General features: G+C 30.8%; 6 protein-coding genes across 6 annotated transcripts in view; 3 read left to right on the top strand and 3 right to left on the bottom strand.

The window, feature by feature from the left end:
- LOC136989427 (cholesterol 7-desaturase nvd-like) overlaps window positions 1–27,132 on the top strand; it is a 39,406-nt gene extending 12,274 nt beyond the window's left edge. The window contains exons 4-7 of the mRNA XM_067287569.1: window positions 24,239–24,417; window positions 24,485–24,718; window positions 26,586–26,759; window positions 26,850–27,132. Of these exons, the coding sequence (XP_067143670.1) occupies window positions 24,239–24,417; window positions 24,485–24,718; window positions 26,586–26,759; window positions 26,850–27,005 (743 nt within the window). The 3' untranslated portion in view covers window positions 27,006–27,132. The remainder of the gene's footprint in view (window positions 1–24,238; window positions 24,418–24,484; window positions 24,719–26,585; window positions 26,760–26,849) is intronic.
- A 3,360-nt stretch (window positions 27,133–30,492) lies between these two features.
- LOC136989428 (uncharacterized) lies at window positions 30,493–36,210 on the top strand. Its single transcript, XM_067287570.1, has 6 exons — window positions 30,493–30,645; window positions 30,791–30,997; window positions 31,256–31,475; window positions 33,189–33,411; window positions 33,484–33,607; window positions 35,965–36,210. Exons 1-6 carry the CDS (start codon window positions 30,523–30,525, stop codon window positions 36,154–36,156), a joined length of 1,089 nt encoding a protein of 362 aa, XP_067143671.1. The 5' UTR covers window positions 30,493–30,522; the 3' UTR covers window positions 36,157–36,210.
- A 6,405-nt stretch (window positions 36,211–42,615) lies between these two features.
- LOC136989461 (putative nuclease HARBI1) lies at window positions 42,616–45,758 on the bottom strand. The gene is made up of 5 exons (XM_067287614.1): window positions 45,311–45,758; window positions 45,038–45,144; window positions 43,225–43,363; window positions 42,942–43,080; window positions 42,616–42,856 (listed from the first exon to the last, which is right to left on the bottom strand). The coding sequence occupies exons 1-5, from the start codon at window positions 45,756–45,758 to the stop codon at window positions 42,616–42,618; spliced, it is 1,074 nt and encodes a 357-aa protein (XP_067143715.1).
- A 5,756-nt stretch (window positions 45,759–51,514) lies between these two features.
- Window positions 51,515–83,799, bottom strand: LOC136989471 (splicing factor C9orf78). The gene is made up of 10 exons (XM_067287625.1): window positions 83,664–83,799; window positions 80,081–80,140; window positions 79,330–79,384; window positions 76,632–76,693; window positions 73,825–73,908; window positions 73,390–73,464; window positions 68,155–68,283; window positions 64,309–64,442; window positions 62,544–62,654; window positions 51,515–51,823 (listed from the first exon to the last, which is right to left on the bottom strand). Exons 1-10 carry the CDS (start codon window positions 83,792–83,794, stop codon window positions 51,735–51,737), a joined length of 930 nt encoding a protein of 309 aa, XP_067143726.1. The 5' UTR covers window positions 83,795–83,799; the 3' UTR covers window positions 51,515–51,734.
- A 514-nt stretch (window positions 83,800–84,313) lies between these two features.
- LOC136989527 (putative leucine-rich repeat-containing protein DDB_G0290503) lies at window positions 84,314–87,088 on the top strand. The gene is made up of 2 exons (XM_067287727.1): window positions 84,314–84,470; window positions 84,547–87,088. Exon 2 carries the CDS (start codon window positions 84,632–84,634, stop codon window positions 86,981–86,983), a length of 2,352 nt encoding a protein of 783 aa, XP_067143828.1. The 5' UTR covers window positions 84,314–84,470; window positions 84,547–84,631; the 3' UTR covers window positions 86,984–87,088.
- A 5,891-nt stretch (window positions 87,089–92,979) lies between these two features.
- Window positions 92,980–113,376, bottom strand: LOC136989436 (cholesterol 7-desaturase nvd-like). Its single transcript, XM_067287575.1, has 8 exons — window positions 113,262–113,376; window positions 103,463–103,706; window positions 103,118–103,313; window positions 100,433–100,621; window positions 99,463–99,641; window positions 99,160–99,399; window positions 93,353–93,526; window positions 92,980–93,269 (listed from the first exon to the last, which is right to left on the bottom strand). Exons 2-8 carry the CDS (start codon window positions 103,655–103,657, stop codon window positions 93,114–93,116), a joined length of 1,329 nt encoding a protein of 442 aa, XP_067143676.1. The 5' UTR covers window positions 103,658–103,706; window positions 113,262–113,376; the 3' UTR covers window positions 92,980–93,113.
- Between the last annotated feature and the right edge of the window lie 411 nt (window positions 113,377–113,787).

Below are 113,787 nucleotides of genomic sequence, written 5' to 3'. Positions count from 1 at the left end.
TAAATCTAAAGGGAGAAAATTTTATCTAAAAATCCGTTTTTTTTTTTATATTATGTGCAAGCAGAATATTCTCCGGATAAAATATACTTATAAACTTACTTGGAAAAAAGTAAAAAACACTTTTCACGATGCACAAAAGCAGAGATATTCTACTAAATCTAAAGGGAGAAAATTTTATCTAAAATCCGTTTTTTTTTTTATATTATGTGCAAGCAGAATATTCTCCCGGATAAAATATACTTATAAACTTACTTGGAAAAAAGTAAAAAACACTTTTCACGATGCACAAAAGCAGAGATATTCTACTAAATCTAAAGGGAGAAAATTTTATCTAAAATCCGTTTTTTTTTTATATTATGTGCAAGCAGAATATTCTCCGGATAAAATATACTTATAAACTTACTTGGAAAAAAGTAAAAAACACTTTTCACGATGCACAAAAGCAGAGATATTCTACTAAATCTAAAGGGAGAAAATTTTATCTAAAATCCGTTTTTTTTTTATATTATGTGCAAGCAGAATATTCTCCGGATAAAATATACTTATAAACTTACTTGGAAAAAAGTAAAAAACACTTTTCACGATGCACAAAAGCAGAGATATTCTACTAAATCTAAAGGGAGAAAATTTTATCTAAAATCCGTTTTTTTTTTTATATTATGTGCAAGCAGAATATTCTCCGGATAAAATATACTTATAAACTTACTTGGAAAAAAGTAAAAAACACTTTTCACGATGCACAAAAGCAGAGATATTCTACTAAATCTAAAGGGAGAAAATTTTATCTAAAATCCGTTTTTTTTTTATATTATGTGCAAGCAGAATATTCTCCGGATAAAATATACTTATAAACTTACTTGGAAAAAAGTAAAAAACACTTTTCACGATGCACAAAAGCAGAGATATTCTACTAAATCTAAAGGGAGAAAATTTTATCTAAAATCCGTTTTTTTTTTTATATTATGTGCAAGCAGAATATTCTCCGGATAAAATATACTTATAAACTTACTTGGAAAAAAGTAAAAAACACTTTTCACGATGCACAAAAGCAGAGATATTCTACTAAATCTAAAGGGAGAAAATTTTATCTAAAATCCGTTTTTTTTTTTATATTATGTGCAAGCAGAATATTCTCCGGATAAAATATACTTATAAACTTACTTGGAAAAAAGTAAAAAACACTTTTCACGATGCACAAAAGCAGAGATATTCTACTAAATCTAAAGGGAGAAAATTTTATCTAAAATCCGTTTTTTTTTTTATATTATGTGCAAGCAGAATATTCTCCGGATAAAATATACTTATAAACTTACTTGGAAAAAAGTAAAAAACACTTTTCACGATGCACAAAAGCAGAGATATTCTACTAAATCTAAAGGGAGAAAATTTTATCTAAAATCCGTTTTTTTTTTATATTATGTGCAAGCAGAATATTCTCCGGATAAAATATACTTATAAACTTACTTGGAAAAAAGTAAAAAACACTTTTCACGATGCACAAAAGCAGAGATATTCTACTAAATCTAAAGGGAGAAAATTTTATCTAAAATCCGTTTTTTTTTTATATTATGTGCAAGCAGAATATTCTCCGGATAAAATATACTTATAAACTTACTTGGAAAAAAGTAAAAAACACTTTTCACGATGCACAAAAGCAGAGATATTCTACTAAATCTAAAGGGAGAAAATTTTATCTAAAATCCGTTTTTTTTTTATATTATGTGCAAGCAGAATATTCTCCGGATAAAATATACTTATAAACTTACTTGGAAAAAAGTAAAAAACACTTTTCACGATGCACAAAAGCAGAGATATTCTACTAAATCTAAAGGGAGAAAATTTTATCTAAAATCCGTTTTTTTTTTATATTATGTGCAAGCAGAATATTCTCCGGATAAAATATACTTATAAACTTACTTGGAAAAAAGTAAAAAACACTTTTCACGATGCACAAAAGCAGAGATATTCTACTAAATCTAAAGGGAGAAAATTTTATCTAAAATCCGTTTTTTTTTATATTATGTGCAAGCAGAATATTCTCCGGATAAAATATACTTATAAACTTACTTGGAAAAAAGTAAAAAACACTTTTCACGATGCACAAAAGCAGAGATATTCTACTAAATCTAAAGGGAGAAAATTTTATCTAAAATCCGTTTTTTTTTTATATTATGTGCAAGCAGAATATTCTCCGGATAAAATATACTTATAAACTTACTTGGAAAAAAGTAAAAAACACTTTTCACGATGCACAAAAGCAGAGATATTCTACTAAATCTAAAGGGAGAAAATTTTATCTAAAATCCGTTTTTTTTTATATTATGTGCAAGCAGAATATTCTCCGGATAAAATATACTTATAAACTTACTTGGAAAAAAGTAAAAAACACTTTTCACGATGCACAAAAGCAGAGATATTCTACTAAATCTAAAGGGAGAAAATTTTATCTAAAATCCGTTTTTTTTTATATTATGTGCAAGCAGAATATTCTCCGGATAAAATATACTTATAAACTTACTTGGAAAAAAGTAAAAAACACTTTTCACGATGCACAAAAGCAGAGATATTCTACTAAATCTAAAGGGAGAAAATTTTATCTAAAATCCGTTTTTTTTTTATATTATGTGCAAGCAGAATATTCTCCGGATAAAATATACTTATAAACTTACTTGGAAAAAAGTAAAAAACACTTTTCACGATGCACAAAAGCAGAGATATTCTACTAAATCTAAAGGGAGAAAATTTTATCTAAAATCCGTTTTTTTTTTTATATTATGTGCAAGCAGAATATTCTCCGGATAAAATATACTTATAAACTTACTTGGAAAAAAGTAAAAAACACTTTTCACGATGCACAAAAGCAGAGATATTCTACTAAATCTAAAGGGAGAAAATTTTATCTAAAATCCGTTTTTTTTTTTATATTATGTGCAAGCAGAATATTCTCCGGATAAAATATACTTATAAACTTACTTGGAAAAAAGTAAAAAACACTTTTCACGATGCACAAAAGCAGAGATATTCTACTAAATCTAAAGGGAGAAAATTTTATCTAAAATCCGTTTTTTTTTTTATATTATGTGCAAGCAGAATATTCTCCGGATAAAATATACTTATAAACTTACTTGGAAAAAAGTAAAAAACACTTTTCACGATGCACAAAAGCAGAGATATTCTACTAAATCTAAAGGGAGAAAATTTTATCTAAAATCCGTTTTTTTTTATATTATGTGCAAGCAGAATATTCTCCGGATAAAATATACTTATAAACTTACTTGGAAAAAAGTAAAAAACACTTTTCACGATGCACAAAAGCAGAGATATTCTACTAAATCTAAAGGGAGAAAATTTTATCTAAAATCCGTTTTTTTTTTTATATTATGTGCAAGCAGAATATTCTCCGGATAAAATATACTTATAAACTTACTTGGAAAAAAGTAAAAAACACTTTTCACGATGCACAAAAGCAGAGATATTCTACTAAATCTAAAGGGAGAAAATTTTATCTAAAATCCGTTTTTTTTTTTATATTATGTGCAAGCAGAATATTCTCCGGATAAAATATACTTATAAACTTACTTGGAAAAAAGTAAAAAACACTTTTCACGATGCACAAAAGCAGAGATATTCTACTAAATCTAAAGGGAGAAAATTTTATCTAAAATCCGTTTTTTTTTTTATATTATGTGCAAGCAGAATATTCTCCGGATAAAATATACTTATAAACTTACTTGGAAAAAAGTAAAAAACACTTTTCACGATGCACAAAAGCAGAGATATTCTACTAAATCTAAAGGGAGAAAATTTTATCTAAAATCCGTTTTTTTTTTATATTATGTGCAAGCAGAATATTCTCCGGATAAAATATACTTATAAACTTACTTGGAAAAAAGTAAAAAACACTTTTCACGATGCACAAAAGCAGAGATATTCTACTAAATCTAAAGGGAGAAAATTTTATCTAAAATCCGTTTTTTTTTTATATTATGTGCAAGCAGAATATTCTCCGGATAAAATATACTTATAAACTTACTTGGAAAAAAGTAAAAAACACTTTTCACGATGCACAAAAGCAGAGATATTCTACTAAATCTAAAGGGAGAAAATTTTATCTAAAATCCGTTTTTTTTTATATTATGTGCAAGCAGAATATTCTCCGGATAAAATATACTTATAAACTTACTTGGAAAAAAGTAAAAAACACTTTTCACGATGCACAAAAGCAGAGATATTCTACTAAATCTAAAGGGAGAAAATTTTATCTAAAATCCGTTTTTTTTTTTATATTATGTGCAAGCAGAATATTCTCCGGATAAAATATACTTATAAACTTACTTGGAAAAAAGTAAAAAACACTTTTCACGATGCACAAAAGCAGAGATATTCTACTAAATCTAAAGGGAGAAAATTTTATCTAAAATCCGTTTTTTTTTTATATTATGTGCAAGCAGAATATTCTCCGGATAAAATATACTTATAAACTTACTTGGAAAAAAGTAAAAAACACTTTTCACGATGCACAAAAGCAGAGATATTCTACTAAATCTAAAGGGAGAAAATTTTATCTAAAATCCGTTTTTTTTTTTATATTATGTGCAAGCAGAATATTCTCCGGATAAAATATACTTATAAACTTACTTGGAAAAAAGTAAAAAACACTTTTCACGATGCACAAAAGCAGAGATATTCTACTAAATCTAAAGGGAGAAAATTTTATCTAAAATCCGTTTTTTTTTTTATATTATGTGCAAGCAGAATATTCTCCGGATAAAATATACTTATAAACTTACTTGGAAAAAAGTAAAAAACACTTTTCACGATGCACAAAAGCAGAGATATTCTACTAAATCTAAAGGGAGAAAATTTTATCTAAAATCCGTTTTTTTTTTATATTATGTGCAAGCAGAATATTCTCCGGATAAAATATACTTATAAACTTACTTGGAAAAAAGTAAAAAACACTTTTCACGATGCACAAAAGCAGAGATATTCTACTAAATCTAAAGGGAGAAAATTTTATCTAAAATCCGTTTTTTTTTTTATATTATGTGCAAGCAGAATATTCTCCGGATAAAATATACTTATAAACTTACTTGGAAAAAAGTAAAAAACACTTTTCACGATGCACAAAAGCAGAGATATTCTACTAAATCTAAAGGGAGAAAATTTTATCTAAAATCCGTTTTTTTTTTTATATTATGTGCAAGCAGAATATTCTCCGGATAAAATATACTTATAAACTTACTTGGAAAAAAGTAAAAAACACTTTTCACGATGCACAAAAGCAGAGATATTCTACTAAATCTAAAGGGAGAAAATTTTATCTAAAATCCGTTTTTTTTTTTATATTATGTGCAAGCAGAATATTCTCCGGATAAAATATACTTATAAACTTACTTGGAAAAAAGTAAAAAACACTTTTCACGATGCACAAAAGCAGAGATATTCTACTAAATCTAAAGGGAGAAAATTTTATCTAAAATCCGTTTTTTTTTTTATATTATGTGCAAGCAGAATATTCTCCGGATAAAATATACTTATAAACTTACTTGGAAAAAAGTAAAAAACACTTTTCACGATGCACAAAAGCAGAGATATTCTACTAAATCTAAAGGGAGAAAATTTTATCTAAAATCCGTTTTTTTTTTTATATTATGTGCAAGCAGAATATTCTCCGGATAAAATATACTTATAAACTTACTTGGAAAAAAGTAAAAAACACTTTTCACGATGCACAAAAGCAGAGATATTCTACTAAATCTAAAGGGAGAAAATTTTATCTAAAATCCGTTTTTTTTTTTATATTATGTGCAAGCAGAATATTCTCCGGATAAAATATACTTATAAACTTACTTGGAAAAAAGTAAAAAACACTTTTCACGATGCACAAAAGCAGAGATATTCTACTAAATCTAAAGGGAGAAAATTTTATCTAAAATCCGTTTTTTTTTTATATTATGTGCAAGCAGAATATTCTCCGGATAAAATATACTTATAAACTTACTTGGAAAAAAGTAAAAAACACTTTTCACGATGCACAAAAGCAGAGATATTCTACTAAATCTAAAGGGAGAAAATTTTATCTAAAATCCGTTTTTTTTTTATATTATGTGCAAGCAGAATATTCTCCGGATAAAATATACTTATAAACTTACTTGGAAAAAAGTAAAAAACACTTTTCACGATGCACAAAAGCAGAGATATTCTACTAAATCTAAAGGGAGAAAATTTTATCTAAAATCCGTTTTTTTTTTATATTATGTGCAAGCAGAATATTCTCCGGATAAAATATACTTATAAACTTACTTGGAAAAAAGTAAAAAACACTTTTCACGATGCACAAAAGCAGAGATATTCTACTAAATCTAAAGGGAGAAAATTTTATCTAAAATCCGTTTTTTTTTATATTATGTGCAAGCAGAATATTCTCCGGATAAAATATACTTATAAACTTACTTGGAAAAAAGTAAAAAACACTTTTCACGATGCACAAAAGCAGAGATATTCTACTAAATCTAAAGGGAGAAAATTTTATCTAAAATCCGTTTTTTTTTATATTATGTGCAAGCAGAATATTCTCCGGATAAAATATACTTATAAACTTACTTGGAAAAAAGTAAAAAACACTTTTCACGATGCACAAAAGCAGAGATATTCTACTAAATCTAAAGGGAGAAAATTTTATCTAAAATCCGTTTTTTTTTATATTATGTGCAAGCAGAATATTCTCCGGATAAAATATACTTATAAACTTACTTGGAAAAAAGTAAAAAACACTTTTCACGATGCACAAAAGCAGAGATATTCTACTAAATCTAAAGGGAGAAAATTTTATCTAAAATCCGTTTTTTTTTATATTATGTGCAAGCAGAATATTCTCCGGATAAAATATACTTATAAACTTACTTGGAAAAAAGTAAAAAACACTTTTCACGATGCACAAAAGCAGAGATATTCTACTAAATCTAAAGGGAGAAAATTTTATCTAAAATCCGTTTTTTTTTATATTATGTGCAAGCAGAATATTCTCCGGATAAAATATACTTATAAACTTACTTGGAAAAAAGTAAAAAACACTTTTCACGATGCACAAAAGCAGAGATATTCTACTAAATCTAAAGGGAGAAAATTTTATCTAAAATCCGTTTTTTTTTATATTATGTGCAAGCAGAATATTCTCCGGATAAAATATACTTATAAACTTACTTGGAAAAAAGTAAAAAACACTTTTCACGATGCACAAAAGCAGAGATATTCTACTAAATCTAAAGGGAGAAAATTTTATCTAAAATCCGTTTTTTTTTTATATTATGTGCAAGCAGAATATTCTCCGGATAAAATATACTTATAAACTTACTTGGAAAAAAGTAAAAAACACTTTTCACGATGCACAAAAGCAGAGATATTCTACTAAATCTAAAGGGAGAAAATTTTATCTAAAATCCGTTTTTTTTTTATATTATGTGCAAGCAGAATATTCTCCGGATAAAATATACTTATAAACTTACTTGGAAAAAAGTAAAAAACACTTTTCACGATGCACAAAAGCAGAGATATTCTACTAAATCTAAAGGGAGAAAATTTTATCTAAAATCCGTTTTTTTTTTATATTATGTGCAAGCAGAATATTCTCCGGATAAAATATACTTATAAACTTACTTGGAAAAAAGTAAAAAACACTTTTCACGATGCACAAAAGCAGAGATATTCTACTAAATCTAAAGGGAGAAAATTTTATCTAAAATCCGTTTTTTTTTTATATTATGTGCAAGCAGAATATTCTCCGGATAAAATATACTTATAAACTTACTTGGAAAAAAGTAAAAAACACTTTTCACGATGCACAAAAGCAGAGATATTCTACTAAATCTAAAGGGAGAAAATTTTATCTAAAATCCGTTTTTTTTTTATATTATGTGCAAGCAGAATATTCTCCGGATAAAATATACTTATAAACTTACTTGGAAAAAAGTAAAAAACACTTTTCACGATGCACAAAAGCAGAGATATTCTACTAAATCTAAAGGGAGAAAATTTTATCTAAAATCCGTTTTTTTTTTATATTATGTGCAAGCAGAATATTCTCCGGATAAAATATACTTATAAACTTACTTGGAAAAAAGTAAAAAACACTTTTCACGATGCACAAAAGCAGAGATATTCTACTAAATCTAAAGGGAGAAAATTTTATCTAAAATCCGTTTTTTTTTTATATTATGTGCAAGCAGAATATTCTCCGGATAAAATATACTTATAAACTTACTTGGAAAAAAGTAAAAAACACTTTTCACGATGCACAAAAGCAGAGATATTCTACTAAATCTAAAGGGAGAAAATTTTATCTAAAATCCGTTTTTTTTTTATATTATGTGCAAGCAGAATATTCTCCGGATAAAATATACTTATAAACTTACTTGGAAAAAAGTAAAAAACACTTTTCACGATGCACAAAAGCAGAGATATTCTACTAAATCTAAAGGGAGAAAATTTTATCTAAAATCCGTTTTTTTTTTTATATTATGTGCAAGCAGAATATTCTCCGGATAAAATATACTTATAAACTTACTTGGAAAAAAGTAAAAAACACTTTTCACGATGCACAAAAGCAGAGATATTCTACTAAATCTAAAGGGAGAAAATTTTATCTAAAATCCGTTTTTTTTTTATATTATGTGCAAGCAGAATATTCTCCGGATAAAATATACTTATAAACTTACTTGGAAAAAAGTAAAAAACACTTTTCACGATGCACAAAAGCAGAGATATTCTACTAAATCTAAAGGGAGAAAATTTTATCTAAAATCCGTTTTTTTTTTATATTATGTGCAAGCAGAATATTCTCCGGATAAAATATACTTATAAACTTACTTGGAAAAAAGTAAAAAACACTTTTCACGATGCACAAAAGCAGAGATATTCTACTAAATCTAAAGGGAGAAAATTTTATCTAAAATCCGTTTTTTTTTTATATTATGTGCAAGCAGAATATTCTCCGGATAAAATATACTTATAAACTTACTTGGAAAAAAGTAAAAAACACTTTTCACGATGCACAAAAGCAGAGATATTCTACTAAATCTAAAGGGAGAAAATTTTATCTAAAATCCGTTTTTTTTTTATATTATGTGCAAGCAGAATATTCTCCGGATAAAATATACTTATAAACTTACTTGGAAAAAAGTAAAAAACACTTTTCACGATGCACAAAAGCAGAGATATTCTACTAAATCTAAAGGGAGAAAATTTTATCTAAAATCCGTTTTTTTTTTATATTATGTGCAAGCAGAATATTCTCCGGATAAAATATACTTATAAACTTACTTGGAAAAAAGTAAAAAACACTTTTCACGATGCACAAAAGCAGAGATATTCTACTAAATCTAAAGGGAGAAAATTTTATCTAAAATCCGTTTTTTTTTATATTATGTGCAAGCAGAATATTCTCCGGATAAAATATACTTATAAACTTACTTGGAAAAAAGTAAAAAACACTTTTCACGATGCACAAAAGCAGAGATATTCTACTAAATCTAAAGGGAGAAAATTTTATCTAAAATCCGTTTTTTTTTTATATTATGTGCAAGCAGAATATTCTCCGGATAAAATATACTTATAAACTTACTTGGAAAAAAGTAAAAAACACTTTTCACGATGCACAAAAGCAGAGATATTCTACTAAATCTAAAGGGAGAAAATTTTATCTAAAATCCGTTTTTTTTTTATATTATGTGCAAGCAGAATATTCTCCGGATAAAATATACTTATAAACTTACTTGGAAAAAAGTAAAAAACACTTTTCACGATGCACAAAAGCAGAGATATTCTACTAAATCTAAAGGGAGAAAATTTTATCTAAAATCCGTTTTTTTTTTATATTATGTGCAAGCAGAATATTCTCCGGATAAAATATACTTATAAACTTACTTGGAAAAAAGTAAAAAACACTTTTCACGATGCACAAAAGCAGAGATATTCTACTAAATCTAAAGGGAGAAAATTTTATCTAAAATCCGTTTTTTTTTTATATTATGTGCAAGCAGAATATTCTCCGGATAAAATATACTTATAAACTTACTTGGAAAAAAGTAAAAAACACTTTTCACGATGCACAAAAGCAGAGATATTCTACTAAATCTAAAGGGAGAAAATTTTATCTAAAATCCGTTTTTTTTTTATATTATGTGCAAGCAGAATATTCTCCGGATAAAATATACTTATAAACTTACTTGGAAAAAAGTAAAAAACACTTTTCACGATGCACAAAAGCAGAGATATTCTACTAAATCTAAAGGGAGAAAATTTTATCTAAAATCCGTTTTTTTTTTATATTATGTGCAAGCAGAATATTCTCCGGATAAAATATACTTATAAACTTACTTGGAAAAAAGTAAAAAACACTTTTCACGATGCACAAAAGCAGAGATATTCTACTAAATCTAAAGGGAGAAAATTTTATCTAAAATCCGTTTTTTTTTTATATTATGTGCAAGCAGAATATTCTCCGGATAAAATATACTTATAAACTTACTTGGAAAAAAGTAAAAAACACTTTTCACGATGCACAAAAGCAGAGATATTCTACTAAATCTAAAGGGAGAAAATTTTATCTAAAATCCGTTTTTTTTTTATATTATGTGCAAGCAGAATATTCTCCGGATAAAATATACTTATAAACTTACTTGGAAAAAAGTAAAAAACACTTTTCACGATGCACAAAAGCAGAGATATTCTACTAAATCTAAAGGGAGAAAATTTTATCTAAAATCCGTTTTTTTTTTATATTATGTGCAAGCAGAATATTCTCCGGATAAAATATACTTATAAACTTACTTGGAAAAAAGTAAAAAACACTTTTCACGATGCACAAAAGCAGAGATATTCTACTAAATCTAAAGGGAGAAAATTTTATCTAAAATCCGTTTTTTTTTATATTATGTGCAAGCAGAATATTCTCCGGATAAAATATACTTATAAACTTACTTGGAAAAAAGTAAAAAACACTTTTCACGATGCACAAAAGCAGAGATATTCTACTAAATCTAAAGGGAGAAAATTTTATCTAAAATCCGTTTTTTTTTATATTATGTGCAAGCAGAATATTCTCCGGATAAAATATACTTATAAACTTACTTGGAAAAAAGTAAAAAACACTTTTCACGATGCACAAAAGCAGAGATATTCTACTAAATCTAAAGGGAGAAAATTTTATCTAAAATCCGTTTTTTTTATATTATGTGCAAGCAGAATATTCTCCGGATAAAATATACTTATAAACTTACTTGGAAAAAAGTAAAAAACACTTTTCACGATGCACAAAAGCAGAGATATTCTACTAAATCTAAAGGGAGAAAATTTTATCTAAAATCCGTTTTTTTTATATTATGTGCAAGCAGAATATTCTCCGGATAAAATATACTTATAAACTTACTTGGAAAAAAGTAAAAAACACTTTTCACGATGCACAAAAGCAGAGATATTCTACTAAATCTAAAGGGAGAAAATTTTATCTAAAATCCGTTTTTTTTATATTATGTGCAAGCAGAATATTCTCCGGATAAAATATACTTATAAACTTACTTGGAAAAAAGTAAAAAACACTTTTCACGATGCACAAAAGCAGAGATATTCTACTAAATCTAAAGGGAGAAAATTTTATCTAAAATCCGTTTTTTTTTATATTATGTGCAAGCAGAATATTCTCCGGATAAAATATACTTATAAACTTACTTGGAAAAAAGTAAAAAACACTTTTCACGATGCACAAAAGCAGAGATATTCTACTAAATCTAAAGGGAGAAAATTTTATCTAAAATCCGTTTTTTTTTATATTATGTGCAAGCAGAATATTCTCCGGATAAAATATACTTATAAACTTACTTGGAAAAAAGTAAAAAACACTTTTCACGATGCACAAAAGCAGAGATATTCTACTAAATCTAAAGGGAGAAAATTTTATCTAAAATCCGTTTTTTTTTATATTATGTGCAAGCAGAATATTCTCCGGATAAAATATACTTATAAACTTACTTGGAAAAAAGTAAAAAACACTTTTCACGATGCACAAAAGCAGAGATATTCTACTAAATCTAAAGGGAGAAAATTTTATCTAAAATCCGTTTTTTTTTATATTATGTGCAAGCAGAATATTCTCCGGATAAAATATACTTATAAACTTACTTGGAAAAAAGTAAAAAACACTTTTCACGATGCACAAAAGCAGAGATATTCTACTAAATCTAAAGGGAGAAAATTTTATCTAAAATCCGTTTTTTTTTATATTATGTGCAAGCAGAATATTCTCCGGATAAAATATACTTATAAACTTACTTGGAAAAAAGTAAAAAACACTTTTCACGATGCACAAAAGCAGAGATATTCTACTAAATCTAAAGGGAGAAAATTTTATCTAAAATCCGTTTTTTTTTTATATTATGTGCAAGCAGAATATTCTCCGGATAAAATATACTTATAAACTTACTTGGAAAAAAGTAAAAAACACTTTTCACGATGCACAAAAGCAGAGATATTCTACTAAATCTAAAGGGAGAAAATTTTATCTAAAATCCGTTTTTTTTTTATATTATGTGCAAGCAGAATATTCTCCGGATAAAATATACTTATAAACTTACTTGGAAAAAAGTAAAAAACACTTTTCACGATGCACAAAAGCAGAGATATTCTACTAAATCTAAAGGGAGAAAATTTTATCTAAAATCCGTTTTTTTTTTATATTATGTGCAAGCAGAATATTCTCCGGATAAAATATACTTATAAACTTACTTGGAAAAAAGTAAAAAACACTTTTCACGATGCACAAAAGCAGAGATATTCTACTAAATCTAAAGGGAGAAAATTTTATCTAAAATCCGTTTTTTTTTTATATTATGTGCAAGCAGAATATTCTCCGGATAAAATATACTTATAAACTTACTTGGAAAAAAGTAAAAAACACTTTTCACGATGCACAAAAGCAGAGATATTCTACTAAATCTAAAGGGAGAAAATTTTATCTAAAATCCGTTTTTTTTTTATATTATGTGCAAGCAGAATATTCTCCGGATAAAATATACTTATAAACTTACTTGGAAAAAAGTAAAAAACACTTTTCACGATGCACAAAAGCAGAGATATTCTACTAAATCTAAAGGGAGAAAATTTTATCTAAAATCCGTTTTTTTTTTATATTATGTGCAAGCAGAATATTCTCCGGATAAAATATACTTATAAACTTACTTGGAAAAAAGTAAAAAACACTTTTCACGATGCACAAAAGCAGAGATATTCTACTAAATCTAAAGGGAGAAAATTTTATCTAAAATCCGTTTTTTTTTTATATTATGTGCAAGCAGAATATTCTCCGGATAAAATATACTTATAAACTTACTTGGAAAAAAGTAAAAAACACTTTTCACGATGCACAAAAGCAGAGATATTCTACTAAATCTAAAGGGAGAAAATTTTATCTAAAATCCGTTTTTTTTTTATATTATGTGCAAGCAGAATATTCTCCGGATAAAATATACTTATAAACTTACTTGGAAAAAAGTAAAAAACACTTTTCACGATGCACAAAAGCAGAGATATTCTACTAAATCTAAAGGGAGAAAATTTTATCTAAAATCCGTTTTTTTTTTATATTATGTGCAAGCAGAATATTCTCCGGATAAAATATACTTATAAACTTACTTGGAAAAAAGTAAAAAACACTTTTCACGATGCACAAAAGCAGAGATATTCTACTAAATCTAAAGGGAGAAAATTTTATCTAAAATCCGTTTTTTTTTTATATTATGTGCAAGCAGAATATTCTCCGGATAAAATATACTTATAAACTTACTTGGAAAAAAGTAAAAAACACTTTTCACGATGCACAAAAGCAGAGATATTCTACTAAATCTAAAGGGAGAAAATTTTATCTAAAATCCGTTTTTTTTTTATATTATGTGCAAGCAGAATATTCTCCGGATAAAATATACTTATAAACTTACTTGGAAAAAAGTAAAAAACACTTTTCACGATGCACAAAAGCAGAGATATTCTACTAAATCTAAAGGGAGAAAATTTTATCTAAAATCCGTTTTTTTTTTATATTATGTGCAAGCAGAATATTCTCCGGATAAAATATACTTATAAACTTACTTGGAAAAAAGTAAAAAACACTTTTCACGATGCACAAAAGCAGAGATATTCTACTAAATCTAAAGGGAGAAAATTTTATCTAAAATCCGTTTTTTTTTTATATTATGTGCAAGCAGAATATTCTCCGGATAAAATATACTTATAAACTTACTTGGAAAAAAGTAAAAAACACTTTTCACGATGCACAAAAGCAGAGATATTCTACTAAATCTAAAGGGAGAAAATTTTATCTAAAATCCGTTTTTTTTTTATATTATGTGCAAGCAGAATATTCTCCGGATAAAATATACTTATAAACTTACTTGGAAAAAAGTAAAAAACACTTTTCACGATGCACAAAAGCAGAGATATTCTACTAAATCTAAAGGGAGAAAATTTTATCTAAAATCCGTTTTTTTTTTATATTATGTGCAAGCAGAATATTCTCCGGATAAAATATACTTATAAACTTACTTGGAAAAAAGTAAAAAACACTTTTCACGATGCACAAAAGCAGAGATATTCTACTAAATCTAAAGGGAGAAAATTTTATCTAAAATCCGTTTTTTTTTTATATTATGTGCAAGCAGAATATTCTCCGGATAAAATATACTTATAAACTTACTTGGAAAAAAGTAAAAAACACTTTTCACGATGCACAAAAGCAGAGATATTCTACTAAATCTAAAGGGAGAAAATTTTATCTAAAATCCGTTTTTTTTTTATATTATGTGCAAGCAGAATATTCTCCGGATAAAATATACTTATAAACTTACTTGGAAAAAAGTAAAAAACACTTTTCACGATGCACAAAAGCAGAGATATTCTACTAAATCTAAAGGGAGAAAATTTTATCTAAAATCCGTTTTTTTTTTATATTATGTGCAAGCAGAATATTCTCCGGATAAAATATACTTATAAACTTACTTGGAAAAAAGTAAAAAACACTTTTCACGATGCACAAAAGCAGAGATATTCTACTAAATCTAAAGGGAGAAAATTTTATCTAAAATCCGTTTTTTTTTTATATTATGTGCAAGCAGAATATTCTCCGGATAAAATATACTTATAAACTTACTTGGAAAAAAGTAAAAAACACTTTTCACGATGCACAAAAGCAGAGATATTCTACTAAATCTAAAGGGAGAAAATTTTATCTAAAATCCGTTTTTTTTTTATATTATGTGCAAGCAGAATATTCTCCGGATAAAATATACTTATAAACTTACTTGGAAAAGAGTAAAAAACACTTTTCACGATGCACAAAAGCAGAGATATTCTACTAAATCTAAAGGGAGAAAATTTTATCTAAAATCCGTTTTTTATTTATATTATGTGCAAGCAGAATATTCTCCGGATAAAATATACTTATAAACTTACTTGGAAAAGAGTAAAAAACACTTTTCACGATGCACAAAAGCAGAGATATTCTACTAAATCTAAAGGGAGAAAATTTTATCTAAAATCCGTTTTTATTTATATTATGTGCAAGCAGAATATTCTCCGGATAAAATATACTTATAAACTTACTTGGAAAAGAGTAAAAAACACTTTTCACGATGCACAAAAGCAGAGATATTCTACTAAATCTAAAGGGAGAAAATTTTATCTAAAATCCGTTTTTATTTATATTATGTGCAAGCAGAATATTCTCCGGATAAAATATACTTATAAACTTACTTGGAAAAGAGTAAAAAACACTTTTCACGATGCACAAAAGCAGAGATATTCTACTAAATCTAAAGGGAGAAAATTTTATCTAAAATCCGTTTTTATTTATATTATGTGCAAGCAGAATATTCTCCGGATAAAATATACTTATAAACTTACTTGGAAAAGAGTAAAAAACACTTTTCACGATGCACAAAAGCAGAGATATTCTACTAAATCTAAAGGGAGAAAATTTTATCTAAAATCCGTTTTTATTTATATTATGTGCAAGCAGAATATTCTCCGGATAAAATATACTTATAAACTTACTTGGAAAAGAGTAAAAAACACTTTTCACGATGCACAAAAGCAGAGATATTCTACTAAATCTAAAGGGAGAAAATTTTATCTAAAATCCGTTTTTATTTATATTATGTGCAAGCAGAATATTCTCCGGATAAAATATACTTATAAACTTACTTGGAAAAGAGTAAAAAACACTTTTCACGATGCACAAAAGCAGAGATATTCTACTAAATCTAAAGGGAGAAAATTTTATCTAAAATCCGTTTTTATTTATATTATGTGCAAGCAGAATATTCTCCGGATAAAATATACTTATAAACTTACTTGGAAAAGAGTAAAAAACACTTTTCACGATGCACAAAAGCAGAGATATTCTACTAAATCTAAAGGGAGAAAATTTTATCTAAAATCCGTTTTTATTTATATTATGTGCAAGCAGAATATTCTCCGGATAAAATATACTTATAAACTTACTTGGAAAAGAGTAAAAAACACTTTTCACGATGCACAAAAGCAGAGATATTCTACTAAATCTAAAGGGAGAAAATTTTATCTAAAATCCGTTTTTATTTATATTATGTGCAAGCAGAATATTCTCCGGATAAAATATACTTATAAACTTACTTGGAAAAGAGTAAAAAACACTTTTCACGATGCACAAAAGCAGAGATATTCTACTAAATCTAAAGGGAGAAAATTTTATCTAAAATCCGTTTTTATTTATATTATGTGCAAGCAGAATATTCTCCGGATAAAATATACTTATAAACTTACTTGGAAAAGAGTAAAAAACACTTTTCACGATGCACAAAAGCAGAGATATTCTACTAAATCTAAAGGGAGAAAATTTTATCTAAAATCCGTTTTTATTTATATTATGTGCAAGCAGAATATTCTCCGGATAAAATATACTTATAAACTTACTTGGAAAAGAGTAAAAAACACTTTTCACGATGCACAAAAGCAGAGATATTCTACTAAATCTAAAGGGAGAAAATTTTATCTAAAATCCGTTTTTATTTATATTATGTGCAAGCAGAATATTCTCCGGATAAAATATACTTATAAACTTACTTGGAAAAGAGTAAAAAACACTTTTCACGATGCACAAAAGCAGAGATATTCTACTAAATCTAAAGGGAGAAAATTTTATCTAAAATCCGTTTTTATTTATATTATGTGCAAGCAGAATATTCTCCGGATAAAATATACTTATAAACTTACTTGGAAAAGAGTAAAAAACACTTTTCACGATGCACAAAAGCAGAGATATTCTACTAAATCTAAAGGGAGAAAATTTTATCTAAAATCCGTTTTTATTTATATTATGTGCAAGCAGAATATTCTCCGGATAAAATATACTTATAAACTTACTTGGAAAAGAGTAAAAAACACTTTTCACGATGCACAAAAGCAGAGATATTCTACTAAATCTAAAGGGAGAAAATTTTATCTAAAATCCGTTTTTATTTATATTATGTGCAAGCAGAATATTCTCCGGATAAAATATACTTATAAACTTACTTGGAAAAGAGTAAAAAACACTTTTCACGATGCACAAAAGCAGAGATATTCTACTAAATCTAAAGGGAGAAAATTTTATCTAAAATCCGTTTTTATTTATATTATGTGCAAGCAGAATATTCTCCGGATAAAATATACTTATAAACTTACTTGGAAAAGAGTAAAAAACACTTTTCACGATGCACAAAAGCAGAGATATTCTACTAAATCTAAAGGGAGAAAATTTTATCTAAAATCCGTTTTTATTTATATTATGTGCAAGCAGAATATTCTCCGGATAAAATATACTTATAAACTTACTTGGAAAAGAGTAAAAAACACTTTTCACGATGCACAAAAGCAGAGATATTCTACTAAATCTAAAGGGAGAAAATTTTATCTAAAATCCGTTTTTATTTATATTATGTGCAAGCAGAATATTCTCCGGATAAAATATACTTATAAACTTACTTGGAAAAGAGTAAAAAACACTTTTCACGATGCACAAAAGCAGAGATATTCTACTAAATCTAAAGGGAGAAAATTTTATCTAAAATCCGTTTTTATTTATATTATGTGCAAGCAGAATATTCTCCGGATAAAATATACTTATAAACTTACTTGGAAAAGAGTAAAAAACACTTTTCACGATGCACAAAAGCAGAGATATTCTACTAAATCTAAAGGGAGAAAATTTTATCTAAAATCCGTTTTTATTTATATTATGTGCAAGCAGAATATTCTCCGGATAAAATATACTTATAAACTTACTTGGAAAAGAGTAAAAAACACTTTTCACGATGCACAAAAGCAGAGATATTCTACTAAATCTAAAGGGAGAAAATTTTATCTAAAATCCGTTTTTATTTATATTATGTGCAAGCAGAATATTCTCCGGATAAAATATACTTATAAACTTACTTGGAAAAGAGTAAAAAACACTTTTCACGATGCACAAAAGCAGAGATATTCTACTAAATCTAAAGGGAGAAAATTTTATCTAAAATCCGTTTTTATTTATATTATGTGCAAGCAGAATATTCTCCGGATAAAATATACTTATAAACTTACTTGGAAAAGAGTAAAAAACACTTTTCACGATGCACAAAAGCAGAGATATTCTACTAAATCTAAAGGGAGAAAATTTTATCTAAAATCCGTTTTTATTTATATTATGTGCAAGCAGAATATTCTCCGGATAAAATATACTTATAAACTTACTTGGAAAAGAGTAAAAAACACTTTTCACGATGCACAAAAGCAGAAATATTCTACTAACTCAAAACCTAAGAAGCTGTACTAATATCGGACCTCTTGGTCTTCGCTCAGTTGAGGTTCTGTTGGTTTATTGCACTCGGCAGTAAAGGGTTATAAAAACCATAGACAAAGGATTATAAAACCGAGGGATAAAAAGGCGGGAAGAGGGACAGGGAAAGTAATTTAGAACATGGTAGAGAGAAGAAGGGTGAAGTAGAGGCCCCAAGAGTAGAATAAAAGTTTACAGTTTATTGTGTAGAAATATTCGACATTTTCTACATTCTAAAATTCATATCAATACTTTGTAATGCTTTTATATGCATATATATATATTACGCTTCTTAGGTTTTGCGTTAGTAGAATATCTCTGCTTTTGTGCATCGTGAAAAGTGTTTTCTACTCTTTTCCAAGTAAGTTTATAAGTATATTTTATCCGGAGAATATTCTGCTTGCACATAATATAAAAAAAACGGATTTTATATACAATCTTTTATTGCCAGAATGTCTAGTTCAGAATATGATGATGATAGTTTTTCTGAAAGTGGATCGGAATATAATTTGAGCGATGTCAGCGACTCAGAATCGAGCGTAGATTCGGACCAAAGCATCTCTACTGCCAGAAATTAGTTGATGTGGATGTCAACAATCATTACTAGATATATCAATAATATATATATATATATATATATATTTGTATAATAATTTTATTACAAGACTTCCATGTATTGCTTGATATTTGAAAATGATGGCTCACGGCTTCTGTGCACGTATTTTTTATATAAATGAAAATAAAATATCTTATATCACTGTTTTCTTTTATTATCTATTATTTAGATACATTTTATTATTCATGTTTCACAAACTTGCAACCAGATACAACACACCACAGTACGCTATAAATAGTTACTTGACCTTGAGAACAGCTGACTGTGAACTTTCGCGGGTCATTCTCAATAACGCCTGAGGGGGAAGAAGGTTTTCTACACGTTTGAACTAGAAAATAAAGAAGTACTCGGATGTATTTCGTTATTTTCTAATAATTTTTATATTAGTTTCATCTTATTACTTATATTATAGGCTAAGCTTATTCTCACTAACCTAACATTGTTTTTTTGTGCTTTACAGGAAAAACTCCCACAAAAAATTTTAAAAAAATTTAATACACCAATTTATGAATTACATTTCTAAAACATTTTAGCATAAAACTTTATTTCCTTTATTAAGTATTATTTAGAAACAATAAATCTTTAACTTAACAAAAAATCGCTATGGATCACACGACACCAGCCGCATTACTGTGTATAACGCTAAATGTCCTTGAGAACAGCTGTTTGTGGATTTACGCGGACTATTCTCATACAACTCTCAGGGGACAATAGGTTTCTAAACAGATGTTCATCAATTACCGCAAATAATCAAATGTGTTACGAGTTTTTCGATCCGTTATGCTATCTTTATAGATAGGACCAAGAAAATGGTCCAAAGCATAAATTCCTATTGGGTGTAAAATTACGAAATTTGCTGAGTTCATAAACAACATTCAATAGAACGTAAATAAGCTTTGTTTGAATTATTTCGAGCAACGAGTTCTTACGTACGATTATTTAAATTTGCCCGAGTTATCTCGGGTCTTAAGAAAAATAAATTCTAGAGCTTTTTTTGTACCATTGTACGTGTCATTCATTAAGTAAATGATGCTGCCAAAGTAACAGTTAATTTTTAACACTGTACTAGAATTGTACACGTTTTTTCTGCATCCCCTTACGGATGGGACATACCAAATCGTAATATCACCGGTTTAACATTGAAATCCGTAAGTAATATAAGATGGGAGAGCGGAATAAACGCAGAATAAATATATCAAATATTTTAATGGATTTTTTTAAAACTCCTGTCAACTATACAGAACTATCATAAAAACATGCCAGTAAACTCCCATCGGTTGGATTAAGTTATAAATCTAGTCTAGGGTGGGCAACCTTTTTTATAACATGGGCCGGAATAAATTTTACGTTTTTTTCCGCTGGCCGTAGTAGTCAATTGACGCCTTCTTGTAGCTTGTAATTTTTTTAGTTTGCAAATATGAAATAAATAAATAAAAAGTTAACTACTACATTTATTTCTCTTATCATTTTCGAAAATTACAAGGAATTGGAAAAATAACTATTAATTAGTTATTTTCCCAATTTAATAATCTATTAAAGATCTCGCGGGCCGGATAGAAAGTTTTCGCGAGTCGTAGCTGGCCCGCGGGCTAGGGGTTTTTTTTTTTTTTTTTTTTTTTTTTTTCTTTTCCGCCCTGTGGGCACTAAGAGGGCCTCTTTTAGTAGGCCCATTATGGGTTCGGCCAGGCCCACAATGGGGCGACCGGGTGGTGAGGGACGGGGCCCGACATATCCGAACGGACCACCCCCCGAAAAATTCCCCTGGAATTTTTCGGGGGGAACGAGAGCGAATACGGGATACACGGGATATTCGATAGGCAGTTAACGACCCTTAGCGAAAGGCAGTTAACGAACCTTAGAAAAATCGCTATTCTGTGCCCCACGTTAAGTGGGTTTCGCTACGGGTAGTCGGTCGAGATGTGTCTGGGTTCCATGCTATCGATAGCTATTACGCTTTAACCAATCACAGTTTAGTTAACATTGTATTTTGTCACGTGACTGCAACTCGCCATTTTCTAAGCGAAGCACGTGCTTTTAGCATTGCCGTATACTAGCGCTAGTGATATAGTTTTGTTTTGTTTTAAATGTCTGGGTCTATTACTGGGTCTATTTTGTCAGCCCATCCGTTAAGCAAATATATTTGTTTTAAAAATTATAATTTATGTGATAGATAGTCATTTATGTATAGTGTATAGTTTACTGTTAAGTTACGTATATAGAATGTATTTTTTTTTATACTAAAACTAATGAATTAAAGCCGACATTAAACTTAGATAAAATCTACAAAATAAAGATTTCTATTATTACATAATGCTAACATTTTACAATTATACAAAGTATGTCTAAGTTTCTTTGTATATTTCTATATAACTTCATGTAATTAATGTATTTTTTAATTCATTCATTAAGAATAAAATGACAAACTTAATTTTGCCACAAGTTCTACTTCTATAAACCTTATAACCAAATTAGAATTAGTATTATGATTAAATGTCAAATGCAATACATCTTATTAAATGTAAATATTATTTGCATAGACATGGAGTGACTGGAAAGCAAACATTAAAAGTAAAGCCTCACAAATAAAAAAAATCAACGTTTCAAACAGGAGGTGGGCCTTCAGTTAATCAAAAATTAACTGAAGTTGAAGAAAGAGTATTAAATTTAATCGGTGTTACTGCTGTCCCCTCTCTCCAATTGCTCGTGAAGTAAAATCATTCTTACACGAAAAGACGCCATGTTGTTTTCACTTTCGTTACGTTCCTAACGGCAGCTCGAGAGTGACCGATAACAAAAGCTTAGTTATCGCACGTGGCTATCGGCACCGAAAACGAAACGTACGGCTCGGAATAGCATTTTCACAGTTGATTAAACGCGAATCACGTGGTTCCGATAGAAACTGGTTTTTATCGTATTCGTTAGCTTAACGATACTACTCAGAATAGGTCCCCAGAACTGGTCCGGGATATAAAATTAGATGCTTTATGTGTGTGTCGCTTCTACCAGCTAAACCGGCTGAGGTTGGTGCTCTGTAAACCGCATGTGCCAATGCCTATATAATCTGGCTGATTGAAAACACCTGGTTTCGACATTCCTTCCGCCACCGAATTATTCGAATATACAATAGCAATCTTATCGTTTTTTTCACATGTAGTATAGAAATTTGTAAAAGATACATAATGCAGTTATAATAAAATATTAATTTTAATTAATGGCAAAGTACGTTAAAATATGAAAATTTATATTTTATAAAATACAAGGGAAGCACATTGGAAGGTGGAATCGGCGCTTCCATCGCTTCCAATGACGGTACGCCACTGGGCAGCACGCTCATAATTTTTTGTGACCGAATGTTACTTTGCATCTTGTTGTTACATTGTGGGCATCACTATTAAAGAAGCAACATCTATGTCTTATGATCATCGAGAACATTGCGAAATGACTGGTCTTCACGCGGAAAGAAGAAACGCACGAGAAGCAGCACGTAGAATCAACAAGCGTTTTCTTCTTGCAACAAAATAATATTATACATACAACGGTTACGCTCTTGATTCAAACAGTTGGAACATTTTAGGTCTTCCTGGTCTTCACAACATCAAACTATTGACATACATCTACGCTTATGCACACACATAAAGAGTACATACAAGACTAAAACGTACAGAAATACAGGAAATTTTATATTGTCATAATGCGCACTTATTCAATTGCTATCTGCAAATGGGACAACATACAGGGTTTGATGCACTGTGACTGAACTCTGGAACATTATTGATTGATTATATGTTTAGTCCAGGTCGTGTCATGACGGATTGAATATGTTGTATGGATTAGCTAGACACTTTTCCCCAAAATACAGAACTAACATAATGCGCACTACTGGACAAATTCCTCACTTTCACTCAAAATACACAAAAATATGTGCAATTTACTTAAAACGACTGGTATGGCATGTGAGTGAACAGTTTTTTTATGCCGTATTCATCGACTTGTGACCGTTATATTTATCCTGTATCCTATACATGAGATAAACAAACGCAAGTCACATGGTTACGTGACTTGCTATTGTGGCACTTTTGCTAGCAGTAGTATTGCGCGGTTGCCGTGCATTAATGGCTGACATCTTTGACAAAAAATGTATTAAACAATGCAGCCCTGTTCTAATGTTCTAAAACCACTAATGTCCCCTGTGTTGTCTTTACTGATGTTTTTCCTGCAGGTTTACCTAAATGCATTATTACAAGTACAGCTCAACATCACTCGGAGCTATTGGATAAAACATGAAGCCAGCATACTGCATGATGTTTCCAAGATAAATATGGGAATTGAGATCGGCGAAGCATGGTATGCTGCGTGCAAGTCATAGTGCCACACTGTTAATCATCCGTATGTTTGTATGGCTGCCAATTGCCGTCATTTTAAACATATAGTACAGCAAAATATACCTGACTGATTTTCTGTTAATTTATGCAATGTTTTTATACGTTACAATCAAAGATTCTTTCTACGCTATGCTACATGTTATAATAATTTTCTTCCGTTACGCTTGCGTTCGACACAAGTTGAAAATTTTATATATTGTCGCAAAACTACGATTTACAAATGTATCTTTTTGAACAAATTAATTGATTTTACTGTAAACGGTGCAGTGGAACCAATGCACAATATGGCTATACTCTTGCAATGCTGGAAATATATCTTTCGTTCCTGGATTAATATTAAAATGAACACTCTTGTAGTTCCAGAAGTAGCTAAAATAAAAAGTTGGGAGACAATCGAACAAAATGGATTTATTTACGTGTGGCATCATGCAGAAGGCCAACCTCCTCTGTGGAAACCACCTGTTATACCAGAAATACAGAAGGGATTATCACATTACAAGAGTCGTGGTGAACATGTTATCAATTGCCATATTCAGGTATCTACATTTATCATGACGCCAAGGAGAGAAATGAATTATATATAACTTTATTTATGTACTGCAGGAAATTATGGAAAATTTAGCAGATTTTCCTCATATAGATTATGTTCACAAATTTGGTACAACATCCAGGATTATTCGGCATCCAGAAAATTCGTGGAAATTTATTCAGAGTGAAGTGAAGATGGACTACTGTCCAGAACGTGAACCAAATTCTCACTGTGTCAAATATAAAGGCAATGGTACTGTTAAATTGTTTGGAATATCTATAGTACAGTTAGCACTTGAAATTCAACAGGTAAGTCATTTATAGCAAAATATATGATTAATTTTACATTATTCTGTAGGATTTAGTAAACAAATTGCACAACAAATATATATATATACAGTATATATACTTTTTTAATATTGCTTTTATTTATGCGCATAAGATTGAAAAAACTAATCCACAAATTATACAAATAATTGATATTGAGTAATGTAGCATTCTGTAATAATAGTAAAATGTTTTCATGAATCTGACTTATTCTAAAATTTGTTTTATAAGGATTTGACAAATTAAACAAAGTATTTTAATAAATATAAAATAAAATATTGTCGCACTTTACATAAGAGTATTCTAAGTTTTATTTTGTCTGCTTTCAATATTTGTTGCATTTTACTTTGCTTAATATGTTTCCCGCATCATTTTACAGCAGTGGACTGCATGTATGCAGTCCACTGCTGCAAAAATACATGCAGAACACAGAATAGCAACAGCAAAGTGATGTATTAAAATTATAATGTACAGAATGGATTAATTATCAAATGAGTTTGAAGAACATGTTACATAAAGCCGTAAGGTAATTAACAAAATTTTGTAATGGTAAGGTAAATTAATTGTCTTTATTGTTATTAAAATTATGTGTTTTCTTCCTACGAAAAAGTAACGATTATGAAGTAATCATTAAGTGATGTAAACAACCAATCAAAGTTAATATTTGACATGAAAGTGTTATTACTCCCTGCTATCGAATGTTGCTCACTGGCCACTTTCCATTGGTCGTGTGTGCGTGAGATCTAATTGCAAACAAGATGTTATCGATGATTGATCTTGCGTTTGGCATGCCCCATTTTCATTAACAGGAAAATTAATACCAGGATTTCCGAGTTTCACAGTTTATTCAATACGTACAAATCTAATTTTTTACTTTCCCGGCTGTTATACATCACAGAGGGAAAGTACGGTAACGGTCGAAAAATGACGCCCCCCTCCAGATTTTCTGTATGTATGGATGTTAGTGTGTGTGTATGTGTGTGTATGGGACAATTTTGTTCATCCTCTTTGAAGTTTAATAACGCCTATGCTTTTGAAAATTTCTGTCGAAAATTTCTGAAATTTTGAAGGGAGGTTCAATGGGGTCGCAGGCTGTATTAGGGGATCGATGCTATTAAATTTTAGTGATTAAAGGCGAGAGAGTAGGGAGATAGAGTCGTGTGTATCTCCAGTAGGGTCGGACTTAATGACGATTTTACTCGTTATTAGCATTTGCAGTTTTTTTATATAATCCATTCCTACCATGAAAATAAGCTTTTTGCCATTTTATAATAGTTAAAAATATAAAATGTTTTTAATAATAAAATATCATAATGAATGGCGCTACCAAGTGTTGCAGAAAAAGTTAAACAACTCGTTGCTAAATTTTTTAATTTTGTGATAGTTTAACATATTGGAAGAAGCTTACCTAACAATTATATTATTAGCTCCGCTACTGCTTATTAGTATTAATAAACAGTCGAAATTAATGTAGATGAAAATAATGTTTTTCACTCAACTATTTCTTTGCTTCTTTAATAATGATACAAGAAACATATTAAGCAAAGTAAAATGTAGCAAATATTGAAAACAGACTAAATAAAACTTAGAATACTCTTATGTAAAATGCGACGATATTTTGCTTTATATTTATTAAAATACTTCGTTTAATTTGTCAAATCCTTATACATTTTTTGGAAGAAGTCAGATTCATGAAAACATTTCACTGTTATTACAAAATGCTTCATTACTCAATATCAATTATTTGTATTATCAATTATTTGATGATAAATTTAAATGCATCTATAAATAAGTAATTGCAAAGAATTAATTAGTTTGTACTGTTATAAAACATTTTTTAATATTGCAGATTGGCCCAGCAATAATGCACTTTTATTTTAAAAGTTCATTAGGAAATGGAATGTCCGTTTGTAGCATTATACCCGATGGTCCTTTTCGACAGAAATTCATCCTCCATTGTTACAGTCCTTCTCGATTTTCATTTATATTTGATTATATTTCCTTATATTTTGAATCTAATATGGTGAGATTTTTATATTCGAATGGCTGAAACTCCAAAATATAAATGAAATACGTGTGTTAATATTTGACAAAAAAATGTTTATTTTAAAAGGTCCAGCGTGACGTTCGCATATGGAATTATAAAATGTATTGGAAGAATCCATGTTTCGTGTCAGAAGACAAAACAATCGCCAAATTTAGAAAATGGTACTCTCAATTCTATAGCGAAAATAGCCCGAAGGCTGAAGAAAATAGTCTTAATTGGTAATTGAAGGTAATTTCATACTTTACAGAAGTTTGAATGAAATTACTTTTATTCGGTAAATTTCTGGTTTTATAAAAATCACCATTAATTTTCAACTGTAGTTCATGATATAACCTTAAACGTTGATGCAATACCTTAAAATTAGTGCTAAAATGTGAGTTCTTATGTCCAAAATCTAGATTAACTATTACCATAATTAAGTCCCTGTTGTAAACTAAGAAATATAATATAAAGAAAATTGATCTTTTATAAATTAAAATAATATTGGTATTTCAATATTTGTTGTTTCTGTTCAAAACTCTTTAAACACCTCCCTAATTAATAGAACTTAAGTTGGCAATGGTTTAATTATAACACTTAGTATATTATTTATAACCTACAAATATGGATAATAAGATATATATATATATATAAAGTACTGTCGGCTATCTGTCTGTTCTTCCTGAATTTCAAGAACAGAGTTAGATAGATGAAAATCGAGATCAGTTGTGGAAAACGTAGAGGGAAGCGGTCCCGATTAACTATAGGAACTTACGATGCAAACCAGAAGTCACGTAATTTCAATTCACAAGTTTTCCCCCGAAAGATGTTAGATAGATGACCGGCACGACACTATTGTTAAAGGAAAAGTATGATGTACAGGGGCAAGCCACTACAAATTTGAGGTGGCGAGCATATATTTTAAACCAGTCTACAGAGGACGAACCATCCTTGACGGCGAACTCTCTGTCGCGTCATCGGACCCGTTCTTTTATTCTGGGGGTCCTCCCTCACTGCCCTTGTCCCTTTTTGGTACTATTTAGTTCTACGATCCAATGGCGATTTTTCCGTTAGCTCCCGGTGATACATTCACCTTAAACAAGGAAGCAAGTCCGTGGGAAAAGTTATAATCATGTCTTTATGAATTTATTCTTTCGAAAAACATTTTTTGAATAAAATTTTTCAAGTCCGGGCTCTCGCATACTTATTATCAAGATACAAATTGTAAAATTGTAATAAATTATGCAGTAATTCGCGCAAACTCATTTATATTAATTGCTCAGTTCAATATTGTAATTGATTTCTGGAAAAATTATATATTGTGTTGCTTGACATATTGTTGTCAGAGGTTCTACGAATCAGTGAAAAATTCGGTAAAAACATATACGTAGTAAATTGTTTATTACATATAATTTAGGATTATATTTATTATTATTATATTTTTTCGTGTTTTTGGGAACATTTAGCAACAACATAAACAAAATTGAGTCAGATTCAGGTTAAGCGAACCACTAAAAGGTACAATAATATTCACTTATATTAGAGTATAAAATTTAAATAATAACGAAATTTAAAACGAGTAATTTTGTAGAATTCTGATTTTAAAAAATCTTAATTTTAAAATTGTAAATTAGTAACAAAACGGGGCTTTCTATTTATCGAACACTCCAAATGCAAGAACAAGAGAAAACTCCATAATCAAATCTGAATATTGGGCTGCAATTTTAGAAAATTGTAGACCTGTAAATTCCCACTGTCGTCCGTCCTCTGTCCTTTCTTAATCTCGAGAAGGAAAGTAGATAGGTGTATTACAAGGGAGATGTGTAAACCTTAGGAAAAGGAGGCACCGATTAACTATATAAGAAATTCCAGTGCAAACCGAAAATTATGTTATTTCAATTCGAATGATTTCTCCCGAAAGGAGTATTCTATTAACATCGATTATTGAAAGAGCTGTTAAAGTATTACATCAGCTAACTTTTGCCATTTTTTAAACCCACGTCATTAGTAGTCACGAAATAGTGATACTTCCTTCCCCTAATTATGTCATCAGACTAGAAATTTAATGCAGATATGCATTAATTATTTTTAGATAAGTTTTTGATGACTGAGGAGAAAAACAAACTACGGATGCAATCTTACGTTATCAAAAACTTGCTCCTCCCCATCCTTTGATAACGTCAGATACAAACGAATGCCCCCTATAAACTGCTGAGATAATACTTAGTTTACTTAGTTTTATACATGTATATAATATTACATTATATATTATAGGAAATCAACGAAACGATCTGTATTAATATAATATTATAATTGAATTAATAAGAAAATGCGAATCTACAGCCTTGAAGCCGAAAACCGCAGGCCAATATTAAATGTAGAGGGAGCAGTAACCAAACGTATACCACTCAGAGGAATACTTCCTTTCTCCTCTGTCTTTCTCCCCAGCCTCTTTTCCCACCTCCCCTTTCTTCTACCGACTAAACACTCTGTACGGCTGTAACATTTGTTTAAAGTATGCTAATAAATAGCAATAAGCAAAGCATAAAGGATGTATTAATCATTATTTTTTATGTTTATGTTTTAAAAAAGCGAAATATAAAAATTATAATATAAAATGTATTTATAAATTAACGCAAAAATAAAGTTCCCAGTTTGCCCCGTATTTGCTACAGTTGCAGTTTCTTAGAAAGATCCACCAAGGACAGATAAACGGACGTCTGCAGAATATAACCTTAACACTGTTTAGCAGAATAAACTGTATGCTTATCACACATAAGCAACTTGATAACTGGTGTTTACAGTTACGTACAGTACTTTATACCTACAGAATGTTTTCCCGGCTCTAAAAATTAATACGGGAACGTATATCCCACGAATACATTTTTACAATTGGAAGACTTTGAAATGTCCAGAAATGCAAAAACATTCGCGGTTTTTCCCCCCTTTATGTATGGATGTTAGTGCGTATGGGGAGCATAATTTTGTTCCCCCTTTTTTAAAGCTTAATAACTCTTGTGCACTTTGTCGAAATTTTCTGAAATTTTGCCCGAAGGTTTGCATATTAAGGGGATTTATGCTGTTAAATTTTGATCGTTAAAGGTCGAGGAAGTGGGGAGATAAAGGGAGTCGTGTGTCGTATCTCGAGTTGGATATGACTTAATGACGATTTTACTCGTTATTTTCATTTGCAAATTTTTTTTTATAAAACCTATCCCTACCCTCAAAATTAAGGGATTTTTTGCCATTTTATAATAATTAAAAATATAAAAAATTCTTTTTCTTAAAATATCGTAACAGATGGCGCCACCAAGTGTTGACGGGAAAGTTAAGCAACACGTTGCTGGACTTTTCTCGTTGTAATTGTAATGAGTAAGCATATAATTTTTGAGAGAATGAATCGTACAGGACACACAATTATGACGGTCATGCATGCTTTTATTGATCCCTGAAGATTTGAGTGTGTCCGAAATGCATATATATCCTCAGGAATAAGTCTGTGTATCCATCATAATTGTGTCCTGTACGACTCGCTCTCTCGAGCAATTTTCTGCTTGCTCATTACAATTTATTTTAAATTATTTAAAAATTAAAATTTACACGAAAGAATTTATAATTGAAAAAGGGAAGTGACGTACTGCACGAGATGTAGATAAGAATTTTGATTATAAATTATAACAACAGTCAGCAAGAAGCAGAATCAACTTTTCAATTCTGTCACCTTTTTCTTCGTATATTCGAAAATATATAAGATTTAATTATGGGAATTTTTATCTTTCCATTTATAACTGGAGTGTATCTTGGACAATGTTTCGATTTGGTTAAGTTTCAGTTTAATCCCGTGAATCCATATTTGGGGATTCCTCTAGATGATTATACAACGGTAAGTATTTTTACCTTTTAAAGTTTGTTAAATAATTAAATACAATTAAATTTATGACGCGAAATTCCAATTTTAAATACTTAGTATTTGCAATTTATAAAAGTATATATAACTTATTTATAAACCGTATGTTTTTATTTTATAGACAACTTCAATTAACATGACGATTTCAAGATTCCAAGTGGTCTCAACTCCTGGAGAAATGGCAGAATTTTTGGGATTGAATGTCGTCAGTTATTTGAAAAAAGAATATGGCTCTTGGCCTTACTACCCCTCAAGATTTCAGTTAAACATTCCTAGAGGAAACAGGTTCAAGAAAGTCACTATCGCTGTGAGGATGAATTTACAAACGGTGAGTAAGGAGTTCATTAAGTCGAAAAGCTTTTCTATTTGTCATACCTTTATGAATCTTAAACACCGATGAAGGAATTAACAAAGCTTTTATCCCACTTCAAAAGTAATGTTCCGTTACTTTATAACTAAAAGAAAAATAATTTATTCGGATTGTGAGGTTTGTATAGTTTTATTTTATAATAAAATCATCACACAAGCTAAACAATCGATGTACTGTGAATCTAAGATATCTCTCATCTTAAAAATATTTATTTAGGATAAAGAAACTCTCTCTGTCCATGCTCCTAAGAATGAGGATTGGGAATCCAAATGGAGGTACTTCGGAGGAACACATTATCTGAAAAGTGTAACATATGGAGCAGAACTTCACTCAGTTATTGAGATAGTTGCAAAAAACAGGAGTCACTTCGAGGAGATCAAAAGAAGAGTAGAAAGAGAAATCGGGTCCACAGGAAATTTTGATGAAGATTTCGAAGGTAATTTCTCAAAATTTCTGAGATTAAACTGATGAAAAACTGTTTTTATTATTATTATTTTAACTTTACTGCAATTTAATTCTGGCATAACCATATAATCAGAGGTGGATCTACATACAGACTAATTGGCCCTTGACACTTGTGAGCCCTGGGCCCCAAATGTCAAGGGTCAACAAAAATTGAATTATTATCATAAATTTTTAATACGTTTTCATTAACAATGAGCACTTATGGATATAAAGTTTGTCATTTAACACCATTTCATAAATAAATATATTTCAACTCTGAAACTCTGATTTTGATGTTATTAAAAATAAATTTTAAACCCCTTTTGTTAGATTCTTAATCTAACAAAAAATGAGGCACCATTGGACTTCAATAAGCCCTAGGCCCCGAAAACCTAGATCCACCCTTGCATATAATTCAGAAATTCTTCACTCCATTTTGCATGCCGACATTATTTTTGCACTTATAAAAAACAAAATTCAATAGAAATTAATAATAATTCTTTTTTTTTATCAATCATAAATCAGAATTCAAACTGGTGTGTTTTACATTACGAAAATTGAAAAATGTATTAATGATTATTTTTGTTATATTTAGAAATATATTCCTAAAGCAAAGGGTCTTTACCCTTCACCTTCTTAGTCATCCTGTAGTAATTACAGGATCACTAAGATGGTAAAGTTAAAGAATAGAAAACTGTTGTAATTACAGGTACATTACCGAATTTTCAGCTCCCTTAGTTCAAAGTCAGGCAGGATTAACCATTTTATTGGACCAACCGCGGTCCCGTATAATAATAATTCATCAACACATCTCTAACTTAGTAATTATGCACCTCCATGTGTTTGAATTATACTATGGCCTGCTGGAAACTTAAATAAATATTAAATGTAAATTGCATTTCTCCACAATTGACAGAAGCCATAGCTAAGATTAAATTTAAGCAAAATAAACTAAGAATATAAAAAAATTGCAGCATCACCATCAATAACAGAAATGTAAATAATGTAAATGAGTGGAACCAACACACAACGCCAGTTGTGCCGCCTAGTAAACTAGTATGGTGACAGCTGAAATTTCAAGTTCCCACTTGTAACTTTGTTCGGATTAAACGAGGTGTCGGATCATCAGTAGGCTCGACTTTTCTGTTATGAGCAATTATTTATTGTGACCATGTCTCAATGCCGGTCTGAAAATTTTAATCATATTTTTAATTTATTTCATTTAAAATATACGCTCTCCACCTCAAATTAGTAGTCTCTTGCTCCTGTACATTATACTTTTCCTGTTAGCAATAGAATCGTGCCGGTCATCTCTGTTCAGGAAAAAAGTTGTATTTGAAATAACGTGTCTTTCGGGCAAACGAAAGACACGTTATTTCATGTATAGTTAATCGGGTCTCCTGCCCGTACGCTTTCCATATCTGGTATCGACTTTCATCTATCTAACACCGTTCTCGAGATTTAGGAACAACAGACAAACAGTGGTAATGTATACATCTACAATTTTTTTAAATTGCAGACCGATTATGCTTTGACTATTTGATAAATAACTAAACACATTTCTGTTATTTTTTATGTTAACAACTCTATACATTAAAGTAAGCAGTTTCTGTTTATAGAAAGATTAATAAATAATATAAATAATAAAAAAATAAAACTTTTGTTAAAGTACTATTTATTCATATATATATATATATCCTTCCAGAGAAATTACAGAAATTGATAGTAGAAATGGAAACTTGGTATGAAATACCATCAACTGCTGCTTGGGGAATAAGCTATGGTTTTTATTCTGATCTTCCAAAATTAATAAAATTGAGGAATAATCTACACGGAAACAGGTCTTTGCTTGCTGGTAAGGTGCAGATTCTCTACGAATTTCACAGCTTGTCGGAAATATCTTCAATTCCTTCAGTTCGGGCAAAGAGGTTTGTTTATATTACATTTTTAAAAAATCATAAAAAATTATCATTTTTACATTGAAAATTTCACTTTATCAGAGATTTCGTAGAAAAGGCTAAACGACTTCTCATGATTCATGAAGATATTGAAATTGCTCGAGATGAAATACTTAATTTCTATAGATACACAATGCTCAATATAACAGAAGAAGAAGAAGAAGAAGTAAGAAAATTGTTCACTTGAACTAACATAATTATTAAAAATATAGTCTTATCTCTACTTTTAAATGTAAATAACTAAATTAGTGTGTTTTTAACATACTAACGTAATTTATTCATACATATTATAAATTTCTGACCTCAATTAAATGTATTTTATTTCTTTGATATGTTAACATTTAGATATACTCATCACTCGATTTAGTGCATCATTAATAGCACTATGATCTAAAAACACTATTAATTGCCAGTAAATAGAGTAGTGATAGGTAACTAAAACACAGGAAGTGCTTGTAAACATATTTACTGTACGCATCATTTAGTATAAAAGGCGTTACGTGTATTGCAATGCAATCGAAATTCTAAATACAAATTAAGCTATATGAGTAGATTTTTATTGTTCTTTATACAGTAGACACCACTGAACTTAGACTAAGCCGCAGTTAACATACCATCCAATAGATAGGTTTAAAAAAACAGCTTTGATTCATTGCATGAATGTTTTACATAATTTAAAACAAATATACGGCAATTAATCTTTATTTTTGCTAAATATCAACTTCATATTTTGCAAGTTTAACAAAATTGAGCCAGTCAAACTTGCGTCTCGGCATCAAAACTCATAGACCGCTGCGTCACTCCCGTCAATGAACATAGTGCACTGCATGTTTAATATTTTGTTGCATCACCTTTGCAGCCAAAATGTTTCGGCATGCTATTGACTAGGTGTTCACATTCATCTGCCGTTATGGAATTCCAGGTAGTTAAGATTGAAGCTTTTGGTCCTTCAACTGTCCGAGGGCGTGTTTTTCACAGACGTCTCTTCATACATTCTCAATTGATCAAAGACCTGGGCTGTTGGATGGCCAAGGGAGAACTTTCTATGTTTTTTTTCTGCAAGCCACTGTTTTGTGTTTTTGTTTGTATGACATGTGGCTCCATCCTGCTGGAAAATGCAGGTTCCATTTGGATATAGCTTCGCTATGGATAAAAGTAAACACTTTTGTTGAATGTTAATGTATTGCTCTCTAGCAAGTGTTCCAGCAACAAATGTCAACTGACCCATACCACTGGCGCTCATACACCCCCCAAACCATGATGCTGGCAGGAAACTTCAATGAGCGGTATAACAACGATGGCTCATTAGCTTTATTGGTAGATCGAATGACACATTTGCTTTTGTCTGTTGCTGAAAATTCAAATTTTGATTCATCAGACCACAGAATTTCATGCCACTTTTGTTGACATCAGGAAAGATGTTCTTTGACCCACTGTACCTGTTTCTTCTTTTGATGTGCTGTTTAGCAAAGGTTTTTCACGTGCTGCATATAACCGAAAATGCATTTCTTGCAGTCTCCTGCGTGTTGTCGAAACAGATGCATTCTTTCCAGTTGTATCATTCCACCATATTGTAGTTACATCCAATGCTGTGGCACGGCGGTTGTTTTTTACGATTCTTTTCAAATTCCTAATTAGCATCAACGTTTGAAGATTTTCGCTGATGTCCAGCAGCTTTGTTAGGTATAGCATGACCGTGGTTAGTGTAATGAGCAATAATCTGGTGCACTGTTGTCTTGCTTAGCATTAGCTCTTTACTAATAGCTCTCTCAGACATGCCACGACTGTGTTTAGTAATGATAGCATTCCTTAAATCTTCTGAAACAGCTTTTCCTCTGGCCATTGTAGACAAAATGCAAAGGTTCGTAAATAAAGCTAAAAAAGCACCTTTATATCATTCACAAGATCACTGCAGGCTAAAATGAGGCCAAAGGAATCTAAAGTGAGGCCAAAATAATCAGAAATACTACAATTGTAACATTATTTAAATGCAAATTATCGGCTGGTCTATGTTCATTGACGGGGGTAACGCAGCGGTCTATGTTTCTTGGTGCCTCTGACTCAAGTTTGACTGGCTTAATTTTGTTAAACTTGCAAAATATGAAGTTGATATTTAGCAAAAATAAAGATTAATTACCGTATATTTGTTTTAAATTATGTAAAACACTCATGCGATGAATCAAAGCTACCGTTTTTTAAATCTATGTATTGAATAGCATGTTAACTGGTCTAAGTTCAGTGGTGACTACTGTAATTCTTCTTGTTTGTGTGACTTCAGTAGACACACAAAAATGACGATAGTAAATAGAAGTCATATTAGTTTTCAGTGTTCTAGTGCAATTATTGAAGGTTTAAATTTGAAGTTTTTGTAAGAAATTACAGTGAAAATACAGGCAACAAGCATAATTTTATTATTCCAGATTATTGTATAAAATTGAATTAACTTATTTTTTTATTTTTAATTTATGCGTCTAATTTACATAAATTTTATTTATATTTTTAATATTTTATTTTTTTATACAGTTAAGTGATTTGTATGATGAAATTTATTCCATGAGTCAGGATGTGGCTGTGTTAATTGCGGATATTGACGTCACAACGGGAGGCGATATTCATCAATTTGATAATGTATTCATCAAATATGGATCACATAATTCCGAAAAATATCGTAATCGCGCTGATAAATTCATAAGAAAAGTCGAAAGAATACATTAAAATATTCTTTACTCGACATATATTTGTGTCAGCGAAATGACATTATGTGTAAATTAAGAAGTAAAATTTAATTATGTATCTGTGCGTTCAATTGTAATTAAAATAAAAAGTATTCAATTTAATTTGATTTCTGTATGACCATTTAATTTATTTTGAATAGAGTAGAAATTGTTCAACCGTTGCTTATTCTTTCATACACGGGTATTGTGAGAAAACAGGCGGTATGGATGATTGATCGTATATAAATGTAATCGATCGTGTATATTGATCAAATTATTTGATTATACTCTTTATGGATCAACTAAAATATATCATAGATGATAATGTTTTGTAGTACTATACGACATTAGAAGATAAAGTATACGAAACATCGCAAAACACGAATCAACTTGTGTTTTCGATCACAATTTTCAAAACTGCTAGAAATTTTCTCTGTAATTTCAGAATAATTTCATGACCTTCTGGGAAAATGTTTACTGTAATAACGAAATATGTGCCCTATTTCACAATGCGTGCTACGTTATCTGAGAATACTTTGTAAACTATTTCTTGCAAACCATGCAATATTTTCTATGTACAGTACTCGATTCCATCGTTTTTGTTTATTCTAAATAAAATTTTCAAAAATGGATGACTATAACCATTTTACAAATATTTAGTTAGAAATTAACGCATTACTGAGTTTACATTGTTTCTGTATAATATATTTCATGTTATCCAATCCTCGTTATGAAATACAGTAAACTGCCGATTATCCGTGTGCGGATTATCCGGTTTTCGGATTATCCGTGCATGAATTTAATTTTAAAAAATAATTATATGTGTATGTATTTTTTAAATAGTTGCTCACTTTCATGTTTACGCATCCTATAAGTGTGCACGTGTTCGTATTTAGATGTTTAAATCATTAAAAGATTCCTGCAAACAAACCAAAATCACAGATTTTCTTAATAATAATGAGCATAAACATGTTAAAATAATTGTCTGCCTTAGAAATGTATAATATATTGTATTTTAGAAATAAATACTGTAATTATAGTTCGGATTATCCGTGCCACCTCTCCTCACCATTAGCCCGGATAGTCGGTAGTTTACTGTACTTGGTATAATGAGGAGAACAGAAATAATTCAAATAATAAAATAGTTCAATGGATGATTTCACATGAACAAAACTCAAATTGTTTAACTGAAAGGGGTGTACTATAGATTGCTCCCTATAGAATTTCGGGACTTTGAGTATATATTTGAGCCCAGGGGACCGAGACGAGTTCAACGATACCCTACTTTTGAACAGGAGACCAAAAATAAAAAAGTTATGATATTTACGATTCTACGCCATTTTAGTTTTTTCACTAGGTGGCGTTCGACTGTTCGTGCTCCCGACGGACTCCAAAGTCCTAGATTATAAGGTTGCTTCATAGAGAAGAAACGCTTCTCATTGGTTGCTTATTAGACGTCACTCATAGTCGAAAACAATCTCACTATGTCCTTATGGTAAAAACATTACCGATCAGAGGCTCGTAGCTTTAATTACACGCTAATATTTCATTAATTACGATTCTTACTTAATTAAATATAAATAAAAATGGATTATAAATAAGAAAAATCCGGAATATTGAGCAAAATTTCGTAATTTCTATTTGAAATTAAAATGTGTTTTTCTACTTTGTAAATGAAATCGATTTTATATATTTTATGATATTATAACAATAGTTTCTGAAAAGATTAATTTTGGTAAATTCTACGTAGGTAATTTATATTAAATGATTAATTTTTATATCATCAAACGACTTCTTTATTAAAACCAAAAATTATATTGGTCTATTTTTTAATTTTTAATATTCATGTACCAAAAACGATATTATTTACTCATAAATATACAAAAATAACTTTGTCAAAAGAACAATTTTTTATGTTATAAACATATTTTTAATATAAATATATACAAATTAAGTGTTACATAGAAACAGAATTAAAAGAAATCAGGTACAAACTTTTTAAAATTCTCTATTGTTATTACAGTTTTAAATTAAAATGAAACTAGAATTTTCATTTTAATTTAAAATTCAGATCTAAAGTTTTACAATCATTACATTTAAGAGATTCTTCTGGTTTATCCCGTTTATTTACATCTAAAAGTTTTCCTGTCAGTTTTTTTCTATTTCTTTTTAATAAACGATTCTTTCTTTGATTCGATCGATTAATATATTCACTTTTTATATTTCCTAAATTTACTATCGGTAGTAAAGGTTTCTTTAGTTTAGGTTTTGCCAATAAACCTAATAACTCGGCTTTTAAATTTCTCTCAAAATCATTTTCTGTGAAATGATCAGAGCGAACACGACAAGAATCAGGATTAAAAAATTTGTCTTTTTTTTACAATTATCAATCCATTTTTTTTTATTATTGATTTTTTTTTAGGAAATCTTATGGTAGCTGTTGCAACAACACATGATGCTCCTGGCATCTTAAAAAAAAAATAATAATAATAATACAGTAAAGCATCGATTATCCGACTCAATTGCGGACTGGGGTTGGTCGGATAACTGAAAAAACGGATAACCGAAAAGTATGAAAAATACATTAATTAGTATATCGCTATTAACCTACTTCGGTTGAATTTTCATCGACGTTAAGCCTAACAATTTTTGTTTTTTAAAATAATAATCGTCGCTATTGTATCGTTAAAAATTATTTCTTTATTTGCACAAAATAAATACAGTACAGTCAAACCTGTTTTTATGCGATGGATAGGGACCGCATTAAAAAAAACGCATTAAAAAAATCGCACGAAACTTCACGAATGGCTGTAAAAAATAGTTTTCGCAACACAATTAAAAAAAGTCTCACATAGAAAATAACTCAAAACCGTACGAAATAGAATTTATTGACAACAGATGTCAGCACTTGACTGCATCGTCTGGTCTATCGTCTGTTTTACATATTTTTGTCCAGGTGGTGTTTTGTTGACTTAAAAAGTAAATTATTTCATTTTTCGCATATTCATGCAATAATATTACTATAATAAGTGCATTTATGCTATAATAAGTTTATTTAGCTATAATAAGTCAACGTGAGACATGACGAATCGCACGAGACTAGTCGCCAACTATACCGCACAAATAAAAAATCGCACAAAAAACCGCACAAATTAAAAATTCACATAAAAAATCGCACAAAAAAAAGACCGCATAAAAACAGGTTTGACTGTACTGTACTGTATATTAAAAATACAGTATAAAACAATATATATATATATATATATATTCGGGTTACATATTTTACATAAAGTAGGCCTATACATTAGAGAAAGAAGTCCAAAATTTTCTTTTGCTTCACAGCTAACCCTTGTTTTTTTGCCGCTTTGCTAAATCTCGCGCACGTTTTAAAAACAGCAATTGGATAGCGTCGTTACATAAAATTATGCCTTGTTTAAATACTGGCCTTGCTTTCATGGTAGAGTCAGTGTTGCCAGCTAAAAGACGCAAAAATTTAACAAAAATAATATTAAAGTAGCCAAGATATAGCCAAATATTGTAGCACCACATCACTAGCGGACATTTGAACTTGCCGACTAGGACGCGGTCGGTTAACCGATGTGACGGTTGATCGGGGATCGGATAACGATGCTCTACTGTAATAATAAAATTTCGCTATTTTTTAAATATTCTCAAATAAATCTAATGAAGATATAATATTCTGAAGTAGAAAAAGTAGTATTAACATTTCTTACATAAAAATTATTATATAAATAAATAACACTACAATAAATTTATACTATATATAAAACATGTTCATATTTTGCATTTCTGTGCATTTTACGTAAATATGCATATTTTAAAAAAGTTATATTAATTACAGTCCGTAAAGAAATTATAAACTCAAGTGAAAATTTTCTGTGTTTTAATTTCTTTTCATCTACAATCAATTGTTACTATATGAGATGATTTTAATTAGTCTTAAGAATATATAATGAAATAAACAAGTCTTTGTATTGTATCATTTTAATAAACAATCAAAAATTTGAATTGTTATAATTTTTATAATTTTTTGTTGTAAACAATTTATAAACTCAAGGGTGAAAACTGATTATTACCGTTGAATGGAACAATCCACTATGCATGTATTTATGTAAATTAGTATGTGTAACATTTTGGGTGAGTCTAAGAATTCAAACTAAAAAAGTGACAAAAATGCCAAGGGGAGTAACCTTAACTGAAAGTGAAATACGAAAAATCTATTTCTTTAAGGGAAAAAGATGGCCAACTCGTAAACTTGCTCCAAAACTTGGAAGATCTCAAACTGCAGTACAAAATGTACTAAAAAAGGGTGATAATTATAGCAAAATTAAACGTACAGGACGAAAACCCAGTCTGCAGCCTTGTGATCATCGCTGCATTGCTAGTCTTGCAACAAATGAATCATTGTCTACTCGTAAAATAGGTGCAATTTTACCAACTCCAGTGTCCCACCAAACTGTGTGGAAAAGCTTGAGAAAGAATAAAACAATAAACTTTATGAAAGTGAAGTCCAAACCAAAGCTAACAGAGTTACAGTCAACAAGGCTGCAATGGACAAAAGATCATGTTATCTGGACAACTGAATGGAGAAAAATAGTTTTCTCAGATAAGAAAAAGTTTAACCTGGATGGCCCGGATGGCCAAGCATATTACTGGCATGATACAAGAAAGAATCCCAGGGTCAAATCCAGTAGACAACAAGGTGGAGGTTCAGTAATGATCTGGGCAGCAATCGGATATGAAGGGAAAACAGATTTGGCATTTATTAATGGGTAAATGAATTCTGAGACCAAGGGCCGTATTCTGGTCACTTATCTCTCGTCTCTTCTTTCACCGACGAATGACGTCAAAGCGAGAGACGAAATTCGTCTCTCATACAAAGTGGCGATTCTGGTCGTTCGTAACGATCTCGTCTTTGTCGTTGACGTCACGATTCTATTCGGTTGATTATACATGTTCGGGTTATCTGCGCGCGCAACGCGGTATAGAATTTTAACCAATGAAATTGTACAATTTTCGAAAGTGCAGAATACGAAAATATAGAGCACGTGGTACGGCACGAGGTAATCAAGATGTCTCGACTTATGTTATCATCGGAACAAATGGAAATTTTGGTAACCGAGTTGCAAAAGCGTCCATATTTAGCTAAAGGGAAATTGGACGGAAATATTTCCAAAAATACTTTACGAGATGAATGGCAAGAAATTAGGGATAAAGTGAACTGTCTAGCTGATGGTCCACTGATCGAAGTGGAACAATTAAAAAAAAGATGGAGTCAGTGGCGTTCCTGAACGAAAAGTAAAGCGGCTGCTTTAAGGAAAGATATACTTAGAACAGGTGGAGGGAAAAGAAGTACTCCACCATTAACAGATCTTGAAGAAAAGGTGTTGTCATTAATTGGGAACGAAGAATTTGGATTGGAAGAAGAAAATTTATACGAGCTTGGAGCTTGCACTACAAGTTCCGTTGAACCTTTACATAATGTAAGTAATACCTTTTTATTTATAAATTCATTTTTTATATATTAAATATAGTCTATATATATATATTTATATTTATATATCGTAGATACAAAATATAGTTCCCGAAGGAAATGATGTGGAACCACCTCGTGAAATAGTTGAGAGGGAAGATCTTGAATCTGCAAGTAAGTTATTTATTATGTCAAGTAATTATATTTCTTGACTTCAAGTTTATTTAGTTTTAAAATTAAATGTTTTAATCTTCCCGTTGTAATGCCAGATTCTGGATGTCGTCGTCGTCGTTACCGATCTTCAAATGAAGATACTGTAACTTCATTTATAGAGCAATCTGTATCTAATCAAAATTCATTATTAACAAGGTAAACCTTATAATCTTTTTGGAATTTATTTTACTTTGAGGTTGACTTCATTGATTAAAATATTAATATAGTTAGATAAAAATATTAAAACATTTCTCTTTGATTAAATGCTTTGTCTAGTTTCATTAAAAGTATCTAGTCACATTTATGTGTATATATATATATATATACATTTTCTTTATGTAGGCTTTTATCTATAGATGAAAACCTAGCAGAAAATAATGAACTAATAAGACGACAAAATAATATAATGGAAGAGAAAAATATGATTCTCAAAGAAATCTTGCAAACTCTGCAAAGGGTATTTATTTTATATAATTGTTTAACATTTTAATACTTTTTAAAAAATTTATTGAGTAAACAATATTTTTATATTTACATGTGTGTCTTCTTTTTTCAGTTTGCGTGATGTGTTCGTACTGCTAGCCAATTTAAACAATTTTTGTCTCTTTTTTTATTTTATAATGTACTTAGAAATGAAATAAATAATAAATAAATATTTCTAAATAATAACTTAGTGTGTTTACTTATTTATTTAGTCTCTAAAGAATAAAGACTGGAAACAAAATTAATTCACTTTTTTCATTCATGTTTATTTTAACAGAATCTCTGTAATATTAACTGTTGCCTGACATTTACAGCATTCTGATTTGCAGAATGTTCCATTTCATTTATGCTATCATCATCATCATCATCATCATTTCCACAGATTTCTTCTGTAGGAATGTTAAATGCTACACAAATGTTATGTAAAATAGCACAAGCCATCACTATTTTTGCTGATTTTTCTGGAACATATTGTAATCCTCCAGCTGACTTCAAGTCAAGGCATCTGAATCTAATAATTAAAAATAATAATTTTAATATTTAATTTTGTAAAATTAGTAAATTGTTAGTAAGAAAAATGTGAGAATTTCTCTTACCTCTGCTTTAAAACACCAAAACATCTTTCAATGGTGTTTCTGGCTTTTCTGTGAGCTGCATTGTAATTTAATTCTGCAGCTGTTGATGGATTACCTACAGGTGTAAGCAGCCATGTTTCTAAAGGATAAGCACTGTCTCCTGTAAACATAATTTAGAGAATGGTATTTACTTTTTCATACCAAATTAATAAGAAAATAATGTCTTTACATTTTTGTTTTAGTTTGGTATTACATGACACCGAAATACTTCAAAAGACAATATGTCTGTGAAATATATGCTTACCAAGCAACCATAATCCTCTTCCTATTACTCTATCTTCAAAATGTTCCCGCAGAGTGGAATTTCGCCAGATAAAAGCATCATGCGTGCGCCCCAGATACAATGGGTTAATATTCAATATTCTCAACTGAGAATCACACACCTAAAAGCATAATTTTAGTTTTGTAAACAACTATTATTCAATTGTAATATCTTGTATTCAAGTAATATTGATAGTGAAATGAGTGATTTGACATATAAATTTAACACGTTGACTGCCATCTACGAGATGACTCGTAGTTACCGTTTCTGCCTAGGACGCCACCTACGAGTTATATCGTAGTTTGTTTCCTTGCCATATTTGTGCAGCTACGATGTAATTCGTAGTATATCAGTGTAAATATGAATAGATAGCTTCAGGGGCAAGAACAAAAAATCAAGTTTGGCTTACATGAACAGAACATTTATTAATTAATGAACAGAAAATATAATCATAAAAAGTTTATTCAAAATCAAAAGCAAAACAATATTTTTATTGTTTGTGATAATTTATAAAACAAAAATATAAATTTAAACGAACAGAAAATATTATAAAATGTTTATTCAAAATCAAAAGCAAAACGATATTTTTATAGTTTGTGATAATTTTTAAAACAATCTTCTACGCAAAGGGCTGGCTTCTCAAGACAGATTGGACAGAAATAACGCGTTTCTCGGCGTTTTTTAGCTTTGGTACAAATTCGACATGGCTTTGTCGGATGTTGTTTTTTCTGAGTAGATGGGATACTCTGTAAATAGTGAAGCTTCTGCAATTTAATTTTTTTTGAAACTGGTTGAATCTCTTCTCCAATCAACGCTTTGACGAATGCTTCTCTAAACTTTTAGTTTAGAGAAGCATTCGTCATAATGAGAAGCATAAGTTTTATTTTAGAGAAAAAGAGAAGCATAAGTTAGCTTATAGAGAAGCATAAGTTTTATTTTAGAAGAAGTTGCTTTTTGAAAGAGTTTGTGTGCATTATGTATATATATTTCTATAATATGTAATGCAACCTTTTTGAGCCATCTAATAGTCTTTCTTAGAGCTGTGTAGTACGATAGCATTTGATCTGATCGTCAATGCCAGACGTTCCATGATTATAATCTCGAATTATATTCGGTTTCGTCGAACATTTTCCATTGCGATTGAACACCTCTACCATTTCAACAACGTGCATGTTTGAAATGGTAAGGACTTCTCGTTTGTCTTTCCATTTACATACAGTAACAGGACCATTTCGCTGCCAAATAAACTCCCCCATCCTCACCAAAAATTTTGTCAGATTCTGAATCACTTAGATTAGTGTAGTAATCAAGTTGTTTTTTAGTCAGTGGTCTTTTCTTATCCATTTTGGGATATTTATAATTTGATTATAAAAATAAATAAAAAATAACACTCTCAAAAAAGACGTAAATGTGATGTGCTCGCCTCTATATCCGATTTATTACTAATGAATTTAGACGCACATCTCCGATTGGCTGTAGCGAAGTGACAGGACGAATCGTGTCTGTGCACGAATTAACTCGTAGTTTGGCTTTAGCGAAGAGCTTTCTGTTACATAAGCCAACTACGAGATAATTCGTAATACCTTTATTTTAAGAAAAACACATTTTATATGCTATTTGATTATTACTATATACTCTGATTAGAGTTTTTAATAATATAATATAATTAAATTAAGTTGGCGTTTTACAACAGAATCCTAAAAAGTCACGTGGCAGTCAACGTGTTAAAGATACCACTTTATTAAAGACATTAATTTTATTTATAGTTAGATGGTTAATTTGTATAAATACTTACAACTTGAACATTAATAGAATGAAATCCTTTTCTATTGATAAATGACTCCTCATTATATTTGGAGGCTGGAGGTGCCTTGATTGCAATATGAGTGCAATCAATAGCTCCTGCAATAAGTAAAGAAATAGTAAAAATCATCATATAATTAAATAAGAAACTTTATCATTTTATACACTAATTTTAAAATTATAAATTGTAACAGCTATTTAAAAAAATAAAAGTAATTACATACTATATTATATTCTAATGAACAAATAAAAACAATTTACTCACCCACAACTCCTGGCATTTGACTGATGATAAAAAATCCAGACGACACATCCAATTGTTGTTCTCTACTCCTAGGAAAAGAAATTTTGTGTCCCAATCGGCGGATGATACTGTTGACTACAGATGGCATAATTCGGGACACTGTCGACTGGGCAACTTTAAGTTGGCAGTGATCACCGACATTTCTTTGAAATCCACCAGAAGCAAAAAATTGTAACGTTATCAATAACTGAACTTCTGGTGGAATTACGGTCCGTGACTTTCTCCGGACTAAATCATCCCGCAATTCGTTGCACAGCCACGCGGTAGCTTCTTTCGTTAGACGAAATCTTGAACGAAATTCGTCATCATCTAATTCAAAAGCGTTATCTCTATCGCGAAATACTCTTTCTCGAGATAGGGAACGTTTTGTGATACGATCGTATAGCACGAGTAGCATGGAGTCGTCCATATTGGATATAACGAAATCGAGGCGAAAGACGAAAGACCGGCTGAAAGACAGCTATCCGCTCGTCTCTGATAGAAGAGAGAAGCGAAAAGAGAAAAAGTTGTCCAGAATCGCGTTTAGAGAGACGCGACGATCTCTCGAGACGTAAACAAATGATTAGCCAATCAGCGACCGGCTTGGGAAAGACGAGAGACGATGACCAGAATAGGGCCCCAAGCTATGTTATATGAACATCTAATCCCATTTGGTCCTCTCATTGGTGGTCAAGACTGGATCTATCAACGGGACAATGCATCTGTTCACAAGTCAGCCAGTACTACAAAGTGGTTTTCACGTGAAAAAATTGAAGTGATGGTTTGGCCAACACATAGTCTAGACCTTAATTCCATTGAAAACCTTTGGAGTCAACTTGTGGCATTAGTTTATCGCCATGGAAAACAATACAACACATCCGATGAGCTTACAGTTGCATTGTATAATGCCTGGGACAAAATTAAACTAAGTGAAATTCAAAACCCGCTTGATTCAATGCCTAAACGAGCTGTGGAGGTAATCTGAAAACAAGGGAGGGTCCACAAAGTATTAAAAACTTACTAAATCACCCTTGAGTTTATAAATTGTTTACAACAAAAAATTATAACAATTCAAATTTTTGATTGTTTATTAAAATGATACAATACAAAGACTTGTTTATTTCATTATATATTCTTAAGACTAATTAAAATCATCTCATATAGCAACAATTGACTGTGGATGAAAAGAAATTAAAACACAGAAAATTTTCACTTGAGTTTATAATTTCTTTACGGGCTGTAATACAATGTTTTGTTTTTACATCTCAAGTTATCTTAAAAGTATTACCATCCTGTTATGGGCCAGCTTATTATTTGTAATGGTCATTTCATAGTGCAGATACTATTTTTATACACGCAAAAAACTATTCTTAGTATTTTAAAATATTTTAGTAAAAAATATGGGTGTACTATATATTACCACCTATGGAATTTCAGGACTTTGATTATATATTTGAACTCAGGGGACCGAGACGAGTTCAACGGTACCCTATTTTTGGACCGGAGACGAAAAATAAAAAAGTTGTTATAATTTTTAAGTTACTATACTTTTTTAATGCTCTCATGAAGACGGCACCATAGTTGCTAGTACAGTCATCTTGTGGCCGAATGGCCGAGCGGTCAAGGTGGCAGCCTACCGCTCTGGGGGACCCAGGATCGAGTCCGAACTGGTCGAGAAATCTCGAGGAATTTTTCGGGGGTGGTCCGTTCGGATATGTCGGGCCCCGTCCCTCACCACCCGGTCGCCCCATTGTGGGCCTGGCCGAACCCATAATGGGCCTACTAAAAGAGGCCCTCTTAGTGCCCACAGGGCGGAAAGAGTTAAAAAAAAAAAAAACTGTTGTGAAGCGGTCGTTCGACTACGGATGACGTATATCCGGAATCTGGCAATCCGGCTGTATGAGGTAACCTTATATTCTAGGATATTGAACGGACTCCTCCCGGAGGGGAGCCGCCAGCAGGCTGCCAAGTGTTTAACGTCACTAGTTATTAGAGAGGTTGAGGCGCAAGTACAAACGTTAAACTTGTACGGCAAACAGCATTTGACGGTTTAAGTCCAAGTAAAAGACCTTGCGGCGCTTGTCCACAACATCACGTGACTCAGTGAACCTCGCGCATTGACTCACGGGAAAGTTGTTGGAACATTGGTGGATACATTTAACATCGAGTGTTACCAGCAAAGGTAAATAAACAAATTAAACTGTTTAAAAGTATTTAGAGGATGTTTAATAACACTAAATAATTATTTTTAATTCTACCGTACGATCGGACGATAGGACTACCTCATACTTTTATCCAGGGAAGTAGTGGCTTATGTAAATTCGAAAGCAGCTCGAAAAATTAATTTTTAGAAAATTTACAAACGTATTACGCTGTTGATGGTGGAAGATATTGTGGAAGAACAAACTTAAGATAAGCTATTATGAAGACAAATATATGTAAATTCTATAGGCATTTCACATCACTTGCTAAAAAATTGAATAATTAGGCCTAAATAATTTCTGGATTAAAATCGTCTGGTTTTTTTATATTATTATTCACAAATGCTTAAATAATCATTATTTTAATAAAATACGTCATAATTTTAACCACAAACAGAAAAAGTGAAGAAGTTTAGGCCGATCGTCTACTCGCCATACTAGACGTAGCAAACGCCATTATCGACTGCTACCTAGGGTTGCCAACTGAAAAAAAATAAAAGTAGCTAAAAGCAAACAAAAAAAACTCTAAAAATGGCTGAAAAATTTTCAAAATTCTCTAAAAAAATAGGTAAACAAAAAATAAAAATCAACCTTTAATTAATCTATTTTTACTTTATTGAAAAAGTCCATTTGTCGCTAAATTCCATTTTTTCTTCAATTTTTTCATTGTGTTCAAAAGATGGTCCTGCTTTAAACTGTAAATGTTGATATGATTTTAAAGTGCCTATTTTTCGAATGACATCTGCTGGCAATTCATAATCATAGCTGCATTTCCCTAATCTTTTCAAACCATATCTAATCGTTAATATGCTACTGAGTGAAATAATATTCAATCTATTCCGCAGTTTGGTCTTAACAATATTCATCTGACTAAATAAACGCTCTACTTCTGCGTTTGAGTGAGGTAATAAAAGAATTTTTAGAACAAAATTGACCAAGTCTTGAAAGGGATTTTTTCTGGCAGCATCTCGGTATTGAGCTACCTCCATCCACAGGTTTATCGTGCTGGAAGTTTCTTATCACTGGATTGTAGGGATTTTCCTCCATTGAAAGTCAATGCGAGTTAATACTGCATCATCAGTGAAAAACATTTTCGCAAGGTTTATTATACCACTTTTAATTGGGTTGAGACAATGGTCAATACTTAGTGACGTCATGGTTTTCAACATTGATATATTGTCAGGTAACCTTTGCCGAAGTTGTTTTATAAGAGGCAAAAGGAAGGCAATGCAGCGACTACGAATATTTTTCTTTTCTTCATCTAACAGTACAGAATTGTTTATTTCAGTTTCAAACTAATAACCCAAATATGGATTGAGTGCTAAATGGTTTTCAATCACTACATCATTTGTTATTTTTGTTCCTGGAATAACAATCTTAGAACAACAAGATTCTATTAAATTTAGCAAGTCCTGTTGCAACTTCGTAGGATCTAGTTGCAACTTCGTATTCTCAGATTCAAATATTTTATTTAATCTCTGAATTTCATCAAGTACAGGTTTAAGAAATAAGAAATTTTTTGATCATCAAACATTGAGAACAAAATTTCTGCCGTGTAACATCTTTCGTTTGTTCTGGCCAAATTAAAATTTGCCTTTAAATCATTCCATTGTTTCAAAATTCTATCAATAGCGGTCTGAATTGACATCCAACGAGTCTCACTACTCCGCTGAATATTAAACGATGGCTCGGCTTTTATATGTTTTTGAGTTTTCCTATGCTTTTCTAAATCACTTACTTTTGCTATCAAAATGCAGTTACAATATTTACAGCGACACTTTGTATTTTCTCCTTTTATTTCCCGCAACCAGTTTTTATACCTATCGTCACGTAGCCATTCTATTCGAAATTTTTGAGTGTATTTTCTTTCATTTGGCATTTTCACTGATATCAGGGTAATAAATAATAAATTGAAATACCAATAAATAATAGTAAATAATATTATCACAAAATGACACTATATTACAGTACTTGGTTACTCACGATGCGGGATAGGTGACTTATAAGAATTCCCAAATTTCTATCAAAATCACTATCAAACTTTAAGAAAATTGACAAACTATTTGAATCAGGATTGGACCTGCTACTGTTGGTCGCGACGATAATGCCCATTAAGCTCCGTCCCCTTTACAAATGTTTACCATATTTGGTCATGATAACAAAACTTGAGCTCTGATTAGTGTTGCTACTTATTAAAAATAAGATTTCCGACTTATGCACATAATTATTGCACATTAAAGATAATATATATGAATTTATTAAATTTTAATAGTTTTATGAAATGTTTTGATTTCGTTAAAAAATCTCTAAAATGTAGCTAAATTTACTAAAAAAAAACTCTAGAAAAATCGCCATCGCTAAATTGGCAACACTACTGTTACCTAACATAATTCACACTACATATTGGGCAGAATCAATAATTGGTATTAATTAGTTATCTAAGTTAGGCCTAGTATCTAGTAGTAAATTAATAACCATAGTAATCTAGTAGTAAAGTAAGTTCTAGGTAATTTAAGCATATTTGAAATTTCTAAATAGGAATTCTTTTCACAAAATTTAAGATTTAGTTGTGTTTTTCACAAATGAAAAAATACAAGACTTTAATGTGAGTCGAATAAACTTTCTTGTTATCAATATTAAATATATACAAATACAAAATTCCAAATATTTTCTAATTATTTATACGTAGGAAAATTGATATCATCACAAAATGAAAAAAAACGAAGTAAAACTAAAATGTTTAAATGCGAAAGTTAAAAAAAAAATCCAAAACAAATCTAAACTTAAGTAGACAACAAAAGGTAACACGAGTAACTTTTTTCCGTAAAAATAAATGTAATTTTGGATTTTTCGATAATGAAGTAGCATTTGAAGCAATTACAGTAGAGCGTCGTTTATCCGAATCAATTGGGGACTGGGGTTGTTCGGATAACCGATTATGTACGAAAAAATTATTAACCTAACCCACGTTGAAATTTTTCTCCGTTGCGTGTCGCTTCGCGTTGAATTTTCGTCGATTTTAAGCCTAAAGAAAATTTTTATAAAATATAATCGTGGCTATTGTATCGTTAAAAATTATTTATTTTGTACAAACAAAATAAATATATTCAAAAATATAAAAACAAAAAAATATACTTTAGACGTTAATCTAGTATCAAAAACGTTCGATTCAGCACGACACAATCCGACTGGTAAGCTTTCGGTTAACCGACGTTTCGGTTGATCGGCTTTCGAATAAACGACGCTCTACTGTATTTATATTCCTAAATAAAATAAAAGAACATAAAAGAAATGTTCATTCTGATGATGAAATTTCTTCGTCAATTAATCAATTGTGTAAGTAAATAATACAATTGGTCATTTTAAAATTATTACATTACAGAAGTGTGAATAGGCCCTACCATTTCGGTACATTATACAGTATCAATCTATCAGATAGAAAATACAGTAGCAACAATTCTAAATTAAGAATTTACGAGTTATATAATTTCTATTCCAGATTGAGTATCAATTACTCTGAGTTATTAGATGAGCATACAGCTCTAAATATATCACCGTAAACATTTGTCATGACATCAATACCTAACTTAAAAGAATGCTAATCATAGAGTACTTTGTTAAATATAATTTTATAAGAGGTTTTATATTTTAAATGGTACAGTGTTTAAATATACAGGAAAGTAGATTCTAATTTTTATTTAATTAAACTGTATTCATAAACTGTAAATTGTTAAGTCCTGCCCTACTGGAGATACATACGACCTCCTCGGCTTTTAACTGCCAAAATTTAGTAGCATCAATGCCCCTAATAGGCAAACTTCCCCGCAAAATTTCTGAAATTTCGACAAAGGCACGGGAGTTATATAGAAATACCTTAATAACTTTATCCATTGTTAATCATTAATAATTCAAATAAGCATAATGAATTACGAATATAGAAAACATTTGTTTATAGATTCAAGTACTTTATCAAGGTAGAAATTTTAAAATAAAATTATTTAATGAAAACAAGAGATTTGAGACCGCAATAAATATTTTAATACCTCCAAATTTTCATTAAATTATAATGTGAATTGATTAAAGCTAAGTCTTGCAATTATTAAAAGACAAAAAATGCTTGACATTATCAAAAATTATAAAGTATTTTATACAATATTTACAGTTAAACATGATGATGACAATGATGAATATAATGAAGATTTTTTTTAATATCTTCTAAATTGTTTTTTGAACTTTTCAAAATGAAAATCGTCTGTTGCTTTCTCTTCATCTTCGGCTTTCTTCGACTTGTGAACTGCAAAATCGAAAGTAAAAATTTATATTCAAACAATAAACTTTATCAATGAATTTACATATATGAACATCAGTATGTGATAATCAAATTATATCTATAATACTATACTTCAAAAATATTTGCTTTTAACAGCCTGGAATTAACACTTGATTACATTCTTTTCATTATTATATGTGTATATACAAATTTTAAAACATGTTATTGAGTGAAAATTGCCTTTTGTACCTAATGCCATTACTATTGGGTTGTTCGAAAAGTAATTTCGTTTTTTTATTATTAGAGGAATTAGATGTATTTTTACCAGCCAATTTTATTTTAAACCACATTTTCATTATATACTTCGACAGCTGACATTTTAAGGCTTATTTGTGAAAAATTTTGTTTCATTCTGTACAATTGTTTTTTTTTCGGTGACCCATCAAAGATGGAAAATCAAAAGCATAATTTTCGGCATATTTTGCTTTTTTATAACTAAAAAACCAAAATGCTGTTCAAACAAGAAACAAATTGTGGTACATGTTTGGAGAAGATGTGTTGAGAGAAAGACAGTGCCAAAACTGGTTTACAAAATTGCGTTCTGGCAATTTTAATAATCGAAGATACACCACATTCTGGATGGCCATTTGAAGCCAATGAAAACAAAAAGGTACTGATTGAAGCAATCTGCCGTATAATATAACAACACGTAAAATCACTAAGAGATTAAATCTGTTAAATTGAACCTTTTATCATTACTTAAAACGAATTAGTTTCGTTTCAAAGCTCAATATATGGGTTCCACATGTTATTAACGAGAGATGCTCTCTATGGTTGGATTTTAAAGAAATTTTTTTTTGAGCTTTTACCAGATAATTTAACAATTGATTCGAAAGTATACTGCCATCAAGTAAACAAATTGATGATATTACTCAAACAGAAAAGGCCAGAATTGATCAACAAACAAAGTGTAGTGTTTTACCATGATAATGCCAAATTTCACACAAGTTTGATAACTTGTCAGAAACTGTTATAGCTTACCAACCATATTCGCCAGATCAGGCACACTCAGATTATGACTTGTTCCGGTCTATACAAATTTTTTTTAACTGTAAGACATCTACTTGAAATGACTGTCAAAAATCACTTGGATCAGTTTTTTGTAAACAATGATCAAAATTTTTATGAATGTGAAATCATGCAACTACCAGAAACAATGACAACAGGTATTTGACCAAAATGGTCAATATATAATTCAAAAACTCAATATTCTTATAATAAATAAATATTTTAATTTTTCTATAGAAAAAACGAAATTACTTTCCAAACAACCCAATACATACTAGTAATGTCTTCACTATGGTGTAAACATTAAAGGATACGAAGCAAATTGAGTGAAAAGTCAATGTGTCAAATTGTGAATAAATGCTAGTTGACCAGAATGGTGTGCTTACTTAAAGTACTTCATGGTAAAATATTACAAGAGAATGTCATGAAGCTTTGGATAATTGTACTCTACTATACAACACTGTCACAAGGTGAGCAGGAATATTAGGAGCATTTCAACAGGTATGAGAATGTACAGTACATACCATGCGATTGTTCGTACCCAATGTTACTTGAGCCATAATCACCCAAAGCACTGCATAAGACAGGCAACGGTCACAGAAGGAGAGTTGGGCAATAGTGTGTAGAATTTTATGACTAGATCTAAACATGCACAAAATTGTTGCATAGTGGATATTGCGTGAACTGAATGAAATGAAAAAGTACAGTACATGTTATTAAGCATATGGTGTGAACCTGAAACCATACAAAAACAAAAGACAATAGTGAGCTTGTTGTTAAATTCAGCTCTGCTGCTTTTGCTGAGAGAACTGCAATTGCTACTGAAGGTCTTTTAACAACACATGCAAAGAAACACTGCAATTCCAAAATGGCAAATCATGGTGAAGCTGTTAGGATGTTTTGCAAATTATTTAATTCAAAACATTTTTAAAATAATTTTTGCAATGCAATGCCTTGTTTGAGAGGTAAAATTAGTGATTTAAATTTAGTGTATCAGCTTAAATAATATTAAAATATTTTAAATATACAAGTTTTGTCACATGTGGTTTTATTTTACTAACAAGTATTTTAAAAGAAAAATTAGTACAAACAGAATATCAATTCACAATTCACATTCTCTTATAATCTTACTTTCGCATCATATAAGAATTCCGAGTTTGCACATTTTCACTGTGGAAGAATCTTTTTTGAAGCAAAAAAAGCAACTGAAACAAGTGCTGCAGATTTAACCTCAAATAAGTCAGATTGCAGTGAGAATCGCTGCACACAGTGCTTCCAGAAAACGGGTTTAGCAATGCCCTTGACAGCATCGCTTAGCAGCACTGCAAGCAGCACTTACTTTAACATCAACCAGAATATGTTAAATGGGATCATTACCATCATTGAAACAGAGGCCGGAGCCTATTGAGCCCAAGCTTAAATGTCAGTTTGCCAAGTGACAATATCCCGAATCAATGCAAAAACAGAAGTTTTAACAAAACCATACCCTGTAAAGTTAATGATAATCTTCACATACAACATTAAGGAGGTTATTTTATGTCATTTTGTTTTATGTGGTAATACTGTGAATGTAGTATACAAGACCTACCTGCAGAATAGCCTATGCAGTGCAATTACAGATAAACATATAAAACTGCTTCACAATATCATATGGCAAACAGCATAGTATCAAGAACCTTTCATAATGCTGGGGAGGAGAATTCCTAGAGAACCCACTCTACTCACCAGACCTTTCTACTAGTGATGTAACGAATATTCGGTTACTACCCGGTATTCGGTATTCGGCCTATTCGGCCGAATACCGAATACTCCTGTTTTTACTGAATTTCTTACTCCTGTTTTTAGGTATTTGGCCTATTCGGCCGAATACCGAATACTCCTGTTTTTACTGAATTTCTTACTCCTGTTTTTAGGTATTCGGCCGAATAGGCCAAATACCTAAAAACAGGAGTAAGAAATTCAGTAAATTTCAAAGAAGGAGTAAGAAATAACAAAATTCAGGAGTAAGAAATAACAAAAACACAGTAAATTAATCATTTTGGTAACTTTTATTAATGCTGAACATTAAACTATAATTATTAAAGTTAATAAGAAATAGCATCTAACTCTAGTATTAAATTATTTCGTAATTAAATAATAATATAGCCTTTATCTAGCCCAATATCTTATGGCATTGATGGCGTGTAGGTTAGAATGTATCGGGCATTAATGTTATTGTTTAGTTAATTATGTTATATTCGTATTCGCGTATATTTTAATATTTTTTACGATATTTTAAAATGATTTACAAAACGTTTTATTGAAACTTATCATATTTAATGAAAGAATTATTTATCTATTTCTAGAAGATGAGTAACTAATATATAAAGCAAAGAATGAGCATTTCTCATTATATACAAAAGATAACATTTGAAATCATGTTAATTTTAAAAGTATTGACAAAAACAATAGCAAGAAAATATCACAAAACTTCACAAATAGAAACCCCAATAATATATTTGGACTGTTCGGCCGCGACTCCACTAGCCGTAAAAGGGCCGTAAAACCCCTCACCGTAAAAGCTTTTAATCACGTGACCATGATATTTTACGCCTGAGCAGGTCGTAAAACCAACGTAAAAGCGAGTTGAACACTGCTCAACTCGCTTTTATGTTGGTTTTACGACCTGCTCAGGCGTAAAATATCATGGTCACGTGATTAAAAGCTTTTACGGTGAGGGGTTTTACGGCCCTTTTATGGCTAGTGGAGTCGCGGCCTTCCACAACTGGGGAGAAACTAGACCATATGTCCCCACTAAAGTATATCCTTAGGGTACTATTCAGTCTACAAATACGTAGTAAAAACAAAATTTTAGTGTTTAATTAAAGAGTTAAAAAGATCGATTGCAAATAAAATAACTTAAAAGTTATAACTTACATCTAAATACGAACAACTGCCGAATCATATCGGACTATTTACAGCTATTACATAAATTATAAACCAATTTGGCACTAGAGGTAGATGTTAGGCTCCATCTCACATTAACTTTAATAATTATAATTTAATTAATTAATTTAAATAATTTAGACCTACTGGAAGAAAAAATCGTAGTGACAGCGGGCCAATAGAGAGCAGGATGCGTGATCCTTGCCATAATGCGGTTTGCGCACCAATTTTCGTACGTGCGTTAATCAAGCCGAATAGTTTGGCCGAATATGCGGCCATTCGGCCACACACCTGGCCAAATATTTGACATTCGGTATTCAGCCACACTCCTAGCCGAATATTCGGTATTCGGCTGAGGTCAAATATACTAGGGGTGGCCAACAAGTCGATCTCGATCAACCGGTCGATCGTGAAGCCAATTTTGATCGATCACTCACTATGTCTTTACTTTATGTGTTACACTTGTAACCGAATGCAACGCCTGAACATAACACGCAAACGCAACAGTATGCATGCAGTTACGACTCGACTCAGAAAAACACAGCCATTTAGCTTGAATATTTGGTACTGTCTACAGTAGTTTCTTTTCTTTAGTACAGGTATTAACAATATTATTACTATTTCTCCCATTATTATTAAGGTAATAAAATAAATTCCAAATCTGTCTTTATCTGTAGCTAATTTGAATTAATAAATATTTTTAATAATTACTCATGTTGTTTTAATTCCCCCAGATGTGAGTTTTTTGGCCAGTTAAATAATCATGTTGTTTTTTACGTAGGTATTTCAGTACGACATGCACTCCCGCGATTGATAGATTAACAAAGAATAAATCTAAAAATCTTATATCATTCTTCCATGATAAATTTTTCTGGCCCACAAAAAAATTGCGAAAGAAACCTTAAAATCAAATTATGAGCTATACTGTGCATTTTTATAACAACTTTTTCATATTTATGAACACATAGTACCGCAACTTATACATTGCGATTAAAAAAAATTATATTATATTATAAGTTACTAAAAATCTATCTTGAAAGATTTTTTTAGGTACCGCCTGTACAGAATGAACTCATAGCTGAAAATATCAAAAGTTGGGTCTGGAAATTTATTTTTTTATGAGCCTTATATCTCGAAAACTTAATATGTGATTTAAAAAATAAAAATAGTTTTGAATATATATTTTGCTTATCTACCCATAGCTCGCAGATATGCACCTCATACTGAAACACAATGTATAAACATAGTATGTATTTCACACCTCCCCCTGTCCACTTAGACTATGCCTATGACAACAAGTCAATCACGACACATTTTTAAGATAAAAAGTAGATCTTATGTAACACAAAAGTTGGCCACCCTTGGAATATACTATTCGTTACATCACTACTTTCTACCTTACAATAGCCTGAAACAATAGAACCATTGAGTGGAAAATGCTTTTGTACACAAGACGATATTTTCAATGAAGTGAGACACAACACTGCAAGGTTTGCCAATGGTAGAACTGATGGTAGAATTCCTTCCTTGGCAAGTAATTGATAGTTTTGAAGAATACTTTAAAAGGTTCTTTGATTTAATCTTTGTTCAACATTACTACTTGATGAAAGAATAAAGAAATATGCAATGGCACATTCAAAGTGCACATCACTTCTTTTCTTGCTTAAAATCCTTCACATATAACTAATCTGACTATTATTATTCAGTAGATTATATTGTTCTTTAATATGTACAGTTTAGAATTTCTTCACTACAAATCCCAAAAAAATTTTGTTGCTGTAACTTATAAAATATAAACCTCATATAAAATGCTTATTGTCCTATACACTATTACATTTAAAATTAATTGTTGTACAAGTACAATGCCATTAACAAGAGCAATCAATTGTTTAGAATCAAAAATAATTTTTTTAATAAACTAATTACAGCCATTATTATGAATACAGAAGCTCCCCTATTACCATTCAACTTATGAACAATTTGACTGTATGTCTAATCTATAAATTTTGCATGAATTCTGAAATGCTTTTGACACTTGTGGGGTTGTGTCAAAATCAGTCTTCAGCTAGTAATAAATAATTTATGTGGATTTATTTCTTTTGTATATTGTCATTTTTCGCTTTTGCAAATTCTGACATTCCATAACCATTCATGAGATGGTACCAAAGTAAATAACATTGAAATAATGGTGTTTTTTTGTTTTTGCTATTGTTTGCAATTTTCATCATCTTTTCTAATTAGTACTTCAAAAATGAATCCGAAATGTAATAGTAAATTTAACAGTTGAAATAAATGCAAGAACTGTGGCTCTATTATTGTGGAAACTAAACTTGACATATAAAACTAAGTGTGTTTAAGTGAAGAAAAACTGCATTTGAAGCATACGTTACTAAGCCATAGCAAGCGGTAAATGAGCATAATGTATTCTATTAAGTATACTGAAGGATCAAACACTAACAATACATAGTTATCCTGCATACAAATGTACTTTTCTAGCTTATTTTTCAACTTATGAACATTTGAACTTATGATAAAACCTCAGGAACCTAACCTGTTCGTAAGTAGGAGGAAGCATCTGTACATATAATTGTGAGAGCCCAAATGAAATGGAAATTTTATTTAACCACAACAAAATATATGAAGTTAATTTAGAATAACACTTAAATTTCTCACATTATATAAAGAAAAATTTTCCCCTTAAAAAATGGAAAGATGTGATCGCATCTTTCCCCAGATATACTTCCTTTCCAAAGGTGATACATCTTCCAAATATATGTGTCACCCAGAACTTTCATCCAAAATTCATGTATTGGTCAAAAATCTTAACATTGCCTAAAAAGGGCATCAAAATCAAGGAGAGGACCCTGAAATAAAAAACAAACATCAAAACCAACAACGAGAGTTTGCCAACCCGGGCTTAAAGCAGTCATGGCAATAAAAAAAAGTGAGAAAAGAGAGTTCACACTGAAAAAAAGCTAAAAAAGCTAATAGTGTTAAAATGAACGAAAACAGGCGTTATTAAAAAAACACACAAACGAACACATATTTTGTATCAATAACATTGCATATGATATTAGATTGATTATTAAGTGGACTGATAAGATTAAATATGAAAATAGTTAGGCTGAGTTTATACTCCAGAAAAGTGACCAGTAAGACTGCATTAAGCCAGAACAGGCCTGCATTAAGTTTTCATGTGCCCCATACAGAATTCCCACCATTACACAGCAAAGCAAATGGAATAGTAACATAACTACCAGAATGTGTTTCCATATAACATGCCAAATTTCAAATGCCATTTATTTCAAGGTACATTTTTTGATTTCTTCATAAAAAAAATGTAATTAAAGAAAAAAAAACAACTTCTGGCAGAATCAGTGGGTTGCATGTTCATTATATAGCAGGGGTGGGCAAGCAAACGTTCAGTGGGAGCCGAAATGTAGGTTTTGCAAAATGCATGGGAGCCGCAGTTCTGTACTTTTTTATTCTGTACTGCAGTTCTGTACCTGGATTTTATTATATAATATTGAACAAGTATTGAATTTTTTTAATAAACATATTTTCACAAAATTGTGGAAATAAAACTGTAAAAATAATAATAAAAAGCAGAAATTAACACTTTCAGCAAGAGCCACATAAAATTCAAAAAGAGCCGCATGCAGCTCTCGGAGTCTCATTTGCCCACGTCTGTTATATAGCAATACCACTAGTAATTGTGACCCAATCATTTATTTGGTAATTTTATCAATATTTTTTAAATGATTAAAAATAAAATTACAGCATTCATTACTGGTAATACTAGTCTCCAAATCTATTCCCCTGAATACAATAAAACAATTTGTTAGTCATTCGACCCACAACTGACAGAGAAGAGAGTTTATGAAAACAATGTAATTAAACATTTAGCAGTTTGTTGTCCTTCACCGTGGGGAACCGGCAGAGTTTATTACTTTCACGGGAGAAAATATACAAAGCTTTCTACTACCCTCAAGTTGAAAAATAATACAATCCCATGAAATTTAACAAATCTGATGTTAATAAGCAAATGATGAAATTATTTACAGAGAGTTGATATTTGATAAGTTTAGTTTTTTGCTCTTATAGATCAAATTACACAAATTATAAATAAAAATCTCATTTTTTAAAAATTAAAATCATGAAATTTCGCTCACAAAAGATCGAGATGGAACGCACACTTTTCATTTTTATAATTGCTTTATTTTATTAGACACAGATATTATTCCTATATAGATTTATTAATTATAATAAACATACATTATGTATTAAATTACATTAAAATAACACTGTAATTAATGTCTGAAATGAAAAAGTAATTGAATCGAGTCTCGCCTCCATATTAATTAACGCGTTGTTATGGGGGGCCTAGTAGAAGCTGTAATTTTCTGGGGAGGGGCACCAGGTTAACTGGGGGGGTGTGCCCACCCATGCCCGTTCCTGGCTACGCCCGTGTTAACGCGCCACAGTAATTAATTGATTACGTTGCATCAAATTAAATTTATAAAAATTGAAATAATAAATATGTTTATAAAATAATTGGCTGTATCTGTTCGCAATGATAATGTAAAACACGCTGTACTTATAGCATAGTTTAGCATTTCCGATATTTAATTTATTTTTGAATTTTAAAATATAAGAAAAACAATTTTTTAAATAAAGTTTTACGCATTTATATCTGCAACTTTAGATAATACAACGATATAAGAATCCATCAAAAAAGTTAATTAATAATAATTAAAATCAAGAAAAAGTATAAGTTTCTTTCAAGGTAAGGAAACTTGTAAAAAGTCAGGTGCGCGATCACATGATGACCGTCTCCCCACTTTGCATAACCAAATGGTCAAGGTTGAAATAAAACCCCAGCAGAAGTAAAAACAAACATTGGCGCATGTATAGGACAATAAACTTGAATGGGAGCGAAGATGAGACATGACACCATGTAATTTATGCTAATTACTTTCTAATATTAAAATATTAAAATCTTCAATAAATTATAATTAAATTAATTTTTTGACTGAGTTCGACTAGAAGCATATCGAAAAGCTAGATTAAAGTGAAAATAGCGGTTTTTCGAACGCTAAATATTTACAAATTAATTTTTTAATTTGGTGCCAGATTGACCGCAGCTGTTCGAATGCGCACGTGCATGAAGAGTTTTATAGTTTGTCGAAATGGAAAATGAAGGACACCGTTAGAATGCAGAAAACCATGGTGCATGCCAAATATATAAGCACCCACTTAAAACCAAACTTTTGTCTTTGTCTAAAGATTGTCTCTACAGAAGTTATTAATATTTAGGATATTAGCTTAAAATCTTGTATTTCCTGGCACGAGATTTGCTCGATCTTTAATTTTACAGAGTGCTAGAAAGATACAAGCTTTGAAACGAGTGTCCTACAACATTTTATTTAATAATAACAGTAGAAATCAAATTTATTATTGCTCAACAATTATTTTTTCGGTTTTTCTACGGTAGTCAAAAACGAGTAAATGTCATCGTTTAAGCTAAAGAATAGCAGGCGGTTGGGAAGAAGTTTGCTTAGCAACTTACTTCAGAAAGTATGGGTTCTATACAATTTTCCGTTGCTAAAACATGAGTTTCTACTGTTAGTATTAAATAAAATCTATTTCTTTCTTTTGTCCACTGTGCTTAAATAAATACAAATGCTAAAAATAATGCTGTATAAAAATCACTCTTAACGCCGAACTAGAAGTGTACTTGACTTAATGCAGCGTGATTATATCGAAGCACTGCGGAGATCGGTATTTCACAAGGATACAAGCAAGGAGAACCCACGTGCAAATTCCTACAGCATGTGCAGAGTATCAAGCTTTGGGAAGCTCCTTGTTTTGTTAGTCTATATAAATGTAGTACACTACATGTGTGTACGACAGTGCCTTAACATGTTGCGCACAGTCCATAAGGCATACGGGGAAGTGCTGGTTGCTATTTCGCTCCTGAGCGCATTTACAAAAAAAAAATTTCACATGGGAAGTGAAAAAAGCTAAAAAAGTGAGTTTTTCTCAGAAAAAGGTAAAAAAGAGAGGAGCTATGAAAAAAAGCTAAAAAAGAGAGTCACTTTAAGCCCTGCCAACCTCCTCCTTTTCATGTGAGTGCTCCATTGCTGGTCCCTTCAATCACTGTTTACCATAGACACCTTAGCAACAAACATTTGACAGTAAAGTGTACCATCAAGAAGCCTTCTACCCTACCTAGCTGAAACCTCTCCACCCTGTCATCAGGACGTTTTGTGACCTCAAGACATCGATCAAGCCGATCAAGGTATCTAACATCATGTGTAAACTCTCTCTCTATCTCAGCTAGGAACCTGTTAACTTAGTATGAAGTCTAATCAATTATGTTACACTATATCAGCCTTATCCAGTATGTTATGTTACATAAGCTTTATCCAGTTTATGACGCTATATAAAAGCTATAACAGGACTCTCTGTTATCCTATGTATACATGTAAATAGTTTACATAAATAAACAGGTATTATTTCTTTATAATTAAGTTGTAGTGTGCACTTATTTTTTGCGTGTTGTCTCTCAGACGTCCAACCTCCCAAATCCAACCGCTCAAACACGTGACCACTCGCACGTGAAACAAACGTATCACCATTGCTGATCCGGTTCCTACCCCTTGTTCACATAATAATATCATTAAACTGACTATAGAAGTGACAACTCTCAATAATATGTTTAATTCTGAATACTTTTTTGCACACTTACTGTTATCTGCAATTCCTAAAGAGTGATCTGCATCTCCAATTACGACGACTGGTTGTGGTCTATTTTTCTTCTGTCGTTTTGGTTTGGGAATGTCAGTTTCTTCAATATTGACTGCAAGAATTAAAAAACTATGTATTCGTGTATTTTCCAATTTAAAAAATTCCTATAAAATAATCTAATTTTTAATTAATTTCTTTACTATCCATTAGTAAACTATTAGTAAATGATATCTAATAAATAATTCACTTTCAAACTATACAATTGTAAAGTAATTAACTTAAATTATAACTAGTAAATATTTTCTTAAATAAAATTGAAGCTACAAAAAGGATGATGTAAATTTAAAACATTATTTCAGTTGTTATTCAGTTATTTTAAGTATTATTTATTTTACATTTTTAATAAATTAAAAATTACTAGTTCAATAAAATCAATGCTAATGAGTCATGCAGTACACTCAAACCTGTTTTTGTGTGATTTTTTATTTGTATGATTTTTTTTGTGCGGTATATGAATTTCAATCAAATTGGTATACCGCACAAAAAAAAATTGCACAAAACAAATCGCACAGAAACAGGTTTGAGTGTAATAGCTTTTTAATTGATAAACTGTTTATTTTAAAACAAACAATGATAAATTTTGTTACATAACTCTGGATATCTTCTATTTCGAAGTTAAGACAATGAAGAAAATATACACATTTTCAAGTCTATGTTTCATCCATTTTCACCAACCACAGATGTAACAGCTAAAAACAGTAAACTGACTATAGAAGTAACCACTCTCAACAATATATTTAATTCTGAATACTTTTTGGTGAAAATGGTTGGTGAAAATGGATGAAACATAGACTTGAAAATGTGTATATTTTCTTCATTGTCTTAACTTCGAAATGATAAATTTTATTAATATATTCACCAGAGCTTGATAAACCAAGGTGGATGATAATTAGACAAAGAAAAAATGAGTAAAGAATATATTCAGATATGCACAGATACATGCTTGGTTGGGTTAATCCACAAGGTAACAACTTTTTTCACAAAGCTTTGGTTAATCCTAACATTTAGAAACATTTGACTGATAAAACTCCAAAACAAATAAGTTTTTTTCAACTGTTTTGGACTTTCTACCAAAAAATTTGGTAGAAAGTCCAAAACAAGACACCATCAAATCTAAGTCATCTTAATTTCCATGTGCTCACCCACAGATTTTTTTTTTAAATAATAGAAAACCTGAGACACATTTAAGTCAACAGAACTGATTCTATTGATGTAAATTTTTTCAGAATTTATTGCAACTAAAGAAAGTTATATATCACTGTCTTCTGTGGTATGAAAGTCATAATCTCTTCATTTTCTATGCTAGACTCTTCAGAATCAACACTGAATTTGATACACATCTTCCCACGCACAATCATTCTTATAGCATCAAAAATTCAACATTTCTTGAAACTGTCACATTACTTTTTCTGGGATTTTTAACCATTTTTGTAAGGGTTTAGTGATATTATTTAGATTTTTAACTTAAAGTCTTTGGAAAGTCACATCTCACAAGAACTAATGCCATTTGAGATGGGTGTTTGGTTATGATTAAATATATTACAGAAAAATATTAATCAGAATTGACAGAAAATAATTTTAACATACACCGAATTATACTGATATATGTTAATTAAATTAACTATTTAATAATAGATGCCTGAAAATGTAAGAACTATATAAGATAACATTTTTCTAAACTTATAAATTAAAATGAATTTATTTACATCTGTTGTGCTGAACAAAATTGACAGCCATGTTGGTTGGAACAAATGAAGTGCCACTCTCTTTCTTTATCATTCTTTCTCTTAACAATTTTTGTTTTTCTTCTTCGGTTGCTTCTATATTTCTTATTCTTTCACTGCATAATAAAAAATAGTTTGATTCAAAACAATGTGATAATAAATATACAGTAGAGAGTCATTAATCCAAATCAATTGGAGACTGGGGTTGTTTGGATAACTCATTATGTACCAAAAAATATATTAACCTGTCCGATGTTCAAATTTTTCTCCCTTGCGTGTCGCTTCGTGTTGAATTTTTGTTGATTTTAAGCCTAACGAAAATTTTTATAATAATAATCGAGGCTACTGTATTGTTAAAAATTATTTCTTTATTTTGTACAAACAAAATAAATATATTGAAGAATATAAAAACATGAAAATTATACTTTAGAAGTAAATCTAGTATCAAAAACATTCGATTCAGCACGACACAGTCCAACTGAAAATTGTTCGGATAACCGGCGATTCGGATTACCGGGATTCGGATTAACGACTCTCTACTGTATACTGAAAAACTAATAATTATTAAATTTAATATTAAAAAACAAATGCATTGAGCAACCGATTACATTCAATGGCCAAATGTCCAAAGTAGTGAAGGCATCAGCCTCCTGCTCTAGGGAATCCAGAAACGAATCCAAGAGTTTGAAAAACTCCCAGCAATTTTTAGGGGAGATTCATCTTGGATGTGTCAAGCCCTATCCTTCACCATTCTGTCACCCCAGTCGTGGGTCTGGCCAAGATGGGTGTGAAAACAGATCTTTGAGCCCACAAGACAATATGATCAGTTGTTTTAACTCTAAGTTTCATACTTATATACATTCCATTTAATGAAATCACTTTAGAATTCACCTGTACTGATACTATTATGCATTCCACATCAATCAGTACACACCAATATAATTGAATTAGTCACTCACAAATTACATCTAATATTATGAAATTAGTTTGACAGTAAAGATGAGATAAAGGTCCAGACAGTGTAATTGGCAAGATGTCTGCACAGTAAGTGGGAGTTGTGAGTTTGAGTCCCACTCGGGCTGATATTTTCTTCCAGGATATTCTAAAAATTACATTTTACTTATTTATTTATAATTATTATATGAAACAAAAGATAATGGCCTGGTGGCATATCACCTGCCAAATTGCTTAGTAATTACTTAGCCTTATAACCCAATAAAGAATTTGGCAGTTTAGTAATTGAAATAATTATCAGGTTAGTTATATTTATTATATATATATGTACTTTTTAATTCAATTATAATGTACTGTACATGCATCATAGTATAATTTATTTATTCTTAGACTTTAAAAATAATGCTTTACAAAATGTTTTTTAAATTTTAAGAAAAAAGAAAATAAGATAACTTAAAGTTGAAAAATAAGAAGTATTAAATTCTTTCACAATATTTTTTCAAGGAGTGCTGTGATGATGATGAAAATATATTTAAAAAAGTTAATTAAAACAAACAAGATATAATAATCATTTTTTATAAGTAATTGCCTCTAGGAAGTAAATAGAGCATTTTTATCCATATATATGAACGATCTATTATTATTATAGTTAGGAATTGAATTTCATCATATGAATTTGGGTATGAGCTTACATTTCTTTCTCATCTACATAAATACATGTTATTCTCCATTAATCCATGGTCACATGCAGTTTTTTTAAACACATAAGAATGCATAAGGCAGCAATTCCCCACCGATTTTTCATGCATAATTATGCTGCATGTAATTGTTGTTCCTCAAATTTCACAATTCTGAGAAATCCTGTAATAGGTCTTCTCTGCATATAAAATATTTTAACATCTTACATTGTTTAGTTTATAAGATCTTGTTTTGTTTAAAAAAACAATTTCACTGTAAGAATACAAGTGGAGAGCAATTTATTTGAAAATTTTTTCGTTTTATTTATCACATGCTGGTCCAGTCTTAGATTTACCCACTTGATTAATAATGTCAATGTAATGTTTTAGTGATAAAATAGACACAAGTCGTAATTTGTCATGGGAAGAGGAAATAGAACTTCCCTCAATAAGTCATTATCACTCATATCTGATGAACTTACGTTAGATGTATGTCCTGTCAGATGATCGAAATCCAAAATTCTGATTGGTGGAAACTTAGAATAAAAAAGGGAATGATCCACGCGTTCAAGGCAGTTGACAGAAGAAGAGATTTGCCATAAACAACAGGCAGTCGACTGGAATTCGAACCTGCCATACTAATAGAAGATAGTCCCACTCTGACTCTCCAGCATTCCTCTTGCATTCACCAAGTCACGCTCCCTATAAGAAGAGAAGCTCTACATATTGACTAAGGTATTATTATTTTAACTGACTGTAAACTCTCTCTCTCCGCAATTAGAGATGTATGTAGTCAGATCTCAATATAATGATAGGTTATTCTGTTGTATCTCTTCATCTGTCTTTTATCTAATTAAATCTTTTGTTATTTCGTCGATTCAAGAAGACGTAGTCTGTTCAAAAAGTAATTTTTGGGTCCACCATTTATTTCTTAACTGTGTTGTAGAACACCCTTTGACGACCGGACCTTTCCTTTGAGGCTGCTAGGCCGCTGGGTTAAAATAGTTCCTTTAAAAAAACACAATAAAACATCCAAATTAAAACAAAGGTAAAAATCCAGAAATTGGCGGATCTTACAGACATCTTCAATTTTAATCTATCCAGTGACAGACTTCCAGACTTTTATATCCACTTGAGAAGCGCTGTTTAATGCAGATTTCTGGTGTCCCCCTGGTGACGAATTAACTTTAAAATTTTTGATTATTAAATTTCGTCTTTAGATAATTTTTTAGTCGATTCAAGAAGACGTAGTCTGTTCAAAAAGTAATTTTTGGATTCACCATTTATTTCTTAACTGTGTTCTAGAACACCCTTTGACGACCAGACCTTTCCTTTGAGGCTGCTAGGCCGCCGGGTTAAAATAGACGAATCGACTAAAAAATTATCTAAAGATGAAATTTAATAATCAAAAACTTTTGTTATTTGTTAAACCTGTTTGATCCCTTTGTTTAAGTATGGACATTTGAACCGCTATGATCGAGCTTACCTGCAATCCTCCCCCTCAAAAGTTAACAGCCCTCCAATAACAGCCTTAAATATAGATTGTAATATTGCGAGTTAGGGTGCAAAATCCTTCCGTAGCTGGTATCAAGTCCTGATGTTAGAAGGATCACTCAATCCAGATGACACTTTATAAAAATGCCATCTTTCAACAAAGTGAGTGGGCCTTAACATCCCGACGGATCAAAGAAGTTATGAGTCTCATATCCTCGCTCGTATTCTCACACCACAATTTGAGCAAACTCCCATAGGAAGTCCTTCAAACTTTGCAATAGAGTGGGCTAGTATGAAACAATTGGAGTTCAACCAGAGATAAATGACAGGAATGCATAAAGACTCAAAAGAACCAGAAAATGGTTTTTTTTTGTATTTTTCAGACACAAAATAAAGCACAAAAGCATTTAAATTTGTGAAGGTCATAGAAGGTGGTGATTTTCGGCAGCATTTTTTCAAGGCTTGTGATAAACAGAAGAAATATTTTTTGACTAAAATTTTTACACAGTTAGATGGATAACATGTAGCATGAAGATATTATGGAAACATAGTGTGTAAAAATGCCTACAAAAAAAAAACAAAGTGCAGAAAATTGATGCAATTTCATATGATCACAAGTTAAATTTATATAGGATTAAGATTTGAAAGAAACAGTTAGATGTTTTCTCTGTAGTTTTATATAAATATAAAATATCTTGCTTACTCAATTCCTAGATCAACTTCTGGTATGCCCGATAACATTTGATTGGACAACATTTCTTCTGATTTTTTAGATGATGATCGTCTTAAATGCTCTGGTACTTCAAACAGAACATCTTCCGGTTTCATTACTCTATAAAAAATAAATTTTTACATTAGATTTAACTGATAGAAGTATATATTATAATTAATGTTAAATGTTATAAAAATATGGATTAATTTTAAAACCTGAAACTATTAAGAAGTTTTACAATAAATCATGTTTTATCTTTATTCATCTATCTATTTTTTAATTATCCATCCTGAGGGCACTAAAAAACCTTTTTAGCCATGCCCATTATGAGTTTGTCCAAGCTTACAATAGAGGAAGTCGGTCAGTAAAGAATAAAACCCAATATTTCTGGGATAGACCGTCCATGAGAACCTTCTAAGTTTCCAACCAAAACTAAAACCCAGGTTTCCAGAACAGCAAGCTTTGGCTTTGTCATTTAACTTGGCCTTAGGTGCAGGGGGGGGATTTAACACAGTGGGGCTCACGGGGTGCACCTGCACCCCATGCGACTAAAGTTGTTACTGAAAAAAATCAAAATTTTTTTCGCGGTTTTTTGTTTTTGACGTTAGTGGGATTGTGTTTCTGATGTATTAATCAACAATACTACTTAAAATATATAATTTTTGTTTATTTATAACGAAAACAAAAAAGTATTACATTTCGGGAATTTTTCAGGGAAAAAATCGTCAACTTCAAAAGTCTATTTTTCAAACTGTAAACAAGTCTGTTGCTATCTAATCGTTGAATCGTGTTCCCGTATGTGTTTTTTAACTGTCCCAATCATTAAATGCTTTGTCACAAAGCTCGGGCCAAAAATATTTCAGTATTTCCAAAAGTACACACCCCCAAAACTCTACAGCAACTAGAGATAAAAAGAAGGATTATTGGAAGATAACATCGATAGTTGACTTCTTTTACACTGTATTGGTTACTTTCTTTGTCTGTTATTAGATCCACCAGTAAAAACAATTGTTGGTAAAATTCCTGCGAAATGCCATGCCCCCGCAGACTACCACTTTGACTTATGTAAACAGTCACTATAAAATCGCTTGTTTTAATCGTTTTTTTACTTCTAATTTGGTAACGAGAAATTGTTTGACATTATTTAGACAAATAAACATGTTTTCCAGACAATTTAGCAATAAATATTTCCAGAAAACTCCACTTTTCAAACTTTCAATGCTAAGCCTATGGGACACCTTCTTTCTGTTAATTGGCCTTAAAAATCTTATTTATACGCCTTCTATGCTCTTATTCATCATTTGTATTATGACTGATTCGATATCAGGCAATGACCATTTTTTCAGTACACTAACTCGGCTCCACCCCTTCCAGTGGTCGCACTAATAAAACTTCCTCCGTTAGGCGCGCGGGGTGCAGGTGCACCCTGTGCATTTTGCTGTTTTTTTTTCCTGGAATTTTTAAGTTTTTCAGTGCGATCTTCAATACTTTGAAGGATGGTACTGAGGGCATCATTTTTAAGCATTCATTACATGAAAAAATACACGCGTTTAAAAGTGTTTGGGGTGCACCTGCACCCTGCACGCCTAAGTTAATATCAACACCTCTTAATGTAGAATCAAATTATAATAAAAATATAATGGTATAATTTTTACAATTGTTCTGTAATGTATTATCACAATTTATATAAAATTTGAACAATGCTTCTCAAATTGCTTGCTTAACTATTGCTTAATTATCAGCTTTAGACACATGATAGTATGACATTACTATCCTGTGAGCTAATTTCAGGACATCCTTTCTGAGAGCTTGAGAGCTTCAGTTATGGGTCAATTATTTATACATTTAACTAATCCAGGGTATAAAACAATGTCATTTGTTCTAAAAATAGACTTTTATAATAAACTCTAAGCCATTCACTTAGAAGAGATTCAACATGCAAACAGTGCTTGAAATCAGCTGTCTTGCATCCAGCATTAAACTTTGACATCTTAAAAAAACAAAATAGCATTTTTAAATCTTATTTTTCTGGTAATGTGAGAGATGGTCCAAAGGAAAGAGGACATTTATATTTTTGGTAAAATGCTTGAACATTTCATATCAGTGAGTGAATTAGGCCTGTACAGCTTTATATATATCTAGCTGACCTGGCCACGCATTGTTGTGGCTCAAAATGTATCTATTATAAATGTATAACACTTCCCCCGTGAGGGAAATTTCAAAAGATACCTTCTTAGTGTACATTCTCTTGACGTACCCTATTAAAACACAATCAAAAACGCATCTAAAATAGTATAATAAAAGCAGAGTTCTTCACAGTAAGCCTTAATCCTGTCCCTCTCCCCCACAAGAAAATATCGAAAAATCCCTTTTTAGTGTATATTCTGTTGACGTAACCTATTAAAACGCAATTAAAAACGCAAAAAACCGCATGTAAAATAGTATAAATAGAAGCCAAGTTCTTCACAGTAAGCCTCAATCCTGTCCCTCTCCCCACTGGGGAATATTGAAAAATCCCTTTTTAGTATATATTCTGTTGACATAACCTATTAAAACGCAAAAAACCACATTTAAAATAGTATAATAGAAGCTAAGTTCTTCATGGTAAGCCTTAATCCTGTCCATCTCCCCTCAGTGGGGGGAATTTCGACATGTATATTATATAAAACACGTGCATATTCGAATGCAACGTTGTATCAACATTTCAAAGGAATCGGTAGGAACAAACGAACGTTATATTTTAATTTATATAGATAGATAGAAAATGATCTGCTTTAGTCCATTCTCACAGAAAAGCAAACTTAGGTCGTCAAAGTTAGTGCCATCTGTTGCACATAAAAGCCTTAATCCATATATAAAGGTATTTTTGGAAGGGGGGAAATGGTGGTCTTCACATATGCCACAAACCTTCGCAGGAGTGTATTAAACAACTTCCCAAAGTTTCATGGCAATCGGATAAATGGTGTAGTAATGCATGAAGGACAAACAGACAACAGACATACATTCATTTTTATATATATAGATAGATAAAAGAAAAAAATAATTTAAATATGTAAACAAAGATAAGAATTTTCATTGTATTGGATAAATATAATAAAGGCAAAAGCCATTTATTTTAATTTTCATACTTAACTTGCTTCATACTAAACTATTATTTGCACTTGTAATGTCAAGCTACATTTTAGCACATTCCACTATAGTGGTGAAGTGCTTATGTTAGATCTTTTGTCTGTCTGTCAGACGTTGTCCATGTGTCAGATTTCCACGCACATGCACAATGACTTCACTTTCGTTACCTAAGTGTTATGTTCCATTTAATCCATTTATTGCACATGTCCACACACACGCACAACAACTATTTGATTTCAAGAATTTATAAAATTTATTTTAAACAAAATTAATATTTGATTCGCTTTTGTGAAGTGTGCTATCAGATCAGCTTGACCATGCTTGTTTAAATTCTCAATGCACTTAAGACAACTTATGGGATTCATGGTTTATATTTATTAATCTTAAACTTCAATTTAACAATTAATAAAATATCCAGAATGATAAATATACTTAAAATTCACAAAAATTTAAAAGATGCAATAAATTAAAAATGTCTTCAGATTTCAGAAGGAAGTTTTAATGTTTTGCATATTAAGATAAACGAGAGGATTAATATAAAGGTCAACTCAGCTGTTAGATTATAGGATTACAGGTATCCCTTGTACAACATGGCACTTCTAAAACATGGTTTCACTCTAACATGGTTGGAAAAGTGGGGATATCCTCCTTACAACATAGTTTCTGGTTTTGCTATAATATGGTTTGAGAATTTGGGAAATCATCCATACAAAATTTCACAACTTTTAAGTGCAAACTCCATTATTCTATATTTTTTTTTATTCAAGTAAGCATGTGTGTCATCTCAAATTTGCCCATAGATTTTACAATACTGAAATTTTCAATTTGTTTTGTGCCTTTCATCAGATTTACTTTAATGATAACTGATAGGACAAGGAAGAAAAATTGCACTAGCTATCCTATCAACCAGGTATTGTTGATGTTGCTTTCAGACATTGCATTTAAGACTGTCACTGTATTTTGGTTTAATAGATTAATCTTAATATTTAATAAAGTCTATTTAAACATTTTTAGGTAAGTGTTATTAAACTGTTTTTTAACTGTAGGTAAGTACTCATTTGTAAAAATTACAAATGAAATAGTGATATTTTGATACTCAAACTGTTCCCAACTCAAACAATTTGGTATTTGAACACACATTCTGGAGAAAAATCACTCTGTATTTGACTGAACAAACAAGGGACCCCCAGAACAAATTTTCAATTAATATATTTTTCTTTTGTCATCTATAAAAACATTTTATGATAAAAATAAGAAAAATGAAGACTTTGCTGATATTTCTGACCATGATCAACAAAAAAGCTCAGACGACAATACTCTGTAAAAAGAAAACACCCAGGTTTAACCAAAATTAATATTAATGCTTAATACAATACTTTTAATTGTGATGTTTAGTTAATTATTGATTGAAAATAAATTATCGATTGCTTTAATAAACATATTTCTCTTAGTGATGGAAAAGAATACTATATTTTTGCTAATTTTTGGAACCTATTCTAATGTTTTGCACTAGTCCTTCGTTTCATATAGCACAGATTCACATAACACAGCAGTTTTTTGGAACGTAACTACAGTGTTATACGAGGGATACCTACAATATGTTTCTATGATGTGAAGATATTTTTACAGTAGAGAGTCGTTAATCAGAACGCTGGTAATCGGAACAATTTTCAGTCGGACTGTGTCGTGCTGAATCGAACGTTTTTGATACTAAATTTACTTCTAAAGTATAATTTTCATGTTTTTATATTCTTCAATATATTTATTTTGTTTGTACAAAATGCAGAAATAATTTTTAACGATACAATAGGCTCGATTATTATTATAAAAATTTTCGTTAGGCTTAAAATCGACGAAAATTCAACGCGAAGCGACACGCAATGGAGAAAAATTCAACACAAAGCGACACGCAATGGAGAAAAATTTGAACATCAAACAGGTTAATGTATTTTTTCATACATAATGGGTAATCGGAACAAATGACTAATCGGAACAACCCCAGTCCCCAACTGATTCTGATTTTCGACTCTCTACTGTAATTTATGTCTCTTCAAAATTTTTGTAAATAAGTATTCATTTTAACAAGTAAAATCTTACTTATTATCCTGATCATTTTCTTCGGCATTCTCCACTCCTTTACGCTTTGCCAGTTCTTCTTCTATGTATTTCATCCTAAAACCAAAGAAATCATTGCTTAGCCATCAAAAACTTTTACATTCATTTATTAATAAGTAAGTAAATTGTTGAAACTTGATGTCAGAACTTCTAAATACACTGTTATAGTTAACAAAAACTTTTATTTAAACACAACAGGAAAATATATTAACATTACAACTTCAAACAATTCATCCAATGTCTGAAGAACAAGGCAGGAAGCATAGAACAAAAGTAAAAGTAAAAAGGGTAGGGGGAGCTTACAAGCAAAAACGTTCAGTGTTGCCACCAATCAACAGATCATGAAAATGTTAATATTTTCCTTACTTTTCAACATAAATAACTAATTAACATTTTACTACCACAAATTATTCTTACATATCTGCATCTTCATCGCGTCGATTGGTTTCTGCAGAAAAGGTATTTCCGAGATTTACAGCATCTAATTCTTCAATGCCCGTCCTATTAAAATATAAAAGTATATTTTAGTAAGCAAAAAAAATTACAATTGTTAATAACACATTATTTGAACATAAAGTAATATAATAATTAAGTTATAGTAAATTAAAACATAAGTCTTCAATACTTTTGTGGGTACCGAGGAGGGATGACGAGGTCAGACCTCTGTTTAGTGTCGGCAACAAGTCGGAGGGACTTGCCCACGAGTCAGAGATGGCTTATTTGTCGGTAGGGATCCCGTAGGGATGGGACTGCTTTTTATCTGGTCGAGTGTAGGAGGGAAAGTGGAGTCGTGGTAAGACGATAAGCGAATATTCGAGCAACCAAGACACCATTTAACAAGATAACAACGATTTAATGGAAACAAAATATACGTTACAAAAAATCTGACATTAAAAGGGGTGACATATATATATATATATATATATAGAGAGGTTTCATGTCGACATCACGAGTGACGTCATGAGCATGCGCAATTGTCCAGCGCCATCTTTGTGACTGTTTGTGACTTGTTTACGTTTTGTGTGTGTTCACGTGCGTTTTAACTGGAGTTCTTGTGTTGTTTTTTTCGTCGCGAATATCACTATGGTGATTTGTTGTGTAATTGGGTGTAATGCTAGTTCACTCAAGAACAAAGGAACATCATTTTTTAAAATTCCCGGCATTATTTGTCATCAAGGATCTCAAACTGAGGAGCTTTCACGACGAAGGCAAACTGCATGGCTCTCGAGAATTAACCGGAAAAATTTCGTTACGAATAAAGTGAATATCAATACAAGAGTTTGTCAGAAACATTTCATTTCAATATTTACGTTAATAAACACTAAGTTATATTTTAAAACCTAAAAGAGTTTACTGATTTGCTTATATTAATTTAGTTAGGTATAGTGCATTTATAAACGAATAACTAACGTAATTTCAGGCTTTAGCTAGTGCAAACTTATAAACATTACACGTTAAAACGAAAAGCAAGTAGACTTATTATATGCTAGTTTCAACTAGAAAATAAAGGTACTGAACAATTTGAATTAAAAAATTTCCACGGCTGTTTTTAATTAGACTTTTACTTTCAGACAAAAATTCTTACTTAAGAAATACGTAAAAACACGAGTTTAAACAAACAAAAGAAAACATATCTTTCCAAGCAATATTACTTCGCTGTTATTAATTACTTTTACTTTTATATCAGGAGAAACCCAGCCACTTGTTAAATAGTTATGGGCCTCTAAAGATTTATAAGCTTTCATTTGTGACAGGGTGTAGAAATTTGTTGTAAAAACCAAATAGTTTATAATGTCACCAAATTCTACTTTCGGCCACAACTCTTGATATACGACGAAGTCTGATAAACTGGCTTCGTATGGATCGCCTTGACATAACGAAATTTTCTCTTCGTACAGAGCTGCATCTCGTCCTGTTAGACTGCTAGAATAGCTTGCAAGAAAAGAATCTTTTTTAACTTAATCCATGATAATAGAACTGCAGTATTTTTGTACGTTTAAACTAAAAAAAGACGTCGAATAACAGACTACGTGCAAGCTAAGCGAGCGAAAACTACCACAAAAATGGCGAATGGGCGGAGCAAACGTGTGTTTTATCACGTGACATGCGACCTTGAAACCTCTCTATAGCTATATATCCCTATCACGCGACGGGAGAGAGAGAGTTCACATAAATGGGGTCCATACCTCTTGGACAATCAGTAATTCAAATATGCTGTTCGTCACGATGATCGAATATTCCTTTCTAGGGAAGGTTCGATGGTACTTGAGGCACAATAGTCAAATATATTCTGTAGGCACACAGGGTAAGATCGCGACTCGATCTTAATCGATGATAGATTCTCCCCCGGGGGAAGAAGGAAACATCTTATATATATCTTTTTGCTGGGAATTTTGGTCACGTGCAGGTGCTTAGGCCATAGGTGTTCCCGGGATTGGAAACAATACGGCGAATTCGGGCGCTAACTATAAACTTAAGTTGCAAGATGATCTGTGCTCAGCGTAAGAACAATGGATAGTTGACAGTTATACGGCCGGGGACGCATGTTTTCTCGTCCAGGACCGTTTGTAGGCAGGATGTTTATATCCAGGACAGTTTTTAGCAGGATGTTTATAATAGGAAAATTTTCAAGTCGATATGGGGAACAATTTTATTATAATTCGTATTATATTCGGATATAAGAAAAGGGTAATTATTAATTCGGATATAATTTATTATAATTTTGTGTCAAAGGGGATTTCCAGATCTCACACTTTGAAAACAATCTTGTTTTTCCTTCTCAGTATTGAACAATCACATCAGATACACTTGAACAGTGAATTATATGGTGCTTTATTTCCAAAAAGTTACATTAATTCATTAGTTTGTAAATAAATGATGTTTTATGTATAAATATAAACTCTTAGTGATGCAGCACAGAAGGAATTTTTTAAAAATATATATCTCTTTTAATTCTTTCAGTTCTGTGAGCACTAAATGACCTCTTTTTGTACCTACTTTGAATCTAGCTAGAACAATGGGATAATTAGGTGAGGAATGAGGTCCAATATGTCATACTGCAGCTCATTCCTGACCATTATTAATATATATATATATAGATACCGTATTTTACGGACTATAAGATGCACCTGAATTTTGGAGGCAATTTTTCAAAGAAAAAAGTGCATCTTATAGTCCGTAAAATACAGTATATGTTAGAAGTTCTAAATAGTAATAAAACATACCTTCCTTGTTTCAAAGCCTTCATATTGACCATACCACCAGTTTTTAACTTAAATGGATCTTCCTAAAAAATTTACATTCCAAATGTTAATAACTTTATTATTGTAACTATAATTATAACAACACAGTTAAATCAAAGAATCAATTTAAATGGAAAAATGTTTACTAATTCTTTCAAATAATTAAATTACTATATTCAAGAATAAAACAACATTTTGTCTATTTATTTTCATTAATTACTTGACTTTGGTGAACCTCAGTACTATTATTTACAAGATACCACAAAATTTTGTAATGCTCATGCATAAAATGTATTGTTTGATTAATATAATATTAAAAAATATTCTTAATTTGTAAATTTAAAAATTACTCAGTATGAAAGCTTCTTTGATGAATCATGCACTCTCAGACTTTACATCCATCATTAAGAATCAATAAGAAAATAATAAAGATTGAGAGAAATTACAAGATTAGTATTAATGGCATCTGACAGAGCAGCAAATGCAAGTAAAATAAGAAAAATCCTTGCAACCCCAAGACACAAGAAATTTTACTGTATGTTGTTTTAAAATATCTAATTGAAGACAAACACAAAAATTATTATCTTCTTACAAGTTCTTCCCAGCACAGAAATGCAACTGAATCATTAGCAGAGTTAACCTTTAATTGTAGACTCTTGATCCAGAATTTACAGTATATAAATCTGTATTTTGTGTCAGATTATTGTAATTCTTCTATCAACTTTATCTATGTTTGTTTTCAATTGTAATATTTTTCTAAATATTATATTAAATTAGTATACAACTGTATTCTTCAATTATACCTTTTGTTAGTAAGCAATTTCAGCAATTTTCTATTTTTGTGATTCTTTCCATCCTGTGGGTACTAAGAGATTTTGACAGGCCCACAACTGGATAGCCAGATGGTTAGGAATGGGTATTACATATCCGGGACAATTCCCCGAAAAACTCCCAAGATTATTTTGACCATCCTAATTTAATCCTGCGTCCCAGAGCAGTTGGTTAATGCCTTAACCATCTCAGCCATCCAGCAGGAATATTAGAATATCCACAAGATATATTAGGCTTTAATAAATTTTCCATAATATCATTCTAATTTATGCAAAACAATATAAATTAATGTGCTTTTTTTCCAGCAGAATAATCACAGAAATTTTCATTAATGAATTTGTCAGCAAAACTGTAGTTCTAATACAATTCTAAAAATAAAAGAATCGTTCGAATTGCTTTATTAATGTAGGGTGGGAGTATCAGAAGTCATATTTACTTGAACACAACTTCTTTCTTTCCACCCATTTATATGATCAGTAAGTAAATAACCAATTAATGATTCTTCTAATAACATTAATAATGAAAATTTATCAACTACAATCACTAGTAATATCTAAAGATTGAGTCACCAGGGTATAATGATTTGTACAGCACATTGTATTTCCACTTCTGACTGCAACATACTGTAAAAAGTATATTTCACATCACAACTCAGTACATATGCAATAAGTATAAACTTTTTCCCTCTTTGGGCCCTTGAACACTATAAGGATCTTTTTAATCATACCCATCATGGCTTTGACCATCCCCTGAAAATTTTCTGGGGTTTTTCGACTGTATAAATTTGATCCCTGGTTTCTTGGAGGACTAGGCCAATGCCTTAACTGACTCAGCTGTCCAACCAAAAATAAATGTGTACCAAATTGCAAAGTTTCTGTCAAATGTTGTATTAATAATATTACATTAATAAAATAATATTTGATACAAACTTTGTTTTTTATATGGTTCTAACTCTAACGCAATGCAAATGGGAAACTGTTGAGAGTGTTACTGACATTGTCTATACAGGGATTCCTGTGCTTACAAATGTTCTACTTACAAACAATTTGACTGCATGTCTAAAATTTAAATTTTGCACGGATTCTGAACTGCTCTTGCCATTCATAGGTTGGCATCAAAGTCAGTCTTTGGCCAGTAATAAATAATAAATTTTTAATAAATATTAATAATTAAATGTGGACTTCTATTGTGTATTGTCGTTTTTCATTCTGGCACAAATTCTGAGGTTTCATTGCCGCTGGTGAGGTGAAGTCGAAGTCAGTAATGTTGGAGTAATGGTGTTTTTCACTATTGTTTGCAATTTTTATAATTTTTTACAATTAGTGCTTCAAAAATGCATCCAAAACATAATAATAAATCTAGCAATGGTAATAAATGCAAGAAATATTCTATTCCCAATGGAAACTAAACACTATAAAACTAAGTGCAACAGGTGCAAAAAAAGCTGCATTTGAAATATCTGCTACTAAGCAATAGTGAGCAGGTAAACGAGTTAATGTATTCTATTAAGTACATTGAAAAATCAAATATTAACAATAAGTGGTTATTCTGTGCACATATGAACTTTCTAGGTTAGTTTTACACTTTCAAACATTTTGACACAAATTCAGAATTTCAAGAACTTAACCTGTTCATAAGTACAGAAGCACTTGTACTTGCCCATTCATACTACATTAACATTACAATTCCCAGCACATATTCATACCTATGGTCATGACTTGCAGTTCTAAACACCAATGTAACTAACCTCAATTTTGCTTTAAGTTGTAATTCTCTGTAAATTTTACCTCATTCACAATCATTACACAAATTATCAGTGTTTAGAAATTTATTGAAGAATTATACTCACAGTTATCATCTCTTCTTCTGTAGTCAATTTTTTTCCAAAGGCAAGACCAATGGCACTGTTTAGATAAAAAGATATTTTCAGTAATTTCTCATTAAATACCGTATACATATAATTTATCTATATAATACTGTAGCTTATACAGTATATATATCTAAATATTTGCTGTAAAGAATGCAATTACATTTTAATACATGTTTCAATTACTGTTTATTTAGTAGAACTAATTTCCCTAAAAATGTATGTAATTGTGAAAAAAATCAACAATATTTACACAATGATTTTGTTTTATTTAGAATTAAAGGTTCTGTTTTATGTGATAAATACTAAATTAATTACATAAATATAAGACAAGACAGGCAAAACACAAAGAGTGGAATGCTTTATCTAGCATCAGTTTAAACTTTAAACAGATTATCAGATGATTTGATTGATTGATCAGTTGATACAGTAATACTAATGAAGCTTGATCTGATCTGAGTTACATATTACAAATTACGAAAGTCCAAATCAAATTGATCCCTCATAATATGATGTTACAACACAATCATCCATTTAATCAGTTATAACTAAATTAATGAGAAAGTTCATTGTCAACATTACTTTTTTAAGAAAATATGATATAAAATTGCAAACAAATTTAAATGTCTTTAAATTATATTTAAATATTAAAAATTTTCAATTTTGAAACATTTATAAATATTTCTTAGAAATAAAATAAAACTAAACATTTTCAAAATATTTATATAAATACCTGACACCGTTGCATCTCTTGCGTAATTTTCTTATTTCTTTTGCATCTTCCAAGATCGATCTAAAAAAAAATTATAATTATTTTAAAACATTTGCAGATATTTTTCTGAAAATTTAACAAAAAATTGTTAAAGAGTAAATAGCCTAAATAGTATATTATTTATTTATTTTTTAAAGAAATAATTTATATCATTTCAAGAAAAATAAAACTATAAATAAGAGTCAATGGTCCAAAATCAAAGATAATTTTTAATTATAGAAAATATCTCATATATTCAATATATACCAGGTGATCAAACAAAAGTAAAATGTGCAAAATGTAATACAAGAAGTTTGGGCAATGGAGCAAATGCGACACGGCAATGCTAACGCAATAAGCACAGCCAATAAATACTAATAAATTTATCATCATTTCACAAATTAAATCCAGAAAGTAAAATCCTAAATATAGACATGCAACCTATATTATTATTATACTTATTGAATGTGACAATGCAAATTTTTCTTATACAGTATTATGTATGAAAATTATCTGTACAGCCTTACTATTAAATAATAAATATCCTGAATCCGATAAAAGTCATAAACACTCAAAATAAATGTCAGTCAATGAAAAATATTCAAGCAATACTCGAATTCTAGCCATGTGAACAGCAATAAGTTTATGTCAATGGTTCCAATTGTAAATGTGATTCTCTCAATTTTTTTACATAAGCCACCAGAGTGTTGTACGTACAACATAAGAAGAAATTGCAAGTCATGATATCCAATGACCTATGTGACCAACAAATTGTACTATCACAGCCTGTGTGGGACTTTCTCAATAAAACTTGTGTACAATCAAGGTGCAGTGTTGCAAAGCACTGTCTTCTTGAAAGATGATACCTTGACGATGCAGTAGTTTTCCAGCATATACATGAACAGTAGTTTCCTAATGTGATAGTTGATTTGGTAACAAAGAACAGTCCAATGACACAACCACGTAACAGGTCACACCAGGCATTCGCTTTGGAACTATCCTAACATGCTTGGTCATAAAATTACAGTAGAGCATCAATTATCCGACCCCAGATCAACCATCACATCAGTTAACCGACCGCGTTCTAGTCGGCAAATTCAGATGTCTGCTAATGATGTGGCGCTACAATATTTGGCTATGTCTTGGCTACTTTAATATTATTTTTGTTAAATTTTTGCGTGTTTAAGCTGGCAACATTGGCTCAACCATGAAAAGGAGGCCAGTATTTAAACCAGGCTTAATTTTATTTAATGAAGCTATCCAATTGCTGTTTTTAAAACGTGCGAGATTTAGCGGCAAAAAATGAGTGTCAGCTGTGAAGCAAAAGAAAATTTTGGACTTCTTTTTCTAATGTATAGACCTATTTTATGTAAAATATGTAAACCCAATATATATATATTTTTTTTGTTTTATATTTTTCAATATACAGTACAGTACTGTATTTATTTTGTGCAAAATAAAGAAATAATTTTTAATGATACAATAGCAATGATTATTATTTTTAAAAAAATTTGGTTAGGCTTATCATCGATGAAAATTCAAGGCAAAGTAGGTTAATAGCTATATACTAATATACTAATTACATGGGATATACTAATAATGCATTTTTTCATACTTTTCAGTTATCCGACCAACCCCAGTCCCCAATTGAGTCGGATAATCGATGCTCTACTGTACAATTTTCCGATCTCCAAATCTCCATATTTCATATTAATTTTTCCCAATACATGAAATGTAATAACCATCAGAATACGAATCTTTCCAGAAACATATTATCACTGTCAATCATGTAAAGCAGGGTGACAGCAAATTTCTTATGCACGACCCTGTCATCTATCATAATTGCCTGCAGTGTTGCCACTGTTTTCATAGGATGCATTGCCAAATGAGGTAACTGCAGCCGATTTCCTGAAGTTCATGTTAATTTACAAGGGCTGCAAAGAAAGGTCTGCCACAGGTACTGAACATCACCTGTGCACAGCCACCCAACTCCTATCTCACGAGCTACACTTCCAGTATCCTTAAACTTTTGGCACCAAGCATATATCAATGCTCTCATCAATGTGGGTCTCTTGTAATGTATTCAAAACTACTTCCTCTAATGTTGTACATCCAATTTTATTTTGACAAATCGTTCTGTCTGTTTCATAACAATGGATGTAGCAACAGAAACAAGCATATTATTGTCAGAGTTTTTACATAAGACGAGCCATTCCACAGTTTTCTCCGACTTCCAATTAGATCTTTATTAGTAATGAAAGTTGTAAAGATAAATCTCATCCTTTTCTTTCTTTGTCTGTCATACGCAATGTCTACAAATGACCACTATTAACGAACACACTCTACGACATCTTTGCTCTATCACGTAACGCCTGCAAGATATAGTTGTCTGCCAGAGCTGTAGTCACGTGACAGGATGACGTTGAAGTGAGGTCACGTGACCCAAATTGTAAGCATCCACCATCCAACATGGTACTCTGTGATGTGAACAAGGTTAAGCAATGGCAGCTTCCGCCATGCAGAGTCAGTAAATAATCTGATGAGTTTTCATTTATAGCTCTTATATGTGTCACCCCGAAAAATTTTCTCTGTTTAGGACGTGTCTACTAGAGAGGTGTCTTAAGACAGCAAAATTAGAAAAAAAAAATGCCCTCATGTATAAAGGATGGACTTTTACCATAGATTCACTTAATTATGATGATATACAACATTGGGAGCAGGCAGAGTATGAAACATTATTCTGAACTAGAGTACATCAGCCTAAGGGTACTGTACAATTACAATTCTAAATGAGACAATTTGACCTTATCAGAGCCATAGACCATACCCACAGGAGAAAAAAGGTGAAAGGAAGGGACACACCGTGACATGCCTCCCCGAAAATCAGCCTACTTATGGGTCACGGGCAATCAGGAGTTGCATTGCTCCGCCACGACTATCCAGTCACATTTCACTATCCAGACCAAGTGACTATGCCAGCTTTGAGTAGCCCGCTCGACCATTCGTGGAGTACTCAATGGCACATAGTTTTAGTTTGCCCCCATGCGGGTGCCAAGGTGCAAGCAACAGGGAGAACCAAAGTGTGTGACTTTGTGCAGAGCAACAGTTAAGGCTTGCCATCGTTCTCTTGATGATAGGGAGCACAGAGAATAGGCAGCAGTACCAGTAAATGGGAAAAAACGGTTAATGTTACCTTAGGTAGCCAAGATGGCGGCTCGTCTCTAATTCCAGCAAGGAAACAGTGGGACGCACGTTCTAACCTAACCTAACCTAACCTATTCTAATAATTTGGTTGCTAATAATTTGGTAATTTATTAGAATAGGTTAGGTTAGGTTAGGTTAGGTTAGAACGTGCGTCCCACTGTTTCCTTGCTGGAATTAGAGACGAGCCGCCATCTTGGCTACCTAAGGTAACATTAACCGGTGATTTTAATGTATTAAATTAAAGAAACAACATAAATAATGCTAAATAACTGGATATAACTGAATATACAAGTAGAGCGTTTGTGACAGACATCGTACTAACCTTCACAAAAAACAACCATTAAAACATTAGGAAACATACCTAAAGTTTTCTGATTCCCTTTCTTCGTCACTATCCGACGAAGTTCGACGTCTTAAATTTTTTTTCTTCGATTTAAATTTAATTTGTTTTTCTGTTTTCACATCATTGTCTTTCTCGACGCCATCCGCCATTTTTATATAAATCAGCGCCCCCTTAATTTTTTAGATGGAAAATTTTGTATTAATTTATATTCTATTTATAAAATTCGTCAAATATAATTTACAATTTTCAAAAATTACGAAGGAAATTGCTTACAATTTTAATTTTTAACATATATATTTAATACGGCGTGTAAAAATTTAAATACGATTAGCTGGATTTACGAGTCATACAGTGATAACGATGCCCGCTCCTGATTCTTGTAGTTATCATCAATTACGTTTAGGACTTCGTATTCGCTGTTGTTATTCTTTGTTTTGTAATTATTCTTTGCGTATTGTATTTGTTACAAATTGAAATATTAGTTAATTGGTACTCATTTCAATAAATCGCCATCAAACGCTCTTGACTATGAACTTATATTTTTTACTACAAACATGAATTCGTTTCGGCATATGCATGCTCTATACTGTACGAAATAAACCAGAAAAATAATAACTTTTTAAATCTATTCAACCATTTTCTGATTTTATGAGAGCTCGTTGAAGTTATAAGTTTAAATTTCAAAATTGTTCCAACTCTTTTGGGTTGTTCTAAAATCAGAAATAAACTTCGAACGTTTTAAAAGCAAACAAAATATCAAATTCTCTTGGTGATAGAAGCAAAAGCAAATTAAAAATTAATTATCTTGTTCAACTTAGGTTATATGTAAATATTTTGTCATTACTTTTAGAGGAAATTTTAGTAATTTTATGTTTCTAACTTAAATTCTTTGTTTCAAAAGCAACCGCTCTTCAAAATTACTCGAAAATCAGGACCTGAATATAATATTTTTTGAGAAAACAACATTGCACTCAACTTTCACAATTATGAAAATGTATTATAACTGTAAGTGGATGACTTTTTTATTCATACTGGCGATTCTTTACGAAATTACTAGTGAAAAGAAATCATTTTTGCGGGTGTATCGCCATAACAAATCTAATTTTAGCTCTTTCTTCGGGGAAAATAATCGAACGTATTCAATTTTAAATCAAAGTATGACAAGTTTAAGACTTCTTTCGTCAGACAAGTTAAGGGTTCAGCGTGATATTCATTCTAAAACAAATAGAAACGATGAGAAAGAGCAAAGTGCTGTCAAAAATAATAAAATGGCTTCGAAATTATTGAAATTGGAGGAGAAACACACTAAGGAATCAATAAAGAATATTAGAGAAACGAACAAAGATAAATTACAAGTTTCTTCTAGTGACAAAAATGAGCTAGACAGCATTTACAAGTATTTAAAATCTTTATTGAATATTGAAGAACCAAATGATAAAAAAAAATTGAAATTCGGTCAACGTTTCATTCCAAAAGAAAAATCAAATGTAGAAGAAGAAAATAAATCAACTACCAAGCAAATAGCGAAGGAAAATGTTTTAATGAAACAAAATTATACGCAACAATCTCATTTGTTAGATTTAAATAGTTTTCACTACCTTAACAATATGGCCTCCAAGAAAGATCGAAAATCGATTAAAGTTCAAAAGATCGTTTTAACTAAAAGTAAGAAAGGTTTAATTAAGGATAAATCCGACAGAAATAAATCATCTGGAAATGTTATTTTCTTTGGTATATTAGTCAATGGAGATAATCGAACAAAGAAAAACTTCGAACATAAAATTCATATGGTTGGAGAGTCACACGTGGAGAGAAAAATGAAAGATCCTAAGAATAAAGCATCTTTGCCAGAAAACTCTGAAAATAGCATTAAAAATTCTGATAAATCTTCAAAACTCTTACCAATATCTTATGATAATAGACTTTTGAACAAATATTTAATGAAAGAAAGGAAGCATCTTCAAACAAAAGCAAGACAAAACGACGCAATTAGAAAAACAATAAGGGAAAGACATCATACAAAGTCACGGAAAGCAAATTACAAAAACTTTAAGAAGCATATAAGAATTGCATCAAAAAATTTTAAGCAGAAAAGAGAAAACGAAACTTTAAGTAAATTTAAAACAAGACATCATTATCCTCTTTATATTGGGCATAGCAGTTTAATAGAACAAGTCAAAGCTGCAACGCCCGTTAAGATGATGTTGTTGTTTACGGTTCTTTGTATAAGTATTGTTGTCATAACTGTACTTTTTAATTGTCCATTAATTTACAAAGCATTAACTGAAGGCAGTTATGACGGTGACAGTAGTGCAAAACAAGCATTAATATCAATAAATGAAAGAAAATCACGAAAGCGATTCCTTTCTTCTAAAACTAGACATAGAAATGTTAAAGATTTTCATTCGAATGTGAAAAAGTTTCCAAAATCAGAAAGTGATACTGAACCTGACGTTTTAGAGAACGAATCAAATACCAGTGAAAGCTCTTCTCAGATTTTAAAAACAAAGTTGTTATTGAATAACGTAAAGGAAATGCCCAATAGCAACGAGGAAAATATTAAAGTAGACAAACAAAATATAAAAATTTCTAGTAGTAATCAGAAAGAGACCTTGAAAATCACTAAAATGGCCATGGCCCAAGAACAAGAATTCGGTGAAGATATTGAAACGAAATCTACAGAATTAAAAAAAGTAAAGAATACTGTTGAATTGTTCACTCCGCTGGCTTCAAAAACTAATAAAAATACTGAAAATAATGTTATATTAGAACAAGAGAACATTTTAGACGAGAAAGTTGTTGAAACTGTTGGTAAATCAGAAACCGAATGTGAAAGTGAATCGGGTAAATGTAACCAGTATTTAAGTGAGTTATGTAGTGTTTTAGACGTAGCCAACAAGCAATTGGGAAATGAATTAGTATATTTAACCGATGATAACAATTGCGAAACGAAAGTACAGAAGAAAATGAACTTTTTTAATAATTCGAACGTGTGGAAGTATGAACCTCATCTTTTAAAGTACCATTTTATTGATAACGAACAAACTAATGATGACACGACCACCACAGATGGAGAACAAGTAAATATGCGTGCCAATATCACCAAACAAGAAGACTGGAGTAAAAAGCCAATTACCAATCCAAAAATAGAGATAACAAAGTTGAATCAAATGAGAGAAGTTTTTCAGAATTCTGTTGATTCACCCACATCCAACAAGACTATACGAAACACTGCTGTTAGTAAAAACATTCTGAAGCCACGGTCGTTGATCGATGTCTTAAAAGAGTTTCAAGTTGATGGTTCTTCTTCCGATTCTCTCATGATCGATAGTGAATAAAAAAAATGGCGTGTTTAATGATAAAAATGATCATTCTGAAACAGAAACGAGTTTATCATCCATGTTTATAAGGAATGAAACCAGAAACGAAGGAAAAGATGTGATGAGAAATGCCATGATAAATGTAAAGCATAATTTGAGCAAAATAAGATGACAAAAAATTGCTAAAAAGTGCTTAATTTTTTTAAATTTATACTTAAAATCATTGTTTATTTAATTAGATTTTTCACAGTTTTCTGAAAGCCGCAATGTAAAATTTTACAAAATCTTTATACTGAAAGTAATTTGCTTAGGATGACCATAAGTCTCATTTATACGGGACATGTCCCCGTTTTTCTGCATTTTGTCCGTTGTCCCTACAAAGATTGTCAGGGTATTTAAATTTTATCCAGTATTCTTTTATTTTTATAGTAGCAAAGAATACTCAACGTTGTCTGGAAACCTAATAACGAGGATAACTGAATTTTCTCCTTATTAGGTAGCATATGTTTCCCGCAAGGTAGCAGAGAGTGACATTGCAAAATATGGTCAAAGTCAATCAAAGAGTTTGGCAATTTATGGTAATGAAATCAGCAGGACTAAATAAAGTTCCTAATTTTAAAGTGGCGTATGTTTTGGGGGATTATAGAGACTAACTACCCAAAATTTGTCCGGATCGATTAAAAGGTTTGGGAGTGGGGCTTCGAATTTTATGGTAGTCCATGTTTCCAATAAAGTACGCGAAACCTAATTGATAAAATAAGGTTTAAAAAGCCTATCAGGAAAAAAAGAGGATTGACCTGGAACAGAGTAGACAAATCACGATACCACGATGAGAGAAAAATACCAAGAAAGATATTTTTATCCTTCTCGTGAATTTCCTATTTTTAATATTAAAATAGTAGTCTATGTTTTTCTAAAAGGAATAAGCTTTTCAATAGCGAAAGAATTTTAATAATCGGTTAAGAAGATTTGGACATTACCTCTATTAAACAAACAAACATTTTCGCTTTATATATTTTCATAGATATAGATTTTCGTTACGACAGGTATATTTCGAGCGTTTTGTTTGGCGGTTTGACGGTTGTAATCTAAATTTTGCAAATATTCAAGTATTAGTTAATTTTATTCATTTGGTAACTATAAATTCGTTCTGGATATCACAATTTTTATTATTATTTTTTTTAACTTACAAATAATTTGTTTTTGATTTTCGGTTATTAGAATCGCCGTTTAATAGAATCAATTGATAAACGTCATCACAGTAAACAGCGTTTACTGATGTACTTCAATTCAAGAAACTTTCAATCTTACTGAAGGCCTGCATCAGGTTAGAGTACGATTGAATTCCAAAATAGAAATGCGTGGAACAGAACGATTTTAAAAAGATAAATTTGAAGATAAAAATAAAAAAGAAAAAAAAAGATAAATTCACTAAATTTGAAAACCTTTGGAACATAAAATACCAACCGAAACTTAATGGTTGCAAAAGCGTGAACTCTAAAAATTACACATAAGGCAACCCATGTGTGCCCATTATTTATGGATCTGGTATAAAAGTAAATAGTATACATTCAATGTGCGTTATCGGCTCCATGATCTTCACACAAGTAACGCCAGGCGTACCATAATGCGTTACCGTCCTTAAAATTGATGCACCCACCCGTCAGGCCGGCCTTGTATATTTCTAGGACCTCCAGAGCCCTAATGTGGTCGATATGGAAGGCCCGTTTTATTAGCCTCCGAGCCTATACCTATTGGTGGAGGCCTTCTAATTCTTTTGTACATGCTAGGAAGGTCAGCGTGCACTTCCGGGTCGGTGGCGTAAGTAGATAGGGCGGTGGTTTGTCTTTTGTTGCCAATGTCGTTCTTGTGCTCGCGCACCATTTGTTGAACGGAACATTTAGTGAAACCGATGTAAACCAAGTCTCTCCGGAACCTCTCGTTTCTCGCCGGAACACTGTACGCACCCATCTAAGATCGTTCAATTTGTCTTTCGCATTTCTTAATAAAGATGAAGATATCTTCCAACTTAATTACCGATGCTAATGACAATCCTCAAAGAACCTTTATGTCCAGTAACAAAAACATTTAATAAATCGTCCAACAAACGCTTACGACCTTACTCAAGGTCTGCATCAGGTTAGAGTTTATTGAATTCGTGTCATTATACCTTTCGATAAAGCTGCAACCGTGTAGATGCGGTACACCAACACACCGTAAACAGGTCTTGGAGCTCACACACCTCACGTGTACACCTCTCTTTTCCAATTCAACAACAAAACATATTTACAAAATCGTGATTTGGCAAGGGCCTTCTCCAACCAACGGGATATGCGCAACACCCACGTTACCCAAAGGGCTCACAACAGAAGCTTTTTGAGTAACGTGGGTATTGCGCAGAGTTCGGAATCTCGACCCTAACTCTAGGCGCACCATAATTGAATACAACCAACACCTACATGCATTGTATAAGGAAATAGTGGGCATAACTGGCACCAAACTGAACTACAAAAGGTCTCACTTGTCAGACAATATATACGTTATTACGAAATGCGAAAGACAAATTGAACGATCTTAGATGGGTGCGTACAGTGTTCCGGCGAAAAACGAGAGGTTCCGGAGAGACTTGGTTTACATCGGTTTCACTAAATGTTCCGTTCAACAAATGGTGCGCGAGCACAAGAACGACATTGGCAACAAAAGACAAACCACCGCCCTATCTACTTACGCCACCGACCCGGAAGTGCACGCTGACCTTCCTAGCATGTACAAAAGAATTAGAAGGCCTCCACCAATAGGTATAGGCTCGGAGGCTAATAAAACGGGCCTTCCATATCGACCACATTACGGCTCTGGAGGTCCTAGAAATATACAAGGCCGGCCTGACGGGTGGGTGCATCAATTTTAAAGACGGTAACGCATTATGGTACGCCTGGCGTTACTTGTGTGAAGATCATGGAGCCGATAACGCACATTGAATGTATACTATTTACTTTTATACCAGATCCATAAATAATGGGCACACATGGGTTGCCTTATGTGTAATTTTTAGAGTTCACGCTTTTGCAACCATTAAGTTTCGGTTGGTATTTTATGTTCCAAAGGATTTCAAATTTAGCCTTTTAAAAATCGTTCTGTTCCATGTATCAAATAATTGGAAGCAATTTTATTGTGCTTTTGACTGATCTTGATCATAGATATAATTTTAAAGTTTTTTCAATTAATTAAAGTTTTCAATTCATTAATTGAAAAAACTTTAAAATTTTAAATTTATAATATTATTTTATCAAATTAGTCTAAATTTTAATTTTGTAATCCTCAAGTTGAAGTTTATTTTTATAAATATTTGCCACGGTTCTATGTGATTTTCACTTATTATAATTTCATAGTTAGCGTACAGATGGCGCACCTATCTCAAATTCATTTCTCTATAATGGAAAATATTAATATTTATAATTCGAAATTATTTATTTTATATAAATCCATATATTGTAAATTTAATTTATATATTCATATATAAAATATTTTTGAAACAGTAAACTATGTAAGATTTTCGAAATAATATTTAAATAATTTAAGATATTACCACTAGATGGATTTGCACCGTGTTGCGACAAAATCCCTCTGGTGTTGAAATTGAAATCTTCAGACAATTTCTGCTGTCTATTAACGAATTCGTCTGCTATTAATGAACGCAACCTTTGTTGTATTTCGTCTAAAGTCGAGAGAGATTTGCCAATAATTATTTACATTTTAAGCAATAAAAAAGTAATTAAATCAAACGGAGATAGTATAAAATTGATTTTTCTGATGCCTGCAGCCCAATTCAGCACGAAAAAGACGCTTAATGCCAGAAAAAATAACTATAGTACTTCTCACCAGGTGAAGAAATAGCGCTGCAAATGGTTTATTTTATCATTAAATGGCTTTCCGGATAATTTAAATTTAATTATAACCACCGGATGTGTACAAGCCGATAATTTGTGTATAAGGTCATAATAGCGAGGTTTTTTTTTTTAACTCTTTCCGCCCTGTGGGCACTAAGAGGGCCTCTTTTAGTAGGCCCATTATGGGTTCGGCCATGCCCACAATGGGGCGACCGGGTGGTGAGGGACGGGGTCCGACATATCCGAACGGACCACTCCCCGAAAAATATAATAGCGAGGTTGCGGCCGAAGTTTTCATCGCGAAAATGTGAACGTCGAACGTTCAGCGCCGCCATCCCGTAAGCCTTAAAGTTTGAAAATGGCGTTTGGAACGTCGAGGATGATTCCACTGATGTTTCAAACACCATTGTCAAACTTCAAGGCTTACGGGATGGCGGCGCTGAACGTTCGACGTTCACGTTTTTGCGATGAAAACTTCGGCCGCAACCTCTCTATTAATAGCTTGTAATTTTGGAATGCTGAAGTTCAGCATCTTGTAAGCTTCTCTCTAGTGAATTGTATAAAATATACTGTCCATCAACAAAATTATTTAAAAACTAAACCGTAAAATCTCCGTCGTTTTGAATTTTTTCCAATGAACTTCTGCCAAAATCGGTTTCAAAATGTTGTTAGTTGATCGCTTGCTTTTGACAGTTAAAACAGGTTTTCCTCGATAATTTAAACTGAAAAATAATTTTTGATTATTTCAGAAATAATTTAAAATAAAGTTGCATTTAAAATTTAAACTTACCTATAAAAATTCAGTTTTGGGGGGCAGTCATTAAATGTGAACATTTGATGACTGCCCGAAAAACCTTGAGAATTTGATGAATTGTGAGAAACATCGGTCAATCCACAAATCAGTTAACCATTGTAAAATCTAAAGTGCAGTCTCAACAAAATATCTACTATTTCAAAATTTGTTTATATCTTTCTACTTCAGTACACAGATTACAAAGTATTGACATCCACACTTGCAACAATTGCTGAATTACAGTAAAATGAGGTTAAGTAACTTTTGGACCACCCTGTACACTTCACTCATAATTGCTTCTCTTTTGCCTGTTGCCTTAGCATAATAAATTGTAATTTACTGTTCTTAGATACTAAGGGCCTTTGTTTTCCACTTTATTTTTGAGTTTTTGCTCTGTGGGCAATAAGAATACTGTTGTATTCTCATACCTATCGTAGGTCCTACCAGATCCACAACGTCGGAATGGTGAAGGACGGGCCAACATACCATGGGGCCCCGTCCTTCAACATGAAGTTAAATATTCCAGGAATTTTTCATTTCCGGATTCGATCCAAGATCCTCCAGTGCGGTAGGCTGATTTCTTATCCGAAATTAATGGGCAAAACTTTAAAGCTGTATTTACCTTGTCTGTTCAGTTGTCTGTCAACAAGATTTCTCAAGAATTAAGAATTAAACTTATATATATATGGAAGTATTTAATTCTATAACACTGATACTAAGAAAAAGTATTTTTAGAATATCTCAAGTTTGTTCTTTCAAAAATTTTATTTAATGTTTATTTATATTTTATCGTTTACAAAATATTATAAAAATTTTAAATAAGAATTCTCAAAAATGAATTCTTAATTATTATTTTTTTAATGAATGAAAGAAAATTTTTAATAATGAAGCAAAAATAATTAAATTTTGATGCATTAACATATTTATTATTATTATTAATTTTATTTAATGTACAATATTTTAGTAATACAATTTCTTAGAAAAATATGTGCTTTATTAGAAAGCAAATGTCACGTTTCTATCATAAAATTGCATTGGGACAGTCTGTTCGCGCTAGGAAGATCCTGCAAAGTAATGCTATGACATCATACAGGACGGACTCATTTTCAAAAATAGAGGCTTTCGAATTACAGGAGAGTGTAGTACAATACTGCATAATTATATTATTCAATCGTAATTAAAACTTCTTAGTTTTATTTAGCAATAAAAATAGACATGTCTGTTGATCATGTAATAGCAGTCAGGATGCTTTCCTAATGCTGTCCGCATTATTTATTAGGAAAGCATCCTGATGCTTTCCTAATGTTGTCCGCTTATTTGATAATTAAGATCACGTTCTACAGCAACCCCTATATAAGAAGGTTGAAGAGTTGATTTATATTCGACGGAAGAAAACAAAAAACACTACTTTTATTTATTGAAAAGTTCAAAAAATCTCTTGAAACAAGTTCATTTTATTTACAGAAATTCACCAATTTGGAATCCTCCTCGTTAATCTTGGGCTGTTTTCGCTATAAAATTGTGAATACCATCTCCTGAACCTTACAATAAATTTATCTTCTGTAACTAAAAGTGGTGCCTTCAAGAATTTTTTATTATTCCACATGAGAATGTCTCGCTCAAGCTGTTAAGTGTAAATATTAATCATTTTTTTTCTCGAATTTTTCTTGTAATTCTTGGTTTTTTTGGGTTGTATAATTATCTTACCATGGTGGCTTCCAATAACAGTAAAATGCTGGCGAATATCTGTGAAAATCTCGATGGGGAGTAAAAATGGTGGACGATCTTTTGCTGTAAAGGACGTTCGGGAGTGATGCTCTGGATGTATATTCCTCTTCCGAATACGCAAGTGATGTACAGATGTACTATTGCTGGACCTATCTTCAAGAATAGAAAAGTATTTATGTATATATAGTAGATATGATTAGTTAAGTTTGTCTTTTAAAATAATTAATTAAAAGTATGTGATACTATAAGTAAAATTTTGGTAAATTGTTTATATTGCATTGTTTCGCGCAGAACTATTATGGGTGCTTTTAAGTCACATACAACTAAGCAAGTCAAATCTAGTCATTCTCATACTAAACAGCTTATCAAAGAAGTATTATGAATGATTGGTGGGAAAGGAAATGCAACACAAGGCGATCTGCCAAGGGGACTTTCTATGGGAAAGTGGTCCTATTTAGGGGAAGAAAGCATCGGAAAACTCCACGTGTCCACCGCGTTGGTGAGGTACGAACCCACGATCAACTACGAGTGTTCGGTAGAATCATCCGTTCGGCCACTGGTGGGCGCTGGAACTAAATTGATTTAGGATGTGTATGATAGTGATTTAATATACAGGGTAGATACACTAAAGAAAGAACATAATTATAATCGTTTCTGTTTCATTTAACTTTTTTTTCATACACACGAAGTGGCCAAGGGTAGAGACTGCATTAAGCACGAGCGTTCTGCGAACCCGTGCCCTTGAACTGAAAGTGGGCCACGCTTTCATGCCACCAACCGGGCGGTTTAGGAATGAAATATGCATTTTTTTAATTATCAAATTGTAATATTATAGAGAAATTTTGTGCAGGATGCACAGTTTGCTCAAAAAAGTCATTTTAAGAGTTGTAACACGGTTTTTGGGCAACAGAAATATAGAAAACTACGAAAATTTTTTAGGAGAATTACTTGAAAAACTACAATAAAATTGGTTGTAGAATGTCCCTTAAACTACACTTTATACATTCGCATTTAAATTTTATCTCCGAAAATTTGGGTGCTGTCAATGATGAGCAAAGGAGAGGCTCCACCATGATATCCTAACAATGGAACAATGGTATAAAGACATGCAAACCTGGAATGATGGGAAATTATTGCTGGTTCTTTATGAGAGAAAGTAATATGGAATATAAACGAAAATTAACATTTGCAAAAAAGTTATCGACAGTAGATTGAGCATAAATGTGGTATCTTATGCTTATGGTTCTGAAAATAAAACAATTTTTTGGTTTGATATAAGTTGAATTTCTCTCCTAATTTTACCTATATTTACAATAAATAAAAATAAAAATTATATTCTAGAACTCAAATATATATAGCTCTGTAGAAAAGTATAGTACATAAATTTAAAAAAAATGAAATATCCAGTAGAAAATTTTAATGAAAAGAACACGATATTCAAAGACACCGCAAATTCAAGCACAAACGTGTCTACAAATGCCGTAAACAGATAAATTTAAACACAAAAAAAAAAACAGAATTTATCTCTACAACATATCCACCCCTCTAGGTTACTTTTAACAGAGAATAATACACCTACAGTTAGAAGCAGTGGCTAATATTCAATCAATCCATCATCCATCATCCATTTTATTACCCGTCAATACAGGCTACATTAGAAAATCTTTCATTAACAGTACATTTCACTTCCTTCTACTGTAACATATGAGAAAGAAACGAATTCCATTACTGACACAGTTCCATAGTCTAGTGATTTCCTCAATGACTGTGTCGAATTATAAGTCCTTCTTTAAAAAAGGGAGGAAAATACGCCTACATTGGATAAAAATGCGCAACCTCCGCTCGTAAATAAATGAAGATAGTGATGATTTCTCCGACATTTCCATTAAGAGAAGTCATTAGGAAGGAAGAAAGAAAGAAAAAAATTATATTATATCCATCCATCAAATTAGAAGGGTGGGAAGAAATTCTTATGAAAACATTACAGAGACGTGGACTTTTGCCAATTTTTTTTCGCGTCATTTAATTGGATTACACGTTTTCAATCGTAAATTTTATTGGCCCACTTCCAAATATAGCTCGTTTTACTGTAAATTATTCAAATTTGATCCCCTGCGTTAATATTCCTAATTATAAATTAATATTTAAGAACTTTGCTTTTATGTCTAAAAGGATCGTTTTTAATGTAATTTAATTGTAATTAATTTTAGTTTATCAAAAAACCTGTTAAGGTCAATGTAATATCGATTATAAAGAAATTTAATAAATGAAACAGATATTACGTGAATAGTTTTAAAATATTATATTAATTTATTATTCAAAGTGAAGGTATTGTTTGTAAACAGCCTTAGAAACATCAGCACCTCTTCAGGAAATATATGGAACATTCTTGGCTTAGTGCCAGCAAAGTACAGTACATATCTTACTTGGGTGGAGAAATAATTTATGAAATTATAAAACATACTTGTTATATTAATAAATAAATCTTTTCGTTTACTAAATAAAAAAGGGAAAAAGATGAAATTCTGCAAAAGTTTTCTTAAAAAATTAAGAAATTACTTAGAGAAAGCACATGAATATTAAAGATGAAAGACAGAGAGAAAGCACATGAATATTAAAGATTAACACTTCTCTGCATTTTAAAAGTAGTGTCACATATCAAATTAGTGTCGAGTTTTCCACAAGATATGTTTTCTTGGCTGAAATAATTATTAAAAAATGACATTTCCTTGCATTTTATTTTAATTGTAACAACTAGATAAACACTTTAAAGTTTTGTGTTTCTTTCCTAGTGTCATCGATACCAACATTGAAAACTTTTGGAAATGTTTTATAATTCGTAGTCAAGAATACGTTTGGAACTGAATCCAATTACGTGATGCAATTTATTTGAAAGTACCAATTGTTACAACCGGACTGTAAATACAATGGCTTAGAACGTCAGAATCTGATTGTTCGCAAAATGTCCGCTAGACAGCCCTTAGGCAGTTATTGTTTACTTAGCTGGCTTGGAAGTGTGATGCAGGGTCATCAATTTTGACGTCAATGTAACCTAAGTGTAGACTACTTACGTTAGACGAAACTAATATGGCTGTATTGTTTGTTTCCTCCGTATAGTTGTCATATCGCATTGGAAATTCACTGTGTATTTGACTATGACCTTTCGGGTGTAAAGAACAGTTATTGTTCTTTATATCGAGAGCAACAGTAATGCATATTACAATAGTAATTCTTATCTAAAAAGCAATAACTATGTTATTTATATTGTATTTTTAGCGTAAATTATCATAATGGCGAGTTTTTCTTCATTTTGTTCTGCTAATATGGCAAAAATATGTACATCTGTGTACAGTACGCCTACACTTTGCTATCTTTTTGTAGTTTCAACTTCAAACTAACCATTTACAGTTACTAAATCAGACGTAAAAGAAAATACACGTAACGACTTGTTGTGTGAATGATTTACGAGAAGTAACTGGTAAGTTTTAATATTTATGAATGTCAATAAGGTTCTATTAAGGTCGTGTCCTTTGCGTGCTGCAGTGGCTTCAGGTTTATGTTAGATTATACAAGTTCAATATGGAGTATACCACGGATACAAATGACAACGTTGTTTACTTGATGATCAACTATTATGCAATACAATATATATTCTGTATTCGTCTGTGTTTTCTTGTGTTTAGGCATTAGTACAGAGGTAGGCGAATTGGTTACGAAAACTGCTCAAGTTCTTTCATTTATCATGTTTTAGATACAAATTAAATAATTCTTACGTCAATCTGACGTCACGTTTTTAGTTTTATAAAGAGGAATTTTTAAATAATAAAAAATTGACGTAACGACGTTCGTTGATCGGATATGCACACAAACTTATGACATTTACATTGATATATTAAGGTCATTCAGAATTTTGGGGTAAAGTTTTCGCTATTAGAGCCTATAAATAACGTAATATATTTATAAAATAGCAGTTTAAATATTAGTTTGGAAGATAATGTAATATACTGTTTCAGGTGTACTTATTCGTTCGTTTAATATATATATATTTCAAATTCATTAGCCAATCGAAAGAACGAAAGCAGAAAATCCTTAATTTCGTACACCGAGTAAGCGTAATTAAAGTACACCTTATTCAAGACTGTATGCAAAAATATTTATGAGTTCAATGCAATCAAAATCGATATAATAATATTTCAGGACACGCAGAAAATATTTTTGTAACAACAATTAGCTTCAGAACTCCCCACTACGGCACTTTTACTGCTGCAAGCAACGAAAAAGCAGTTTCCTTTGCGTAAGTACACGTATATCAGCCACCTTCCCGATATAAAAGTGGCCACAATTGTTGAATGTCATTATTATCAGCTGCGATGGCGCATTTCCTGTGAAACATTTTAAAATAATAGCAATGCTTAAATGCATCTGGAGAATTTTGCTGTCATAAGAATTTATGGCGAGGGCTAGTGACTTTTTTCAAGTTCTCAGGAAAATAATCACCCTACTCAAGGAAGCTTAGACGCTGGAGTTTACCTGTTGATGGCGCGAACCTGTTACTTCACAAATCGTTGATGTTATCACAGTTGCTAGAAAGTTGATGCATTGTTATCTGCATAAAATCAGCTACAAGTAGTTGTCTGCTTCCAGAATGACCTTTTCATTGACCTTCCTTACCAGAATAGAAATGGTGTGTCACGGATATGGAAGACCCAGTAGTGACAAGATGCATTTTCACTTTAGTGGACATAACACCGTAAATGTCGCATTTCGCGCATGGAAAATTCTCAAGTTTTCCAGCAGATTCTACTATACACGCCTAAATTAGGTCTGATATGGATTCACAACCAAACGTGAATGCATATCAGACCTAATTTATCCTTGAGCTATTCTTCTTCGAAACTATTTCAATAGGTATGACATGCTTTGTGACGACACAAAGATACCGAGGGATGCTCAACACAAATGCTTATATCGTACTCCAACTGCAATAGCGATAATGCTACTGGATGTTGCGCACAGTAGTTTCTAGGATATTTTACTGATAACAGAGTCATTAGTTGTACGTTTCCTACCTGATCACCTCGTTCTCCGATTCCTGTTCCGTGTGATTGTTGTTTGCGGGGACACTTCAAAAGTTTGTTTTATCAAAGACATATTGCAAATTTGGTAACCTTGAAGGACAGAACCACAACGCATATTACAAGCATCATACAAGATGAATTATGGTGGGTTGTTCAGGTTTTATTCCCTCAGAATGGAAATTAACATTGAACGACATCTCCTGTGTCGCTACGATCTCTGTATAGCAAAAGTGCTTTGTACAAATAAAATATATGTTGCTTGCAGTGCTAAAAATTCCACAGTGGTGAGTTTTCGTACTAATATTTTTTACAGAAGTGTCTTCCGCATGCCCTGAAATGTCACCGTACCAAATTTTATTGCATTTGGACTGCTAAATATCGCTCTACACAGCGTTGAGTATAAATACTTTAATTACAATTATTCTGTATTTTCAATGCTTACAAACTAGTTTGGATCTCTTTTTGATTTCAAGGAACTGGAAATTAAACTAAATTGACCTTATTCATTAGTAATTTATCAGGTACTAAGATGTTTATTATTTTGTTAAGATTGAACAAATATGAGTTAATTTTGTTAACTGATATTTGAGTTTATTGTATTTCGTTTAACTGAGTTTTGGTTAACCATGCTGTATTTCGAAAGCCCTGTATACAAAAATCTATAAAAAATAGCACGTATTTATGGAATTTAATAAATTTTTAGATTACCTGTTTTACGTCCAGTGAGGCTTTAAACCAAGGTAAAGAAATTCCAAAAATTTTTACGTAATTAGTGAGTTTAACAGTGGTCATATGTTGATTTGGTTCAGGGTCTGCCTTCCAAGAAGACGACCATATATGGTTACAAAAATTCCACCAGTTATCGGTATGGAAATTATTACCAGAAAAAATACTGGCTTGGTGTATGTTATTAAAGTGCGCTATATCGGCTCCATTTTCTGGTATCTCCTGCAAAAAGACTTCATCATATACTGAAACGAAAGGGTTCAATCCTGAAATTTTTCAACTTACTTGTATATGACAATTGACCGTATGTTGAGTACGACCTTTATAACGCCATAATCCTTGCTCAATCTCTGGAATAATGGGTGGTTTCCAAGATGGTGGATGACCCTCCGCGTGATGCCAAACGTATATAAAGCCATTCTGTTCAAGTGATGTCCATGTTTTAACTTTAGCAAATTCTGGAACTGATGTAAAATTTGCTACATTAATTAATAATTCCGATTAATAAGATTATAACAGGATGATCCAAAGGATACCTACGTTTAATGCTCTATTGCAATTAATCGGCGTATATACGGATCTTACTAGAATATCTTTTAGATTAAAATTAATATTTCATCATAGTTACCGTGTGTTCAATATGTTTGCCCTCAAAGTTGACCTCAATGTTATTCCAAAGTTGGGCATCACATTTTAAAGAACTTCACTTGTACAGGAAGTCAAGGGCACCTCTGAGAAACTCGAGTTAAACGATTGGACTTTTACAAATCCTCTAGAAGAGGTGCTCTCTAGCTCTTTTATAGATGAGATAGAGCAATGCAACACGTGACAGATTGTCCACTTGTGCATAGTCCTCCGGTAGACACGACTTCTATGGGAAACTAGCGTTACTTGGACGTTAGATACGTATAGTAAAGCCAGGAAATTCCACGCGGCTAACTGGTTGGTCAGGCGCAAAACCATGAATAGTGTTCAGTGGTGTTATCCATTTAGCTACTGCTCGAGCTAAAGACTTGATATCTTGATACACTGTATCTTTAGATATCGCTATGAAAAGGATTCAAGGATTGAGATCTGGAGAATATATAGGTCAATCAGTTTTCATGAAAAGATCATTGAACTTAAGGGCAGATATATTGAACATATTGCAAATGGCTTGAAGATTTGCATACCCGTCGTCGGTTTAATAAAACATTAAACTTGGTAGAGATCTTTTAGACCACCTTTAAGACATATTATATAAACAAAATGTTACCTTTATCAGTATACGGTATTTTTAGACAGGAGCCATCTTTACCAGAAAATAACCAACCGTGAAAGGGACATTCTATGCAATCGTCGTACACTTTACTCTTCACCCCTAAATGAGCTCCTAAGTGGGGACAGTAGGCATCTAAAACGAAACTTTTACCAGTTTTACCACGGAATATTACAAACTGGTGACCTGAAATGAAGTAATTGAGGGATTCTCAGAATGCAACGTAGAGATTCTCAAAGAAATGAATAAAAGAATTCCTCTTAGTTCTTTCATTCCTAATTATATGAATTAAGAATTGAAGATCCTAAAATATCGATCAACCGAATTATTACGCAAGTAAAACTTTTATGAGGATTTTCAAAAAATTAATTTTTTTAATAGAATGAAATTTGCTCGTATGTGGGATGGCCCAATAATCGCTTAACCGAGAATATTTGAATTTGATATAGGTGGTTAACTGAGTTTTGGACCGTCGAGATAGTTTTTATATTTTAAAAAAAAAATTGGGGCTTAAACATTAATTTACATATTTTTTCCTCGTGTTTATTCATTTTTTATTTCAGTTTAATTTTTTAAAGTAATATATTTAAATACACGTCAACTAGATTCGGTAATTTATGTAATTACAGCATTTTTGACGCTGACTTCTTGTCAGAACGAATTTAATTTAATTTTACGAAAATTACAAAATCCTCCTTATTAAAATAACTGACAAAATAAAAATTGCGTTGAAACCAAGGATAAATGTTCAATTTTCTACATAATAAACATCCGCTTCCAACCCGAACATCGTTTCAAAATTCAACTTCACGATCATATTTTTGCTGTGAATCTTTATTAATTCTGTTAAAAAACATGTATAAATTATACATGATTTCATGAAATGTGTGTACGTCGATCCAGCTGTAACATAGAAAAATCTTTGATACAACCATAGCTGTTCAGAGGGGTATAGGAGGGCAGGTGTCACGTTCATGATCTTAGAGGGCTCGTAGTAGGAGCTAATATTGAAGATACAAAACGCCTGTTCCTCAGCAATTTTCTCCTATCTCACTATCGACAGCTCTTATTAGCTAAACCTATAATGGGCATGTGCTCATTATGAATCTGACAACACTTTATAGTGCTCTCAGGGCGGAAAGAGTTTAGTTCCCAAAATTTTGTCTGAGATATATCGCATGAGAGACACAGACATTATGTAATATTTTTTGCCATTGTAATCACAAAAAAACACAAATATTAAGCTTAGCAATTGAGAAAATTGTGTTCAAGGATACTTGCAGTAAAAAACAGCAATACTAATCAACTGTGTGACGTAGGAGACACGGGATTAAATTACATATTGGAAGTTTAAAAAAACTTTCTTACGTACGAAAATTAAAGATAATTACATCTTTTCATCTTCCTCTATTTAACTGTAAACGAAAAATACACAGAAAAACCTGGAGATAAGTATACAAATTCAAGAATTATCGAGTGCAGTTACAGTAATTCAATACAAATTCATTGCATGCATCAACTATCTTCTATATTTTCAACATCCACTTATATAAACAAGGATAACTATGACGTAATTAGAGGTAATTAAGTTGATTTCGGAAAAGTACACTTAAAACTTTGTACAAATTAATAAAAGTATTATTTATCTTCATTAGAAAAGACAATTTAAACTTGATGCTCTTAAACAAGGCCTGATTAGATTTGTTGTGGATTTAAGATACGCTCAAACCTTCAAACGGCGGCAAGTTTTTTGTTTCGGTCATTGGTCGTTGTTCAAAAGTTTGATTGATTAACATATATGAGGCCCTTCTCCACCAAATCAATTTAAAAGAATGAGACACAATACTGTGCTTGTCAGGCCCTCCTAAGATGTATTTCACTCAACAATCACCAATACATCTATCAACAATCAACAATAAATCTATATTTAAGGCGGGTCACATCGCATATTCGAATTATTTTTATATTTAAAAAGAACATTTTATAAAGTAATAATTTAGTTTTATGATGTTAAACATTGCTCAAGAGAATGGCAACGTAATTCCATATAAACAAGTTATCAAGATATAAGAAATGAATTATCCTGTTTATCAATTAATATGTTATTTATACCAGAAAACGTTCGAGGAGGAAACCGTTAACTACTCATATCAAGAATTTTAATCTACCGTTTAAGTTTCCACAATGGTTTCCTATTCGTCAAGCTACCTGTATTTCTATATTCTAAGGCCAACACAATGGTTCTTCATAAAATTGAATTAGTCTACAGTTTTTACAGATAAGTACGCATTCTTTATCCGAATTCTTGATTGTTTTCAAATAGATAATTCTAAAAATTCGAAATGAATGGTTTCTTCACAAGATGGCTCGAAATCTAATGTTTTGGGGGCACCCGAGATTTTACGAATTTCTGGTTTTTAACTCATTATAAAGCCTTACTTTACTATTTAAATAAAACTTTTGTTAATTTTTTCTCATTTAAAAAAAATTACCAAAAATTTTCTTGAAATTATTACATTTTTAAATATTTTTTTGTATTAAGTAAAAACTATAACACGACTTCTCCATCAGTTTCTCAGTGACATATTTATCAGCGACGCGATGCGAACAACGCAACTAGACGCGACGGAATGAGTGGATGAAATTTAATTTAAAAAAAATAATAATAATTTTCACTATTACCCAAGGCAGTTACAGGTGCAGATTTTCCAATTTCAAGATCCCTAGATTCCATTAAAGGTATCCAACCATTAGGATATACAGGAGGAAGTTCACCAGGATCTCTGGTCTCGTTAACTTCTCGTACCAGCAAAGATAATTTCTGACGTCGTTTCCTGGCTTTAGGACGTAAATAATCGTAACCTATCTCTGTCATATCCTGTTGAAAAAAGGTAGAAAGTAATTTAGGTTAAAAGAATTTGCTTAATCAGCAGAAAGAAGCAAGTAAAGAAAAAATCGCATTGCAGCATCGATAACTAAAGAATAATAAAAGATAAGTAAGGAATGTGTTTTTGAAAGACCACTTACCACAGTTTTATCGTAATTAACTGAAGAATAGTAAATGATTATTAACAAGAAGAGTAAAAGTATTAATTGGTACGGTTTCTCTGCCGAATCCACAAGAATTATAACAAAATAGTGTAACAAACATTCGACGAACGACAATATCCACGTCGCCATCCATAGCGTGATGCTAGCAATTCCAGATAGAAGAAACGACATTTTTATTTATTTTTCTGTTTTTTATTTTTTCAAAAATTCTTTATAAAACCTAAAATAGAATTTTTAAAAATATCTGTTTAGATTATAATCTACAATAAAAAATACATTAAAATATTATAATTTTTGGTTTTTAACACATTCTAAAGCCTTAATTTATTATTTAAGTAAAACTTTGATTAATTTTGTAGTATTTAAAAAAAAATTGAACGAAAATTATTATATCTTAATATTTCTTTATATTAAGTAAAAAATATAACATGTCTTCGACATCAGTTGCTCGGTGACATATTTATCAGCGATACGATCTATGCGACTTTATGCGACACGAAAGGTGATGATAACGTCGATATCTTCTAAAGTAATTATTATATCCTTTCGACAATAAACAAGAAAATTAATAATTTAATAAAGTTTTGAAATAAACATACAAGTTTAAGTTTTTATTTTTCTTTAAGCTGGCAGTTGATACCACAACTGGTCGTAGACGACAAAACTGGTCTAAAATCCTGTTTAAGACACTGGAAAACACTTAAATCAAGTGAAATATTTTATTTTCATAAAAAATAAAACTTTTTCTATATTTAAATTATTTAAAAACACCAAAATTCACCCATATGATGTCTATTTATGGTTCATGTTTCCTTACATGAAACCGCAAGTACGAATTTTTATGTTAAATTTTATTAAATTTTGAAATAGACTCGTCTGTTTATAGCTTAAAGTACTTGAAGTTTCTACTTGTTTCTTTTAGTTTCGAAGGTGTTGAAGAAGACTAAAGAACAAGTTGAAACGTTCTCCCGATTTTCTAGAATCTTGTGCAATTCCACAGGGAAAAGTGGAAATAAACATAAACCATTAAAAGTTATTACTAATGCCACCAAACTCTTCAAACGATATCCTAAATTGCTTAAAATTCTTGAATATTCTATAATATTTGTAGTCAAAATTCTAGACTCAAGAAAAAAATCTATATTTTTCTCAATTTTTTTATTTCTATTCAAATTTTTATGGTTAAAAAAAAACGAAAATTAATTTTTCCAATAATTCTACTTCAATTAATACAATTTTCTCTTATTTTTCGGGAATTTGCGGTTATTTTTCGATTATATCTTCGTTTTTTAAACTATATTTGGGGATATTTCCCCAAAACATATTTTGAGGAAATTTTTGGGAATCTGGGAGTTTTAAGATTATATTTTTATTTTATTTTATTTTATTTTTTGCTATCTTAATATTAAATATTAATTCCGAAAATTCCCATAATATCCCAAAGATATTGTTGAGGAATTTTTGGGGGGATTTAGGGTTTTAGCTTATTATTTTATTTAATTTTTTAAACTATAAATAGGGCCAACTTACTCAATGTCGGTATTTGGAATGGAGTTTGAGATGTCCTCGAAATTATTTAATTAGTTTCTGAAGAGAATTATGCCTAATTGTGTCTGTATGTCGGTTCGTCTGTAGCTGTATAGTTTTAAATATATTGTTGTAATAAAATTAATAATTTAATATACATATAAAAATTAATTTATTTATATAATTGCTCAAAACGAATCAATACCGAAACCGAAAGTCGAAACATTATTATTCCAGTAAGTCATATTTCCAACTTCCTACTTCATTAACAGTGCTTTATGAACCATTTTAGAAATTTAAATTTACAAAATAATAGAAACTTTTTGCAATTTATAGGGAAGTGTAAGTATTGAATTACAAACTACTCTTTCGACAGGACAAATTCTTTCGCCATTTACAATTTTTTTGACATTAATTACAAAAATTCTTACACTTTGTTAGTAAAGAACGTCGAGTAAGGTCCAGCGATGTCTGGTCGAGTCACACAGACAAAACTGAATTCCACAATTAAAATTATTTTATAATAGCATAAATATTTACAGATGTGTGTCAATTATAGTTCTAGGTTAGTTCAATTATAGTTCTTAAGCATTAAAATCTTATGAATGATAAATAGTTTTGTTACAATTGCTACGTATTGTCTTAATATAAATGGAAGTTTTTTAACTACAAAAAAACATCATTGTTCATAACAATGGACAGAATGTTCTAGAGTAAAATATACATCTATTACAACAATGAAACTTGGAATATTTTCAGAGTGAAATATATGTCCTTTTAACAGCGGAAAATTGAACATTCCTGGAGTGAAACATAGACTTACATCTTTTTCAACAATAGACGGTTCTAGAATATCTTAAAGCAAAATATACATCTTTTACAACGGACAATTTTCGAATGTTCTACAGTAAAATATGTATATTTTATAACAACGAACCGTTTTTGGATGTTCTAGAATAAAGTAAACATCCGCTAACCTATAATAAATTATCAGTTTATAAAATATGGAAAATTTTAAAAACATTACAAAGATTAACCGCTGTTGCAACTAATATATTACAATATCTCTTTAATTACGTGTCTCAAAGTAGAATAATTTTGTAATTTATTAAAGTAATGTTAATTTTCAAACAATGTTTTAGGAATTTCAATAAAGTTTCTTCTCGAAAGTATAGAAATATGTTCGATTTTTCTAATTCTTTTTAACTTCGTGCCAAACCTACGCAACCAAAACCTAATTGTGTCTGTCTGTATGTCTATCTGTGATATACTATTATAATTTATTTTATTCATTATTTTTATTTTTATGATAAAATATTTAGATTTACTTTGGTGGTCCATGGGATATAATTTTTGGCATTTGCTCAATAACTGAATTAAAATTAAATATGTGTGGATTGCGGGTAGAAATTTAAAACATTTTATTGACTTATTAATACAGTTTACAAGCTGTAGCTTCGTGTTTTACGATTATAGAGATATAAATCTGCAAGTTGCTGATATGCTAAGTGTACACAGTAGCAGTCTTCTGCATAAATAATTCATAAAATTCTATATAAAGATATATCTCTCAGTCGATACATACATATATATATATTTAAAAAAAATATATATATATATATATATATTCTAGCGGCAAAATCTTCGCAAAATTATACTAAAATTGTACTAAAGTGGTCTTACAAGTGTGTTATGTTTACATAAAATTACGAGATTTCAGACCGAATTCGAGTACAGGAGAAACCGGAAGATAACTGTGAAGTTGTGAAGATTTGAATGACACAGAGCTGAAAAATCTATAATTTTGAGTTTTAAATCTGATACAGGTAAGAAGAAATTTCTTAAATGTTATTTTCAATTATAAAATAAAAAATAAAACACTTATACAAAATTCCTAAAAGAAATATGTTATTATTATAGGAAAAAAATTATAATTTTATATCTATTATAATTAATCTAAACACCTTTAATATATACAACGTTTCTAGAATGCTTCTCAACATTATAGAAAGCGAGAATTTAATAACTGAATATTTTGCTCTAGAAAGTTCAAAAAACTGTTCGTTGTTGTAAAAGATTATTTTTCTTATTAATAGATAAATAATCTATTACAATAATGCTCGGTATTTTGAATATTCTAGAATAAGCATGACTCTACAGAAACTGGTACTTTTTATCTAAACGAAATTGATTATTGTAGGAGGAAAAAATAATCTATTATAACAATAGTTTCTTGAATGTTCTAGAATTACGACATGCATTCTTTCTTCATAGAAACTGCAGATTACTTAATAAAAATGTAAAAGAACAATAATCGAAAGTATCGAAGAGCAATAAAATGCGTGTAAATGTTAATAAAACATATTTTCCTGCGTTTCATCAAAAGTTATTCAATGAGGTAAAAGAAATTCTGGGTCAGGATTGTCTTTTGTCTGGGTCAAAGTTGTCACGTGATTCGTCCTCCAATCCAATTTTAATTTGTTTCTATTATCTGCATACTCTTCTACACGCGATTTTAATCGTTTTATAAGTAGGAATGTGTAGTTGAATGGCATTATATGATGGTAGAACACAAATTGTCTTAATTTTTCTTGTTTAGAACACTTAAAACAAATCTCAAGTTAGAAAAAGAAAGTTAACTTGAATGTTTCTGATTTTTTATGCCCCTTGCTGCTATATTTATAATTAATGTTAATAAATTTGCTTATTAAACTCTCTAACGTACCAAAAAATATATAAGTTAAGTCATTTTTAATCCGTCTTCATGTCTGTGCGGATTCTTAATACCGTTACTATGTAGGACGGAGGATTTAAATTTAAATTATTTTCACGTGTTGATTGTCACTAGATTAAGTTCCCATCTTTCATCTTGTATTCAAAATGGCAGGTATCTCAATTCATTAACACCTAACTTTATGAGTCTATTTACTTTAAAACATGACTTCGCCATCGTAAATCTCTTAATTAAATCTATCGATACGTAATTGCATGTGCGAAATTTATAACTTTTCACGCGAGTTACTAAGGAAACATGAAAAAAATTATGCGTTAAAGTAACAATATGCATTCAGTTTTAACTAAATATAGTCTCCATGTCTGGCCTAAAGCCAAATATTATTATACAAATTAAGAATTATGTACTACTATTTAATTACACAAAATCTATACGATGAAATAGCATTTTAATATTAAATTATTTATTAAAATTTAATTATATAATACTAAAACTATAAGATATAATCCTAGGAATGTAAAATAAATGCATTATTTACAGTCAAACACATAAAAATGCGTTAATTTTGATGCTTTGCCCTACTTAATTAGGATCATTTAGCCGTTAACTGATTAATTATTATAAAATTCTGTAGGAAAAGTTAACTTTTTTTAAAGTATAAACTGATTAAAATAACATTCTAAAGATGAATTTAACTGCAAAAAATTCGATAAAATTAACAAAAATATTGGCAAAATGTCCACAAACTGGGTGTGAGCTGTACATTATTTTTTCATTACACACGTATGAAATTATATATGTTACGAACTGGGGAAAAAATGTCTGAAATTATCTTTATTATTATTATTTTCATCACGAAATTATAAAATAAATTATTAAATAAAATTTAAATTGATTAATTAACTTCTGAAATTTCCGTGATTATTTTCTTTTAATATGTAAATTAGTTTAATTTACTTCCTCTGGTATTTTTTCTGTAGAACTAGTTTAATTTTAGTAACTTTTTCCCTAATATTTCCATAGAATAAGTAGTTTTTCCCCTACCTCTCATAGAAATTGATTTAATTTAATGTGTTCTCTCTCTGGTGTTTTCTATGGGAATCAATTAAATTATGGCAACTTTTTAAATAGGATTTTAGTGGTTTTCCTCTGATTATCTTAAAAAAAATAACTAGTTTTGCTACTATAATATTTTTTCTTTCGATAAATTTTATATAATTGCAGCGTTTTTTATTTTTAAAATAAATTTTAATTGTTAAGTTTACATATTCCGGTTTAGTAGGTTATCTTCTGATATTGTATATAAAATTATTTAAATTTCAGTAGCTGTGCTTCTAACACGCCCATAGAATTATTTATATTCTAGCAGTTTCTTTAAAAATTTATAAAAATCCTTTCCATTTTAATGAATTTTTATCCAAAAATTTCACAAAAGTAGGCACTTTTAATGGCATATCTTCTTCGAGTAATACTATACATTAATGTAATTTTTTTTTTAATTTTCATAATATTAAACAAATTAATCAAATTTATAAACAATATTCCTAAATTCTTAAGATTCTTAACTTGAAAATTTCCGTAAAAATTTTATAAAATTTTCCTTTATTTTTAAGGTTTTTAACTTGCGTATTTTCTCTAAAAGTTCTATAAAAATTTCCTTATATTTTTAAAGTTTATAATTTTTTAAAGTTTTTAATGTAGGTATAAAAAGACTTAAATCCCTATAAAATTCTACAAATTTTCCCTTAAAAAAGTCTACAAAATTTTTCTAAAAGATGTACAAATTTCTCTTAAAAAGTCAACAAATGTTTTTTTCTAAAACTTCTAAAACTATTCCCTAAAAATTCTCCAAATATTCCCTAAAAACTTAAATATTAAAATTCCCTTCAGAAACGATATAAATCACGCATTTCTACATATTTTTACTTTAAAAAAATCACTGGGGTGGAATATAATTTCCATTCGGAAATTAGAGAAAAACGAGAAGAAAGAAGAAGAAACAAAATTTATTTAAAAATCCGGAAAAATCGACTAAAAGCAAGTAATGGGTGGCGACTATGCCTATCACGAAGTACAAGTCGACAGACGAGCTCTTGGACATTTCAAGGTTGTCACAACTTACTTATGGACTATCTTTTAAAGACAAGACAATCTAATAAATTATAAAACTATATATATATATATTTATACTAAAATAACTTCAAAAAATTATTTTATTCGAAGAATAAATGCTTTCTTTTTTGTTTCTAATTCTAAAACATAATAAAGTAATTATAAAACTTCAACCCCTTTAAGCACTATACATTATTCAAATATGCATTTTCTTATCTCGAATTTTAAATTTTTGCATCATTCAATTTTATTGCTCTCATCATTAATGCATATTTTAATTCGCAGAATTTTATTTTATTTTATTTTTTCGTTAGTTTTTATATTGTAAAGTTAAAATTGTTCAAATATTCTTTCTAAGCTACTATTTTTTTTTATGATGTTTTGTTCGTGTGCTGTTACTTTTTATTTTTTATGTTGAACGATTTTTGTTGTAACGCTTTAATATTACGTTGCTTTCTGCCCTACATTATTTTCCATGCTAATACTTGCGTGCTACATCACTTTCTATGCTATCGTTTTCTGTGCTTCATCACTTTCTATGCTACATTATTTTATGTAATCACTCTACATCGCATTTATTTCTACGCTACCACTTTCTATGTTATCATTTTCTATGCTATCACTTTCTTTGCTGTCGTTTTCTATGTTACATTACTTTCTATGCTATATAACTTTCATGCTACGTTACTTTCTACTATATACACCTTCTATGCTACACACTTCTCTGCTTTCACATTCTATACTAAATTCTTTTCCTTATTATTATTTCTACGCTACATTATTTTTCATGCTGTTGTTATACATACCGTATTACATTTTCTCTATAAAAATAATAAAAAGATTGAGACGATATAATTTAACAAATTGTTCCTACCTGAAATTAAGTTTTGGGGATTTTTCAGAGTCCAAAAAAACGCGCTCGGAGTGAAGTAAACTCGCGAATATCTTCTGAATAACTTTCCGCGTTCATACGATTCATTCACTTTAAATACTTTAATTAAACTGAATGAATATAAAGCAATTAAACTTCAACTGCGAATTACTCTAATTTTCACTTCGTTATATATACACACACACACACTGCACTTTCCTCTGGAAATTTTATACACTTACACCGGCTTCAAAAGTCAAATTTTATAGGATAAAAACACAAAAAAATTCCACTTGTTAGCGCGATAAAAGCGTTAAAACATTTATTTATAATTTATATAAAGTCTAATTTACTTAATTTTTATAAAATTGGTGATGTTACTAATTAAGATTAAATACATTCTCTTCAACCTTAAGATTTCCGGTACCAAACGACGAAAGTTAACAAACTAACGTTTTCGATTCTCCACCGGGATCTTCGTCAGGTTCATTGACGCTTGCAAAATGGAAGGCAATGGATATAGAACGTTTTTGAAATTCAAAAAATTAATTATCTCCAGCGTGTGGTAACGATCAAAGATGTTACTAATGCAATAATTTAAAAAGAAATAAAATATTTTAGCTAATTTCTCTGAAAGTCATTTTGAAAAAAAATTGTTTAATTTTTATATTTAAAGAAAAAAGTAATTTTTCACTTTCAGAAATGTACAGAAATTATCTTTAAATCGACGCGATTTATCTGAAATTTATTATTTTAAATGAAATCGATCAGTTATCTGGATAGAAATTTATTAATTTACTTTTTTCTATCGTAAAATTCACGTGTTCTCTTATCTGAAATGAACAAATTTACCTTGAAATTTACAATTATTTGAAATGAAATTGATAAATTATCTTGAAATTTCAAAATATCTTAATTACTCGGTTTCAATTTAAATACTTGTAATTATTAATTAAATGAAAATTTACAATTATCTAGATTGAAATTAAGTAATTATAATAGAATTTACAACTTATTACGTTTAAGAAACAATAATCTTATTCGAAATTCACAAATTAATTTAAATTAAATCCATTAATGTCGATTAACAAATTTCATCTACTCCTAATTAAGATAGAAGGCTTTGATTAAGATAGAAACTTTGCATTTTAATGATGTTTTAGGGGTAGGAGGATTTTGATTCCGGATGGTGAGTTGGTGGGGGTGTAGCCCCATCCCCCATCATCCTCCCCACCCCGAAACTCTATAACTCTATACGCCTAATCAAACACAGAATTTAATCATGATATATTTGTGTAAATGGCTGTTACGATGTATATGGCGGGGACTAAACACTTAAACAGTCCATAAATTATGTGTCTAGTACACTGTTCAATGGTGCTACACTTAGCTTAACAGCTGTGTTTGATAGCTGTCATATAACGTTACTGTTCAATGAAATATCATTAGTATCAATGTGGATTTTAAATATGAAAACATTTTAAAACATTCCTCTGGTTTCTGTTCTATTATAAGGATGATGATATCCATCAATACCATCATCCTTATACTAAATTTCTATACTAAATTTTATACTAAAATCTATTTTTAATAACGTACAAGGTAAAAAGGGGATGTTTCGTAGGAAAATATGCACTTAGATGTTAAAGGTAACAGTGACTCTTGAGCAGAGACCACTAACGCTGAATAGGATAATTAGGAAGAAGTTGTATTAAAAAAACGAGTGGGCCAAGTAAAAATGGGGCTTCAGGAACTCCTGTAGTGTTCTTGAGGCCCTAATCCTGTGAAGTTTCCGACTCGAATCTGGGAACCCCACTCCAGAGTCGGAGTGAAGCCTCAAGAATACACCATAGAAGTTCCTGAGATCTAATATATCTTGGGCCTTTCTTCGTCCTGTTTATTCTAGTCAGAGAATCGCTGTAAGCAATATTTTAAGTGTTCAAGTTTTAAATAATTGCTGGACTTAAATAAAACTGTTCTTTGATTTGTTCAATGCTCAAATTCATTAAAATTGATCAGTAAACCGCAAATTATTCAGCAAAATTTTGCGAAAAAATCGCAAAATTGCATCAAAAATTGCTAAAAATGTATTCAAAAATTATCACAATTGATTGAAAATCAAGGAAATTTATTAAAATTTCTGTATATAATCTCTGTATATATACATTTACAAAAATATTTGTGTTGATTTTCATCAAAATTGCAAGTTGACATATTCTGACAAGAGTTAAGAGTAAATACTTTCAATTTTAAACTCAATTAAAACAACTTTTACTAATTAATTACTTGAAAAAAATGCAATTTTCTGAAAAAATTAAGCATTATTATATGAATTTTTATACAGTTTACGTGTTAAAGTAAAGAAAAAACGCGAAACAGGTAACTAAAGCGCATTTATCTATCGTTCTAGCGCATTAAAAATTATCTTAATTATATAAAAGTCTACTTTTTATATAGAGAAAAACCTTTTACAAGTGTTATAAGCACAACCCCCCTTGTTATTATTACGTTTCTAGTATGACAAAACTTACCTTTTAAACTGAAAAGTGGAAGGAGAACTGTTCATGCCCACTGTATAGTGAGGTATATACTGGTATGATCACGTCTACGCAGACAGGTACGTCGCGTCATTGATTGATACTGTTGTCCACCCTAGATGGCGTTGCAATAACTTCCTGTGACAAGGGGAGACCGAGAAGGGGGGGTTTTATGTTCTTCCTTTTACGAAATGCCACTTTTGTAATGTTTAGGAGCGATGATTTTGCTTGGAAATTCTTCATGAAAATTATTTTGTAATTGTTATTTTATGCTTAAGAATTGTTATAAAATGATAGGAATTTAATAAAATATACATTTTTAATTATAAAGACTAGCGAAGATAGATTATTTTTAAAGATAAAATTTGAGAAAACATTTCTCTGGTTTCTGTTCTATTATAAGGATGATGATATTCACCAATATCATCATCCTTATACTAAATTTAAGCGAATTATCGTCAGTACCATTATCCTGGTGTAGTATGTCATTGGTAGGCCTATATTCATTCCTGTATTACAT

Source organism: Centruroides vittatus, unplaced genomic scaffold, assembly GCF_030686945.1.
Source record: "Centruroides vittatus isolate TY-2023 unplaced genomic scaffold, ASM3068694v2 scaffold_576, whole genome shotgun sequence".
Lineage (NCBI taxonomy): Eukaryota > Metazoa > Arthropoda > Arachnida > Scorpiones > Buthidae > Centruroides > Centruroides vittatus.
The sequence above is the reverse complement of the archived record's forward strand: the minus strand, read 5'-3'. Positions and strand labels throughout refer to the sequence as shown.

Bases quoted from the DNA above. Each gene is read 5' to 3' on its own strand.
- LOC136989428 (XM_067287570.1), top strand. From the start codon at position 30,523: ATGGGAATTTTTATCTTTCCATTTATAACTGGAGTGTATCTTGGACAA. The intron at 33,412-33,483 runs GTTTGTTTATAT...TCACTTTATCAG, and splicing joins CCTTCAGTTCGGGCAAAGAG to AGATTTCGTAGAAAAGGCTA. The intron at 33,608-35,964 runs GTAAGAAAATTG...TTTTTTATACAG, and splicing joins CAGAAGAAGAAGAAGAAGAA to TTAAGTGATTTGTATGATGA.
- LOC136989461 (XM_067287614.1), bottom strand. From the start codon at position 45,758: ATGGACGACTCCATGCTACTCGTGCTATACGATCGTATCACAAAACGT. The intron at 43,364-45,037 runs GTAAGTATTTAT...TTATGCTTTTAG, and splicing joins ATTCTATTAATGTTCAAGTT to GTGTGTGATTCTCAGTTGAG. The intron at 42,857-42,941 runs GTAAGAGAAATT...TTTAATTATTAG, and splicing joins TTTGGTGTTTTAAAGCAGAG to ATTCAGATGCCTTGACTTGA.
- LOC136989471 (XM_067287625.1), bottom strand. From the start codon at position 83,794: ATGGCGGATGGCGTCGAGAAAGACAATGATGTGAAAACAGAAAAACAA. The intron at 79,385-80,080 runs GTATTTATATAA...TTATCTAAACAG, and splicing joins AAGAGATGCAACGGTGTCAG to TGCCATTGGTCTTGCCTTTG. The intron at 62,655-64,308 runs GTAAATAAATTC...TAATTCTTGCAG, and splicing joins TTTTGTTCAGCACAACAGAT to TCAATATTGAAGAAACTGAC.
- LOC136989527 (XM_067287727.1), top strand. From the start codon at position 84,632: ATGAAAATGTATTATAACTGTAAGTGGATGACTTTTTTATTCATACTG.
- LOC136989436 (XM_067287575.1), bottom strand. From the start codon at position 103,657: ATGTCGTTTCTTCTATCTGGAATTGCTAGCATCACGCTATGGATGGCG. The intron at 103,314-103,462 runs GTAAGTGGTCTT...TTTTTTCAACAG, and splicing joins TTAATTACGATAAAACTGTG to GATATGACAGAGATAGGTTA. The intron at 93,527-99,159 runs GTAATCTAAAAA...CTATTCTTGAAG, and splicing joins CCTCACTGGACGTAAAACAG to ATAGGTCCAGCAATAGTACA.